General features: G+C 42.5%; 1 long non-coding RNA gene across 1 annotated transcript; it reads right to left on the reverse strand.

The window, feature by feature from the left end:
* Positions 1-5,880: 5,880 nt before the first annotated feature.
* Positions 5,881-69,293, reverse strand: LOC135057666 (uncharacterized). Its single transcript, XR_010244284.1, has 3 exons — positions 69,206-69,293; positions 7,911-7,981; positions 5,881-6,004 (listed from the first exon to the last, which is right to left on the reverse strand). It is a non-coding gene; the product is annotated as an uncharacterized LOC135057666 (long non-coding RNA).
* Positions 69,294-140,899: the final 71,606 nt, after the last annotated feature.

Consider the following 140,899-nt stretch of genomic DNA (forward strand, 5'->3'; position numbering starts at 1 on the left):
CTTAGAACACAGGGCCGAAACTAGGATTTTCATCACCCGGGGCAAGGCAGAAAATTGGCGGCCCCCTCCCAAAAAAACAAAAAACAAAAACAAACTGTCAGACTAAAATAATCATATTATCAAAAAATGTGAAAAAAGAGGATACTATTGGACAATATTCCCCTATGTGCCTCAAATACCCTATGCGTCACATGCCCCACCAGCGTCACATGCTCCTTTGTGTGTCCCCATACATTGCACTATATCATAACACTTCATCACTGTACTACATTCCCCTATCCACTGCACTACATCACTATACTACATCCCCTACGCTGAACTACATCATTACACTACATGCCCCTATACACTGCACTACATACCCTATATGCTACACTACATCACTACACTAGATCCCCTTATATGCTACACCACATCAGTGCACTACGTGCCCCTATATACTGCAATACATTACTACACTACATACCCTATACGCTACACCAAATCCCCCCATCTGGGAGGCAAAGTATAAGTTGATACTGCTAACTGGGAGCACAGTGCGCTTCTATAGCTTGTACAGTGCACCGCACGCTAGTCGCAGCACAGCATGGCAAAGAAGAGAGTTTAAGACAGTAACCGGCATAGGAGAGATCCCAGGTACTGGAGCTCACCTGCACAGCGCCGGAGCCAGCTGTGGGCAGAGAGGTGGGTCAAAAACATTGCCCTGTCTGCGGTCTCACAGGAGCAGCACAGCACTGCCGGTTAAAAAAAATCCCTGCTCCTCTGTAAATCCTTGGCGCCCCCTCAAATCCTGCACCCGGGGCACATGCCCCCTTAGCGCCCCCTCTAGTTACGGCCCTGAACACATACACACAATGTTGACTATATTTAGTGTTTAATGCCTACTTCCTACTTTTTGTATCTTGTGATCTGTGGAGCAATCCAACATGGTCATTTCTGTGCATTTGCAAGCTTCTTTGTAGGTATGCAAATGGATTAGTGAGGTTTTATAGGTTCTGTACTCATATGGGTTAAACTATCAGATTGTCAGACAAATGGGGGCAAAACCATCAACGGACAACAGTGCACTATTATTCAATGAGATTTTACCATAAAATGAAGGTAAGTGCAATATTACAAATTTTCAACAAAAATCCCATTACAGTTTTCACTACATGTTTTTCATTTATTTCCAGATAAATTAATTGAAATAGAAGATTATTGACACAGTGAAAAGGGTGGAGAAGTGAGCCAGTGGAGAAGTTGCCCATGGCAACCAATCAGCATTGACGTAACATTTATAATTTGCATACTATACAATTGTATGGAGCAGCTGATTGGTTGCCATGTACAACTTCTCTGCAAGCTCACTTCTCCAGTTTTCACATTTCAATTAATATCTAAGGTTGAAGTGCAGGATGAACCCCAATTTTCATATTGACGTTTATAGAGAATTGTTGTTGCTTTATTCTCTTTCATGGCTGCATTTCTGATCCATATCACCACCTGGCCCTCTGGCGCTAATCACACTTGGTGTTTCCATTAGCCAATTTCATCTTCAGACATAGTAACATAGTAACATAGAATCTGAGGTTGAAAAAAGACAATTGTCCATCGAGTTCAACCTATTTGTGGTCTCCTATGCATGATAATTTGACTAAAATTTCTGACTGATGCTGCTGTCTGCGGTAGCAGACGATGTAGCTGGTTTGCTCTATGGAATAAGTTAAGCCAGAAAGGGATCTTCTGAACCCTACTTGGTAGGCTGGGCACTCCTCTTCTCCCTCTGTGCGTGCAAAGATGTTTATAACTGAAAAAAATATGTATTAGTGAATAATTATGCCTCCAAATTGTTTAGCACAGCTCCTGCTACTACCTGCAAAAGAGACACTTAGGCCCAGATTTATCTAGGCTTGGAGAGTGATAAATTGCATGGTGATAAAGTACCAACCAATGAGCTCCTATCTGTCATTTTTCAAACACAGCCTGGGACATGGCAGTTAGGACCTGATTGGCTGGTACTTTATCACTCTCCAAGGCGTGATAAATCTGGGCGTTGGTGTTATGTATATGTGGAAACACTTAGTGTTATGTCTACGTGTATAACAGTAGTCACCAAACAGAAATAATTTAAATTTCCTTCCTTCCGGGTTTCCAGGACTGTCTTTACAATGGTTTATAAAGAAGACATCCCATACCTGTATCTTGGTTTGCCTTGTTGCTCTGTGGTCATTCAGAATGTTGGTACAGTTACAGTAACAAAATAATCCTCCAATCTCTTTTTGATCATATTTAAGGAATTGCATGTAGAGTCTTTAAAATCTGTAGCTAGGCAGTCAAGCTAAATAACATGTTCTCTTTTACAGAGTCCATTGATTTGTAGAACTAGGAGCCATGGAATGATCAGATGATTTAAAAAGCAGAGCTGGGTTCTTGTAATTATAATTCAGAGGGAAATCGCTCCTAATGCAAGGATCATCTGTCTGCCTAAGTGAAATTGTACAAGCTTCATTTATGTAACGATTTAAAGATGAACAGAGAAAATCTAAGATCCATTTTACTCACACTGGATATAATTTCCATTGTTGTCTCTCCGGTTGACTTGAAATAAATTTAAATATTGAGTAATGAATGCAATAAAGGCAGGGCCATGACTATTATTCATGGAATTATATCACTTATGGGGTTACGCATCCAGATGAGTCAATTTACTATTATTATAATACTGCGCTGAGAAGCTCGACTGCCTTAATACTCAATTGCTCTAAGCAATGCATATAACGTATCCCCCACCTGCTTGCATAATAACTGCTTAACTGCTTCAGCAAGCACTCAAAAAGCTTGTGGCTGGGGCATATTAGAGCAGTCAATACACAGTACGCTGCACAGAATAATGTACTCAGCTATACATAAAGGGACTATTTTTTTTCTAGTGGCCCAGAGGAAAAAATAAGGGCACTTGCAGTGTGAGATTTACCCCAGTTTAAAAACATATGAGGTAATGCAGGTGTGCATGAATCTGTCACTTGCAATTGGAAAGGCGGGAAGGAGTAGACTCAAGGGTCAAGCAGTGCAAGTTGATGTTCATGTATTGGTGAACAGATACATGATGGTGGTTGTCAGCACTGGTGAATTGCCTGTAATTGACTGATTGCACTCACACCAGTGATGCTAGTACATACTTTTCTTTGTTGCTTTGGTATAAATTATGTAGTTGTGTGCTTGTTTTAACTATTTCTTCTCATATTGAGATTGAGAGTTGTTTATGATGGATTAGAGAGGGTTTTTATTTAAAAGCTTTATTGCTAAAAACCGAATCTCCCTGAACTGTGCAGATCCGAGGCCGATTTGAGGCAGACTCGGTTTTGCGCACCTGCCTCGGATCCGAAAATGAGGCAAAACATCATCATGTCGCTGTCGGATCTCGCGGGTTTTGGATTCTTTATAAGGATCTGCGAGTCACCGCCATTTTCACTCCAGACTTGGAGAGTGTACACAGAGGACGTGTACTGTGTGTGCTCTATGCTGCCTGTTAGAAAAATGGAAGGGGGGCAGGAGAAGGGAGGCAGGAGAGTGTTCCTTTGGTTCTCTCTGTGACTGTGTGTGCTCTCACTGCTCTGGTCTGAAAAAGGGAAGGGGGGAAACAAAGTATTGGGGAGCAGAGGGGTTGTTTTGCAGGAGGAACGGGGGCAGGCAGGAGAGAATTATTGTGGAGCTGAGGGGTTGTTTTGCAGGAGAAAGGGGGACAGCCAGGAGAGAATTATTGTGGAGCAGAGGGGTTGTTTTGCAGGAGAAAGGGGAGCAGGAGAGAATTATTGTGGAGCAGAGGGGTTTTGTTTTGCAGGAGGCAGGAGAGTTCAGTTGATCTGTGGCATTGTGTGTAGGTGTGCTGCTGTGTTAGGGCTCTGCATACAGGTGCATTGCATATAGCATACTGTGGCTGAGTATAGGTCAGGAATCAGGACCAGGTGCTCTCTGTGTATAAGGGGCTGTGTGATTGTGTACAGTCGTGCATCACACTACTGCTTTGTGTGTGATACAGAGAAATAAATATATTTCTAACTGGTGGGTCACTCCGTGACTACTAGTAATAACACTACTGATATATATATTATGTGTGTGATACAGAGAAATAAATATATTTCTAACTGGTGGGTCACTCCGTGACTACTTGTAATGACACTACTGCTATATATCCTATGTGTGTGATACAGAGCAAAAAATATATTTCTATTGGTGCGTCACTCAGTGACTACTAGTAATAACACTACTGCTATATATCTTCTGTGTGTGATCCAGAGCAAAAAATATATTTCTATTTATGCGTCACTCAGTGACGATTACCTGTACTGGGGGAAGAGAGATGCAGATGTACACTCTTAGCACTAAGAACACTGATAATAAAAATAATTTAAATAAACCCTCAAAATTAACATGGAGTATAATTGAAGTTCTTAGCACACATTTGCGCAAATATGCGGGCCCATGTACTGCGGCCAGGTGACTTCATCACATGGGTCCCTAACATCCCTAATACTATCACATTCTATAAATTTATACAGGACTTACCTCTAAATAGGGCCTTATCAATGTGTGATCTGAAATGCAGGAACCCAGAATTAAAATACCTGAGGGTGAATGGGAGAAGTGCCAATCCAGAGGAAGGAAGCCTTGCCTTCCAGTGTACAATATATACACAAATATAGTGGAAAAAAGGGGGGAACCTGGATTGCACATCCTATTACTAAAGATATCAAGAGGTGCTATCATGCTGAGGCTTCTAATACTATGCTGGGGGAAGAGAGATGCAGATGCACACTCTTAGCACTAAGAACACTGATAATAAAAATTATTTAAATAAACCCTCACAATTAACATGGAGTATAATTGAAGTTCTTAGCACATATTTGCGCAAATATGCGGGCCCATGTACCGCGGCTAGGTACACTACTGCTATCTATCCTCTGTGTGTGATCCAAAGCAAAAAATATATTTCTATTTGTGCGTCACTCTGACTACTAGTAGTACAGTGGTTGTCATATACTACTGCTATATATCCTCTGTGAGTGAGCCAAGGCAAAAAATATATTTCTATTATGTATTAGAAAGGGGTGTTCTGTCTGCTCTATCTGAAAGGGGTGACCTGTTCATTCATCCAGGGGTTCCGCCCCAGTGTAAAATTAAAATAATAAAAGCTAAAAACAAAAAGCCTATAATTATAATTATAAAAAAATTATATCTATTTTTCTGTTTGTGCTGTACCCCAGTATACTATACAATTTTTATTTTATTTTAATAAGTACTGTGACACTGCCAGTCAGACCGCAGTATATTATTTCCTACTCCATAAAAGCATTGTGTGACACTGTCGGTGTAGTCAACCAGTGTGTAATTATTATATATATTTCCGACTCATTTGTGCGACACTGTAACCGCTGGTGTGTTATAGGAAAAATACTTCTTCATATTTTTGACTCATTGATGCGACACTGTAACTGCAGTGTGTGATATAAAAAATAATATATATATTTTGATTTAAATTAATATTTTTTGCTGTGTCATCCCAGTATACATCCAGGGACTGCAGCTGCTCCATCCATCTAGGGGTGTTCTGTCAGTCCACCCAAAATAAAAAACATTTATTAAATTTTTTTATATTTTGTGCTGTATCTTCCTAGAATACATCCAAGCGTGCTCCGTCCATTTCAGGGTGTGGTGTCTGTAGATCATATTTTTATTATAACTTATTGTCCTGTTTACATAAGTCTTTCCATCACCACATTGTAATTAATTCAAATGAATATTATTAATAATAATAATTATAAATTAGATACATTTAAATTAAGTTAATATAAATTAAATTAAAATAAATTGAAATTAAAATAAATAAAATATTGTCTTTTTGTCTGAAATCTTGAGCCTTGCCTAATGCGCCATTTTTTAAATACATTCTTTTTTAAAATATTTTGTCCTCCCAGTTGTTGCTGCTCCGACCAGCTTCCTCGGTGCAACCTTTTGGCCTAAACTGGATAAAAACAATATTGTGAGCTGTGAGGTGTTCAGAATAGTCAGTAAATTAGTGGAAATTAATGTTATTGAGGTTAATAATACTGTAGGAACAAAAACACACCCAAATTCTGTTATTTTAGCTGTTTTGATGATTTTTTAAAAAGAAATCTAGATCCAAAACCAATACCAAAACCCGCAAGGGTGGTTTTGGTAAAAACAATCCAGATCCAAAACAAGAAGGAGATCCAGATCCAAAACCAAAGCACAAAACATGAAAAAGGGCCTGGTGCACACCCCTACCTAATAGTAGATATCACAAGCACAATAAATGGTTGAAAATATGGGTGTAAGTCTATGGGACTGGTGTCACATTTGCAACAGTTGCAACGTCACACATAGAATACCAGCTCCAGTCTTAAAGGGGACTCCCAACCAGTCAGTGGTAAATTGGGCAACCTGTTCCTGTCTATTGTCAGAGCTGCTTGCAGAGCATTTAGGGGTCTATTTTCTAAGCCTTGTGTGGACATAAAGTGGATGGAGATAAAGTACCAGCTAATCAGCTCCTAACTGCCATGTCACAGGCTGGGTTTGAAAAATAAGTGTTACGAGCTCATTGGCTGGTACTTTATCTCCGTCAACTTTATTTCCACACAAGGCTTAGTAAATAGACCCCTTAGTCTGGTGAGATAATGTAATCCTTTACTCACAAAGCTAAGAGTGTTTCATCCAGATGGACATTTGAATATCGCAAGAATCCTGTAGCAGCAAAGGTGAGTGGTCTGCCTAATCTCTGTTCCACTCTGATGTTTGAACTTATATCTTCTGTGCCCAATACTTAAATTTTTCATTAAATCCTCCGATAATGGCATTAGAAGTCTTAGAAAGACTTGTTATGTGGCACAGGGAAAGTCTACTCAATTAAATAGCCTTTTTCCCCGCTCCTAAAAGTCAGGGTATCAAGAGAAGAAACCCATTGATTTCATGTAAACTGCTGAATCAATGGGTTTTTCCTGCGCATGAACCCGTGATTTTGCAGTTTTTATGCAGACTTTAACTCGCAGCTCATAGAGCTGTGAGGTTCTGTCCGACATCAGTATTGTAGTTCTTGTTTCCAAGCCACAGTATCCAATTAATCATTATCCATTATTCTTGCAGTCGTGTCTTCAAGCCACAGTTAATCATTATCTAGTCTACAGCAGTTCGTGTTTTTAAATTTAATCTAATCCAGCTTCAGTCTTCAGCAGTTCGAGTTTTCAGGTTTTGCTCATTCCAGTTCCAGTCTTCAGCATTCTAAGTGTTACTTCATCCATCCTCCTTGCTTCCCTTCTCCTGAAGTCAGACATCACTAGGATGCTATTTTTATTGTATGCTGGAAACTGGGATGCTCTTTGTATTCTATAGAGGTCATTAGGATGCTCTCTGTATTACATAGTGGTCGCTATGTTGCTTTACACATTGTATGGCAGTCACTGGACTGCTTTCTATAATGTATGGCAGTCACTGGGATGCTCATTGAATTGTATGATAACTGAAATGCTCTCTCTATTGGATGGTGTTCCTTGGAATAATCTCTGTATTGTATGGCAGTCATTGAGATACTTTCTGTATGGTATAGTGACCAATAGCATGCTCTGTGTGGTGATCACTGTGATGCTTTCTGTGTTGTATTGCAGTCATGGGGATGCTCTCTATATTTTATGCACTCACTTAAATATTCTCTGTATTGTAAAGAGCCACTAAGATGCTCTGTGCATTGTGTGGCAGTCAAGAGGATGCTGTCTGTATTTATGGTGGTCACTGGGTTGGTTTGTATATTAAAATCAAGCATGGGGGTGATCCTTGTATTGTATGATGACGACTGGGGTACTCTTTGTATCATATCGCTTAGAAGCTCTCTGTATGGTATAACTGGATGCACTCACCAGTGATGTCACTCCCATGATCTCCCGTTGGTTGCTATGTCAAACGTGAGGCACCCTCCGGAGTCAGGACACTGTAACAGGAAGAGTTTGTGATAGACAAGCATCACAGTAAAAGTAAAAAATCAGCAGCATTCATAACAATGATGTATATAAATAGAGAATGATAACAAGAAATATGTTAATATTAACAGTCATATAGGCAAATAGGAGACTAAGGGGGACATTTACTAAGCAGTGATAAGAGCGGAGAAGTGGCCCAGTGGAGAAGTTGCCCATGGCAACCAATCAGCTCTTAAGTAACATCTATAATTTGCATACTATAAAATTATACAGAGCTGCTGATTGGTTGATGGAGCAACTTCTCTACTGGCTCACTTCTCCGCTCTTTTCACTGCTTAGTAAATGTCCCCCTTAAGGACATAAATAGTTTCAGTCATGCTTATGCCAATATATGGACTCAGCTCTCTCTTCCATAAATGGGAACCTGGTCTCTGGTGCTGTCGATTGGTGTGGTGATGGGGGTATGCAGGATTATAAAGTAAGCCTGGTTTATTTGCTCTTGTTCTTCCTGATGATGGGGTACAGTTGACCCCAAAACGTCAAAATGGAATAACATTTGCTTGTTTAATATATGCTGCAGTCCTTCCTGGGGTGTTTTCCAAGGCTTTTACTCTCCTGGGACTTCGTACATATAAATTAGCTTTTGCCCATGGCTTCACTCATGTGGATGTCGTGCAATCTGATATTGTGATGTGTTTTTTTATGTTGTACACAAAATGTATTTGTAAACAATATTTGCAGATTTCCTTCTGGGAGTAACACAAAAAGATGCTTGGGTCTACTAACTCGTGATCAACTCACAGAAAACTGCCCACGGGAGATACAGCTGGTCCAAAGATCTACGCTTGCAGCCCTGAGCGTTTGCCTCTACAACTTGTTGATCGTCATAGCGCAGCAGATGCTTGCAGGAAAATGCAAGCACTTAAATTGAAAAGGGAAATTGATGGGGATAAGGGATAAAAGAGGTATAAACACAGTCTCACCGGCACCAAATCCTATTAGAATCTCTGTCTCAATAAGGTTCCTCTGCAGAGCAGTCATTTTTAGTTGGGTATTGTTGATTAACATTGGCGGAGTTCAGCAGAAGCATGATCAGGACGCCAACATTCAGTGTGACGAGTGTCAAGTGCCTGTTTTTTTCCTTTATTACTCTTCTCCCTGATGTCACATAGAGATCATAAATATCTCAGTTTTTTTCTATGGGGCATATTCATCATGAAAAAATTGTGCAATGAGAATTGTTAGTTTTCAATTCTCTTTGTACTCTCTCACATTTGCCCCATGAGAAAATAATAACTTCCGAAAAACTGGTCTTTTTGAGAAGACCGTTTTTTTTAAAGTGATAATTTTTTACTCTGGCTGCCGGGGTGACCGGCTACAGAAAGGGTCACTGCAGCCTCGCCACTTCTGCCTAAACTCCCTCCCTCGGCATGCATCTTACTGTCAGGATACCTGACTGCTGAAAGTCACAGCTGCAGTCACAGCACCCTAAACACCGCCATGCCCCCCTCTTCCGGGGTGACCGGCTACAGAAAGGGTCACTACAGCCTCGACACTTCCGCCAACCCCCATCCCCCGGCATGCATCTTATTATCAGGATGCCTGGCTGCTGAAAGTCACAGCTGGAGTCGCGGCACCCTAAACACCGCCATGACACCTCACAGTGCATCGCATTGTCGGGGCTGCCGGTCTGGTGAAGTAGTGTGCAGCTGCAGCCCTCCCGTCAGCCCCGCCAGTGTGCACTATCATATTGCGGGGCTGCCAGGCTGCTAAAGTAAAACTGTGCAGCCGTGCACCCCACACCCCATGCATCCCCCCACCGTGGCATGTGTGTGGCTGGCCGGGGCTGGCCCTGCAGCGGACTTCTTAGTTCATAAGCAGTACCTGGAAGTATATTTTTCCAATAAAATGTCAATGTACTGACGCAACCTTTATGTTTTTATATGTATATATATCACAGTTAGTAAAGTCCTATTGTGCGCAGTACAAATCCAGAAGGCATTCTTTTCAAAGTGCAGCTCCCGTTGCCAGGCTTTTCCCAAAAGGCATATCTGTTAGTATGAGGAAAGAAAGCAGGGGGCGGACAATAGTGAAGTATGTCTTTAAAAGCACAAACTATAATAATAGGGTATTGTGATATAAAGATATATCACAAAGAATGCTCAGACATAAATTAACCATTCCGTTCTATCGCATAAGCAGGCACCTTCTGCATTGCAAACCTCAGTTCCGGACCTGTGACGTCACTGCATCAGTGTCTGCGCCAGGACTTCATCAGTGGGTATCAAGGGCAAATGCAGGATTTGTAAGGGGGGTTTCCAGATATGCAAATTGATTACCTCGTCAGGAGTTTTATCTTGGTTTGAACCTCCCCATTAACCAGACCTAGTGCCAGGTCACCGCTCATGAGCTTGCTTCTTTGGACCTGCCGGCAGATCTATCCATCAGACAGTGGCTCTTTGCCTTGGAAGGGACATGAACATATATATATATATATATATATATATATATATATATAGACAAGGTATCCTTCCCCACCTGTGGCTCAGGTGTTTTGCGGCAAAGGAACAGGCGGCACTCCAAGGACTTGTGTAAAACAAAATGCAGGTATCTTACAACGTTTCAAGACATGGCAGCTTTTTCATCAGGCAAGTAAACCCTTAAGTTTAAGTGTATAAGTCCAGCAGTACTGCCATTTAAGTCTAGCGGTACTGCCGTATAAGTCCAGGGGTGCTGCCGTATAAGTCCAGTGCTGTATATTATTTACTCCAAATAAAGGGGTTATTAATATTGAATCCAAATAATTTTTACAGGGTTTGCCCTGTGTGGTGTAGGGGTATGCTCTCCTTTGCTGCATATTGTTATATAACGCCAGAAAAATAATGAAGAACAAAAATTTGGAGGATAAAACAGGGAAAGATTAAGAACCGCTTCCTCCTAGTGCTGAAGCTGCTGCCACTAGTCATGACATAGACAATGAAATGCCATCAACGTCGTCTGCCAAGGCCAATGCCCAATGTGATAGTAGAGGGCATGTAAAATCCAAAGTTCAGTAAAATTACCCAAAAATAAATTTAAATGGTCTGAGGAGAAACATAAACTTGCCAATGTGCCATTTATGACAGAGAGTGGCAAGGAACAGCTAAGGCCCTGGCTTATGTTCATGACTAGTGGTTCAGATTTACATAACGATGGATGCCCTCATCCGCACGCTAGAAAAATAAAAAGAGTTAAGCTGGCAAAAGCACAGCAAAGAACTGTGCATTCTAAGATGGTATCACAAATCCCCAAGGAGAGTCCAAGTGTGTCGGCTCCTTCCACCATTTGCATGCCCTCTGCAAGTGCTGGAAGGAGCACCCACAGTCCAGTTTCTGATATTCAAATTGAAGGTGCCACTGTTAAAGTACACCAGAATGAGGACATGGGTGTTGTTGAGGCTTGATATAGCTTCCGGGACTCAAAGCGAGGCTTGGATTCCTTGACAGTAACAACTAGTCCTACATGAAAGTGAGGCTTGATATGATGGGACAAAATGGCCACCGGAGTCTATTTAAGATGCATGATGAAAGTGAGGCTTGGAACGCACGATGGAGTGCGCATGCGCGGATTGTCGCGGGAAATACAAATTATGGTGGTTATATAAACGGATTCCATTGAATACAGTCACTCGAACTGAGGAAGCCGCTGAGTGTGTTGGGAAGGCGGAGAAACGCGTTTTTGAAGTGAATATACCAGTGACGTTCATCTCCTGCCTATTGACGCGATTACCAGCTTGTGGTCAACGTATTAACCAGTGTACCTGCAATAACGGTGAGCAACCAGCAGAGGGAACCGGAGCACTGTGGACAGTCCCCATTAATATCTACTCCAGATATTCTGCAGCAAACGGATGAGCACCAGCAGAGGGGGTTTAAAAGTGGGATTGTTTCAACAAATCAAAGTTTGGAGGCGACGTTAAGGTTAACAACGCATGGTAATTACCTATTCAACAAATGTGTGCACACATGTTCATTTGGAACACTGACGAATTGAGGACACATGAACACATTAAGTATCTGGAATAACTATTTCTAGTTAGTTCATTATAAAATCAGTGGACATTTCTAGATATCAGGGTCCAAGCCTCTGAATTTTAGTGAATTCTAGATAGCTATATCAGTCTTGTATGTATATTTCATAAACACATTATGGATTGTTTTAGTTTTTATGCTGCAGCATTGTATGTTAATAAATGAATTTACATTTTTAATGTGAATATTTTTAGTTGTCTCCTTTAATTGATGTGGTCAGCGCTCCTTTTTATCTACAGGGGGTTATATCCCTGCAGTTAGTGTTGTTTTTGTCTGATATAAGGAATGCAATTATCCTTATAATTAGGAGCAGCAGATCACACCATTATTTAATCTCCATCCTTGGTAGGAACCAGCGCCTGAGGGTGTATACACTTGTCCATACACCCACGAGTGTGTGGACAGTGGTATATACGCTTAGTGTGGGATTTAGTGAATTGCTTTAATTAATTGCATCTCGGGCAGCAGGTAACATAAGGTATTTTTGATCATGGCAGCTCTTAAATGTGTAGCTGAACGATTGGAAAGACGTAATGTGTATTTAAAAGGGTCAGATGAAATGCAAACCATGGAGAGGGATGAAAACTCAGAGGATATGCATGGTTTATTCAATAAACTGGAAAATGTATGTGTAGAGGAAACAAGGCATTGGTGGGACCAGGTATCATTACAGAAATACCTGGACCAAGGTTTAATTCCTAGAGGACTCAGGATTCTTAAAACCTCCACCTTTAAAGAGGACAAACAGTTTTCAGAGGAATGGAACATGATATTAGATAACTGCTCCATAAACCTCATGAAACTGCTTGTCAGATTCAGGGAGGGTAAAGTGAATGTGATACAAAAAGAAATCGATAAAACTCAAGATTTACTGAAATCATTTTCTGGGGATAAGGGATTCAGTGAGAAAGATCTTAAAGTCAATCGTAAGGTGGAGGATTTTGAAAAATCCTTAGTCTTCAGGAAAAACAGTAAATTAAATCGGGATAAATTGGATTATCAAAAAGGAGAGGTACATACATACAATAGAAGGAGGGAAAATTTTGACAATTATAAATCCTCTCAGAAGGAGGTGGGAATGATGAGAAGGGATATCCAGAACTTTCATTATAGGTCACGTTATTTCAAGGGACCAAGAACCCTGGTAGAATCTTGAGGACTGGGGAGATATAGAAATCAGGACGAGGAGAATTGTGAACCGATTGCCACAAGGAATAGGTATGATATACTATAACAACAAAATAGTACGAGGTCTCCAGCCTCATATCCCAAATGGAGTAGAAGAGATTCAGGGAGAGATGAGTGGGTAGATGTGGGAGGTAGAAATAGACCATTATCCAATATCCATGGTGGTACGAATAATTTTTTGGAGGACAGTCACAGATTTCAAAATCGTCCCCCACAGAAAATACGAAGGAACAGGGTGGTCGGGAAAAAGACAAAGAGAACAAGAGCCAGAGGAAAGAGAGGGAGAAAGTTTAGGTCAAGGGAAAAGTATGAAACTGAAGTGAGGGGAAAAGGGGTGTTCAATTTATCCTCTAATGAGCTAAATACGGACCAATTGAGATTGTTGGAGAAAGGTTTAAATTTTGCCCCCGCTCAAAAACCCAACTTATTCGAATTGTTCATTGACCTCAATAGATATACCAGGACCGAGTAGAAAGTGATATTTCGCGATAAAAAAATATGAAAAAGAAAGGTAATGAAGGTATCCCCATTATATTGGATCAGGATGATCAAGTAATGTTAGACATATTGGAATCTTTGGCAGGTGAATCAACGAAAAATCCGAATGAGGATGACTGCATTAAAATATTTAATGTAACACGTGATGTAAATGAAACTACTAAGTTTAAAAACAAGTCGGAGTTCTACCCTTTGGCTTATAGGGGGCCCTATATTGAGAGCTTCTATAAATCAACATTAGAGCATTTTAGGGTGATGTGTCATAAAACTGATAAATAATCATTAAAGGATAATTTAAGTACACAGGAATGAACAGCCCTGAAAATGCTAAAAGGGGATGCCTCCTTGACCATTAAACAGGCTGACAAGGGCGGTGGGATTGTGGTAATGGATACAGTGATGTATTTGGCAGAGGCAAATAGACAACTAGGTGATACCCTCCTGTATTCTAGAATGACCCACAATCCCACCGCCCAGTTTCAGAAAGAACTTAAAATTCTGTTAAATAAAGCATTGAGCTTGGGCGCTATATCCAGAGAAACACAAGGTTTTTTGTTTTGTGATAATACAGTGTTTCCCACATATTACTGTCTACCTAAGGTGCACAAGACACTAATAAATCCACCGGGGACACCCATTATTGCGGGGATGGAGTCACTGACGAGTAACTTGTCGTTTTTCATAGACAGTTTTTTACAGGGTTATGCTAAAGAATTAAAATCACATATTAAGGACACCACACATTTTTTAAATTTGATTAAAACTATTAAATGGCAGTCAAATTATTGTTTTATTACATGTAATGTAGAATCACTTTATTCTAACATCGACCACCAATTGGGGATTGAAGCAGTGGAATTTTATTTGTTAAGAGATTCCAATATAGGGGAGGAACTTAGATGGTTAACTTTGGAAGGTATTAGATTTATCCTTCAACATAATTATTTTATTTTCGATAAACGGTATTATTTGCAGAATAGGGCGACGGCCATGGGGACCAGGTTCGCTCCGAGTTTCGCCAACCTTTTCATGGGGCGGTTCGAGGAACAGCATGTCTGGGGCAGCGATCTCGGGGCGAGCCTTGTCCTCTATGGCCGTTTCATAGATGATTTGTTTTTCATTTGGGAGGGGAGCACTCAATCAGCAGAGTCATTTGTTGCTAGTTTAAACTGTAATCAATTTGGTTTAAAATATACGGGGTACTGCCACCACACACAGGTAACTTTTCTGGATATAGCGCTCAAGATAGAAAATGGGAGTATAGTAACTAGTACTTTTGTTAAGGAAGTGGATCAGAATCGATATTTACATTATAAGAGTAGCCACTTACAACGGTGGACAGATAATATACCCAAGGGCCAGTTCCTTCGGGTTAAAAGGAACTGTTCTACTAACGAAGGGGCGAGAGAACAGATGGAATCTTTGTATGGGGCATTCATTACTCAGGGTTATCTGAAATCTGTATTGGATCAGGCCTTAAGAGAAGTGGATAATTTGGAGAGGGACTCCCTACTAGATACCACTAGAACCAACTCTAGGAAGAAAAATGAAAAGATGACGGACAGAACAACTATGTTTGTAACAAAATATAATACTAGTGCATACGAGATCAAGAAGATTATTAAAAAGAATTCCTCGATCTTAAAGTTAGATGAAATGCTGAATTCTAATATAAAAATTAGTGAACAGGTAATATTTCGAAAATCTAATAGCTTGAAGTCTGCATTAGCACCTAGTTTCTTTAGTAGATCATGTGATAAATCTGGATTCTCTGAGGCTCAAGGGGGACAAATGAATACATGGTTACCCAAACCACCAATAGGGTTCCATAAATGTGGAAGAACTAACTGTGTAACATGTAAACATACAAAAAAGAAGATAACACAATTCTCCTCTTTTGTATCAGGAGAAAAATTTATATAAAAAGTTTTCTAAATTGTAAATCCACATATGTTATTTATGTTCTGCAGTGTGGATGTGAAGCACAATACGTGGGACGTACCACCCGGGCGCTCCACGTTAGATTCATGGAACATAAGCGACAGATAGATAAAAGAGCAGGCAATAATTATCTGTATCATCATATTTTGGAAAGGGGAGAGGGTAAAAGTGAAAATATAACAATCATGGCCATTGAACAAGTGGCGATAACAAATAGGGGGGGATAGGTTTAGAAGGCTATGTAAGAAAGAGGCCTTTTGGATATTTAATCTGAAAACTTTGATCCCCCAGGGACTCAATGACACAGTAGAATGAATCAAAATTTAAAGAAGGAAAGATCACCTTGGAGTATCTATATATACATTAGGGATAAAGTATAGTTCCTTATGTTGTCGAGAGATGGAGACTATGGAGTTTTGTTTTTTTATGTTTGGGGATATGATGGGAGTGTAGTTATGGAGATAAGTTATAATATGGAGATATGGGACACTACATCTACCTCTTCCCCTCCTAAGTCTGGATGCATATGGTATATTTTAAAGTCATTAGCTTTTTAAGGGTGGGAATATGAATTCCTTATGTATACATATGTTGGTTTATGATTAAGTATTAGGATGTATGGAAGAATAGACTGATATATAGATATATATAAAATATATATATTTTTAAGACTGCGTGTTGAAAGTAGGTTTGGAATAATGAAGCAAGTAACTAGGGAAATCATTGGGATTGAAACGAGGCTTGGATCCGTTATTATTAACACTTAATCAGGGATAAATAAGAGAGGCTTGATATAGCTTCCGGGACTCAAAGCGAGGCTTGGATTCCTTGACAGTAACAACTAGTCCTACATGAAAGTGAGGCTTGATATGATGGGACAAAATGGCCACCAGAGTCTATTTAAGATGCATGATGAAAGTGAGGCTTGGAACGCACGATGGAGTGCGCATGCGCGGATTGTCGCAGGAAATACAAATTATGGTGGTTATATAAATGGAGTCCATTGAATATATTCACTCGAACTGAGGAAGCCGCTGAGTGTGTTGGGAAGGCGGAGAAACGTGTTTTCGAACTGACTATACCAGTGACATTCATCTCTTGCCTATTGACGCGATTACCAGCTTGTGGTCAGCGTATTAACCAGTGTACCTGCAATAACGGTGAGCAACCACAGCAGAGGGAACCGGAGCACTGTGGACAGTCCCCATTAATATCTACTCCAGATATTCTGCAGCAAACGATGAGCACCAGCAGAGGGGGTTTAAAAGTGGGATTGTTTCAACAAATCAAAGTTTGGAGGTGACGTTAAGGCTAACAACGCATGGTAATTACCTATTCAACAAATGTGTGCACACATGTTCATTTGGAACACTGACGAATTGAGGACACATGAACACATTAAGTGTCTGGAATAACTATTCCTAGTTAGTTCATTATAAAATCAGTGGACATTTCTAGATATCAGGGTCCAAGCCTCTGAATTTTAGTGAATTCTAGATAGCTATATCAGTCTTATATGTATATTTCATAAACACATATTATGGATTGTTTTAGTTTTTATGCTGCAGCATTGTATGTTAATAAATGAATTTACATTTTTAATGTGAATATTTTTAGTTGTCTCCTTTAATTGATGTGGTCAGCGCTCCTTTTTATCTATAGGGGGTTATATCCCTGCAATTAGTGTTGTTTTTGTCTGATATAAGGAATGCAATTATCCTTATAATTAGGAGCAGAAGATCACACCATTATTTAATCTCCATCCTTGGTAGGTACCAGCGCCTGAGGGTGTATACACTTGTCCATACACCCACGAGTGTGTGGACAGTGGTATATACGCTTAGTGTGTCACATGAGGATGGAAGCACTCATCCTCTCGCTAGAAAACTGCAGTGCCACTCCTAGATGGGCCAGGTGTTTGTGTCGGCCACTTGGGTCACTTAGCTTAGTCACACAGCTACCTCATTGCGCCTCTTTTTTTCTTTGCTTCATGTGCTGTTTGGGGACTATTTTTTTTGAAGTGCCATCCTGTCTGACACTGCAGTGCCACTCCTAGATGGGCCAGTTGTTTGTGTCGGCCACTTGGGTCGCTTAGCTTAGTCACACAGCTACCTCATTGCGCCTCTTTTTTTCTTTGCATCATGTGCTGTTTGGGGACTATTTTTTTGAAATGCCATCCTGTCTGACACTGCAGTGCCACTCCTAGATGGGCCAGGTGTTTGTGTCGGCCACTTGGGTCGCTTAGCTTAGTCACACAGCTACCTCATTGCGCCTCTTTTTTTCTTTGCATCATGTGCTGTTTGGGGACTATTTTTTTGAAATGCCATCCTGTCTGACACTGCAGTGCCACTCCTAGATGGGCCAGGTGTTTGTGTCGGCCACTTGGGTTGCTTAGCTTAGTCATCCAGCGACCTCGGTGCAAATTTTAGGACTAAAAATAATATTGTGAGGTGTGATGTGTTCAGAATTGACTGGAAATTAGTGGAAATTATGGTTATTGAGGTTAATAATACTATGGGATCAAAATGACCCCCAAATTCTATGATTTAAGCTGTTTTTGAGGGGTTTTTGTAAAAAAAAACACCCGAATCCAAAACACACCCGAATCCGACAAAAAAATTTCAGGGAGGTTTTGCCAAAATGCGTCCGAATCCAAAACACGGCCGCGGAACCGAATGCAAAACCAAAACACAAAACCCGAAAAATGTCCGGTGCACATCACTAGTATCATCACACCTCCCAAGAGGATGGGAGGCAAAAAACACAAGGATCCAAATGCAACCCCTGTAACAGGTTAAAACAGACTTCCCCGGATTGTCAACACAAAAGCCAACAATACTCAGCTACTCGAGGCCCACAACCATCCACCGCCGATCCATATGTAAGCAGCAATGTAAACCAGGTCCAACACCTAAACGTCTACATTATTAAGATATGCAAAAAAGGATAAGAAACAGGGATCAGTTTCTCTTGGTGCACTCACTCCCATTCATACAAATGTTATTGTTAATATTATATCTGTATTGTTGAATTTTTTAACATTCAATTTAATAGTACATTTCCAATACCCTTATGGAATAGGTATGCTTTATTGGTATCCCAGATGAAGTATTATTGTGACCTATACATGAGGTCACAAAAGGCGAAATATAAAAACAGTGAAAAGATAATTAGACGTGATATAGGAAAAGTGGACAAAAAAAAGGAGAGTTTTATTTTGTCCTAGTGAAAAATAATAAAAAGATATTAAAAACAAAGCTGTGTGCCGTCTGTTATTTCTTGAATATAAAGATTAGGCTGTGGGTTATATTCCACTTCTCTATCACTTAGAACAAGATATTTATGATATATATTGTATATTCATAATAAATTATGACCATATCAATGTTCTGTTCTCTGACTGACCTGTGCAACCTGCTCAAATGGTATTGTGTAATTTCTGCTCTATTTGAACTTGAGCATTATTGTGTAATGTGTTACTTTATAAGGAAAATAATTCCCCAACCTTAGTACCGTATCTGTACTGTTGTTCTATTAAATGTTGCAATCGTGTTGAGTAGAATAGTATAGATACAAATGTTGCTTAAATAAACAGGGTATTCCTTATGTTGTACATATATCGCTATACCATTGGAGACATGCAGTTTTTCAATGTAAATTCCCCAGAGAAAATATTTGTGGCACTTTGTGCTCATATAATACAAATCTATGAATATATAATAAGTAGCCAAACGATTCTCAGTTATACTGCAATAAATAGTTCTATGATAACCCTTTATTGTGTACACAAAAGTACAGTAATATTCTCTATTCTGTAAGGCCTTTCATGGATATACAGATACGTGTGATGTTGTTCAAATGTAATAGGTCCCCTTTTGTCTGATAGAGTTTATGCACATTAATAATGTGTGAACTGTTGGGAGAGGGCCAATTATAGTGTTTTTAGAGGCACATCTCTTCACTAAATTAATTGTGCATTCCTTAATCGCCAATAAGGCAGTGTGTGCGATCTCAATTAATGTATTGTTTAAATGTATCTTTCTAATTTCTCGAATGATACAGGTTTTAGAGTAATACGCTATAAACGTGATGCACTATTACTAATACAGTGCTCCATACAGCTCATGCCTCCGTCGGCTACCTGATAATAAGGAGGCTATTATACTGAGAAGTTGCTATCATAAGTAGGTATATACATGAATAAGCGTATAGACAGCACTAGCATGTACTACGCTGTGCTATTACATGGCACTTGCACAACTCTTTGTCTGTGCTATCGAGTGTCATATAAGTCCCACAGGACAGCAAGTGCTGTCTGTGATGTGTGCTCCAGAGATCTCACAATGCCGTATTGCCTATGGCCGGACACCCGTATTTACATTTAATACATCATCACAATAAGATAAGTTGCCAGGTATCACAGTGGATTAGTAATTCCCACACATTAATAGTAAATCTTTCATTTAGATTGACAGCGCACGGCTATTCCCCTATGCGCATTTCGCTCTGTATTAGAGCTTCATCTGGGCTCTAGTATTAAGATATGCAATACCTCAAAACAACGAACATGAGTACAGTAAGTACATGGTTCTTATTTCAAGATAAAAAGCTATAACAGTCCAAAAGAGGGGGGGGGGGGGGTTGGGGGGTTAAAGAGATGCGTGAAGTCCAAAATCAGCAATGTTTCAATATCCAGACGGAGATAGAGAAGCAGTAGTATACTATCCATGTTCATGGAATAATAGTTGTTAGAATGTCAAACTGAACCTTCATTTACAAAAATCTGTATATAGGATTTTCAGATAATACCATAACGCTATGCAACCAGTAATATGAATGCGCTGTGTAAGATCAGTCATTCGTCATATCAGAGGACATAGCAGTGTCTGGATCATCCTCATCCACTTGATTAATATAAGCATCTGCATCCTGGACTGTATTAAAATCAATTTGTTTGTCGCCATCAAACAAACGTAAACATGCAGGATATAAGGGGACGAATTTGCGATCTTTCGTCACCAGTTGAGAATGCAGAGGTGAGAATTCTTTTCTTGCCCTAGTCAGCTCGGCTGAGTAATCTTTAAAAAGTATAAGCTTTTGACTTTGCCAGGTAAGGCCCCGTTGGTGATGTGATGCCGACCAGAGCAGATCTTTATGTAAAAAGTCTTAAAAATTACCACCCCAGGGCGTAAGTCGTGTTTTCGTTCTGGGCCAATTCTATGTGCGCGTTCAATCACCATATCTTTGTATGCATCAGAGACATTAAGTAGAGATGGCAGAGTAAGTTTTATAAAATCCACCAATTCTGTGCCTTTAATAGATTCTGGCAGCCCCTCAATGCTCAGATTGTTCCTGCGTAATCTGTTGTCAAGGTCGTCTAATTTCAGCAACATCTGCTGTGACTTAGCTTGTTTAGCATGGGACACTTGTAACTTAGAAACATCCCCAAATAAAGCACCCACTTGACATTCAGACTTCTGAATCCTTTTGGTAAGGGAGTCAATTTGCCTTGTTATATCAGCGGTCTTTGCAGCTACAAGGGGGGCTATGGCTGCCCTCACAGCTGCCACCATAACACCATATGTGACTGGGGTGTCAGGAGCTGCAAGGTATGATTCTGACCATACATGGAGCACAGTGTGGGTAGGATTAATATACAGGGTGTTCTGTGCCTGCTGAAGAGGCACATGCAGTGTCCCTATTCCTGGGGGAGGCAGAGGCGGCTGTCCCATGTGTCTCCTTGCCGGATGCCATCTTGGAGTCCCCCTTCCCATTTTTTGAGCTCAGATTGTGGGGCATTGAGGTGCAAAAATATTTCTCCATGCAGGTCCCCACTACACCGGGGACCAGCAGCAGGTGTAGCGGTGCGTGGAGGCTCTATGAGCCATGAAACTGCTGTGGTCAGCGGCATGTGGCAGGAGCTGTCCCACGGTGCTGCTCACATGCCGGAGATGGAAGCAGAAGTCCGTTTTCACCTCTTTATGACAAATGTTGTCAACAGTAAGAATCTGGAAGATAGCAGTCTTGTTTATCTTGCAGCTGATATTGTCCAACTGTTACAATGCATAGCAAGGGCAAGAGAGCAGCGAGTAGCGAGTAGAAGTCTCATGTGACAACTATAATGAAGCCTATGTGTTTGTAGCTACACAATTGTGCTTGTATCTAGTCAGTGCTATAACTAGACAGTTTGGTGCTGTGTGCCAGAAATAGAATTATCGCCCTCCCCCCATATTTAAAGTAAGGACAGTGCATGCCAAAACCACATGGCAAATATATAGGGGCTTTTTCCTGCCAGTATACATATGGACTGTCTGACCTGCCTACTTGGATGCTGTCACCCATATAATCCTCCACCATTCTTTCAATGGTGACAGCATCATATGCAGTGACAGTAGACATGTTAGTAATCATTGGCAGTTCCTTCAGTCTGGACCAGATGTCAACTCTTGCTCCTGACTGCCCTGCATCACTGCCAGCGAGTGGACTAGGAAATGTTATTATTTTCCTCGCTGCCCAGTTGTGGGAGAAAATGAAGGAGGAGCTGTTGAAGTGTCACGTTCCACTTGAGTTGACAATTTTCTCACCAGCAGGTCTCTTGTGTCTGCCGGAAAGAGAGATACAACGTAGGCTTTAAACCTAGGATCGAGCACGGTGGCCAAAATGTAGTGCTCTGATTTCAACAGATTGACCACCCTTGAATCCTGGCAAAGTGAATGAAGGGCTCCATCCACAAGTCCCACATACTTAGTGGAATCGCTCCATCTTAGCTTCCCTTTCAATTTTTCTAGCTGCTTCTGCAAAAGCCTGATGAGGGGAATGACCTGACTCAAGTTGGCAGTGTCTGAACTGACTTCACGTGTGGCAAGTTCGAAGGGTTGGAGAACCTTTCACAACATGGAAATCATTCTCCACTGTGCTTGAGTTAGGTGCCTTCCCCCTCCTTTGCCTATGTAATAGGTGGATGTATAGGCTTGAATGGCCTTTTGCTGCTCCTCCATCCTCTGAAGCATATAGAGTGTTGAATTCCACCTCGTTACCACCTCTTGCTTCAGGTGATGGCAGGGCAGGTTCAGGAGTGTTTGCTAGCGCTCCAGTCTTCGGCACACAGTGGCTGAATGTTGAAAGTGGGCCGCAATTTTTCGGGCCACCGAAAGCATCTCCTGCATGCCCCTGTCCTTTTAAAAAAAAATTCTGCACCACCAAATTAATTGTATGTGCAAAACATGGATGTGCTGGAATTTGCCCAGATGTAATGCACGCACAATATTGGTGGAGTTGTCCGATATCACAAATCCCCAGGAGAGTCCAATTGGGGTAAGCCATTCAGCGATGATGTTCCTCAGTTTCTGTAAGAGGTTGTCAGCTGTGTGCCTCTTACAGAAACCAGTGATACACAGTGTAGCCTGCCTAGGTATGAGTTGGCATTTGTGAGAGGATGCTGCTTTTGCCGCTGCTGTTGTTGCTGCGGGAGGCAATACATCTACCCAGTGGGCTGTCACAGTCATGTAGTCCTTTGTTTGCCCTGCTCCACTTGTCCACATGTCCGTGGCTAAGAGGACACTGGGTTCAATCGCATTTTTCAGGACACCGAGGACACTTTTCTTAATGTTCCTGTACAGTCCGGGAATCGTTTGCCTAGTGAAGTGGAATCTAGATGGGATTTGGTAATGGGCACACAGTACGTCCATCAACTGTCTAAATCCCACTGCACTTATTGCAGTTACCGGATGCACGTCTAACACCAGCATAGTAGTTATGGCCTCAGTAATCTGCTTTGCTACAGGGTAACTGCTAACATATTTCATATTCCTCGCTAAGGACTGTTGGACAGTCAATTGCTTAGTTGAAGTAGTACAAATGGTCTTCCGACTTCCTCTCTGGGATGACGATCGACTCCCAGCAGCCACAACAACAGCAGCGACAGCAGCAGTAGGCATACCACTCAAGGATCCTCTGGAGGAATCCCGGATAGGAGAGGACTCGTCAGTCATGCCAGTGACATGGCCTGCAGGACTACTTACGTTCCTCACTGAGGAGGAAATTGACATTGAGGGAGTTGGTTGTGTGTATTGCAGGAGCTTGGGTACAACAGGAAGAATGGATTAAGGCAGGGGTGGGGAACCTTTTTTCTACCAAGGGCCATTTGGATATTTATAAAATCCTTCGGGGGCCATACAAAAATGATCAACTTAATAATAAGCCTGCCCCCAGTAGATATGCCCCCAGTCAGTAGTTATGCCCCCAGTAGATATACTCCCAGTCAGTTGTTATGCCCCAGTAGATATGTCCCCAGTACATATGCCCCCAGTCCCCTGTTATGCCCCATTAGTTATGCTCCCAGTCAGTTGTTATGCCCCATTAAATTTGCCCCATTAGATATGCCCCCTAGTAGCGCCCCTTACATACACACACATTAAAAGAAAAAAAACCACAATACTCACCAGCCCCGCTCCTGCTTCCGGACCATTGCCCTCTGCCTGGCTGCCTGCTCCTCAGAACTATGGGAGAGACATCATGACATCTCTCCCATAGCACCGCACACGTACACTGCCAGAGCCGGAAGCCGGAGCTCAGTAGTGAGCTCCTGCCTCCGGCTGCTGCTGGGGGGAAGAAGCTGGGCGCCCGCTAGTAACAAAATCTCAGTGGGTGCCCGACATCTCCCTGGTTTAGGTGAGCATGGCTGAGCCAAATCAAGTGGCTCTGTGGGCCTTATAAGGCCCGCGGGCCTGAGGTTCCCCACCCCTGGATTAAGGCGTCAGTGGACTGCTTACGCTATTACCCAAAGTTTCTGAACTTGACATGGACTTCTGATAAAAGCGCTGCAGGTGACATACAGTATAAGAGAAGATGTTCCTAGATGGTTAACATCCTTACCCCTACTTATTATGGATTGACAAAGGCAACACATGGCTTGACACCTGTTGTTCGGATTTGTGGAGAAATAATTCCACACCGAAGAGGTGGCTTTTTTGTATTTTGCACAGGCATGAAAATGTGCTTTTTCATCACATGGAAAACAACTGTCTACACTGGTGCCTTATTCAAACAAACCACATCACCATCAGAATCCTCAATGTCAACTTCCTCCTCAACGCCACCTACACCAATATCCTCCTCATCCTGGTGTTCTTCTATGGTGACATCCTCAATCTCAATATCAGCAACTGGACTGGCGGTGCTCCTCCCAGCACTTGCAGTGGGTGTGCAAATGTTGGTAGGAGCTTTCTCTTTCCATACAGTCTAGGTAAAGTCAGGCATAGACATCGCAACCACGGGCATACTTGGACTCCCCTTTGTTATGATCCAGACACTCAGGTCAGGGGAGATCTTATACTGTGAGACCTGAGTACCAGGACGTAATGCTGGAAAGGGGAAACGGACTGGGAATAGCCCCTGGCGCCCTACCTCCGTTGTCTTACCCGTGCTGTCAGTTCACTCTTGCAAGACTATGGTTTCTTGGGCCCATGGCAGCCGCGTTTGAAAGGCGGATTACGTCTGCCCAACTCCGATGCCCCCTCAGGTCTTAATGAGAGACAAAGAGTGAACCGAGGCAGGGTAATAACAAGGGGCCCTCTAACTAAACAACAAGGCCAGGGGCTACTGGCTAACCTGAAACTAAAAGTATGCGCGGCTTACCGCCAGGGAAAAGAACAACCAAAATAATCCACTTGTCCACTCTCCTACATGGCACCGCCGAGTACCGGAGAGGACTATGGAAGCGGAAACCTCCGCAAATGCTCCAATGCAAGAAAAGAATACTAAAGCGGCCTAGGCCGCAACACTCGGCAGGGCCGCCACTCACGAAACCAAGTGAGAACCAAAATCAACTGCCACAGGTAAATGAGGACCAGGAGAACTCCTTGGGACCAGGTGACAAACTCCAGGATTCAGGAACTCAGAGAACTGGAGGGACCGGACACAGCAGACCAGGAACAGACGTTCACCAAACATGAGCAGCATGCAGGAAGCTATCACCGGCGTCTGTGTGAGGCACTGAGGAGGCATTTAACAGGGAACCCTCCAATAAGAGCACAGAGCCTAATTACAATGAATGTCGTGCAGCTGCTTGGCTGCACGACCAGAGAAACATGTGTAAACACTTTAATTAATCAATCCCTGCAACGGGGAACGCGGTCCGCCTGTGGCGTCCCCGTTGCTAAGGTCCCAGCGGCTCGGCGCGCCCGGCGTCCTAGCGTTGCTAGGGACCCGGCGGCTCAGCGCGCACGGCGTCCCTAGTTGCTAGGCGCCGGGCGGGCAAGGAGGAGGGTGCAGCGGCCGCGGTCGTCGCTCGGAGACAGACCGAGCGACGCCACGGACCGCGGCGCCTAACACCCTTGGGGATTTGTGATATCTCTGAATGCACAGTTGTTTTTTCCTGTGCTTTAACAAGCTTCATTTTTTTTATTTTTCAAGAGGGAGGAGGGCTTCCATCCTGATGAGAAGCTGAGCAACCAGTCATAAACATAGGCCAAGGCCTTAGCCTTTCTTTGCAGCTTCGTGTCATGAATAGCATATTGCCAATTTTACGTTTCTCATCAGATAATTTCTTTTTTTTTCTGATTAATTTTTGCTTCTTGGAGTTTACATGCCCTCTATGACATCTGGCATCGTCCTTAGCAGACGACGTTGATGGAACTGCATCGTCAATGTCATGACTGGTGGCAGCAGCTGCTTCAGCACTAGTACTAGTAACTGGAAGTGGTTCCTGATCTTCCACTATTTTTTCCTCCAAATTTTTGTTTTCCATTTCACAGAACAGCACTCCTTTATTATTACAGCACACAGAATAGTGCCCCTTTATTATCACAGCACCCCTGTATTTTTATAGCATACAGGACCAGTGTACTTTTTATTAACCACAGCACGTCTGTATTTATACAGCATACAGGACCAGTGTACTTTTTATTAACAACAGCATGCCTGTATTTTTACAGCATACAGGACCAGTGTACTTTTATTTTATTAACAGAACCCCTTTATTTTTACAGCATACAGGACCAGTGTACTTTCATTTTAACAACAGCACCCATGTATTTTCACAGCATACAAGACAGGGCTAGTGTACTTTTATATTAACAACAGCACCCCTGTATTTTTACAGCATACAGGACCAGTGTACTTTTATTTTAACAACAGCACCCTTGTATTTGGGCCCATGTACATTTATTTTAACAACAGTATCCCTGTATTTTTACAGCATACAAGACCAGTGTACTTTTATTTTAACAACAGCATCCCTGTAATTTTACAGTATACAAGATAGTGCCAGTGTAATTTTATTTTAACAACAGCACCCCTGTATTTTTAAAGCATACAGGACCAGTTTACTTTTATCACAACAGCACCCCTGTATTTTTACAGCATACAGGACCAGTGTACTTTTACTTTAACAACAGCATCTCTGTATTTTTACAGCATACAGGACCAGTGTACTTTTATTTTAACAACAACATCCCTGTAAGTTTACAGTATTCAAGACAGGTCCAGTGTAATTTTATTTTAACAACAGCACCCCTGTATTTGGGCCAGTGTACTTTTATTTTAATAACAGCACCCCTGTATTTTTACAGTGTACAGGACCAGTGTACCTTATTTTAACAGCACCCCTTTATTTTTACAGCATACAGGACCAGTGTACCTTATTTTAACAGCACCCCTGTATTTTTACAGCATACAAGACCAGTGTACTTTTATTTTAACAACAGCACCCCTGTATTTGGGCCAGTGTACTTTTACTTTAACAACAACACCTCTTTATTTTTACAGTATAAAGCACCAGTGTACATTTATTTTTACTGATTTCCTGAATTTTTAAAGCATACAAGACAGGGCCAGTATACATTTATTTTCACTGCACCCCTGATCTTCCACTATTTTTTCCTCCAAATTTTTGTTCTCCATTTCACAGGACAGCACCCCTTTATTATTACAGAACACATAACAGTGCTCCTTTATTTTCACAGCACCCCTGTATTTTTAAAGCATACAGGACCAATGTACTTTTATTTTAACAAAAGCACCCCTGTATTTTTTCAGCATACAGGACCAGTGTACTTAACTTTAACAACAGCACCCCTGTATTTTTACAGCATACAGGAGCAGTGTATTTTTATTTTAACAACAGCACCCTGTCATTTTACAGTATACAAGACAGGGCCAGTGTAATTTTATTTTAACAACAGCACCCCTGTATTTGGCCAGTGTACTTTTATTTTAACAATAGCACCCATGTATTTTTACAGCATACAGGACCAGTGTACTTTTTTCTTAACAATAGCACCCCTGTAAGTTTAAAGTATACAAGACAGGGCCAGTGTAATTTTATTTTAACAACAGCAACCCTGTATTTGGCCAGTGTACTTTTATTTTAACAATAGCACCCATGTATTTTTACAGCATACAGGACCAGTGTACTTTTTTCTTAACAATAGCACCCCTGTAAGTTTAAAGTATACAAGACAGGTCCAGTGTAATTTTATTTTAACAACAGCACCCCTGTATTTGGGTCAGTATAATTTTATTTTAATAACAGCACCCCTGTATTTTTACAGCATACAGGACCAGTGTTATTTTATTTTAACAACAGCACCTCTGTATTTTTACAGCATACAGGACTAGTATACTTTTATCTTAACAACAACACCCCTGTAATTTAACAGAATGCAAGACAGGGCCAGTGTAATTTTATTTTAACAACAGCACCCCTGTATTTTTACAGCATACAAGACAGGGCCAGTGTACTTTTATTTTAACAACAGCTCCCCTGTATTTTTACAGCATACAGGATAATTGTACTTTTATTTTATCAACAGCACCTTTGTATGTTTACAACATACAAGACAGGGCCAGTGTACTTTTATTTTAACAACTGCACCCCCGTATTTTTACTGCATACATGACCAGTGTACTTTCATTTTAACAACAGCACCTCTGAATTTTTAGTGCATACATTTATTTTCACTGCACCCTCAAACTTTTACAGAATAAAAGACAAGGCCAGCACCCCTATACTTTCACTGCATACAGGAGGACAGTGCCACTGCCCCCTGTACAACACAGTGACAGACAGGACAGCAACACCCATGTACAGCTGCAGCACCCCTAACAGCACAAGAAACATCAGTGAAAGCCAGGACAGCACCTCTAACATTACAGGGACAGTGACAGGAACAGCACCCCTACAGAGAACACACTGACCCCACTCGATGCCACCACCCACAAAGAGACAGAGGTATGTCTCCCTCACTCTCCAAGTCCAGAGTGAAAATGTCGGCAATGTGTGTCTGTTTATATGGAATCCAAAACACGCGAGAATCCGACATCAGGAGGATGATGTTTTGCCTCGTTCTGGTTTCCGAGTTTGGTGGAAAGTCCCGAGCCAGACTCGGATCCAGGCTCAGATCAAGAAGTTCAGGGGGGTTCACTTCTCTGAGAACTGAACCCGCTCATCTCTATTATATATAATGCTAATATTCATAATTTTTATCTCAAATTTATCTCAATTTATTTGACTTAATGTGCAATGGTAGATCCAAATTCACAGGAGTAGATTTATAAGATAAAATGTATATGCTACATTAGAGTTAACTGTACATCACCCATTTTGGAGAATATAAATATATATAGTAGGGTATATATTACCTCAAAATGTCCTTCAGACATCAGTGTTACTGTGAGGCTGTCAACCTCCTGGCAGTTTGATTTTAGAAGTAAAACCACAATATTTGAATGCCTCTACTGACCCTCTGTTAATTACTGTACCACATACTGATATGTCAGCTTTCCATCTTGTGATGTGAGAGCTACTGTAGCTAACGTGTATTTACCCTTGATACTGCCTAACATCTGCTAGAATACATTGTGCCATCTAATATGTCTCTTTTTTTCCTCATGTTCTACAAGATGTTACTGATATAGGTGCCAAGTACTTTACATGTTTGAAATAATGAAATATGCAAACAAAACACAGAAAATCAATACAGAAATTATAACTAGATTTATTGGTCAACAATTTTAAGAGCATATTTAACAAATGCACATAAACTCTACAAAAAATAGCATTTCTCATATTGCAGTGATTTGGAATGCTTTATCAATGTATCAACAGTGCTGGCCCTAGGCATAGGTAAACTAGGCAAATGCCTAGGCCATTTGGAATGCTTAGGGGCACAAGCAGCTTATGCTAATGATATGCAGCATGTCTATATTCTGTGTGCGACTGTGGCTGTATCTGCATACGAAATGCTACGTTACAGTGTATTCCTGGAAATCACTGTAATGTAGCATTTCATATACAGATACAGCCATAGTCGCACACAGAATACAGGCATGCGCATATCATTTTAATCAGTAGAAGCTGATTGTGCATCCTGGTCATACAGCAATGCAAATAAGACACATTTAAAGCAAACAAAAGGGGCCTGACATTATCAGAGCTGGCTGGGAGCTGCCAGCTGACTCATGCCAGGCATCTCCTGCTGCATGACGTATTAAGGCAAGATGTAGAAGGACACATATGTATCCAAGCAGAGGCAGAGGTCACAGTGTTAGCGGCCTTGTGAGTGCTGTGTGCGGGTGGATTGATTGTGCAATAGTGTTCAGCAAATGTGTAAGGGACATTATGTTTTATGTGTATACAGTAAAAGCATTAAGAATGTGCGACATACTGTATGTGTAAAGGGCACTATGTGTGTCATTATGTGTTTAAGGGCATTAATAATGTGCTACGTATGTGTAAAGGACATTGGGGCAGATGTATTAAGCCTGGAGAAGGAATAAAGAAGTGATAAATCAGTGATAAGTGCAAGGTCCATCAACCAATCATTACGGATTTGAAAAATGACAGGAGCTGACTGGCTAGTGCGTTATCACCTTGCACTTATCACTGATTTATCACTTCTTTATCTCTTCTCCAGGCTTAATACATCTGCCCCATTATGTGTATAAGGGCATTAATAACATTTGGCAAATGTGTAAGGTGAATTATGTTTATAAGGACATTAATAATGTGTGTCATATGTGTAAAGGTCATTATTGAGTGGTTTTAGGTGTATAACGGCATTACTAATGTATATCATTTTGTCTATAAAGTGCTCTATATTGTGTTGCGTAACGTATAGAAAGGGCACTACTGTGTGGTCTAATGTGAATAAAGAGCAATATGGTGTGGTGTAATGTGAATAAGGGGCAATTCAGTGTGATGTAATGTGAATAAGGGGCACTACTGCGAGGAGTAAGGTACATAAGGTAAAATGTTACTACAGTGTGGTGTAACGTGAATAGGGGACACTCTAGCATGATATAATGTGAACAAAGTTGCACTACTGTCTGGCGTAATTTGAATTGGGGGTACTATTGTGTGGCCATGCCCCTTCCCAGCAAGAACACGACCCTGTTGCGTGCACTGTTCTTATTTAAAATATAGGTGGTAGGAGCACCAAAATGAGGACTGCTATGGGTGAAGGGTGATGATGCTGGGTCAGAAGTGGAAATAGCGGTGGTGCTAGCGGGCTTAGGGAACCATATTGGTTAGGGCCGGCTCTGTTTTTTAGGAATAAGACATAGGGACACAGGCTTTGATTAGAGACTGTACTGCTGAATGCTAAAGAATAAACCTTGATACACACTTAACTATGGGGGTAATTCTGAGTTGATCGCAGCTTCAAGTTTGTTTGCAATTGGGCAAAACCATGTGCACTGCAGGGGAGGCAGATATAACATGTGCAGAGAGAGTTAGATTTGGGTGGGGTGTGTTCAATCTGCAATCTAAATTGCAGTGTAAAAATAAAGCAGCCAGTATTTACCCAGCATAGAAATAAAATAACCCACCCAAATCTAACTCTCTCTGCAAATGTTATATCTGCCTCCCCTGCAGTGCACATGGTTTTGCCCAACTGCCAAAAAATTTCCTGCTGCGATCAACTTGGAATTAACCCCCATGTGTGTACCCAGTCTACGGGATGGCCAATCTAACGTCAGCCATCCCATACAAACTGAACGATATATTGTTCATGGCCGCATTCCAATGTATGCTGTCATTTGTTGGGTCATCCCTTTGGGAGCACAGCACGCACAATGGAACCACCCAGCAAATGACCTGTGGGAGCGCACAATAGTGGATACACGTTAGACAATGTTCCAGATATGTCTGCCTAATACGCTGGACTGTGTACCCAGCTTAAAGTGATTGCTTACATGATTACTTTAATATTGGGTTTAGACCTGGCCATGCTGCTGTGTGGCCATCCAGATGCACATGTGCTTTGCAAAGTAGTTGCAGTGGGTATTGGATAGAGATGAGCGGATTCGGTTCTCAGAGAACCGAACCCTACCGGACTTCACCATTCGAGCCCGGATCTGAGTCAGGCTCAGGTATCCCCGCCTGACTTGGAAACCAGAACAGGGCAAAACGTCATCATCCCGCTGTCGGATTCTCGCAGGGTTTGGATTCCATATAAGTAGCCGCGCGTCCCCGCCATTTTCACTCCGGCATTGGAGAGTGTACAGAGAGGACGTGTCTCCATTCTCTCAGTGTCCGTGTCTTGTGCTGTATTTGTCCAGTTATAGTGGTTGTGTCCTCTTGCGGCCATATGTCCATTGCTGCTGTGATGTGCTGCATCAGTTCAGTGGTGGTGTATTGTGCTGCATCATTCCAGTGGCAGTGTCCTGTGCATCAGCCATCAGTTATTCCAGTGACCAGGCAGTCACAGTGGTTGTGTCCTCTTGCTGCCGTATGTCCATTGCTGCTGTGTTGTGCTGCATCAGTTTGAGTGGTGGTGTATTGTGCTGCATCAGTCCAAAGGTAGTGTCCTGTGCATCAGCCATCAGTTATTCCAGTGACCAGACAGTCACAGTGGATGTGTTCGTATGCTGCCATATGTCCATTGCTGCTGTGTTGTGCTGCATCAGTTCAGTGGTGGTGTATTGTGCTGCATCAGTCCAAAGGTAGTGTCCTGTGCATCAGCCATCAGTCATTCCAGTGACCAGACAGTCACAGTGGTATACTCTGCAGTATAATAATAAATTATAACAAGTCCCAGTGGTATATTTTGCATCCATATGTCCACTGCTGCCGTATAATAATAAATTATAATAACAACAAGTCCCTTACAGTGTTGCTGTGTTGTCCTGCATTAGACCAGTGGTAGTGTCCTGTGCATCAGCCATCAGTCATTCCAGTGACCAGGCAGTCACAGTGGTATACTCTGCAGCCATATGTTCACTGCTGCTGTGTAATAATAAATTATAATAACAAGTACCTTACAGTGTTGCTGTGTTGTCCTGCATCAGACCAATGGTAGTGTCCTGTGCATCAGCCATCAGCTATTAATGTGCCACATATTTTGTTATATAACTCCAGAAAAATAATGGAGAACAAAAATTTGGAGGATAAAATAGGGAAAGATCAAGAACCACTTCCTCCTAGTGCTGAAGCTGCTGCCACTAGTCATGACATAGACAATGAAATGCCATCAACGTCGTCTGCAAAGGCCGATGCCCAATGTGAAAGTAGAGGGAATGTAAAATCCAAAAAGCCAAAGTTCAGTAAAAAGACCCAAAAAAAGAAATTGGTCTGAGGAGAAATGTAAACTTGCCAATATGCCATTTACGACACGGAGTGGCAAGGAACAGCTAAGATCCTTGCCTATGTTCATGACTAGGGGTTCAGCTTCACATGACGATGGAAGCCCTCATCCTTCCACTAGAAAAATTAAAAGAGTTAAGCTGGAAAAAGCACAGAAAAGAACTGTGCGTTCTAAGATGGTATCACAAATACCCAAGAAGAGTCCAAGTGTGTCGGCGGTTGCGATGCCTTATCTTCCCAACACTGGATGGGAACCGGTGGCTCCTTCCACCATTTGCACACCACCTGCAAGTGCTGGAAGGAGCACCCACAGTCCAGTTCCTGATATTGAAATTGAAGATGTCACTGTTGAAGTACACCAGGATGAGGATATGGGTGTTGCTGGAGCTGAGGAGGAAGTTGGTGATGAGGATTCTGATGGTGATGTGGTTTAAGTCAGGCAGCAGGGGAGACACCTGATGTCCGTGGGATGAAGAAGCCCATTGTGATGCCTGGACAAAATACCAGAAAAGCCACCTGTGGCCGGAGAGACTAGCCAGCCACACGTGTAATGGCGTCTGCGGCACTGAAGGGGTTAACCCTCGTGCCCGGCGCCATGTTGCGGACAATAGGCGCTTGGCGTCACTGTTAAATGTACTTACGGCGCTGGGTGCGGACTGTTTAAAAGTTTGTTTAATGATGTGTTTTAACATGTCATATGTAGTGCTCTGTGCACAATTGCAGGAATGCATGTTTAAATGTATTTATTTTATATTCAAGATATGGTCAGCTGTATTTTAAAGGGGAAATGCACTTACTCTTATCAACGTCTGAATAATCATCTCCTGTCAGTAGGAAGTGGCATGCTAATGGCCCTGTCCTAGCAGAGAGGTGTGAATGACAAAACCTTTTGATGTGTAAGTTCCTTAGAGAAAGATGCTAATCACGGGGTCTATGGGCTTGGAACCTGTTTCATGTACCTGATTTAATTGATATACGAACCCTGAATGGCAGATGCAGGAAGGAAGACTGTTTGTTTGTATTGTAGCCTTTCCTGTTGTAATCTCAAACACTGGGTTTGCCTGGAGATGTGAATGAGACAGAAAAATTTGTATTTTGAAGCTATGTGATAAATTTATCAATAGTGAATGTTAATCTGACACCAAACGTTGTTTGGGTGACAGGAAGGAGGATATTGGCCCTCATTCCGAGTTGTTCGCTCGCAAGCTGCTTTTAGCAGCTTTGCACACGCTAAGCCGCCGCCTACTGGGAGTGAACCTTAGCTTATCAAAATTGCGAACGAAAGATTCGCAATATTGCGAAAAGACTTCTCTGTGCAGTTTCTGAGTAGCTCAAGACTTACTCTTCCAGTGCGATCAGTTCAGTGCTTGTCGTTCCTGGTTTGACGTCACAAACACACCCAGCGTTCGCTCAGACACTCCTCCGTTTCTCCAGCCACTCCCGCGTTTTTCCCAGAAACGGTAGCGTTTTTTCAAACACTCCCATAAAACGGCCAGTTTCCGCCCAGAAACACCCACTTCCTGTCAATCACACTCCGATCTCCAGAACGAAGAAAAAACCTCGTAATGCCATGAGTAAAATACCAATCTTAATAGCAAATTTACTTGGCGCAGTCGCAGTGCGAACATTGCGCATGCGCAATTAGCGGAAAATCGCTGCGATGCAAAGAAAATTACTGAGCGAACAACTCGGAATGACCACCATTGTTTTATTGCACTTATCTCCTTTTGAAATGTAATTTATTTATTGGTATTTTGTAAAATATCCTGATTGGATAGAAAGGGCTCAGGGAGGACATGACCCCCTGTTGTACTGTGTGGAAAATTGACATAAAAAGGATGCCTGCGTGCCTCCAGATTGTATTGTATTGTACCATCTTCATTCTGCTGGAACATCTTGCTGTATTGCTGTTGCCCCTAGCAATAGGGATGAGTCTTTTTTAAGGCTATTATTGAGCAAACAAACATCTGCCTCAAGAAGATTGCTTCATCTTGTGACCTACAGGGTTATGCCAAACATAGCCCCGTCCTCCGGCTGTCCATGGAAGCACCTAATGTCTCCAAGTTCCGCCTTCCGCCAGCTACCGGTAGAGGCCTAGCAAGTGGCTAGTGGGGATTCGTCAACACCACACAGGTGTGGTAAGGCAGTGCGTCGGCACATACAGAGCAGAACCGTGGTTCCAAACGCCACGGCAGGTTAGGAGTTTGGTGGTGGCAGCATAAACCCACCCACAGCGCAGTGGGTGGAGTCAGTAACAGGCGGTTACTGACGGTAAGCGGGAATCCCCTATGTGGCCAGGTCCCGTGTGACCTGACCTTCCATTCTGTGCACTGGGAACGCGAACGAAAGGCGTCCGGTCACACCACCTCTTCGGTCTGGAATTATTTCTCCAGAAATCCAGACAACAGGTGTCAAGCCATGTGTTGCCTCTGTCAATCTGTAATAAGTAGGAGTAACCACCTAGGAACATCCTCCCTTATACGTCACCTGCAGCGCATTCATCAGAAGTCAGTGTCAAGTTGTGAAACTTTGGGTAAGAGCGTAAGCAGTCCACTGACACCTAAATCCCTTCTTCCTCTTGTACCCAAGCTCCTGCAAGCCACAATCCCAACTCCCTCAACGTCAACTTCCTCCTCAGTCAGGAACGTCAGTAGTACTGCAGGCCATGTCACTGTCAATACTGAGGAGTCCTCTCCTAACCGGGATTCCTCCGGAGGATCCTTGCTGCTGCTGTTGTTGCTGCTGGTAGTCGATCGTCATCCCAGAGGGGAAGTCGGAAGACCACTTGTACTACTTCCAGTAATCAATGGACTGTCCAACAGTCCTTTGTGAGGAAGATGAAATATGACAGCAGTCATCCTTTTGCAAAGCGGATAACTGAGGCCTTGACAGCTACGTTGGTTTTAGACGTGCATCCGGTATCCACCATTAGTTCAGTGGGACTAAGAGAATTGTTTGAGGTAATGTGTCCCCAGTATCAAATCACATCTAGGTTCCACTTCTCTTGGCAGGCGATACCGAGAATGTACAGAGACATCAGAAAAAGTGTCCTTAATATCCTACAAAATGCAGTTGTACCCATTGTCCACTTAACCACGGACAAGTGAAACAGAGCAGACTAAGGACTATATGACTATGACAGCCCACTGGGTAGATGTATTGCCTCCCGCAGCAACAACAGCAGTAGAACCAGTAACAGCATCTCGCAAACGCCAACTCGTTCCTAGGCAGGCTACGCTATGTATAACCGCTTTCCGCAAGAGGCACACAGCTGACAACCTTTTACAGAAACTGAGGAACATCATCGCAGAATTGCTTACCCCAATTAGACTCTCCTGGGGATTTGTGATATCGGACATGCTACCAATATTGTGCGTGCATTACATCTGGGCAAATTCTAGCACGTCCCTTGTTTTGCACATACAATTAATTTGGTGGTGCAGAATTTTTTGAAAAATGAAGGGGTGTGCAGGAGATGCTGTCGGTGGTTTGAAAAATTGCGGGCCACTTTCAGCATTTAGCCACCGCGTGCCGAAGACTGCTGACTATGCCGCCAGCCGGAATCCTGGCTCACAGGGGCTATTCCCACTCGTGTGTTTATGACACCCATAGAGTGGGAATAGAACCTGTGGCGAGCGCAGCGAGCCTGCAAGGCCTGCTAGCGCTCGCCCAGCTTCCGGTATACTGACGGCCGGGATGCCATTGTCTGCATACTGACAGCCGGCATCCCGACCGTCGGTAAAATATACTCATCCCCTATTTATTATTGTTAGTTAATATAGTGAGTTAATCACTTCTGGTTCCGGCATGGGGGAGTGAGCAGCTTCTCCTCGCGGCTCAACACCTATCCCTTACCGCAAACACGCTGTCAACCTCAGGGAAACATCGTTCCCGGTCTCCCCGGCGGACAGAGGAGACAATGGAGAAGTTTCTGGCGTCGCCAACCGCCCCAAAGATGCTACCTCCGCCGCAGCCACCGAGACAAGAGAAGCGCAGGGGGGAACATAACATGGCGCCGGACGCCGATACAGCCCCTTGAACTCCGGTCAGTAAAAAGCCGATTGCAGCCTCTGCTAGCGCTACGGGGGAATCTAAATCTGCTGTACCTACCCATTCCTCCTCATATGAGGACATGGTACTGGCGATGCAGGAGGCAATGGCGCCGTTATTGCAGAAAGCTGTGGTGGATATAACAACACAGATTAAAAATCTGGCTGGCAGGATGACTGACGCTGAGCAGCGCATTAGTGATAACACTGACAATGTGGCAGGGCTGCAGAAAACTGTCTCTGCTCTGGTTCTAGACAACAAACAGCTATCAGAAAAGTTAGATAGCATCAAAAACAGAACCAGAAGAAATAATTTAAGAATTATAGGTTTGCCTGAAACACTTAAAGGGGCCTCTCTAGAGCACTTTGTTGATACTACACTCCCTGCATTATTAAAGATAGACAGGGACTGCGCTGACATGGTGATTGAAAGAGTGCACCGTTTAGGAGATTTGGCCATAGTTTCCTCTCAACGTCCAAGAGTGGTTATCTTCAAGACATTGAATTATATGCATGCCATGGCGATTTGGAAGGCGTCTCGCAAATATAATCCTATTCTATGGGAAGGGCACTCTTTGCGTATTTTTCAAGACTTTTCTGTCGAACTTTCGAGACTGAGGCGTGCCTTTTCCCCAATTTGTTCTGTGCTTGCCAAATCTAATCGAAGATTTATGATGTTATTCCCGGCGCGCCTACGCATTTACACTGGTTCAGAGTTCTCCGAGTTCACCACACCTGCTGATGCGGATGCATTTCTCAAGGAGGAAGCTGATGGGAGAAATATTATGGATCTGTCCCAGGCCCCGGATGACTGAGTCGAGTCATGCTGTATTGGTTTATAAGGGGAAAAACCGACAAAAAAAAAAAAAAAAACTGTTCCCCGAGTTATATTGCACTGGTGAAATGTATTGCTCATGTGTTGAGATATTATAGTACCTCTTAGTTGTTATTTTTGAGCAATATGTTATATTCATAAGTTTCAGATGTGCTTACGTTTGTGCCCTGACTAGACAGGGATAGATGGCTAATTGCTAAACTGAATGGTGTTCTGAGCGGAGACCATGCCGTAGGGTCTTATTTTCTTTGTCGCTACTGCAGAATTCAGTCCTCGGGGCACTGGTTGCACGAGGTCTGGATTCCCACTGGAAGTCTAAGTGGAAGATGGGTTGTTGCTGCTCATGGTGGCTTGGTTTTTTTGTGTTTTTCGTTAGTATTTGTGTTTTTATTTTTATTGTTTGTTTGTCCCTCATGTGTGACCCTACCCCTTCCCTTCCTAGACTAGGTTCAAAATTTCAAGTGCTTAGAATGATGACTGTCTACCCTTGTTATGATGTCTCTTAAGGTTGGGTCTCTCAATGTCCGTGGTATCCATACTCCTGCCAAAAGGCGACGTCTGTTGACATATTTAAATAAACGTATGATAGATTTAATTTGTCTGCAAGAAACACATTTACAGCCTGAAGAGGTTAAAAAATTGAATATGATGGGATGGGGGGTACTGGGTTCTACATCCTATAACACCAAGTCCCGGGGTGTGGTGATATTAGCTAAGAAATCCTTAAATATTATTGTATCTAGTTTGGATTCCGATGCGGAAGGCCGGGTTTTAATACTGAAGCTAGAATTCCGGGGTGTAATCTTTCATATATGCAATATCTATGCGCCAAATGTATACAGTAAAACCTTTTTCACTTCCCTGAGTGCGAGATTGCATGTCTTAGATCCCAACACATTGATAGTCTGCGGTGATTTTAACTTACTCTCATCTTCCTTCCTGGACAGGACCCCCCCTCCGAAACGTGAACTGACACTGTCAAAGATCAGCATACCCTTTTTTCTTAAGACACTTAATTTAATCGACACTTGGAGGGCTACACACCCCATAGAGAGGGAATATTCATGCCTTTCTCTGACCCACAATACGTGGTCAAGAATTGATTATATTCTAGTAGCTGAACAGTTTTTTCCGAAAATAGAGTCGGTAGATATGGAACCCCCTGTCATAGCGGATCATGGTCTGGTTCACATGGCGGTGAGTTTTGGAAGGACAGAGGGCTCTGTTCCAACTTGGAGATTCCCTTCTCACTTAATGCAGTCTCAATATCTGAAGTCTCAACTGGAGACTTGGTGGGGGGAATATCTAAGGGAGAATGAGTCATATGCAAATTCTAACCCATCAGTCTTCTGGCAGGCCGCTAAAACTGTAATTAGGGGTAAATTGATTGCTTATGTTTCTTCTCTTAAAAAACAACGTAATGCCTCCTATATTGAACTGCAAGCCAATCTATCTAGTGCTTTTCAAACTTATAAATTATCTCCTTCCCCAGAACATAAAACTTCTTACCTACCAGCCAAATTGCATTTTAGTGAATTATTACAAAAAAGTGGAGATAACCACCTCTTCCAAGTTAACGCTAAGTTCTATAAATTTGGTAATAAGACAGGACGGCTTTTGACTAACCTACTACAGGGATCGAGGGGTCAGTCTGTGGTCCACCCGCTGATACAGGCGGATGGATCTCTCACTACTTCAGATAAACAAATTGCAGAGGTTATGAAATCCTTCTATGAAACCCTCTATTCTGTACCAGCTGAGAATTCTGAACTAATTTCCTCTCCTACTACTACTGACCCTCCTCTTCTTCCCCCCTCTTATCACTATCCCTCTGCTTACTGGGACTCGCTCCCACTTCCTCAGCTCCCTGACTCTCTTGGTTCAACCCTAACTGCACCAATCACCACTGCAGAAGTATTATTGGCCATAAAACATCTGAAGCTTGCCAAATCCCCAGGACCTGACGGCTATGCTAATGAATTTTATAAGCTGATGAACTCGCACATTGCCCAACCCTTAGCTGCCTGTTTTAATCATATAATTAGCACTGGGAGCCTTCCTCTTCACTTCTCGGATGCCTTTATTAAAATTTTACCAAAGGCAGGCAGAAATCTTGCTCTCCCCGGGTCATACAGACCTATCTCGCTGTTAAATTCTGATTATACAGTAAGCTCTTTACAAAAATTTTGGCTGAACGATTGAAACCTATTCTGCCCCTTATAATTCACAAAGACCAAACGGGATTTATTACTGGGAGGCATTCGGTGGTGAACGTGCGAAGAGTTCTTGCTGCAATACATCAAGCTACTGTTGTTGCCCCATCTTCTTCCTCCCCACTTTTAATTACGTTAGATGCGGAAAAGGCCTTTGATCTTGTGTTATGGCCTCATTTGTTCCGTACTTTAGAAAAATTTGGCTTCCCTACTCAATTCATTGACATTCTACGTCTGTTCTACTCTAACCCTAAATCCCAGGTAGTTTGCAACGGGCTCTTCTCTCCTGCCTTTACTTTACACAAAGGCACGAGACAAGGATGTCCTTTGTCGCCCCTTCTGTTCGCCATCGCAATAGAACCGTTAGCGGTGGCAATACGATCGTCCCCTTTACTAACCGGCATAGGAGTGGGAGCTGAGGAATTGAGGGTGAGCTTGTTTGCTGATGATACTCTTATCTTTATGTCTAATCCTCGGCGCTCTCTGCCAGCTTTACTACATTTGCTACACTCTTATGGTTTGGTTTCTGGATACCGAATTAATTTGTCCAAATCGGAGATTCTGCCTCTAGGAGTGGTACCCCCTGACTTGTTGACTGACCCCTCTATCCCCTTTTCAGTTGCACCGTCCCAGATTAAATACCTGGGTATACAAATCTGTTCTGAACTAAAACGGCTATACTCGGCAAACTTTCACCCCATAATAACAAAACTAGCAACGAAACTGGAGGCATGGAGGGACCTTCCTCTCTCCCTTCTGGGCCGTCTAACTGTTATACACTCAATCCTCTTCCCTAAATTGTTCTATTGTATGCAGATGTTGCCAACTGCGTTGGTAAGATCTGACATACAAAAAATTTATGCCCTGTTTTCTAAATTTCTTTGGCAGGGTTAGCGCCCCAGGATATCCAAGGCTAAACTCATAATGCCCAGGAAGGAGGGTGGGATGGGTTATCCCGATTTAAAGATGTACTCACATGCCGTTTTCTATAGATATATCCAAGATTGGATATTAACCAAATCTCATTATACGGACCTTACTCTTGATATGGAAGTTTTCGCACCATATTCGCCTAGTGCCCTTCTTCATTCATCACCCTCCTTTATACCCGCAGACATACGCACTCACATTTTATTTGCAGATACCTACAAGACTTGGATTGCTGTTAATAAACATTGTAACAGCGACCCATACATTACGCCCTTCCTCCCCTTATGGGGCAACCCCTCTTTTTCCCCATCGCTAACGAATCCATGGTTTAAAATATGGCGCTCCAATGGGCTAGATCTATCTTACAAGGTCTTTGACCCGGGAGGCCATTTGGCTTCTTTTGATATGATTTCTAGTCGCTTCTCGATACCTAACTCACACCTATATATGTTTTTACAAGTCCGCCATTTCCTGATGAAAAAGGAAGCAACCCCCTTAATATTACATACACCACAAATCACACTGTCCCAGATTGATTCTTTAGAGAAATTGTTTTATTTTCTTTTACACACTAATTATAAGGTGAAACATTTATACTCCCTGCTTATTGCCTTTAATAGTCGTAACCAATGGGAGATGTTGGTATCAAAATGGAAAACAGATATTCCTTTATTGACCACATTACAAGATCTGACAACTTCCTTTTCCCTCTCTCTGAAAATTTTGAAATCTGCTTATTTGCAGGAGGTGCATATTCGCACCATACATAGAGCATATATCACCCCATATCAACGTAAACATATGGTCAAGGAAGAACTTGGTGATTGTGGTAAATGTACAGCAGCTAAAGCAGATTTTATGCACTGTATGTGGGATTGCTATAAAATTAGGCAGTTTTGGTGTAAAGTTATACGATTTGCCAATGACATGTTCCATCTTCACCTCTGTCCAGAACCAGCTGCCTGTCTAGGTATTAATTTCTCCAGTTGGTATCTGGGCAGGAACAAGAAATGTATCTTACCTTTGCTAATTATTCTATTAGCGGTATGTAAGAAATGTATATTGCTCCACTGGATTAAAAAATCTGCTCCCAGATTGGGGGACGTTAAATGCAAACTTTTACAACTCTTGTATTATGAAAGGAAATATGCTTGTCAGGACCTTGCTAATGGAGTCAGATCATTCTCTACTAAATGGGCTCCATACATAAACACTCTTGACCTGGCGACTCAGCAACATATAAATAGAGTTTTCAGTGATTGTAAACCTTCACAGCCGTGATGAGGCGATATAAAGCAGATTATTATTCTTGCACTGGTTTAGATTGTACTGTGCAATACATGGTCTAGGGCTCCCCCCCTCCTCCCCCCCCCCCCCCCCTTCGTCTCTCCCTTGCCCTTCTGTATGTCTCTTTTCGTTCTTTTGGTTTATTTTGTTCTATATTGTAATGTTTCAATTGCTTTGGATGGTCAGACAATGGGACGATCGCATTCTCGGCCCTTGCTAATATGCTTTAGAGCATTTATTTGTACACGAGGAATTGATGTTTTACTTACATATTACCTTTATTAATGGTTACCTTTATTGTGATCATTCACTTACCATTGCTGTAATGGCTATTGTATAATGTCTGATTGTTTTGCAGTGTTTACTTTCTGATGTAAATGGAAAATCTGAATAAATAAATATTTAAAAAAAAAAAAATATAGTGAGTTAATATAGCTCTGTGATATATATATATATATATATATATATATTTTTTTTTTTTAATATAATGTTTGATACAGAAAATGCATTTAGACGTTTCAGATGCGTCAGGAGGGCCGCAGTCTTCACAGGAACTTGTTTTCAAACTGCTGCGTGTCTTAATCACTTATGTTCTCTGACAGAAAATCTGTTCCATCGTATCACAAAGTGAGATCACTCTTCATTTGTTCCAAAACTGAATCAATTCTGATTTTATCACAGGCTTTTTCTGGATGTTCTTTCTTTTCACTTTGTCTTATGTTTGCCAGCATCATGAAAATCACTTAGTACTTTGATTGTCATGTTCTTCCACAATTCTTTTTATCGCCATCATTTTTTCATTATTTAAAGAGCATGTCTTGATTTTATCTTATACAAAGCTGTATGCTAGTGCCTATTGTAATATGTAGATAGCAATGCAAATATCTTTTCCTCTGTATTTGTGTATTTAATGTACAATTGAAGGTAGTAGGTTTTCTTAACTATCACCCCTCCCACCTGTCTTTAGTTGATTTTATATGGTATAGGCCTTTGAATTGCTGCCTACATTTAGAATGGGTACTAGTAATGTACCTGCATTTTCTTTCTACAAGGCACTACAAGTCTCAGTATAGTAGCACCCATAGGCATGCACAGCACATTTTATTAGGGTGTGCACCACTGGTGGGGCATAGTTTATGTGGGAGAGAGTATGAATGTGCTGAATAAGATGGGTACGTGCGATTGAGCCTGATAATGTTGATCCCAGAATACAGGCCCTGGCATGTGGACAAGGAGCCTAATTCAGCAAATTTGTTAGCTAATGGGCAAAACCATGTGCAATGCAGGGGAGGCATATGTAACATTGGGGGTAATTCTGAGTTGATCGCAGCAGGATCTTTGTTAGCAGTTGGGCAAAACCATGTGCACTGCAGGGGAGGCAGATATAACATGTGCAGAGAGAGTCAGATTTGGGTGGGTTATTCTGTTTCTGTGCAGGGTAAATACTGGCTGCTTAATTTTTACACTGCAATTTAGATTTCAGTTTGAACATACCCCACCCAAATCTAACTCTCTCTGCACATGTTATATCTGCCCCCCCTGCCGTGCACATAGGGGGTTATTGAGACCTGATCGCTGCTGTGCGTTTTTGCACAGTGGGCGATCAGGTCCAAACTGCGCATGCATTTGCACCGCAATGCGCAGGCGCATTGAACGGGTACAAAGCGGATCGCCGCTCAGCGATGGGTTTGTGTGACGGATCCGTTCACATGGGCCATCGCAAGGACATTGACAGGAAAAAAGTGTTTGTGGGTTTCAACTGACCGTTTTCAGGGAGTGTCTGAAAAAATGCAGGCATGTCCATGCGTTTGCAGGGAGGGTTCCTGACGTAATTTCCGGTCCCAGACAGGCTGATGTGATCGCAGTGGCTGAGTAAGTCCTGGGCTGCGCAGAGTCTGCACAAAATCTGTTTGTACAGCTCTGCTACACATGCGTTCGCACACTTGTACAGCTAAAATACACTCCCCCTGTAGGCGGCAACTATCTGATCGCAGCAGTGCAAAAAACGCTTGCTACCGATCAGGTCTGAATTACCCCCATGGTTTTGCCCATTAGCTAACAAATTTGCTGCTGCGATCAGTTCTGAATTAGGCCCAAGGCTAACATGTTTCTAATGTAAACAGGATCAGCACTATAACTGTAAACATTCTGGTAGGGTAGCATACTTAAAGGGTTATGGATCATAGGCTGGACCTGAGAAAGGTCAACACCAAAAGAGCGACAGGTACTTGGTTGGCATGGCATGAAGGTCAACATGACAAAACGGTTGCCACGGAAAAGGTCGACACATGAAAAAAGGTTGTTATGAGGGTTTGTTTTTTTTAGTAATTTACTCCATCAGGCGCTCATGATGAAAATGTTATAAAAATTTAAACTTTGAGTTACAAGCAGTCTTGTTGCCCGATTTACTCCTGTATGCAGGGCCGGACTGCCCATCTGGAAAATGCCAGAAGGGCCGATGGACTGGTGGGCCGGATCGGTCCCACAGAGAGTTGGGAAGGCCGCGGGCAGCGCATCCTCCGGCTCTCTTGTCTGGCCGCTCCCCTGCCTCCGCTCCCGTCTCCACTCTGGTTTGGTTGCTCCCCCGCCCCCCCACCCCACTCAATGGCTCAATTGCAGCATTGATTACCAGAGGATAAGGCAGTGATGACATAATTTGCGGCACTACATGGACTCACTTGCCTCCAAGCAAATTTAGTTGAGACAATAAAATAAAAGTCATGCAGCCACCTGCAGCAGGAGGGTCCTAAATAACCACCTATACTATCCGGCTCTGGGTGTTTGGAGGGAAGCCCAGGGCAAGTGAATCATGCCTCAGTAATATCCCTAGTTAAAATGAAGTCATAGCCTGTATATTCATGAAAAGAAATATGACACTTGTTAAGTAGGCTAAGTCATACTGAGCCTGGCGGCGGGATATATTGTGGTGTGAGTTTGTAAGGTATCCGATCTTTAGGTCGACAACACTTAGATCAACATTCATTAGGTCAACCACTATTGGTCGACATACATTAGGTCAACATGGTCATTATGTTGACATGGTCATGGGGTCAATGTGGCAAAGGTCGACACATAAAAAGGACGACATGAGTCTTTCACTTTTTTCTTTTTTTAAAACTTTGTCATACTTAACGAACCACGTGGACTACGATTGTGAATAGTAACCTGTGCAGAGTGCAGCAGTAGCGGAGTGAGGTACCTTGCCATGAGAGGGGACATGGTGCACTAATTGGGGTTCCCGATCACTTTAAGAAGAAAACTACACAAACATTTTTAAAAAAACTCAAGTCAACCTTTTTCCATGTGAACCTTATCCATGTCAACCTAATGACCGTGTCGATCTATTTCATGTATCGACCTAGTCATTGTCGATCAATAGTGGTCGACCTAATGGTTGTCAACCTAGTTACTGTTAACCCAACTATCCACAACCATTTGTACAACTAACACGTTTTGCAAACTTGACCAACGTAATAGGGTGCGGGAAAATGCACACTTGTTGTTTCCTGGAATCCCAAAACTCGCAATGGCAAAACTTGCATCCAGATTTTTTGTCATTACAAATATACAACTCGGGCAATGTAATAGAATGCACGTTTACTACTCGCAACTAAAACATTACCAAAATCTATCCAAGAAATAGAAGAGCTTCTGGCTGGCGAGTTTGACAGAAACATGCACAGATCAGTCCTGTAACCTGCATGTTTTCTGCTGGCTGGGACAAACAGCTCACCAGCACCACGAGTTCCCTGTGTGCTGAGTTCACTCTCTGCTAACGATTAACTTCTGTGTGCATTCTGAACTCAGCAAGTCTCTGCATGGTGTGTCTGCATACAGTAGTAATCATTGAGGATTCTTCATGCTGTCCACAAGTCCAGTGGTCACCAAATACACCTCCCTGTGCCTTCAGGACCTGTGGCCAGCACTGTCTGTCTAAGCACACACCACGCCGGAGTTCCCTCCAAAACCAGCTATGGACGTCGCCATGACAGTCTCCAGTCAGCTGATCTTCCAGGAGCCAATCCGGATAGACTTCTGCATCATGTGAGCCTTCTCATACACTTAGCTGTAAGCACTGGGTATAAGGTCCAGGTCTCAGCCCTAGAAAGCTGTTAGTGCTTTGGTGTCTCTCAGCCTGGAGTGAGCTCCAGAATCTCCTGCTGATAATAGACTCAGTGCAAGTTACCATCCCCCATACTGCCTGACTCCCGAGATTATTTAAAGGGCCATCGCTGCCACTACATCCTGGCAGCTCCAAATTTACTGGAAGACCTCCAGTGATCCAGAGGATCCATCTTATATCCCTAGCAGCATTAGAGACTCTGCTGGTTCTTGCCAGCTTCCAGTTCATCGCTGCACAAGGTAGCGCACCATAGTAACCGGAAAACCTGCCACTGCTGTCTACAACATTGCAGTATCCATTATGCAGAACCACCGCATCACAGCTACTGTGGAACCAGCAGTGCCAATACTGCACTGCACAGCATACGGAATCCCCATAGCGCTACCTCAGCTGCCCAGCATCTGGAAACCAGTGTTGCTGACATCCTCAGCTTTGTCTACAAGCATTGCCGACCTCCTCAGCTTCGTGTACAAGTATTGCTGACATCCTCAGCTTCGTCTACAAGCATTGCCAACGTCCTCGGCTACATGTGCAAGTATTGCTGACATCTTCAGTTGTGTCTACAAGTATTGCTGACATCCTCAGCTTCATATACAAGTATTGCTGATGCCCTCAGCTTCCTCTACAGTCATTGCTAATGTCCTCAGCCTCATCTTCAATTATTGCTGATGCCCTCAGCTTCCTCTACAGTAATTGCTGATGTCCTCAGCTACATCTACAGTTACTGCTGATGCTCTCAGCTTCGTCTACAGTCACTGCTGTTGTCCTCAGCCTCGTCGACAGCTATCACACTTGTTCTAGCCAGTGATCTGTGACTTTCCTGCATTGCTGATCCTCCCAGCATTCCATCAACTCACCAGTTCTCCAGTGACTCTCCATTAGGTGACAACCAAGCTACTCATTGCACTGGTGGCTTCCACCACCAGTGTTCCAGTACCCAGAGCTGGTCATCTTTCCTCACAAAGTATACTGCCCGACTGCCACGTCTGGATGAGCGGATCATTCATTAAGCCAGCCCGATTCTGTCCACTGCGCTCAAGACCGAACCCAGTGTCCGGTACTAGTCCAGGTTCACAAACAAACTCAGCCGTGACACTTTATTAGTGGAACTCGGTGCTGGTTCCAAAAATAGGTGGGAAACTTAACTATTTTTCCTTCCATATTTATGGAACCAGGACCGGTCCAAGAGCCCATTGCTGGTTGTTAAAATACGGGGGGACCCCTAATAAATTTTTTCCCTGTATTTTAGCAACCAGGACCGACTAAAAGAGCTCGGGGCTGGTTATGCTTTTGGCGGGTGGGAGGAAACTGCACATTTTTTTTTTCTTTTTTTAAACTATCTCAGCACTTTTACAGAGAGAAACATGCATGGATCTCACTGATCTGTTGATGTATATGTCAAACTTGAGCAATATAATAAAACTCACAATACATTGTGCGAGTGTTCATTCTAGAAAACTCATACACACTCGCACAATGTAATAGCCTTGACCTTAAAAATTTGCAGGGAATTACATTGGGTGAGTTTTGGAACAAACTTGCATCTTCTAATGTGCAAGTATGTGTGGGTTTGCCCATGGAAAAATAACTCAGTCTCACCCCATTACACCCTGGATGTTATTGCAGAAGGTAAACCCTTTCTAACACTGGTGTCCTCAAGTAACAGGGCTCTTTGGAAAAAAAATCTACCTCTTAATGTTCTACTGATGAAGGCATCAAATGTAATGTCACTTTTCTTAACACTAAGAAAAACTGATAAGCAGTAGCATTATAACTAGAGATGAGCGGGTTCGGTTCCTCGGGATCCGAACCCCCCCGAACTTCACCTATTTTACACGGTTCGGAGGCAGCCTCGGATCTTCCAGCTTTGCTCGGTAAATCTGAGCGCGCCCAAACGTCATCATCCCGCTGTCGGATTCTCGCGAGATTCATATTCTATATAAGGAGCCGGGCGCCGCCGCCATTTTCTCTCGTGCATTGGAGAGGATAGCGAGAGGACGTGGCTTCATTCTCTCAGTTTCTGTGTTCAGTGTGCTGCAAATATCTGTGCTCAGTGTGCTGCAAATATCTGTGCTCAGTGTGCTGCAAATATCTACGTTCTCTGCCTGAAAAAATGCTCCATATCTGTGCTGCATTGTAGTATATAGTGGGAGGAAAGTGCAAAATTTTGCTGACCACCAGTATATATATAGCAGTGCCGTACAGTAGTCCATTGCTCTACCTCTGTGTCGTCAAATATACTATCCATCCATACCTGTGCTGCATTTTAGTTGTGTGCAGTATATAGTAGGAGGACAGTGCAGAATTTTGCTGACCACCAGTATATATATAGCAGTACGGTACAGTAGTCCATTGCTCTATCTCTGTGTCGTCAAGTATACTATCCATCCATAGCTGTGCTGCATTTTAGTTGTGCGCAGTATATATTAGGAGGATAGTGCAGAATTTTGCTGACCACCAGTATATATATAGCAGTATGGTACAGTAATCCATTGCTCTAACTCTGTGTCATCAAGTATACTATCTATCCATAGCTGTGCTGCATTTTAGTTGTGCGCAGTATATAGTAAGAGGACAGTGCAGAATTTTGCTGACCACCAGTATATATATATAGCAGTACGGTATAGTAGTCCATTGCTCTACCTCTGTGTCGTCAAGTATACTATCCATCCATACCTGTGCTGCATTTTAGTTGTGCGCAGTATATAGTAGGAGGACAGTGCAGAATTTTGCTGACCACCAGTTTATATATAGCAGTACAGTACAGTAGTCCATTGCTCTACCTCTGTGTCATCAAGTATACTATCCATCCATACCTGTACTGCATTTTAGTTGTGCGCAGTATATAGTAGGAGGACAGTGCAGAATTTTGCTGACCATCAGTATATAATATATATATATATAGCAGTATGGTACAGTAGTCCATTGCTCTACCTCTGTGTCATCAAGTATACTATCCATCCATACCTGTGCTGCATTTTAGTTGTGCGCAGTATATAGTAGTAGGACAGTGCAGAATTTTGCTGACCACCAGTATATATATAGCTGTACGGTACAGTAGGCCATTGCTATTGATATATTACTGGCATATAATTCCAAACATTAAAAAATGGAGAACAAAAATGTGGAGGGTAAAATAGGGAAAGATCAAGATCCACTTCCACCTCATGCTGAAGCTGCTTCCACTAGTCATTGGCGAGACGATGAAATGCCATCAACGTCGTCTGCCATGGCCGATGCCCAATGTCATAGTAGAGAGCATGTTAAATCCAAAAAACAAAAGTTCAGTAAAATGACCCAAAAATAAAAAATTAAAAGAGTCTGATGAGAAGCTTAAACTTGCCAATATGCCATTTACGACACGGAGTGGCAAGGAGCAGCTGAGGCCCTGGCCTATGTTCATGGCTAGTGGTTCAGATTCATATGAGGATGGAAGCACTCATCCTCTCGCTAGAAAAATGAAAAGACTTAAGCTGGCAAAAGCACAGCAAAGAACTGTGCGTTCTTCTAAATCACAAATCCCCAAGGAGAGTCCAATTGTGTCAGTTGCGATGCCTGACCTTCCCAACACTGGACGGGAAGAGGTGGCGCCTTCCACCATTTGCACGCCCCCTGCAAGTGCTGGAAGGAGCACCCGCAGTCCAGTTCCTGATAGTCAAATTGAAGATGCCACTGTTGAAGTTCACCAGGATGAGGATATGGGTGTTGCTGGCGCTGAGGAGGAAATTGACAAGGAGGATTCTGATGGTGAGGTGGTTTGTTTAAGTCAGGCACTCGGGGAGACACCTGTTGTCCTTGGGACAAATATGGCCATTGACATGCCTGGTCAAATTACAAAAAAAAAAATCACCTCTTGTGTGGTGTGGAATTATTTTAACAGAAATGCGTACAACAGGTGTCAAGCCATGTGTTGCCTTTGTCAAGCTGTAATAAGTAGGGGTAAGGACGTTAACCACCTAGGAACATACTCCCTTATACGTCACCTGGAGCGCATTCATCAGAAGTCATTGACAAGTTCAAAAACTTTGGGTGACAGCGGAAGCAGTCCACTGACAACTAAATCCCTTCCTCTTGTAACCAAGCTCCTGCAAACCACACCACCAATTTCCTCCTTAGACAGGAAAGCCATTAGTCCTGCAGGCCATGTCACTGGCAAGTCTGACGAGTCCTCTCCTGACTGGGATTCCTCCGATGCATCCTTGAGTGTAACGCCTACTGCTGTTGTTGCTGCTGGGAGTCGATCGTCATCCCAGAGGGGAAGTCAGAAGACCACTTGTACTACTTCCAGTAAGCAATTGACTGTCCAACAGTCCTTTGCAAGGAAGATGAAATATCACAGCAGTCATCCTGCTGCAAAGCAGATAACTCAGGCCTTGGCAGCCTGGGTGGTGTTAAACATGTGTCCGGTATCCACCGTTAATTTACAGGGAATTAGACAATTTATTGAGTTAGTGTGTCCCCGGTACCAAATACCATCTAGGTTCCACTTCTCTAGGCAGGCAATACCGAGAATGTACACAGACCTCAGAAAAAGAGTCACCAGTGTCCTAAAAAATGCAGTTGTACCCAATGTCCACTTAACCATGGACATGTGGACAAGTGGAGCAGGGCAGACTCAGGACTATATGACTGTGACAGCCCACTGGGTAGATGTATTGCCTCCCGCAGCAAGAACAGCAGCGGCGGCACCAGTAGCAGCATCTCGCAAACGCCAACTCGTTCCTAGGCAGGCTACGCTTTGTATCACCGCTTTCCATATGAGGCACACAGCTGACAACCTCTTACGGTAACTGAGGAACATCATCGCACAATGGTTTACGCCAATTGGACTCTCCTGGGGATTTGTGACATCGGACAACGCCACCAATATTGTGCGTGCATTACATGTTGGCAAATTTCAGCACGTCCCATGTTTTGCACATACATTGAATTTGGTGGTGCAGAATTTTTTTAAAAACTACAGGGGTGTGCAAAAGATGCTGGCGGTGGCCCGAAGAATTGCGGGCCACTTTTGGCATTCAGCCACCACGTGCCGAAGACTGGAGCACCAGCAAACAGTCCTGAACCTGCCCCACCATCATCTGAAGCAAGAGGTGGTAACGAGGTGGAATTCAAGCCTCTATATGCTTCAGAGGATGGAGGAGCAGCAAAAGGCCATTCAAGCCTATACATCTGCCTACGATATAGGCAAAGGAGGGGGAATGCACCCGACTCAAGCGCAGTGGAGAATGATTTCAACGTTGTGCAAGGTTCTGCAACCCTTTGAACTTGCCACACGTGAAGTCAGTTCAGACACTGCCAGCCTGAGTCAGGTCATTCCCCTCATCAGGCTTATGCAGAAGAAGCTGGAGACATTGAAGGAGGAGCTAAAATGGAGCGATTCCGCTAGGCATGTGGGACTTGCGGATGGAGCCCTTAATTCGCTTAACCAGGATTCATGGGTGGTCAATCTGTTGAAATCAGAGCACTACATTTTGGCCACCGTGCTCGATCCTAGGTTTACAGCCTACGTTGTATCTCTATTTCTGGAAGACACAAGTCTGCAGAGGTGCAAAGACCTGCTGGTGAGAAAATTGTAAAGTCAAGCGTAACGTGACTCGTCAACAGCTCCTCCACATTCTCCCGCAACTGGGGCTGCGAGGAAAAGGCTAAGAATTCCGAGCCCACCCGCTGGCGGTGATGCAGGGCAGTCTGTAGCGAGTGCTGAAATCTGGTCCTGACTGAAAGACCTGCCAACGATTACGGACATGTCGTCTACTGTCACTGCATATGATTCTGTCACCATTGAAAGAATGGTGGAGGATTATATGAGTGACCGCATCCAAGTAGGCTAGTCAGACAGTCCGTACGTATACTGGCAGGAAAAAGAGGCAATTTGGAGGCACTAGCACAAACTGGCTTTATTTTACCTAAGTTGCCCCCCCTCCAGTGTGTACTCCGAAAGAGTGTTTAGTGCAGCCACTCACCTTGTCAGCAATCGGCGTACGAGGTTACTTCCAGAAAATGTGGAGAAGATGATGTTCATCAAAATGAATTATAATCAATTCCTCCATGGAGACATTCACCAGCAATTGCCTCCAGAAAGTACACAGGGACCTGAGATGGTGGATTCCAGTGGGGACGAATTAATAATCTGTGAGGAGGGGGATGTACACAGTGAAAGGGGTGAGGAATCGGAGGATGAGGAGGAGGTGGACATCTTTCCTCTGTAGAGCCAGTTTGTGCAAGGAGAGATTGATTGCTTCTTTTTTGGTGGGGGCCCAAACCAACCAGTCATTTCAGTCACAGTCGTGTGGCAAACCCTGTCGCTGAAATGATGGGTTTGTTAAAGTGTGCATGTCCTGTTTATACAACATAAGGGTGGGTGGGAGGGCCCAAGGACAATTCCATCTTGCACCTCTTTTTTCTTTCATTTATCTTTGCATCATGTGCTGTTTGGGGACTATTTTTTGAAGTGCCATCCTGTCTGACACTGCAGTGCCACTCCTAGATGGGCCAGGTGTTTGTGTCGGCCACTTGGATCGCTTAGCTTAGCCATCCAGCGACCTTGGTGCACCTCTTTTTTTCTTTGCATCATGTGCTGTTTGGGGACTATTTTTTGAAGTGCCATCCTGTCTGACACTGCAGTGCCACTCCTAGATGGGCCAGGTGTTTGTGTCGGCCACTTGGGTCGCTTAGCTTAGTCATCCAGCGACCTCGGTGCAAATTTTAGGACTAAAAATAGTATTGTGAGGAGTGAGGTGTTCAGAATAGACTGGAAATGAGTGGAAATTATGGTTATTGAGGTTAATAATACTATGGGATCAAAATGACCCCCAAATTCTATGATTTAAGCTGTGTAAAAAAAAAAAAAAAAAAAACACCCGAATCCAAAACACACCCGAATCCGAGAAAAATTTTTCAGGGAGGCTTTGCCAAAACGCGTCCGAATCCAAAACACGGCCGCTGAACCGAATCCAAAACCAAAACACAATACCCGAAAAATTCCCAGTGCACTAATTCTAACAGTAGACACCAAATACTGTCACTTAAGTTATTATTAGTGCTAGAAAATATTTTAGACATTTGCAGAAAGAATATTAGCAGAAATTCTGCTGCCTACTACAGTTTATGTTTGCATCGGTACTAGCACAGCACTGTACATAATAAGTACTCAGCTACTGAATTCAACCCCTATACTTTTATAAAGTCATTTTAACACAGATGCATTTTACACACAAAAGGAACATTTACCTTTTGACACATTATGGCCCTACTTGCTCATCTAGCTGTCAGTTGCTTTGGACTTGCTATTTCAGTCTCCACACTGGAAGCCTCCCATAAACCAACAGTTTAAACACATTATTTCTATTTTTATCTTGTTACCATCTTTTAAACTACCAGGTGTTACTTATGCTCATTTAAGAGGATGCTGGTGGATTTCAACACACAAGAATTTATTTTTCTCCTACGTCCTAGAGGATGCTGGGGACTCCAAAAGGACCATGGGGTATAGACGGGATCCGCCGGAGACATGGGCACACTATAAGACTTTGAATGGGTGTGAACTGGCTCCTCCATCTATGCCCCTCCTCCAGACTCCAGTTAGACTCTGTGCCCAGAGAGACTGGACACACACTAGGGGAGCTCTCCTGAGTTTCTCTTAAAAGACTTTATGTTAGGTTTGTTATTTTCAGGGATACCTGCTGGCAACAGGCTCCCTGCATCGTGGGACTGAGGGGAGAGAAACAGACCTACTTCTGTGAGTTTCAAGGCTCTGCTTCTTTGGCTACTGGACACCATTAGCTCCAGAGGGTCTGATCACTTGGTTCTCCTGGCTGCTCGTTCCCGGAGCCACGCCGTCACCACCCTCACAGAGCCAGAAGAAAGAAGCCAGGTGAAAAGGAAGAACAGAAGACTTCAGTGATGGCAGAAGACTTCAGAGTCTCTGAGGTACCACGCAGCGGTCGCGCTGCGCGCCATTGCTCCCACACACAAGCGGCACTACAAGGGTGCAGGGCGGGCGCCCAGGGCAGCAATATACCTCCTATATATGGCCTGGCAAAGAGGTATACAGTGCATAGGCACTGTATACTGAACCCCGCCAGTATAAAAAATGTGAAAAACTAGCGGGACTGAAGCGCGCCGAGAAGGCGGCGTGGCTTAGCCCTCACAACTCTATACAGCGCTGTTGAACAGCTAACAGTGTAAAATGAGGGGGGGTCGGCACAGTTGTTTAGTTCAATATAGGTTCTAAAATGAAGCACTATATATATATATATATATATATATATATATATATATAATGAGCGTGTGGGAAATGAGTTGGTAAAAGTTTCTGTGTTTTCCCTGTCAGATACTGGAATCTACCCATTATAGCAATGTCGGTGGGTGTTTAGTACACGTGTGTCGACATGTGTGAGTGCTCTGCCATAAACATCTATCGACATTGGCATTTCTATAATGGGTGCAGTGTACACGGGCCCTGAGCCCCGGGGGGGCCCACACAGCACTCACTTCACCCATTTCTCCTATACTTACCTTGCCAGAGTCCATTGCTGACCCCCTCCTTTCCCATAGCCATCGCACTGCTGCTAGCTCACTGATCACTAGAGACTCTGGCACAGTGCCAGAGTCTACAGCGCATGCACATGACTCAGGAAAAATGGCGCTGCGGCCATTTTTCATAGCCCTGCGCATGCGCTGTAGACTCTGGTACTGTGCCAGAGTCTAGAGCGCTGAGAGCGCTAGCAGCGGCATGACAGCTATGGGAGAGGAGAGGGCCCACACATGGAGTCTGCACATGGGTCCCCTCCTCTCTAGAGATGCCCCTGGCTATGGGAATCCCTCTGTCGGCATTGCCGACTCCTGATGGTACTTGATTCATGAGATTAAGTGTCAGCATGTGAGTAGTGGTAAGCTTTTCCAAAGAAAACACTGTTTGGGAGACACAGACGTATGTTGGTGACCCTGTCAGCACCAACTATTATGACTGGGTGTATAATACAGGTTGAGTATCCCTTATCCAAAATGCTTGGGACCAGAGGTATTTTGGATATGGGATTTTTCCGTACTTTGGAATAATTGCATACCATAATGAGATATCATGGTGATGGGACCTAAATCTAAGCACAGAATACATTTATGTTACATATACACCTAATACACACAGCCTGAAGGTCATTTTAGCCAATATTTTTAATAACTTTGTGCATTAAACAAAGTGTGTGTACATTCACACAGTTCATTTATGTTTCATATACACCTTATACACACAGCCTGAAGGTCATTTAATACAATATTTTTAATAACTTTGTGTATTAAATACAGTTTGTGTACATTGAGTCATCAGAAAACAAAGGTTTCACTATCTCACTCTCGCTCAAAAAAGTCCGTATTTCGGAATATTCCGTATTTCGGAATATTTGGATATGGGATACTCAACCTGTAATGTAAAAAACCTATATATATATATATATATATATATATATATATATGGTACGGTTGCATTGAGCTGTAGCTCGAGCACAGACGTGATAGTATTTGTGGGGGCGTGATATTAAAATTATGTATATATTTCCCTCAGACCCCTCGGGGTCGCAAAAGTTACTACTCCCTGTTGTCGACACGAATACTATGTCTTATGTCGGCCATAATGTTTCCCGATTAGATCCACAACGTCGGCATTCAGTACATGTTCATACACATTCAGAACACATTAATGTCACTAGGGACCCTGCTGTTCCTGACACATACACACACACACACACACACACACACACACACACACACACACACATATATATATATATATATATATATGAAGTACATATAGATATATGTGTGTATATGTGTATTTAAATGTGTATATTCATATTACAATTTATTATGATTGCTGAAGTAAAGTTATTCCTTCTCATGTGCTGGTCACTCTGTTGATGAAGCTCTAGGTCAACCGTGACAAGATGGTCTCGAATCCTCAGGAGGAGTCCGAGTGTTTATTCTTTTCCCGCCGTGGATAGAATAAAGTGAAAGTCAGCCCCTGGTCTGCACGGGGCCCTGTCACAACGGATCGTATACAGGAAGCTAAGTGATATTTTAATTGTATGCTTTGATGATATTTGCATTACATACGCATGGGGGAGTGCTTGTATTCAGAAATGGTCGGTTACCTTGTCATCCGATATAATTACCCTGGGAGAGATGGGATATTCCTTCAGTTGGATCTTATCTAGAACAGTGCAGCATGCTGCCGTGCGACTACAAGACGTATGGGACTCTTGGGTTCACGGGCCAATTCCATGGCCGTCTCGACTAGGGGGGCGTTGTGGATTCGCCAAGGGACTGCTGAGGCTGACTCCGAGAAATACTGGAGTATCTTCCCTATGAAGGTGTAACCTGGTTTGTGGATGCCTTTGTTAAGTTGATCTCGGCAGATACCACTGGTAAGTCTACCTTCTTGAGCTATGTTCCCTCACAACGGTTGGTGACGCATATTTTGTAGGATGCAGTCATTTTGACCGGTTGGATGCCGTTTTTTCCCCTTCTTTGCAGGTACTGGAAGGTGAAAAGGTAAGAGGTTTGCAGCCTTTTCAAGCTCACAGAAGCAGATATCGTCCTCTGTTTCTACCACATCCACCGCAGGTCGCTGGGTCTATCTTGCTGGAGCCCACACCGGTGGGAACTCGTCTAATACTCTTCAGTCAGTACTGGAATGGATTTGGACCAGTGAGTTAAGAATAGAGTCCAAAGGGGGACATACTGGAGTTTCCAGATGATTCCCTTCACTGATTTTCAAATAGATCTTACCGATTCTCCTCTGGACGGGGAGGTAGTATACGACGCCATACAAGAGTTGGGTCAGGATAAGGACATTGTCCTGCTGTCCCTGTCACACAAAAAAGCAAAAAAAAAAAAAAAAGCTGTTATTCAAGCTTTTTCGTGCTTCTGAGCCTGGACAGCTCGGTCAGAATAATCCCAGAAAGATATCTACTTAAGAAGTTGAACTACAAGATGGAATCTCTCAGGGCAGGGATCTCCAACCTGTAAAAGCAGAAAGAGGGTTTAAATGCGGTTTCATACGCATTAACCTTACATGGGTTTGCTATTCAGGATTGTCATTACCATTTCACCGGAGTGATGGCAGTATGATGGTTTTCCTTCAATGGTAAGAGCCATTATTATTCTGTACTGGGATGCTCTCCTGACTACGGCGAGGTCAAGAAACAAGTGGTACAAATCATTGTTTCTCTCTGACAGTTCTTCAACACAGAGAATCGCTGTTGATCCCAACGAGGCAGATGTCGGAGTTGGGAATAAGACTAGATACTGAACAGTTGAGAGTTTGTTTTTTCCTTTGGTAAGAGATCTGAGGATCCAGAGTCGGATCATATTTGCAACTGTGTAAACCCACCAATACGTTCCGTTGATGCAGAAGATGGTTGCGGCCTTCGAGGCCATTCGGTGAGCAGGTCAAATGCAAGAGTGGTTTTTGCGGAACCAGTTGGACTTGTGGTCCCGGTCTCACCTGCACATGCGCCGGAAAATAATCCTATTTTCCAGGACCAGGATATCTTTCCTGTGGTGGCTTCACAGTTCTCACCTCCTAGAGGGACGAAGGTTCGGGATCCATGATTTGATCCTGGTGTCCATGGATACAAGTCTCCGAGGCTGGGGAGCAGTCTTTCCAGGGGAAAAGGTCAAGTCGGAAAGCTTGTCTGCAATAAGCATTCTTTACTTAAGAGCCATTTACAACAGAACATCTTCTTCGCGATCTGCCGGTCTTAATTCTGTCGGACGACTTAACAGCAGTGGCATAAGTAAGCCGCTAGGGCGGAACGAAGAGCAAAGCGGCAATGGCAGAAGCCGCAAAAGTTTTTCGCTGGGCGGAAAGGCATGTAAATGCTCTATTAGCGATCTTCGTTCCGGGTGTAGACAACAGAGAAATAGACTTCCTCAGCAGACACGATCTCCATCCAGGAGAGTGGGGTCTTCATCAAGAAGTTTTCACAGAAGTGACAAGTCTTTGGGGAATTCCTCAATTAGACATGATGGCATCTCGCCCCAACAAGTAACTTCAGGGATATTGTTTCAGGTCAAGGGACACTCAAGCAATAGCAGTGGACGCCCTCGTGACACCGTGGGTGTTTCAGTCGGTCTATGTGTTCCCTCCACTTTCACTCTTTCTGAAGGTGATAAACATAAGAAGAACAAAGGTTCAGGCGATCCTCATGGTTCCGGTCTAGCCAAGGAGGGCTTGGTATCCAGATCTTCAAGACTTACTCATAGAAGATCCCTGGCCTCTTCCTCTACAAGAGGACCTGTTACAACAAGGACTGGGCGTGTATCAAGACTTATCGCGGCTACGTTTGAACGCCATATCCTAGCCCGAAAGGGTATTTCTGGTGAAGTCATTCCCACATTGCTTCAGGCTAGGAAAGGAGTAACGGCAAAGCTTTTCCACCATATTTGGAGGAAGTGTGTGTCTTGGTGTGAATCCAAGAAGGCTCCTACGAATGAATTTCAGCTGGGTCGTTTCTCCATTTTTTGCAAGCAGGTGTGGATGCAGGCCTAAAGTTAGGCTCCATTAAAGTGCAGATTTCGGCCTTAACAATTTTCTTTAAAAAAGAATTGGCCACCCTTCCAGAAGTTCAGACTTTCGTGAAATGAGTGCTGCACATCCAACCTCCATTTGTGCCCCCAGTGGCACCATGGGACCTTAACATGGTGTTGCAGTTCTTATGTCACACTGCTTGGAACCTTTATGAAAGGTTGAGTTAAAATTTCTCACTTGAAAAGTGGTCATGCTATTGGCCTTGGCGTCCGCACGGCGAGTGTCGGAATTAGCGGCTTTGTCTCACAAGAGCCCCTATTTGATCTACCATGTAGATAGAGCGGAATTGAGAACTCGGCAACAATTTCTGCCAAAAGTGGTTTCTGCTTTTCACATGAACCAACCTATTGTGGTGCCTGTGGCTACTGAAGCCTTGGCTGATTCGAACTCTCTCGATGTAGTCAGAGCTTTGAATATTTATGTTGCCAGAACGGCTCAGATTGAGGAAACAGAGGCTCTGTTTATCCTGTATGCTCCCAACAAAATTGGGGTTCCTGCTTCTAAGCAGACTGTTGCATGCTGGATCTGTTATATCATTCGGCATGCTCATTCTACGGCTGGATTGCCGTTACCGAAGTCTGTTAAGGCTCATTCTACCAGAAAGGTGGGCTCTTCTTGGGCGGATGCCCGAGGAGTCTCGGCGGTTCAATTTTGCAGAGCAGCTACTTGGTAGGGTTCAAACACTTTTGCTAAGTTCTACAAGTTTGATACCCTGGCTGATGAGGACCTCATGTTTGCTCAATCGGTGCTGCAGAGTCGTCCGCACTCTCCCGCCCGGTCCGGAGCTTTGGTATAAACCCCATGGTCCTTTTGGAGTCCCCAGCATTCTCTAGGACGAAGGAGAAAATAGGATTTTAATACCTACCAGTAAATCCTTTTCTCTTAGTCCGTAAAGGATGCTGGGCGCCCGTCCCAGTGCATACTGTTTCTGCAGCTATTGGTTGTGGTTACACTCATGTGGTGTTTCTTTTCAGTCAAGTCTGTTGCTGACGTTATTCATGCCATGGCATGCGGTATGCTGTTATTGGTCGTGTTTACACACAGGTTGTGTTACATTTTCGGTCAGCATATTGCTGTATATTTTTCAGGCCGTCAGCTGGTGTACTATTGAATGCCACGTTCTGCGGCATGTTCGAGGTGTGAGCTGGTATGACACTCACCGTGTTTAAACAATAAACTCTTTCCTTGAAATGTCCGTCTCCCTGGGCACAGATTTCTAACTGGAGTCTGGAGGAGGGGCATAGAGGGAGGAGCCAGTTCACACCCATTCAAAGTCTTATAGTGTGCCCATGTCTCCGGCGGATCCCGTCTATACCCCATGGTCCTTTTGGAGTCCCCAGCATCCTCTACGGACTAAGAGAAAAGGATTTACCGGTAGGTATTAAAATCCTATTTACATACCATTCATTTCCAAAATCTGATTTTGATGTTTGACTGGGATGCATTCAATTTGCTGCCGGTCAGGATACCAACGCCGGATCCCCGGCAGCCGACCATGCCACCAGCCGGAATCCAAGCAAAATAGTGCTATTCCCACTCGTGGGAATAGATCCTGTGGCAAGTGCAGCGAGTCCACAAGGGGACTCTTTACACTCGTCCCTCTGCTGGCATTCTGGCAGGCAGGATACCACGTTCAGAATATAGACAGTTGGCATCCTGCCCGCCGGTATATCATACGGAATCCATTTGACTAATGATGCAGGAAGTCATTGGTAAAAATACCATTTGTTAGTAATTATAACTAGACCATCTTGATACAAGATGTATTTGACTAATAGTTGGGACAATTGCTAAGCAAATACAATATAGTAAAGAAGTAAAGAGTTGATTTATTAATTTTTGGGGTGTTTCATCGTATACTCTTTAGTAAAACATGAAACAACATCTGGTAGGGTTTTATGACAAAAATGGAATGAGTCACAGAAGCCTCTTGTGATGGCAGGTCTGCTGGCCACACAATCACACAGTAAATATGGGATATTATAATTCTGTGCCACATTGCTCTCACCTGTTTATGATTTCCACCATTTCTTGCAGTGAAAAGTGACGTATACGCTTATACAATATGTCCAACAAAAAAGAAAAATAAAGCAATTAAGCTTACCACATGTAGAGTCATCCATAATCAATGTCCAGTTCAACTGTAAATTAGACACGTATAATATGTATTGCTGTTCTTTGCTCATGGCAAACAGTTGGGTAATTTTTGGTGCCACCAGGATCTGTTAGCAGGTCAATATCATTGCTCTTCCCATCACAACTATGGAGATAATACTCCCTTATGTTTGATTACATTATTATCATATTACACAGACGTAAATGTCCAAAAAAATAATAATAATTTGTTAATACTGCAAATATTTGCATAATATTATTTAAGTTCCTGGTATACAGTGCATCCGGAAAATATTCACAGTGCTTCACTTTTTCCACATTTTGTTATGTTATAGCTTTATTTCAAAATGGAATAAATTCATTATTTCCCTCAAAATTGTACGCACAATACCCCATAATGACAATGTGAAAAAAGTTTTTTTGAGATTTTTGAAAATTTATTAATAATAAAAAACTAAGAAATAACATGTACATAAGTATTCACAGCCTTTGCTCAATACTTTGTTGATGCACCTTTGGCAGCAATAACAGCCTCAAGTCTTTTTGAATATTCTGCCACAAGCTTGGCACACCTATCTTTGGGCTGTTTCGCCCATTCCTCTTTGCAGCACCTCTCAAGCTCCATCAGGTTGGATGGGTAGCATTGGTGCACAGCCATTTTCAGATCTCTCCAGAGATGTTCAAATCGGATTCAAGTCTGGTCTCTGGCTGGGCCACTCAAGGACATTCACAGAGTTGCCCTGAAGCCACTCATTTGATATCTTGGCTGTGCGCTTAGGGTCGTTGTCCTACTGAAAGATTAACCGTCACCCCAGTCTCAGGTCAAGAGCACTCTGGAGCAGGTTTTCATCCAGGATGTCTCTGTACATTGCTGCATTCATCTTACCCTCTATCCTGACTAGTCTCCCAATTCCTGCCGCTGAAAAACATCTCCACAGCAAGATGCTGCCATCACCATGCTTCACTGTAGGGATGGTATTGACCTTGTGATGGGCAGTGCCTGGTTTCCTCCAAACATAACACCTGGCATTCACGCCAAAGAGTTCAATCTTTATCTCATCAGACCAGAGAATTTTGTTTCTCATGGTCTAAGAGTCCTTCAGGTGCATTTTGGCAAACTCCAGGCAGACTGCCATGTCCTTTTTACTAAGGAGTGGCTTCCGTCTGGCCACTTTACCATACAGTCCTGATTGGTGGATTGCTGCAGAGATGGTTGTCCTTCTGGAAGGTTCTCCTCTCTCCACAGAGGAATGCTGTAGCTCTGACAGAGTGACCATCAGGATCTTGGTCACTTCCCTGACTAGGGCCCTTCTCCATCGATCGCTCAATTCAGACGGCCAGCCAGCTCTAGGAAGAGTCCTGGTGGTTCCGAACTTCTTCTATTTACGGGTGATGAAGGCCACTGTGCTCAGTGGGACCTTCAAAGCAGCAGATATTTTTTTGTACCCTTCCCCAGATTTGTGCCTCAAGACAATCCTGTCTCGGAGGTCTACAGACAATTCCTTTGACTTCATGCTTGGGTTGTGCTCAGACAAGCACTGTCAAGTGTGGGATCTAATATAGACAGGTGTGTTCCTTTCCAAATCATGTCCAATCAACTGAATTTTAGTACAGGTGGACTCCAATTAAGCTGCAGGAAGATCTCAAGGATCATCAGTGGAAACAGGATGCACCTGAGCTAAAGTTTGAGCTTCATGGCAAAGGCTGTGAATACTTGTGTACATGTGATGATTTCTTAGTTTTTTATTTTTAATACATTTGCAAAAATCTTTAAAAAAAAAAACCGTTTTTCACGTTGTTATTATGGGGTATAGTGTATAGAATTTTGAGGGGAAAAATGAATTTATTCCAGTTTGGAATAAGGCTGTAAGATAACAAAATGTGGAAAAAGTGAAGTGCTGTGAATACTTTCCGGATGTACTGTATATAATCCATTTGTCTTACTGTGTAGGACAAAACATGGTGGTGAGGAAATAGTTAAATTAAAACTCCTCGGAAAGTGCCGAGTTGTTGAAGTCACCCGGCTATTGTCATTTCTTTGCAACTTTGGAGGCGATGTGGGAGGATGTGTATGCTGCTGAGAAATTGATAAATAGGACTGGTTTATTTAATACATCATCAATGTAATACAATACATTTCCAGGATATCAATTACATTCTAGCCACAACAAGCAGATACCATTCAGCCGCATCCATTTTTCAGCTGCGTCTAAAATAACCAGGATGAGCAGAGAGCTCATAAAAATAGATTTACATCAGTTCCCTAGAACAGGCATTCCCAACCACGGTCCTCAAGGCACACTAACAGTCCTGGTTTTAGTGATATCCAGGCTTCAGCACAGGTGACTTAATTAGTAGCTCAGTTAGTTTGATTTAACCATCTGTGCTGCAGCCTGGATATCACTAAAACCTGCACTGTTGGTGTGCCTTGAGGACCGTGGTTGGGAATGCCTGCCCTAGAAACATAAAGGCAAATGCCAGTGGCTCACCACCAGAGGCATTTACTTTAAGGGGCCCACCCTTAAATAAAAAATAAAAAAGTATTTGAGATCCTCCAATGTGACTCTTTTCTCCAGGTACAAAATGCTCTGCTCCTTATTGCCAACTCAGTTTCATATTGCAGTTACCAGGGCTTAATTTATTAATTGATGAGAAAGATGTTTTTTTAATCAACAATTAATCAATGCTGCCCAGGTACATGCAATACGAAATGAAAGTGCAATGATTTGGGGGAACGCATAATGTATATATTGTATAGGCTTAATGTACTATCCCTTTAAACGAGGACGGTCATGGATTACACAGGTTCTGTGGCTAACTAATACCAGATGAAATGCAGACTTGACGTCAGCCAGCCACAGAACTTGTGTAATTCATGAGTGTCCTGGTTTAAATGAATAGTAAGGTAAGACTAGGCATACATGGATGCATGGGGGTTTCTGAGTACCTAGAAAAAGCCCCTGTCCGCCGATGCATCAGTGCAGATAAAATATATATACATTTTTTGGAAGATGCAGCTCAGCAGTGTCAGTGAGCTACCGCGCATGAATGGTAGCTCCTCATATATCCACAGACAGAGACAGCTAGCTGAATCTAGGGGGAGCTGCAGAGATACTCTTTCTCCGTACTGATGATAGCAGGTAACGCGGCGCCCGCATCACACACTGCGTGTGGCCACAATGCTGTATAATTCATTTGCAGCAACAGCAGTGTATGCAGTGACTACAGCATCCTATATTTTTTTGGTGCATGTACAGTATGTGGCGGGTGGATGGGATCTCTATAATAAATGATGGCAGCATTTTATATGTTTGCTATGGTGCATGTGTGTGTGTGTGGGGGGGGATGTCTATGATAAATGATGGCAGCAGTCTGTGTTTGCTGTGCTGCATGTGTGTGTGTGAGTGTGCAGAACTGTAACTAGACTTTCTTTAAGGGGTTGGTCTCAGGATAGTATATAGGGCAGGGTCATGTGCCTCAGACTTCCTCTTGACATTTATTTTATGCCCTCCCGCCCTCCCTGATTAAATTTGATTTGTTTTGTTCTCTTCAGTTGGCTATTGACAGCCAGATTGGCGGGAAGTCGCTACCAACCAGCGGTCAAACGGGCATAAGTGGTCATTGTGGGGCACCCTCTTTAGAAGGACGGCAGGTGTGTCCTTCTCTTGCGGTTGGACACTTAGACGTTCCCCTGCGGGAACCGAACGTTTGCCAGAGAAAAGAGTGGTGAGGCCAGCACAATGCGGGTTATGCAGGAAGGAGGCGGGGTTTGGGTACTCCCCTCCTTGGTTGGTGGATTTCATCCAAGTGACTTGAGCTGGTGTCTGGTAGCGACTTTTCCTTTGCCATCCTCCAATCTAAATTTAACTTTGCAATCTAAATTAATTACAATTTAATTACAATTAGAGTTTAAAGAGTTGGTCAGCGATCAATAAATATCGTCTAACCTTTAACTCCAGCTACCGTGTCCGTGTCTTTATTTCAGTGTGTGTGTGGTTTTATTTTAGTGATAAGCTAGCTTAAGAAAGGTTTATGTAATCACAATAAAGTTATGGGCGCCTTATGATGCAGGTGACCGGTCAAAATGAATGTTATATCAACACATGTCCATCCATAACTTTCCAGCCAGGGTGTAGACAGAACCAGATTACTGCTTAATATTCAATCAGCTTTTTACTTCATATAGCAGACATGTTATTCAATCAGCTTTTAACTTCATGTAGCAGTAAAGCACAAACATCTGGATTCAGCAAATACTCATCGTATGCAGGGAAAGTACAGACTGGCAAAATCCCAAACAGCCGTTTTCGGTACTCCTTCTTCAGGGGAAAACCAGTTAAGGTGCCATAGTGCCTGGTGCTAAAGTGTCAAAGTGCTGTGCAAAATGCTGCATCATAGGAGAGCATAAATAGTTCATGCTCTCAACCCAAGAGTTTGCTGCCATTCAGCCACAATACCCCTACCCCTCATTAAATAACACTTTTCAATATACTGCCCCACCCAGGACTCAAACCTACAACCTGCTGCACCCCACCCACCAAGCTACTTGATCCCACATAAAAACTATGAGATTTCTAAACATATGAAGTTACCTGTACCATGTAAAATAATAACCATCACCAGATCCATGCAGTGTGCAGCCACACATCCAATCCCTTGCAGCTGCAAACTACATAGATCTGCACAGCCACAACGTTGATCACGCCTTCACAAAGTACAAGGTTAGCTATAACTCTCCAGCTTGGAATTCTCTAGCTTTCTATGCGGGGGCAGATAGCTCAATGAATGGAGTGTCCGACTGCAGTGTCATAGGCAATGGGTTAGAATCCTAGGCACATCAGCATCCCGAAATGTAATAAAGGATAGTGTGACTAAACAAGGAGCTCTCATGTCAAGTCCATGAATGCTGTATAGGTATTAGCGACAAAAGAGGTGGGGTAGGAGACAGGGGCGGTAAGAAGATGCTGGGCTTCAAAAAAGGGGGAAGCTGCAGGTGAAAGTAATTAGATAATTCATAATTGACAAATGCTCCAAACCCTGCAGCGCTATGCACATTCCGCACAAATCTAGTTACGGCCCTGTGTGTGTGTGTGTGTGTGTGTGTGGGGGGGGGGGGGGTTCTGTAATAATGGGGGGGAGGGCAACATATACATGTGCCTCATGCCTTGACCATCTCTGCTTTGCTTACATCCTGCCATCAGGCTATCTCCTGCTTGCTTGCACCTCATGTCATCTGTCTGTAGACCCTTCCTACTTGGATGTAAGCTCCTCAGAGACGGGCCCTCTTTCCTCTTGTTGTCAAAACCCTCTTCTCGACTCATTTAACTCACAACCCTCTCCTACTCAGCGACCATCTTTACCCGCTTTTTTTCCTGTTGGTAAAGGCTCACCTCTGTCTATGGCCACCAGCTCCTAGTAGTATACTGATCACTCACTTGCTACTTACATCTAAGTTGCATTATGTTTTGAGAATTGCGGTGCTCTTTGTTACCTGTACTCTATTTTTGTTATTTATTTACTGTAATGTTACGTTTGTCTCCCTGTACTGTCCTTTGTGCTGCGCTGCAAAACACTTGTGGTGCCTTATAAATAAAATGTAATAATTATAATAATAAGTGCTATATATACTATATTATACTATAGATATGTGTGTGTGTGTATATATATATATATATATATATATACACACACACACACATTGACCCCCCCCTCCCCCTATAAAAATCCTGCGTTTGCCCCTGCTATGCATATAGTGGAAGGTACGGTTGATGTTACCGGTAGGCAATCCTAAGTGGTTACTTTCATTGCCAAGATTTTAGGGGTCCCTAAAGCACAGAGTGTCACTTATGCAGCTTGCAGACATGGAGGACAAGCTACTGACAGCTTTTACCTGTCAGTGACCTCTCTGGGGCCACTCTATGTTGGTAGTGGGCTGGAAGTGATATAACAGCATACTTGCCTACCTGACCCTCTCCATGAGGGAGAAAATGCTCTGTTCCTGGACTTTCCTGGTAATGTATGATTGCCATCACCTGTGGTGAGCTAGTTAATTGATAAGAAAGGCGTTTCACCACAGGTGATGGCAATCATACATTACCAGGAAAGTCCAGGAACAGAGCATTTTCTCCCTCATGGAGAGGGTCAGGTAGGCAAGTATGTATAACAGTAGTAGAAGATGTGACTTCTCCCCCCCCCCACCCATATTACACAAAAGGTGTGTGGAGAGGGTATAAACAGTGCCTAGGGAGGGGGTTATCCACGCACTGGTGGTGGAGTCATATTGGAGTGTCTGGTATTGTGCAAAATCATACCTCCCAACATGACCCTCTCCAGGAGGGACAGAATGCTCTGCTCCTGGACTTCCCTCTTACTGCTTATTGCCGGCACCTGTGCTGAAACACCTTTCTTATCCATTAAGCTGTTCAACAGAGGTGCTGTCAATCATAAATTAAGAGAAGTCCAGAAGCAGAGCACTGTGTCCATACCTACCTGACCCGCTCCTGTTCCTGGACTTTCCTGGTAATGTATGATTTCCATCACCTGTGGTGAAACACCTTTCTTATCAATTAACTAGCTCACCACAGGTGATGGCAATCATACATTACCAGGAAAGTCCAGGAACAGAGCATTTTCATGGAGAGGGTCAGGTAGGCAAGTATGATTGTGTCCCTCCTGGAGAGGGTCATGTTGGGAGGTATGCATAATGCATGTAAAAATTCTCCCTAAATAAAGGCACATGCAACCCCTAACCCTGCCAATGCAACAACTGAAAGGAAGAACACCTCACAACTGAGAACAATGTTAAAATGTGTGATATGGTCCAGGCTGGTTCCTAAGCAAGATATGTGAAATAATCTGGATTTCTTTTAGTGACTGAGGCTACATTATTCCCTGCTAACCCTCCAGTAAGATCAATATAAAAAAAACAGATTTCCTTAAATTACATCGTTGTATCATCACTACCTCAAAGCAATGTATAACAGCTCTTTTACGATGCACTACTGAGCAATAAAAAACTTCCTAGAAATTTCTGCACAACAGTTATCTGCAGAGTTCATGTGGCCTACAGATAGGAGCTAATCTACTAATCCGTCCCCATGCTTTATGTGGTGTACTAGGACAATCCAAGGCAAGACACAGAGAATGGAGTGCTGCAAACTTGTTGTGGCTTGTTAGACATACTCAGTGCATTTATTGTATGTAAAAAGGTAGCCATACTTAGCCAGTTAAATATCTGAGATGCGGTCAATTTACCTACAATCAAAATACTGACGTTCAAAGTCCCGACAACCATTGACCGACGGTCAAAATCCTGACATTTAAAATACTGACAATGTCAAAATACCGACATTTAAAATGTCTACAGGTCAAAAAGTCAACATGAGTTTTTCATGTTTTTTTATTGAAACAGACTTGTTCATACTTTACCATTCCAGTGGACCTGGAGGGGGAATATAATAGTGTGCGGAGCGCAGCAAGGCACCGCGAGGGAACGCCGTACATTTATATGGTGTCCATGTTAATCTATGTCAACATACACACCAAAAACAATGAAAAAATTGTGTCGACTTTTTAATCTGTTAACATTTTAAATGTCAGTATTTTGACCTTGTCGGGATTTTGACCTGTGGGCTTTCATACTGATCCCAAATATCTCCCTTGTCTGTAAACTATCTAGAACAGAGAAGTCTCATAAACAGTGCACAGACTAACCACAGGGGGTAATTCTCATAACTGTTTCCCAAAACAAGAAATTCTGGGTTGTATGAATATAGATGATGCCATAACTGGAAGTTAATACCTTGCTTACCAACTCTGGGATCTGTGACTGCCAGCACTTATCACTCCTGGCTACCTGGAAACTCTCTCATTCAATCTGTCTGTATCATTGTGTGAAGCTGTGGGGGTAATTCAGAGTTGATTGCAACAGCAAATTTGTCAGCAGTTGGGCAAAACCATGTGCACTGCAGGGGGGGGGCAGATATAACATGTGCAGAGAGAGTTAGATTTGAGTGTGGTGTGTTCAAACTGAAATCTAAATTGCAGTATAAACATAAAGCAGCCATATTTACCCTGCACAACAATATAACCCACCCAAATCTAACTCTCTCTGCAAATGTTATATTTGCCACACCTGCAGTGCACATGGTTTTGCCCAACTGCTGACAAATTTGCTGCTGCAATCAACTCTGCATTACCCCCACAGCTTCACACAGTGATACAGACAGATTGGAAGAGAGAGTTTCCACGTAGTCCAGGGAGCCAGGAGTGATAAGTGCTGGCAGTCACAGATCCCAGAGTTGGTAAGAAAGTTATTAACTTCCAGTTAATGGCATCATCTATATTCATACAACCCAAAATTTCTTGTTTTGGGAAACAGTTATGAGAAGTATAGTGTGTACAAAATTTTTTAGAAATAGGGCACAGATATCCATGGATATCTTATTTAAAATGATGACATACTTGTGTACAGACAGAACAGCCAGAGGTGTAGCAAGGTGTCATGGTACCTGGAGCAAGGTATGTTTTGCCCCCCCCCCCCTCCACCGTACTGAATTGGGGGGCGTGGCCAGCATGTGAGGGCATGCTACACTTGGAAATATACATATATATATTTAAAATAGCTGGCACATGCGGACTGACAGCAACGGTGTAATAAATTACACTAAAGGAAATGTGTATATATATATATATATCAAACAAATACTCTCCCTCTGCGCTAACTGGTATACTTAGTAAGGACTGTCACCTTAAATAAAACCAGTGGAAATTTAATGGAGGCAACCTGATTCAACTAAGTCCCCTGTTAGACGGAACTAGAAATAGAAATATACAACAATAGGAGAATCGGCGCAAGGGGGTCGTATTATCAACACCCAATTTTTTAACCCTTGAATGGTTAACGATGTTTAAAACAAAGTAATAACATGTTCCAACATATAAAATTTATTAAAAGACATAATAACTTCAAAATCAATATTGATACAGAGGTGATGTGTTATTCCACACTTTAAGCAGTATGACTCTTAGCGTTGAATACAATTGTAGGTGATTGACAACAGTCTCCTCCTTCTCCTTATAGTTGGTTCAGAGATAACATCACAATACAGATAACCCAAAGTGGTTTCGTCTTATACAAAAGACTTCATCAGGGGTACATCTATAATTGCAGAAGAATTTATCAAAACTAAATACAATAAAAGATCTAGACTAGAATAATACATTCCATTAAAACATGGAAGGAACATGTAATTATACAAAATATGTCCGAGCAGACAGAAAGAGGGCAACAACAAAAAAAAGGAAGAAAGAACATCATGATGGTGTCTTGGGTCATACCTCGAATGACTGGAACGTACAGTTGTTTATACGAACAGTAAAATACGATAAGACTCGTTCATACGTGCTTGGTGGGAAATCCCATATATCACCGGGGCTTTCTGGTATACAACCAGTTTGGCCTAATTAAGAAGTATTGATCTGATCAAGTATGTTGGACTGTAACATTATACATTAAATAGGAAAATATCAAAAAATATCAATGTGTCGCCTCACGTACCTTATAGTGAGAAAACTTGTAAAAGAAAAATTCGGATACCCAGATACAGAAAAATCACTTAGATAGGGAACCTGATGAATTCATATTAGGGCAAATAATCCATTCGGGATGAGAGTTTTGGATCTATACTCTGAACACTCTCATCCCGAATGGATTGAACGAGAGTATAGACATGGTAGCCTTCCTCTAAGAGCAGATATACTTGCCCAGGGTTTATTCATCATGCCTATTATTGGGTAGAATACTCTTCTGTATAATATTAAACACACCGTTCCCAGATATAACCTAGAAGCATAGTTAGGTTTCTGGTGTTAGGGATACAACACAGTGAATTGTTGTTCATGTATATTTATTTTATTATTCTTTATTTGTTTTATTATTATTGTAAAAATGGAACTTTGTTCATAGTGGTGATAATAGAGTTAACCTCACCCAAAGGTGTTGTAATAAAAGTATTGATAGTGACAAATATATGGATTTAGGTACAGTTTCTTTTTCCTGAAAGACAGATTGTATATTAAGATATATCACGTTAATTGGGCGCTGTTAGCCCATCTAGGTATAGGAATTAGGTTTCACATTTAATTAGCCACATTTAATAAGCGGTATGTAACTAATATATATAGTATTTTATAACACGCCCACACTTTGTTAATAATCATGTTCATTAATTGAATCATGAGTATTGTTGTTTATTATACGTAACACAGTATAGGTAGTGTAAAGGTCATATTAGGTGTACAATTTATTTAGTAGCGGACTAATATTTCACCACTTCACATATAGTATGAATTAAATCACAGGTTTTCAGATAGCCATATACAACTGATATGGCTGTTTATATATTCATTTAGGAGTGTACCATCTTTATTTAACTTTGATATACTAAGCCCTTTTTTATTTATTTTTTTCCCCTCAAACCTTTTAAAATATAGGTGAACTCTTATATTGGTACTGTATGTGACTTAGTCAGACGTTCCTTAGCTGTGTAGTTGGAACGCATAATAAAAATGACGATAGTGGACACTTAGTCCCACTGCAGTGTTGTTTTATATAAAAAAAAAAAAAAAAAAAGGAGAGCAGTAGTGAATGCAATGGGGGTGACATGTGCAAGGTGTATATTTCCTTTAATACGGGCCTGCATTAGCATAGAATTCTTTATGGCTTTGAGTTCTGTTTTAAATTTGGACTTTTAGCTAATATCTATTCAATAATTAATTATATATACGTAATATGCCGTTTTATTATCTGTCATTGTATATTCACAACAAAAAACTTTTCTTTTTAATACACTGGTTTGCGTAGCAAATATGTCTCGCATTAACCTGGTAGATTAGTCTTTATGCCACATAGGATTGTTTAAAATGTTCACAGTAGTTGAACATGTATCAAACCACACCCACTTAGTTACTAAGTATCTAGCCGTTTGGCTTCCCAGCTCCCCTAATCGTAATAGAGCCCTAGGATAGGCGCTCTCAAAACACCTGATTTGGTCAGGTGACGGGAAGCGCCCGACTGGCCTGGTGGAACGCACAACAAAAATGGCGCTGGAACGCACAGAGTCCCGCTGCAGCGGGCGCACGGAGTCAATAATAAAGGCTGGGTTCAACGATCGGAGGCTGCTGGAGGTGCGTGCGGGGAGTATATTCCCCAGAGCACGAGCCCATAACAGTCTGGGATGTTTATATACAGTAAGCCTAGTGGGAAGAAGGGGAGAGGAAAAAAAAAAAAACTGGCCACAGTACCCGCCCTTCACACATAGTGAATGGATACATAGACTGTCAATCAAATGAATTCAGTCTCAGGTTGTGATAATCAACGCTATGCATTGTGGGTTATTTAATAATAAAAGTTTTTCTTGCATTAGGCTGGTTTAATAGTGTTTATTATTGAAGCACAGTAATTCACATAAGAGTATAATATGGTTTATGATTCGGTAAATTTGTATCATTAATAATTAAGCAGTTTAAGGTCTTTATCTCTGCACCAATCATATTTGGGTACTAGATGACATCATCATCCCTTCCCTTTATAAGGGTTTGTACCTGGCTCAGTGTTCCATTACACAGGTACTGAGCTTCTGCTGCAGATTCACAGAAAGGTGAGAAGAAGAGAGTATTGACTGCATAGGAGAGGAAAGGGTTAAACATCTGGGGAGGGGTGGACCTAGATGTAAGGAAAGTACAGCCTTTAAGGGGGAGGGCTTGATATATATAGGGAAGGTGAAGCCATTTTAAGTCTCTTGGAGACTCGGTTTCCCACCCACCCGCCCTGGTAGTTGGAAATGGCGGCACGTGGTGCTGTGGCTCTAAGTTGTTGGCTGTTTTATCGTTGGCTATTTATTGGCGGAAAAGAACGGCAGTTTCGTATGGTAGAGAAAACTGTAGTGTTTTACAGTTTGTTGTGGTTTAGGTGCACTCACCTCCATCGACTTATGGCCGCTTGACCACCCATCCGGGAAGGCAGCGGCAGGGCACCCAGGAGCGGTGGGTAGTCACTGTGGGGGTTGAGTTGTCACCTATTACCGGTTTATGGTAAGCTTTTAGTAAATTTATAGGATCTAGTTATTTAAGTTAATTTAGATTAAGGAGCCGTTCTTTTGGGCCGCCACCATATGCCAGCTGGAGTGGCAAATTAAATTAATCTCTTTTATTACAGGTTTCCTAATGGTTAGGGACAAATAAATAGCTAGCAATTTTCTGCCAAATTCAAGTCTCAGTGTCGTTATTTCTGGTGATGTTTATGAATGCTTTACTTTCAAAGAAAGGGGTCCACCGATTATCACTAAGATGTTTATCATTATTATGGATAATGTGACACTACTCTGAACAAAGTTCTGTTTAAATGTTTAAAGTGTTATTATACATTTTATATGTCTTTTTGTAACATTGTATTCTAGTGTTCTCGGTGTTTAGATTCACTGATTTATATTTCTTCCTTAAAATATGATAATGAAGAGCTTATTGTTGTGTGCTCATGTGCACATAGGTTTATCTGTGACATTTTATCCCAGTACACTTAGTGTCTGGTTTTGCAGATTTGCACTTTTACTTTGACAAATAAGAGCACAGCTCTGTTTGTATGATTTGTTAGATTTGTTTATTCCTGATATAAAATGGTCATTAGTAATAATAGTATCCCCTACCAGCAATATACTGTAGATACTGATGGGGCACTAATTTTCTGTTCGTGTGGAATACCCCTGTTATAGGGACAGCCTTATAATTTGATGAGGTTCCACAAAAAGATGTGTTAACCATCTTCTATTAGAATTAACATCATTAATGAATCAATTATATAATGATATGCATTCATTAATTATTTGCCCTAATATGAATTCATCAGGTTCCCTATCTAAGTGATTTTTCTGTATCTGGGTATCCGAATTTTTCTTTTACAAGTTTTCTCACTATAAGGTACGTGAGGCGACACTTTGATATTTTTTATATTTTCCTATTTAATGTATAATGTTACAGTCCAGCATACTTGATCAAATCAATATTTCTTAATTAGGCCAAACTGGTTGTATACCAGAAAGCCCCGGTGATATATGGGATTTCCCACCAAGCACGTATGAACGAGTCTTATCGTATTTTACTGTTCATATAAATAACTGTACATTCCAGTTATTCGAGGTATGACCCAAGACACCATCATGATGTTCTTTCTTCCTTTTTTTGTTGTTGCCCTCTTTCTGTCTGCTCGGACATATTTTGTATAATTACATGTTCCTTCCATGTTTTAATGGAATGTATTATTCTAGTCTAGATCTTTTATTGTATTTAATTTTTATAAATTCTTCTGCAATTATAGATGTACCCCTGATGAAGTCTTTTGTATAAGACGAAACCACTTTGGGTTGTCTGTATTGTGATGTTATCTCTGAACCTACTATAAGGAGAAGGAGGAGACTGTTGTCAATCACCTACAATTGTATTCAACGCTAAGAGTCATACTGCTTAAAGTGTGGAATAACACATCTCCTCTGTATCAATATTGATTTTGAAGTTATTATGTCTTTTAATAAATTTAATACGTTGGAACATGTTATTACTTTGTTTTAAACATTGTTAACCATTCAAGGGTTAAAAAATTGGGTGTTGATACGACCCCCTGGCACCGGTTCTCCTATTGTTGTGTGTATGTATATATATATATATATATATATATATATATATATAGATGCCGTTCTTATAGAGAGGGGTAAGCATCCATCCGCTCCTACTATGAAAAGAACAGGCGGCACTCCAAGGTCTTGGTGAAAAAAATGGTGTATTGAAAAAATCAATAATATAAGTGGCACATTACGCCAACGTTTCAGCGCCGCGCAGGGCGCTTTTGTCAAGGCTGTGTGCAAATACTGCAAACAAAACAAAACAGTGTGTAGTCTTACCTTATATGTGGAAAAGACCGTGACACGGAGCTGCGGGGACTGGCGTTCGGCGGGGCTTCCGGTGAGTGTTCCCCTCGCATTACCAGGAAATGACGTCACTGGTTGCTAGGCGACCGCGGGCGTCCCTGCCGCCGCTGTTAACCCGCTACTCCTGGCGGAAAAAAATACAAAGTGGCAAGAAGTCGTGTTTACATAGTGCACGTGTGTTAGTACACGACTATGTGTGTAGTGTTAGAAAGGTGATCATCATGGAGATCTATATTCCCCCTACGGAAAACAAAACCTCAGAATAGTGATTGTGCACGTTGTGTAGGAAAAGAGAGAGAAGTGTGCAGTTGATTAAAATTATCTGACCAGCAACATCTTAAAACAGGCAGTAGTAGATGGTCACCTGGATTCAAAAACTGCAACATCTTTAATGCAACCCCACCCCATGGTTCCAGTATTGTACACGGCCCCCAAAATACATAAGGACCCGACGCATCCACCCGGGCGCCCAATCACCTCAGCCAGAGGGTCGTTGATCCAGCCAATCTCCATCTTTTTGGACACATTAATTCAACTATTGGTCACCAAGCAAGTTACGTACTTGAAGGATACCACCCACTTATTACTTACATTACAGGAGATCTCTAAGGTACCCAAAAATACCATCATGTGCACAATGGATGTACAAAGTTTGTACACTGTTATTCCGCACACACAGGGACTTGCTGCCATGCGACAATTCCTGGAAACTGAGGAATTCAAGGCCCTACACATACCCTTGTTCATGAAACTCCTGGAATACATTTAGACACACAATTACTTTTTGCATAATGGCGAATATTTTTTGCAACTTACAGGATGCTCAATGGGATCAAATGTATCCCCCAGCTACGCCAACGTATACATGTACGCATTTGAATGGAAACATCTGAGTTCAGAGAACACACAAGCCAAGATCCTATTGTACAAACGTTACATAGATGATCTTTTACTTTTTTGGATGGGTAGTGCCGGGGAATTAAAAGACCTTTTTAACAACATCAACGCGAGTGACTCTCCAATTAAATTAACCATCGAAAGCAGCACTGAGTCTATCCATTTTTTGGATGTTCAAATTGAAATACGCGATGACAGCATTTCAACCTCTGTATACCATAAACCGACAGACCGGAATACACTATTGAGAAATAACAGTTTTCATCCTCCAGCGTTGAAAAAGGGCCTACCAAGGTCCCAGATGCTACGGGTAGCTCGCATTACGAGCAATAAAGAACTACTAGACAGTGCCCTTGATCAAGTAGTTTCAAAGTTTATACAAAGGGGATATGATAGACGTCAGTTGGCACGCATCAAACAAGGGGTCTTACTCATCCCGAGGAACCAGTTATTTGGCTCCATGAGGCAACAATCCACCAAAAAAGTACCGTTCATTACAGAGTACACCACTGCCAGCTCTATCACCACGAAAGCCACGCGGGCACTGTGGCCCATAGTCAGTACTGATTCGTCATTACCTATCTTCAAAAACACTACCATCATGCCATGTTTCAAAAGAGGGCGCAACCTTAAGGACATATTGGTGAAAACCGACGTCACACAAAGGAAACAGATAGCGCTCAAAAGCGGATGTCAAAGATGCTTGACATGTACCACATGCAAGCACATGGACACAGGCCCGATGTTCATCCATCCGAAAAACAAAAAGTCGTTTAAAATTCGACATCATGTCACCTGTATGTCACAATTTGTAATTTATGTTATCTCATGTCCGTGTGGCTTACTCTATGTGGGCCAAACTGTTAGCACCTTCAGGGAGAGAATGGCTTTACATAGATCTGCCATTAAGGCAGCCTTGGAGGGAAAACCTAACGACCAACTGGTGGCTCGACATTTTAAACAAGCTCAGCATCAATTACAACATCTCAGACATATGATAGTAGACCACATACCAGTAAACGCAAGAGGAGGAGACCGAGCAAAAGCCTTAGCCCAACGGGAGATCGAATGGATATATCGCCTGTCCACATTGACACCACATGGGCTTAACGAACATGTAGCTTGGAGCGTATTCTGGCAATGAACATCAATTCTACTGTATATACAGTGAACAATAGCCTAACAGTCATATATTATGCATGAGTCGTTAACTTTCTCTCCTCTAACTCAGTCTTACTGGTACACTGCACAACGCCTCTGGTTGGTTCTTTGCATGAGACACATAAGTAAATAGCATGGAGCACTCTGGAGGCATGTTAGCAAACAGCAATATGGCATAACATGTAATAACACTCACATAGAGTGCCTGCCTCTACACACACATTAGGTGTACTTGCTATATCTGTGCAACCCTTTGTACATTCCTCAACATGTCATGTAGCCATATGCATTTTTATAACACTGTTGTGGTTACAACATAATTGTTTACATGTAATTATGTATATAGTTGCAGCATTAGGCATCAGATTGCTGGTCAGATAATTTTAATCAACTGCACACTTCTCTCTCTTTTCCTACACAACGTGCACAATCACTATTCTGAGGTTTTGTTTTCCATAGGGGGAATATAGATCTCCATGATGATCACCTTTCTAACACTACACACATAGTCGTGTACTAACACACGTGCACTATGTAAACACGACTTCTTGCCACTTTGTATTTTTTTCCGCCAGGAGTAGCGGGTTAACAGCGGCGGCAGGGACGCCCGCGGTCGCCTAGCAACCAGTGACGTCATTTCCTGGTAATGCGAGGGGAACACTCACCGGAAGCCCCGCCGAATGCAAGTCCCCGCAGCTCCGTGTCACGGTCTTTTCCACATATAAGGTAAGACTACACACTGTTTTGTTTTGTTTGCAGTATTTGCACACAGCCTTGACAAAAGCGCCCTGCGCGGCGCTGAAACGTTGGCGTAATGTGCCACTTATATTATTGATTTTTTCAATACACCATTTTTTTCACCAAGACCTTGGAGTGCCGCCTGTTCTTTTCATAGTAGGAGTGGATGGATGCATACCCCTCTCTATAAGAACGGCATCTATATTTATTGGACTTTAGGATGGCACCAAGGCAGCTGCTGATTTAAGTGAGTGCCGACCTTACCAGTTCTGTATATATATATATATATATATATATATGGCGTGGTGAGAGTATGGCGCCACGAGTATATGTGTATAGGCCGGCTATAATGTTTAAAAATATATACACATAGAATATATTAGCCAAAAAGTGTAGACACTCCTTTAGGAATAAAAGGCGTCAGCTGACCCCAATATATAGGCAGTGATAAGCTGCCTGTTAGTTAAAAATGTGCAGGGGAGGGTTGGGGTAATAGCGACTCACAGTGTCCACGCATAAAAGGATATATATATGAAGAAACAATAAAAATACGTATGTCTAAAAAACAGGGGGATATTTATTACAAATTCTAAAAATACAAAATAAAATTCCAATAAGAGAATTGTATATTTTTGGATGGTCTAAAAAAGTGTAGAGAAAATATAAAAATATAAGGGTTGGATTTAAAACATGAATTTAAACTAATAAAACATAGAAAACATAACTGGAACAATAAAAAATATAAAAGTATTTTCAGATAAGAGAAAGGTGCTTATCTTAAAAAAGGAAGGTCACTTGAGGTATGCCCAAGTGACCTTCCTTTTTTAAGATAAGCACCTTATTGGAATTTTATTTTGTATTTTTAGAATTTGTAATAAATATCCCCCTGTTTTTTAGACATACGTATTTTTATTGTTTCTTCATATATATATCCTTTTATGCGTGGACACTGTGAGTCGCTATTACCCCAACCCTCCCTTGCACATATATATATATATATATAGACAAAAACAAGGGTTCTCTTGGGAGCTTGACCACCACAGATATCTTATATTATAAAGTCATTTATTAAAAAACATGTTACATATATACTTCCATAACATGGATAACACATTTCACTCGAGTAATACATTCATTTCTGATAATCTATTATAAGGTGTTTTCAATCATTAGGTGAAGTACTTATTCCTCAGCATGAGAAAGCATGTATGATCTGTTCACCGATTTAAGGAAACGCACAATCGTTGAAACCCAACGCGTTTCATCCCTTAGGACTTCATCAGGGGTGCAAATCTGGGTGGTTTAGAAAAATATATATCAAATAACATCCCTTTATAATAACATCATTCATTTACTTTTCCCTAATTCATGAAACCACTTCAATATTTAATATTATTTTACACGCTTTTTATGAAAACGGATATATCACATATAAATGCAAAAGGAGGAATACAAGGAAAAGAAAGAAAAACAAGGAGAACATCGGAGGAGGAGAGAACATAAAAAGATGAAAGTAAGGAACAGAACCCTACTAAGCAGGTCAACTTCAAGTGCCAATTTAAAGACCAATATGCTAATATTCACTTGTATTTTTTACCATGTAACTTTTTATCCTGTATCATATAGCTATACAGTTCAGTAAACATAGATTAATAAACGGTTTACATAATGACTGAGAATAACATCTAGTTCAAGTAATATTTAGTTGATTAAATGAACTAATTGTACATACCAAAGAATGGCTTCACCAAAAGAAATACAAACAGAGCATGTATTCGCTGAGAGTGTATTCCTACAAGTTAGAATTATACTCCCATTAGAAAAAAATATATCTTAAATATGGAACATTGTTCTGTTAGTGATGATTCTTAACAAATACAGTGATGGCCCCAATAAGTAGACTAGCATTATGGTGTTCATAAAGAGTTTGGTGTAGTCTTAAAAATTTATTAGATATACCACTAGTCAATTTCCAATAGATTCTCCCACTACTGCTGAGATGTGTCTCTATTGCAAAAGTCTTATATAGTGAATTATTATAATTAAAATCAGAAACCTTAAAACATCAACATACATATTATATCTACATATACATACATATGAAGGTTTATAAAGGACCATGCTGAAAGGATAGACTGTTCCCAATAAAAATTCTACTATGACAGTTCATATGTGGCCAAAATAGATTACAGGCTTTTCTACTACATACATAAAAGGCCTTAATTTTAGGGTGTGTACTCACATTTATGAGGATATTAATCAACCCAAAATTATTAATTTAGACAGCATAAGCTCACCTGTAGATACTAACAGACCATCAAATCATGGATGTTGGCCGAAGTAAATCAGTAGTGCATCCGTGTGTTTCCTATAGGATTGTGGAATGCTTAATTAGGAAGGGATACTGGTAATAGGCCACCTCCAATATAACAGCAACTTAAAGTAAGAGATGTGGCAACTGGATTAATTTAGCAAAAAAGATCATACAAACACTATTGATTATTTAAGAATCAAGCTCACCTTCCAAAAACTCCTGTTTGGATTTCACAAATATAAAAGGGCAATTCGGATGGAGTCAGAAGATACTATCTGATCAAACCCTATAAAAATGGGATGTCTTAGTTGGAAATAGGACATGTCTAAATCAATTAGAGACTAGATGGAATAAGGTATTTACCTGGCGTGTTGTCTCAAGGTCCACCTCACAGCTATAAGTGAGAGTGAACTCTTTACTCCTATATATACCCCCTATGTGATTGACATCATTTCCTGTCAAGATAATAATGTCCCTCAATTAGGTTAATTGAAATTGCCTAAAGAGTCTTTTACAGACTTCATAGCTATAGAACATTCAATTGGGGATGTGTATCATTAAGAAAAGTCACTAATGATGCATTTGTATATCTCATTTAATGTGTACTCTGCTCTAGACAGGTTAAGGAGCGCATTATTGCATTCCACTCCTGTCGAGCGGTATGCGTTCCACAGCCGTAACCTCCGGTTCCGGCGGAAACGCATCATGCGTTCCACGGACGCCGGTAGTGCGTACCATGGTGTCTAATGCTGTGTTCTGATAAACCAGTGTCATTGTGCATTCCATGGACGTCATTCATGCGTTCCACTGATGCTAATCCCGTACTGGACATATATCTATATCTCTAATATATTCCGCTGACATCACAATTTTAGATTGCTCCAACAGTACCGCTGATATTAATAGATAATTCCCTATACCAAACCCTATAAATTCAGACATAAATTATCTTATGTTAACTATTTATCGAATACTACATAAACCCAATTGTGCGATTTAATAAATATAATAATATAGTGATAATAAACTGTGCTCTGCTTCCTAACATTTTACCCGTAATCAGTACCTATTACTAATGATATATTATATTTAACTAATATGGTGCATTAAAAGCACCTACAATCATTATATATGAGTGTGGATTAATAACCAATTTTACATTTAGAAAGAATTCGTTAGTCCCATATCTAATCTACGGGATTAGAGTTATTTTAGTCAGTGATTATAGTAGTTTAATATTAATTAGTATATTAATTAGTGATACCAATCAATATATTAATTAGTGATATTTTAGATGGGTGCTCCTAATAAACAGGTGCTCCTAAAAAAATATAATTTTTATATATTACAATTAATTCCCACTAAAACGTGAATTAACAGTGATAGGGGATATATCTGTCTATCAACCTATTCTCTATTATCCATTGCGACGTTTTCCCCGCCCCAAAGACAATGAATCAGACACTCAGATCTACCCGCATTAATGGGTATCAAAAAATGTGAAAATCAGTGATTTGTGCAGACTAGTGAGTGAGTCTTACTACAGGGATGAATAAAGATATATAAATAAAAAATAATAATAATATATAAAAGAAATCCATCATTTTCTCTATTCAGTCGGTGGGATCGCATAATTGCCATGAACTTGATGGGTGGTTACAAAATCAGAACTACGTAACAATCTACACCAGCATGATCCCCTATTTACAAGATTTTTAAGACAGAATTTATGGTTTTACAGGACTTTTAAGACAGAATATATGATATCATAGCCCTCAATCCAATAACTTATTCCCTAAATGATTGAGTGAATATTATACACAAAGCCCTTTCCTGCTTAAATTAGCATAACCAAAAAAGTGGCAAAGATTGATTTCAAACATAAGGATATGTGTATAAATCTTGTAAAAATCTGACCAAAAGATGAAAAGAGTTGAGATTCTTATCCCAGAAGAAAGATATTTTAAGGAATACAAAAACTAACCCTAAAAAGTACGGATCTATCGTTAACCCAAGAAAAGTAATTAGACGATGGTAAAGAAAAATAGGATACTACAGAAATGAGACAATGTCGATATCTTCATTTAGGCCCTTGGGGGCCAAGGTGTTGAGTGTGTATATCCAGAATGTTTCTCGTTTTGCTAAGGTTAAATCTCTGCTGCTACCTCTTGGATCCACTGGTATGTGTTCCAAGATTGTGAATGTAAAGTTATCCTTAGTTACAGTTGAATTATGCTTATCGGCATAATGTTTGGAGAGACTGTGCGATGGAAGTTTATGTTTCACATTTCTCATATGCTCTTGTATTCTAATTTTTGCAAGTCTTTTTGTCTTTCCCACATAGGATAGGTTACAATCACATGTGACCCTATATGCAACGTATTCAGTGTTGCAGTTAACTAAATGGGTTAATTTATACCATCTTCCTGTCTCCAATTTGATATTGAAGGATTTCCGATCCATATATTTGCAGCATATGCATCTAGAGCAAGAGCAACACCCTTTAGTGGGTATGATGGATCCTGAGCTCATGCTGGGATTTTTAGGTCTCGCGATTTTACTAGGAGCTACAATACTTTTTAAGTTTGTGGCTTTCTGAAAAATTAGATTGGGTCTTGGAGGGAGAGATGGACCCAGCACAGGGTCCCTTAGAAGTATGCCCCAATGATGTTCAAGGATTTTTCTGATAGATTGATTCTCCTGATTGAACTGTGTTACAAAAGGTCTGGAACATGGCTGATAGTTCGAGGTCCTTATTTTGGGCTGTAACAGCACCTCCCTTTTTTGTAGAGAAGCTTTATGTTTTGCTATTTCAATGGACTCAAGACTATAGCCCCTATCTACAAACCATTTCTGAATCAAAGCTGACTGCTCCCAATAGTCCTCTAAATTGGTGCAATTTCGTTTCAAGCGAAGGAACTGTGCATAAGGGATGCTGTTTTTCCAGGCTGGATAATGGCAACTTGTCTTCGGAATGTAACTATTTGCATTGACTTCCTTGAAAAAGGTTTTTGTATTTATCCTGTCTCCTGGTTGACCAGTTAAGGTCAAATCAAGGTAGTCGATGCTTCTTGAATTTTTCAGGTGTGTAAATTTCAAATTGAATTCATTGGATTGTATGGATAACATAAAGTTATCAATACTGTTTTCATTCCCTTTCCAAATGAAAATAAGGTCATCAATATACCTTTGATACAATATGATGTTATCTTGAAATGCAGAGCCATACACGTAGATGTCTTCCCATGCTTTCATATACAGGTTGGCGTAGGAAATGCCTTTGTATAGTAAATTAACTATACAAAGGCATTTCCTTAAAAATCCTCCCTCAAACCCAGCCAATGACAAAACACCACGAGTTAAATTACCATCTAAATATTATCCGGTGGAGTCCAGAGGGAGTAATCTGGACATTTTTTTATGAGTACGTGAGGGAAAACTTCAAGAACATCAAATTGAAAAGTGACAAATATGGAACCAACTTGAATTCGCAAGAGAAGGGGGCCCTTAAGTCTCTTAGCAAGGATACAGATTTAGTGATTAAAGGGGCTGATAAAGGAGGGGCCGTTGTCCTCCAAACAAGAACTGCATATCTGACTGAAGCATCAAAAATTCTCCTAGACGGACAGACGTATATATAGAACTACCAGGGAACCCTACTGGACTATACCAAGAAGAGCTGTGGCATTTACTATCAAAGGCCCTAAAAGAGAATTTAATTTGCAAGGAGGAGTTTGACTATATGTATGTCAAACATCCCTTAGTCCCCAATTTCTACCATATCCCTAAAATTCACAAGAACAAAACTGCTCCACCGGGGAGACCGATAGTTGCAGGGATTGACTCCCTGACCTCAAACTTGTCTCATTATTTAGACATCAGACTACAACTCTATGTGATGGAAATGAGGTTGCATCTTAAAGACACTACTAGTGTCTTACAAAAATTGGAGACATTTGTCTGGTTGGACGACTATTATTGGCTCACTATAGATGTGCAAGCTTTGTATTCTTCAATACCACACAATAAAGGTCTAGAGACCATCAAGCTTGTACTATCTAAAGACTCGAAACTACCTCCGAACGAGATTGTCTTCCTATTGGACAGCATCGCGTTCATCTTAAACCACAATTTCTTTGAGTTCAATGACAAATTCTATCTGCAAAAACAGGGCACGGCGATGGGGACTAAATTTGCCCCATCATACGCCAACCTGTATATGAAAGCATGGGAAGACATCTACGTGTATGGCTCTGCATTTCAAGATAACATCATATTTTATCAAAGGTATATTGATGACCTTATTTTCATTTGGAAAGGGAATGAAAACAGTATTGATAACTTTATGTTATCTATACAATCCAATGAATTCAATTTGAAATTTACACACCTGAAAAATTCAAGAAGCATTGACTACCTTGATTTGACCTTAACTGGTCAACCAGGAGACAGGATAAATACAAAAACCTTTTTCAAGGAAGTTGATGCAAATAGTTACATTCCGAAGACAAGTTGCCATTATCCAGCCTGGAAAAACAGCGTCCCTTATGCACAGTTCCTTCGCTTGAAACGAAATTGCACCAATTTAGAGGACTATTGGGAGCAGTCAGCTTTGATTCAGAAAAGGTTTGTAGATAGGGGCTGTAGTCTTGAGTCCATTGAAATAGCAAAACATAAAGCTTCTCTACAAAAAAGGGAGGTGCTGTTACAGCCCAAAATAAGGACCTCGAACTATCAGCCATGTTCCAGACCTTTTGTAACACAGTTCAATCAGGAGAATCAATCTATCAGAAAAATCCTTGAACATCATTGGGGCATACTTCTAAGGGACCCTGTGCTGGGTCCATCTCTCCCTCCAAGACCCAATCTAATTTTTCAGAAAGCCACAAACTTAAAAAGTATTGTAGCTCCTAGTAAAATCGCGAGACCTAAAAATCCCAGCATGAGCTCAGGATCCATCATACCCACTAAAGGGTGTTGCCCTTGCTCTAGATGCATATGCTGCAAATATATGGATCGGAAATCCTTCAATATCAAATTGGAGACAGGAAGATGGTATAAATTAACCCATTTAGTTAACTGCAACACTGAATACGTTGTATATAGGGTCACATGTGATTGTAACCTATCCTATGTGGGAAAGACAAAAAGACTTGCAAAAATTAGAATACAAGAGCATATGAGAAATGTGAAACATAAACTTCCATCGCACAGTCTCTCCAAACATTATGCCGATAAGCATAATTCAACTGTAACTAAGGATAACTTTACAGTCACAATCTTGGAACACATACCAGTGGATCCAAGAGATAGCAGCAGAGATTTAACCTTAGCAAAACAAGAAACATTCTGGATATAACACTCAACACCTTGGCCCCCAAGGGCCTAAATGAAGATATCGACATTGTCTCATTTCTGTAGTATCCTATTTTTCTTTACCATCGTCTAATTACTTTTCTTGGGTTAACGATAGATCCGTACTTTTTAGGGTTAGTTTTTGTATTCCTTAAAATATCTTTCTTCTGGGATAAGAATCTCAACTCTTTTCATCTTTTGGTCAGATTTTTACAAGATTTATACACATATCCTTATGTTTGAAATCAATCTTTGCCACTTTTTTGGTTATGCTAATTTAAGCAGGAAAGGGCTTTGTGTATAATATTCACTCAATCATTTAGGGAATAAGTTATTGGATTGAGGGCTATGATATCATATATTCTGTCTTAAAAGTCCTGTAAGACCATAAATTCTGTCTTAAAAATCTTGTAAATAGGGGATCATGCTGGTGTAGATTGTTACGTAGTTCTGATTTTGTAACCACCCATCAAGTTCATGGCAAATATGCGATCCCACCGACTGAATAGAGAAAATTATGGATTTCTTTTATATATTATTATTTTTTATTTATATATATTTCTTTATTCATCCCTGTAGTATGACTCACTCACTAGTCTGCACAAATCACTGATTTTCACATTTTTTGATACCCATTAATGCGGGTAGATCTGAGTGTCTGATTCATTGTCTTTGGGGCGGGGAAAAAGTCGCGATGGATAATAGAGAATAGGTTGATAGACAGATATATCCCCTATCACTGTTAATTCACGTTTTAGTGGGAATTAATTGTAATATATAAAAATTATATTTTTTTAGGAGCACCTGTTTATTAGGAGCACCCATCTAAAATATCACTAATTAATATATTGATTGGTATCACTAATTAATATACTAATTAATATTAAACTACTATAATCACTGACTAAAATAACTCTAATCCCGTAGATTAGATATGGGACTAACGAATTCTTTCTAAATGTAAAATTGGTTATTAATCCACACTCATATATAATGATTGTAGGTGCATTTAATGCACCATATTAGTTAAATATAATATATCATTAGTAATAGGTACTGATTACGGGTAAAATGTTAGGAAGCAGAACATAGTTTATTATCACTATATTATTATATTTATTAAATCGCCCAATTGGGTTAATGTAGTATTCGATAAATAGTTAACACAGATAATTTATGTCTGAATTTATAGGGTTTGGTATAGGGAATTATCTATTAATATCAGCGGTACTGTTGGAGCAATCTAAAATTGTGATGTCAGCGGAATATATTAGAGATATAGATATATGTCCAGTACGGGATTAGCATCCGTGGAACGCATGAATGACATCCATGGAATGCACAATGACACTGGTTTATCAGAACACAGCATTAGACACCATGGGACGCACTACCGGCGTCCGTGGAATGCATGATGCGTTTCTGCCGGAACCGGAAGTTACGGCTGTGGAACGCATACCGCTCGACAGGAGTGGAACGCAATAATGCGCTCCTTAACCTGTCTAGAGCAGAGTACACATTAAATGAGATATACAAATGCATCATTAGTGACTTTTCTTAATGATACACATCCCCAATTGAATGTTCTATAGCTATGAAGTCTGTTAAAGACTCTTTAGGCAATTTCAATTAACCTAATTGAGGGACATTATTATCTTGACAGGAAATGATGTCAATCACATAGGGGGTATATATAGGAGTAAAGAGTTCACTCTCACTTATAGCTGTGAGGTGGACCTTGAGACAACACGCCAGGTAAATACCTTATTCCATCTAGTCTCTAATTGATTTAGACATGTCCTATTTCCAACTAAGACATCCCATTTTTATAGGGTTTGATCAGATAGTATCTTCTGACTCCATCCGAATTGCCCTTTTATATTTGTGAAATCCAAACAGGAGTTTTTGGAAGGTGAGCTTGATTCTTAAATAATCAATAGTGTTTGTATGATCTTTTTTTGCTAAATTAATCCAGTTGCCACATCTCTTACTTTAAGTTGCTGTTATATTGGAGGTGGCCTATTACCAGTATCCCTTCCTAATTAAGCATTCCACAATCCTATAGGAAACACACGGATGCACTACTGATTTACTTCGGCCAACATCCATGATTTGATGGTCTGTTAGTATCTACAGGTGAGCTTATGCTGTCTAAATTAATAATTTTGGGTTGATTAATATCCTCATAAATGTGAGTACACACCCTAAAATTAAGGCCTTTTATGTATGTAGTAGAAAAGCCTGCAATCTATTTTGGCCACATATGAACTGTCATAGTAGAATTTTTATTGGGAACAGTCTATCCTTTCAGCATGGTCCTTTATAAACCTTCATATGTATGTATATGCAGATATAATATGTATGTTGATGTTTTAAGGTTTCTGATTTTAATTATAACAATTCACTATAAAAGACTTTTGCAATAGAGACACATCTCAGCAGTAGTGGGAGAATCTATTGGAAATTGACTAGTGGTATATCTAATAAATTTTTAAGACTACACCAAACTCTTTATGAACACCATAATGCTAGTCTACTTATTGGGGCCATCACTGTATTTGTTAAGAATCATCACTAACAGAACAATGTTCCATATTAAGGATATATTTTTTTCTAATGGGAGTATAATTCTAACTTGTAGGAATACACTCTCAGCGAATACATGCTCTGTTTGTATTTCTTTTGGTGAAGCCATTCTTTGGTATGTACAATTAGTTCATTTAACCAACTAAATATTACTTGAACTAGATGTTATTCTCAGTCATTATGTAAACCATTTATTAATCTATGTTTACTGAACTGTATAGCTATATGATACATGATAAAAAGTTACATGGTAAAAAATACAAGTGAATATTAGCATATTGGTCTTTAAATTGGCACTTGAAGTTGACCTGCTTAGTAGGGTTCTGTTCCTTACTTTCATCTTTTTATGTTCTCTCCTCCTCCGATGTTCTCCTTGTTTTTCTTTCTTTTCCTTGTATTCCTCCTTTTGCATTTTTATGTGATATATCCGTTTTCATAAAAAGCGTATAAAAAAATATTAAATAGTGTAGTGGTTTCATGAATATGAAATATATATGAATTAGGGAAAAGTAAATGAATGATGTTATTATAAAGGGATGTTATTTGATATATATTTTTCTAAACCAGCCAGATTTGCACCCCTGATGAAGTCCTAAGGGACGAAACGCGTTGGATTTCAACGATTGTGCGTTTCCTTAAATCGGTGAACAGATCATACATGCTTTCTCATGCTGAGGAATAAGTACTTCACCTAATGATTGAAAACACCTTATAATAGATTATCAGAAATGAATGTATTACTCAATTGACATGTGTGATCCTGTGATCCATGTTATGGAAGTATATATGTAACATGTTTTTTAATAAATTATTTTATAATATAAGATATCTGTGGTGGTCAAGCTCCCAAGAGAACCCTTGTTTTTGTCCATTCTATGTGCAGTACTCCTTCTGACAGGGGGTATTTCTCAGTGGTTTGAGCTATTAGACAATAGCGCAATTAAGGGGTCTTAATTTCCTTTTTATATATATATATATATATATATATATGTAAAAACAGGAAAGAATGAAGCGGCACTCAAAGTCTTCCAAAACAGATTAGTGTATTAAAAAAATAATTTCATGATATCCAAACGTTTCGGAGCTAACATGCCCCTTTGTCAAGGTGAGTACCATGTTAGCCCAGAAACGTTGGGATATCATGAAGTGATTTTTTAATACACGATTCTGTTTTGGAAGACTCCAAGTGCCGCTGCGTTCTTTCCTGTTTTTACCTAGCCTATTTTTGCGAGAGGGCACCGGAGCATATTATACTGCAAGTGGGAGTGCCGGTCCACTCGATTTTATATATATATATATATATATATATATATAGGAATACTGTAAGGACCGGCACTCCCCCTCCAAGACTTAGTGCTTAGGTGCCATCTCAGGTGAGGATGGATAATGGACAACAAAGCAAGCGGCACTCTAAGTCTGTCTAAAAGTCAAGTGTGTTTCACACAAAAAGTGGTCCGACGTTTCGGAGTCCAAGCGCCCCTTTGTCAATTGTTCACCTTGACAAAGGGGCGCTTGGACCCCGAAACGTCGGACCACTTTTTGTGTGAAATACACTTGACTTTTAGACAGACTTAGAGTGCCGCTTGCTTTGTTGTCCATTATATATATATATATATATATATATATATATATATGTAGGGGAAGTCCCACACTCTCACCCAACACAGGTAACGGCTGGGGTGCCAAATCAAAGTCTAATCCAATCACTGGGTCAGACTCATTAGTACAGTACAGTGTTTCTCCACACATCAGTGGAGAAAGATAGCACTCTCCAGACTTGCAAGATATAGTATAAACAATAAAGTCATTTATTCAAAAACTTGGTTCCATGTAACTTAATGTCACAGATACAGTATATACACAGAAGGGGCTCACCAACGTTTTGGTCCTATATTAGGACCATTCTCAAGGTATATGCCAGTCAATCCATATTCAGAGTATCAGTGGCAACAACAGCAGCTACAAGGAGGAATATATATATACCTTGAGAAAGGTCCTAATATAGGACCGAAACGTTGGTGAGCCCCTTCTGTGTATATACTGTATTTGTGACATTAAGTTACATGGAACCAAGTTTTTGAATAAATGACTTTATTGTTTATACTATATCTTGCAAGTCTGGAGAGTGCTATCTTTCTCCACTGATGTGTGGAGAAACACTGTACTATATATATATATATATATATATATATATGTGTGTGTGTGTGTGTGTGTGTGTATAGAACAAGGGGCATCCTACGGCGCTATGTGGATATAAACTATGCTGCACCTTAGGAAGAACCACCTGTTAGACGAGGTTTAAAAATAGGGATATGAAAAACAGATCTGAGGGCGCTACAAAGTGGTACTGTTGATCACATCCATCTGGATAACACAAAACATTAAAAAGCTCAGTTTTTAGTATTTATTACATAAAAAAAGCTCACAATAATACAAAATCACAGTGAAGTTTTTCTAGATGTTAACTGATATACATTCGGATGATGCACAATTCTTTTTTGGCATATGACCAAAATGGACTCAATGATAATTGACTATTCTTTGTTCATAGCATGTGGCGACAGATTGATACAGTACTTGGATAAACACAATGCATTTCGTCCCTTTCTGGGACTTCCTCAGGGGTTTACACTCTAAATAATAAAATACAGTAACTAAATAATAATTCTACCCAATTAGCCATAGGATCATATCTAATATACATATACATACCAAATGCCAAGTGTATTAAATAATCTTGGAGGGACAAAGACCTCACTGTGTGTGTCAATAAAAATAGGATTAGATCATACAACTGAATTACTTTAGTGAAGATTTGACATCTTATACAACAGCTGAATACAACTTCAGTTCATTGTCAAAATCAATATGTTCTTGTGTATTTGATGTATATGATCTTAACATAAGAATTTTAATATACCTTTTTTCTGTATTACAATACATTCACAAGAGTGATAAAGATTTATTGCAAATTTTATTAATAAATTATATTTAATAATGTTCTTGTTTTTCTGAGGTGGTTACAGCTCCCATGAGAATCCTTTTCTTTGTACTATTTTATCTTTGTACCTATTCTGATAGGAGGTATTTTCTCAGTGGTTTGAGCTCTTCCTAATTTAGCGCATTAAATGGACTATTACTAGGTATTTTCTATAGATATGTGTGTGTATGTATGTATATATATAAATATATATATATATATTTACATTATAAATATATACATACATATAAAATCCCACCACTGAGCGGTTTATTTAGTAAGAAGCTAATTAAGTAATAGAATACCTAGTAAGGAATGAATTAGTGTATGGTAGGTCTATATTCCATAGGGGGAGTAAGAATTAAATCTTAATGATTATCAATCATATCAGTTGGACAAGAAATGATGTAATGCAGCAACCCAGATATAAGGAGCCAATTTTGTAATCTTGAATCACTTCTCTCTTGCTGATTGCCAGGAATAGACGATCCAGGGATAGGCTGCAGTAAAGTAAGTTCTCCATCTATATGTAATGGTTATTCAAATTTCCACTATATATTTTGAACTCGCTCATGGTTATATAGGTTACTTCTGTAAGTTGTTGTAACTTCTCGTAGATATATATTAATATATTTTAAGATGATTGCATTTAATTATTGGATTGCCGAGACCATCAAAGCCTATTGGTAAAAACCTTATGTGATGTTAAATAATGGCTCCCCTTCACTCATGTGTCTTCTGTTATTGTTATATGTGGTACTAGTTTTTACCAACCAAAAAAAATGTTTTTTCTATACATGTACTTTCTTGTATTTTTATACATATTGATGGCTCTTTTCATGTATATTCATATATAAAATATAGAGTCTTTATGGATTGAATTAACATGGAAGTCTATAAAATAAATTAAAATAATGTTAAAATGAAATATCATTATAATTTTTTATGACTGAAGAAATATCATCTTTGTTTTTTAAGGTGTTAACTTTGGGATCTTCATTTTTGTATACATTCTTGTTTACAAATCAGTTATTCATGTTATGGTATGTATGTGAATTGATTTTTTCCTATATATCAGTCTATAATATATCGATGAACCTCACGCACTTCTTCTTCTTTTTATCATAGAGAAGAGAGAATTTTTCAGAAATTTTATTGGGTCCAGCTTTGCCCTTTTGTATAGATTTGGGCCCCTTCTTCATTTTGGAGAAAGGATCGCTTATCCACACTTCACCTTAAATTTGGTTTCAGATAAGAGACTATTAATTTGGGACCCTCTTATAGGTATGAATTAATCATAATCACTAAATAGCACTTTTCACTTTCATTAGATAGTTCATGCACTTATATTTTTCTTTCTATAGAGGCGAACGCCGCCCCAAAAATCACATTGGTTGGAATACTGTCCACTATATTAATTCCAAGTGTTTGGACTAATCCGTTTTAAGGAACATTGTTGATCACACTTAATTAAGTCGAAACTGTAGTTCACTTTTAGTTTTAAAAAATAAAAAAATCAGAGAATAAATAATGTTTTCTTTTATTATAGGAGTGACAATAGGAACCAGTATTACCAATGATTATGGTTTGAGCGGTATAAACAATCACACCATATTTTAATAACAAGCAGAATATTCTTTAGGTTAGTATAAATATTTCTGCATTATTGTTAAACTTATAGACATATAGGATTATGTATTCACTAATACAAATCTGTACCTAATAGATCCAATGCTTGCCATTTTCTGGCCCACCATAAATTGAAATACATCTGGGCAGTTCCCTTTGAGGACATCAATTTATTAAGCCACTACATTTTTAGGTGTGTCTTTCGCTCCCAATTCATTCCTCATAATTATCCCTTCCTCCATGGTTTTTTTTTTCATGAAGTATTTCTTTCACCAAGACATTTTTTTTTTAAAACCCCTGAAGAAGTCCGTCAGGATGAAACGCGTAGGGTTGATCGATTGTTGTACACTGTCCTCTTGCTTCAAGTGTCCTCCTTTGAGCTCACACCATTAGGTGAGGAGGTTACTTTGTTATACCATCTGAGCAATTTGATGTGTGTCCAACAGATCGTGTATTTTATACAAAATCTTGTAATAAAAATTCCTTTTAACCAATATTTTAGTACTAATTTATTGTATTTTTGTCGGGTGACTATCTTTTTGGTGAGTGGGTTTCTCTATAGGCCCCAATTGTGAAGGCAAATTGGAACAGAATTCAAGAGAACCTGCAATTACGTGTTGTGAATTGAATATCATTCAATCAATTTATTTGTTACAGCGCACTCTGTTCTTTGTTTTCATATACATACATATATACACATTATATATATATATATATATATATATATATAACAACAGTCAGGCGTCACTCACGGCGGAAAAAATGAAACAGACGCCTTGCAGAGCTGTCAACGTTTCAATGTATAGACAAATACATTTTCATCAGGACAACAAGACATAAGAAACATACATACCTATATAGCCCTCTCCATCTGTGCATGGCGCCGTCCGCCCACCGCGTCCCGCTCAGTCCAATGACGTCATCCGCAGGCGCCGGCGTCCAGCGTCATGACAACCAGAAGAGGTTCACTATAACATGAAAGACAACAACACATTAAAACCACAGTGAAAAGTGCAATCAAAACACCTCTAAGCAAACAAAAGAAAACTAGAACCAAGTACACATAGTAATACATTGTCACGATCCGGGTATCTGGACGCCATTTCTTACCCATCAGATGCCTCCTAAGGCTGGCTCAGCGCTCCAGGACCGGATCCCATCTGTTATCCTGAAGTTTACATTCCTGTATCCTCTCCTGTCACTCTGAGACGCTGTCACAGTAAACGCCATATTACACCTGGCATGGCGTCTCCCGCGGCCTCCGCCGCCGTCCCTGAACTTCTGCATGCAGAGTGTCTGAGTGGCGATTACGTCAGCCGCGGCCTCCGCTGTGTCCGCGTGGTTGGATGTGCATCTGTCAGCCTGGCGCCTCCTGTCTCCAGTGGCCGGCGTCGCCATTACTGTTTTCATTACCACATGGATTACAAACCAAACTTCCCTCCAAGTGTCTGCATGGGCGCAGCCATCTTGGATTCTGTCAGCTGATCATTTACTCCAATCTGTTGTCAGTATTGTTAATCTGCATAATTGCCTAGCCAATCCCTTCCTTGCTGCAGGTATAAATACACTGTGCCTGAGCAAGGAAGGCGTCAGTGCTTTGGTTGTCAAACCTAGTTCCTGTTTGTCTCTCTCCTGTGATTGTCTTCCAGGTTCCAGCTCCTGTCTCAAGACTTCCACCATAGAGACCCGCACCAGCATTCCACCTGCGGTGTAGCCTGACTCTCCAATCCATTGTGGATTCATCTGTTTCCAGCTACAACATTACCTGCTTCCAGCTCAGCTTCCAGCAGAGTACAGCTTCCCTTAAAGGGCCGGTGTCCTTTCTACACTTTACCACTCTCCACCGGTATTATTATTTCTCCGCTCTCAAGTTCTACATTTCAGTTCATATTTCATCGCTCCCAAGTTCATTTATTATTTAACTGGTTCCAGCCAGTATCCACTCCGTGCTAACAACAGTCTGGTTCCAGCCAGTATCCACAGCAGCTGTTTTATCTTCAGCAACCCAGCTTTTCCTGGAACACCAGCTGGCACAATCCTGGGTTATCTCCATTGCTACAGTCGGGCCTGGTAAGGACTTTCCATCTAGAAGATCATAAGAACTATCTCACACTACCAGTGCCCTGTGGCTCCTGCCATCCTGTAGTACCCAGGAACTGTATTTATTCTTTGCTGACTTTTACGTTTTCTTTTACTGCTGCTGTGTTGCGGAGTTGTCATAATAAACATCATTGACTTTTATCCAAGTTGTCGTGGTCACGCCTTCGGGCAGTTATTATTCATGTTACTTACATGTCCAGGGGTCTGATACAAACCTCCCAGGTTCCGGTACATCTCAGCCCCTACAACTGAGGCTGCCTCCCGTCAGCTCAGGCCCTCAGTTGTGACAGTAAGCACTGACCTAATGAATCCAGCCGGAGACCAGGATCAAGCGGCCAGGCCGATGCAAGAACTGGCAGCCCGACTAGAACATCAGGAGGCTGCACAGGGCCACATCATCCGCTGTCTCCAGGATCTCTCTACTCGGCTGGATGGGATTCAGACAACTCTCCGTGGATCAGGCGCGTCTGGTGCGTCAACCACAGTGACTCCAGCTATAACCCCACCCACCTTACCCATTTCTGCTCCACGTCTTCATCTTCCAACGCCAGCAAAATTTGACGGATCTCCAAGATTCTGCAGGGGATTTCTCAACCAGTGTGAGATTCAGTTTGAGCTACAACCTGGCAATTTTCCCAGTGACCGTACAAAAATTGCCTACATTATTTCTCTTCTCAGTGGCTCAGCCCTTGATTGGGCATCACCGTTATGGGAGAGGTCCGACACCCTGCTATCTTCCTACACTGCCTTCGTGTCAACATTCAGGCGCATCTTCGACGAGCCTGGCCGGGTAACCTCAGCTTCATCCGAGATTCTCCGTTTACGCCAGGGGTCACGTACTGTAGGACAATATCTGATACAGTTCCAGATCCTGGCATCCGAACTGGCATGGAACGACGAGGCCCTGTATGCTGCATTCTGGCATGGCTTATCTGAGCGTATTAAAGATGAGTTAGCTACCAGAGACTTACCTTCTAAGTTAGATGAGCTAATTTCACTCTGCACGAAAGTTGATTTACGTTTCAGAGAGAGAGCAACTGAGCGTGGAAGATCATCTGCTCCAAAATCTTCTGCTCCTCCTCCTCGTCAACTGTCACCATCTAAAGATGAGCCCATGCAACTTGGCCGTTCCCGTTTAACTCCTGCTGAGCGCCGAAGACGTCTCTCCGAGTTTCTCTGTCTCTATTGTGCAGCTCCGTCTCACACCATTAATGCCTGTCCCAAACGTCCGGGAAACTCCAAATCCTAGCTCGCCAAGGAGAGGGCCGGCTAGGAGTAATGATCTCCTCTCCATCTCCTCAAGATTGTAATCTCCCAGTCTCGCTTCAAGTTGCTCAACGTTATCGGAACGTCATTGCCCTCCTTGATTCCGGAGCAGCTGGGAACTTTATTACCGAAGCCTATGTTAAACGGTGGTCCCTACCCACCGAGAGACTTCCTTCGTCCATTTCTTTAACTGCCGTGGATGGCAGCAAAATTTTTGATGCAGTTATTTCTTTAAGGACTCTACCAGTTCGTCTGAGAGTGGGAGTTCTTCATTCCGAACTTATTTCTTTTTTAGTGATTCCAAGAGCCACACATCCTGTGGTCCTGGGCCTTCCATGGCTCCGTCTTCACAATCCTACAATTGATTGGACGACTACGCAAATCCTGGCATGGGGTTCCTCCTGTGCTGAGACATGTTTGTTTAAAGTATTGCCTGTCTGTTCTTCCTCCCCCAGGTCGTCTGATGTTCCACCTCCTCCATATCAAGATTTCACGGATGTGTTCAGTAAAGCTTCTGCTGATATCCTTCCTCCTCATAGAGAATGGGACTGTCCGATTGATCTCGTTCCAGGGAAGGTTCCACCTCGAGGCCGAACTTATCCGTTGTCTCTGCCTGAGACGCATTCTATGGAGGAATATATTAAAGAGAACCTAGCAAAGGGGTTCATTCGACCTTCTTCTTCTCCAGCCGGCGCAGGCTTCTTTTTTGTAAAAAAGAAAGATGGTGGTCTGCGGCCGTGCATCGACTACAGAGGTTTGAACGACATTACCATCAAGAACCGTTATCCTTTACCCCTGATTACTGAGCTCTTTGACAGAGTTAGCGGAGCTACCATCTTTACAAAGCTGGACTTGCGAGGTGCATACAATCTCATCCGGATCCGTGAGGGTGACGAGTGGAAGACCGCCTTTAACTTTAACACCCGTGACGGACATTATGAGTACCTCGTCATGCCCTTCGGATTGAGCAATGCTCCAGCTGTCTTCCAGCATTTTGTCAATGAGATCTTCAGAGACATTCTATACCGTCATGTCGTGGTCTATCTAGACGATATCCTCATTTTTGCCAACGATTTAGAGGAACATCGTTTTTGGGTTAAAGAGGTTCTGTCCCGTCTCCGTGTCAATCATCTCTATTGCAAATTAGAAAAATGCGTCTTTGAGGTCAAGTCCATTCCGTTTCTAGGGTACATTGTGTCCGGTTCCGGACTAGAGATGGATCCTGAGAAACTACAAGCAATCCAAAATTGGCCGGTACCCTTAACCCTCAAAGGGGTCCAGAGGTTCTTAGGGTTCGCCAACTATTACCGAAAGTTTATACGAGACTTTTCCACCATTGTGGCGCCTATTACTGCTTTCACTAAGAAGGGTGCTAACCCGTCCAAGTGGTCTGAAGAAGCCATGCAAGCATTTCATCTTTTAAAACAAAGGTTCATCTCTGCGCCTGTTCTGAAACAGCCTGACATCGACTCTCCTTTCATCTTAGAGGTGGATGCCTCCTCCGTTGGAGTAGGAGCGGTGTTATCTCAGAGGGCTAAAGATGGCCATTTACACCCTTGCAGTTTCTTCTCCCGGAAGTTCTCCCCAGCTGAGCGCAACTATGCCATTGGCGACCAGGAGTTGCTAGCCATCAAGCTCGCTCTAGAAGAGTGGAGGTATCTGTTGGAGGGAGCTTCTCATTCAATCACCATACTTACAGACCACAAGAACCTTTTATACCTGAAGGGCGCACAATGTCTCAACCCTCGTCAGGCCAGATGGGCACTTTTCTTTTCCAGGTTCGACTTTAAACTCCAGTTCTGTCCGGGCTCTCAGAATCGCAAGGCCGATGCCCTTTCCCGCTCATGGGAGCAAGAAAATGAGTCAGAGTCTTCAGACAAGCATCCTATTATAAATCCGTTGGCATTCTCCACGGTAGGGATGGACTCTACGCCCCCATCAGGGAAAAGTTTTGTGAAGCCGATGCTAAGGAAGAAGCTCATGCATTGGGCCCATGCTTCCCGTTTTGCCGGACATACAGGTATCCAAAAAACCCTGGAGTTTATCTCTAGGTCCTATTGGTGGCCAACTCTGAAAAAGGACGTCTTGGAGTTTATTGCATCTTGCCCAAAGTGTGCCCAACATAAAGTATCCCGCCAGTCGCCTGCGGGGCAACTGGTTCCACTATCCGTTCCCCGTCGACCATGGACCCACTTGTCGATGGATTTCATTACAGACTTACCCATGTGCAACAAGTTCAATACCATCTGGGTGGTAGTTGACCGGTTCACCAAGATGGCACACTTCATTCCTCTCACCGGTCTTCCGTCAGCTTCCAAGTTGGCTCAAGTATTCATACAAGAGATCTTCCGACTCCACGGTCTTCCTGAAGAAATTATCTCAGATCGAGGAGTTCAATTCACAGCCAAATTCTGGCGAAGTTTATGTCAAGTCCTCCAAGTCAAGCTAAAGTTTTCCACGGCTTACCATCCTCAGACCAATGGTCAAACCGAGAGGGTGAATCAGGACTTGGAGGCCTTCCTCCGCATCTATGTGTCCTCCTCTCAAGATGACTGGGTTCAATTACTTCCCTGGGCCGAGTTCTGTCATAACAACCAGTATCATTCTTCATCTGCTTCAACACCATTCTTCACTAACTTTGGATTCCACCCTAAAGTCCCTGAGTTCCAATCGCTTCCAGCAACTTCTGTTCCCGCAGTGGATATCACCTTGCATCAGTTTGCCAATATCTGGAAGAGCGTACGATCAGCTCTGCTCAAGGCATCGTTCAGGTACAAGAAGTTTGCGGATAAGAAGCGTCGAGCAGTTCCTGCTCTCAAGGTGGGTGATCGGGTATGGTTATCCACGAAGAATTTGAGGTTAAGAGTTCCCAGTATGAAGTTTGCACCTCGCTATATCGGTCCTTTCAAGATTGAACAAGTCATCAATCCTGTTGCTTACAGACTCCAGTTGCCTCCCTTCTTAAAAATACCCAGGACATTCCATGTTTCCCTGTTGAAACCGCTGATCTTGAATCGGTTTCATTCCTCACTTCCTCCAACTCCGAAAGTCCAAACTCAACGAGGCGTTGAGTATGAAGTGGCCAAGATCCTGGACTCACGTCACCGTTACGGTCAACTACAATATCTTATTGACTGGAAGGGTTATGGTCCTGAGGAACGTTCATGGACCAATGCTTCTGATGTCCATGCTCCTGCCTTGGTCCGGAGATTCCATTCCAAGTTTCCTCAAAAGCCAAAGAAGTGTCCTGGGGCCACTCCTAAAGGGGGGGGTGCTGTCACGATCCGGGTATCTGGACGCCATTTCTTACCCATCAGATGCCTCCTAAGGCTGGCTCAGCGCTCCAGGACCGGATCCCATCTGTTATCCTGAAGTTTACATTCCTGTATCCTCTCCTGTCACTCTGAGACGCTGTCACAGTAAACGCCATATTACACCTGGCATGGCGTCTCCCGCGGCCTCCGCCGCCGTCCCTGAACTTCTGCATGCAGAGTGTCTGAGTGGCGATTACGTCAGCCGCGGCCTCCGCTGTGTCCGCGTGGTTGGATGTGCATCTGTCAGCCTGGCGCCTCCTGTCTCCAGTGGCCGGCGTCGCCATTACTGTTTTCATTACCACATGGATTACAAACCAAACTTCCCTCCAAGTGTCTGCATGGGCGCAGCCATCTTGGATTCTGTCAGCTGATCATTTACTCCAATCTGTTGTCAGTATTGTTAATCTGCATAATTGCCTAGCCAATCCCTTCCTTGCTGCAGGTATAAATACACTGTGCCTGAGCAAGGAAGGCGTCAGTGCTTTGGTTGTCAAACCTAGTTCCTGTTTGTCTCTCTCCTGTGATTGTCTTCCAGGTTCCAGCTCCTGTCTCAAGACTTCCACCATAGAGACCCGCACCAGCATTCCACCTGCGGTGTAGCCTGACTCTCCAATCCATTGTGGATTCATCTGTTTCCAGCTACAACATTACCTGCTTCCAGCTCAGCTTCCAGCAGAGTACAGCTTCCCTTAAAGGGCCGGTGTCCTTTCTACACTTTACCACTCTCCACCGGTATTATTATTTCTCCGCTCTCAAGTTCTACATTTCAGTTCATATTTCATCGCTCCCAAGTTCATTTATTATTTAACTGGTTCCAGCCAGTATCCACTCCGTGCTAACAACAGTCTGGTTCCAGCCAGTATCCACAGCAGCTGTTTTATCTTCAGCAACCCAGCTTTTCCTGGAACACCAGCTGGCACAATCCTGGGTTATCTCCATTGCTACAGTCGGGCCTGGTAAGGACTTTCCATCTAGAAGATCATAAGAACTATCTCACACTACCAGTGCCCTGTGGCTCCTGCCATCCTGTAGTACCCAGGAACTGTATTTATTCTTTGCTGACTTTTACGTTTTCTTTTACTGCTGCTGTGTTGCGGAGTTGTCATAATAAACATCATTGACTTTTATCCAAGTTGTCGTGGTCACGCCTTCGGGCAGTTATTATTCATGTTACTTACATGTCCAGGGGTCTGATACAAACCTCCCAGGTTCCGGTACATCTCAGCCCCTACAACTGAGGCTGCCTCCCGTCAGCTCAGGCCCTCAGTTGTGACACACATAATGGATCAAATGCCAGCTGCAAAGATTTCTAAGCAGTTTACATTGAACAGAATAAACCATACATTAGTGGCATCAATCCCACATTAGGGACACTTGTCCGCAATATGGGGAATGTACAACGATCCTATGGTACAGAATGGTAGGCAATACTACTGCAACTAATGAATGACAATACTCAGCAAAAATTCATGAAAAACGAGGAGAATGGAGAACATCCAAACTCCACACAGAAACGTATCATGGTAAGATTAAAACATAATCTAGATATTACTAGCAACTATACCGCAGATGGGATTAAATGAAACATGCTAATCCTTGGTGTTCATTAAGGCCGCGGGGAGACAAAGTATCTAAAAGAAAGATCCACTTCGCTTCCCTTTTTAACAGTAATAGACCCCTATCCCCCCATGTTTGAGTGGAGGGATGTGGTCTATAATACGGTGTCATAGCTGGGCTAAAGAGTGACGAGCCTCAATGAAGTGGCAAGCTATCGGCTGATCACTTTTGCCTGAATTAAGAGCCGCCCTGATCGAAGACCTATGTGCCGCCATCCGCTCTTTAAAGGCACACTCCGTCTTGCCTACATAATGAAGGCCACAGGGACAACTCAACAAGTACACCACAAACCTAGTGGTGCAGGTCACCCGGTGAAGGATCCTAAATTTTTTCCCAGTGTACGGATGATGAAAGCTGTCTCCCGCAATCATGTGGCTGCAAGTTGTGCAGCCCAAACATTTAAAACAACCCAAACGAGCAGGGTTGAGAAAACCAGTGCCCCTCCCGCTGTTCAATGGTGGAAATTGTATATCAGTTTTCATGACATGATCCCTGATGTTTCTACCCCTTTTGTAGGCTGGCATGATTTTAGCATTATTGAGACTCCTAAGCTGTTTGTCTGATCGAACTACTGGCCATAGAGATTTACTAAGTTTATTAACTTGATTACTCTGGCTGTGAAATTTATTCACCCATATCAAACGATCCTCTGTTTTTTTCACAACTGGGGTAAGCGCAATAGATCTAGGAGTGGCAAGAACCTTTGACTTAATCGCTAGAAGATCATCCAAGGGGTAACCTCTCTGATGGAATTTGGTCACCATGGAATCTAATGCTGGCTCCACCTCACTAGCATCATTGATTATTCTACGCACCCCTAGCATCTGTGAATAAGGGAGACCTTTTTTAAGGGGTAACGGATGATGACTTGAGGCTAACAACATATTATTCCTGTCAGTAGGCTTCACAAAGAGCCCAGTGTTAACCTTTGTGAAGCCTACTGACAGGAATAATATGTTGTATTCTACGGGTGCGTAGAATAATCAATGATGCTAGTGAGGTGGAGCCAGCATTAGATTCCATGGTGACCAAATTCCATCAGAGAGGTTACCCCTTGGATGATCTTCTAGCGATTAAGTCAAAGGTTCTTGCCACTCCTAGATCTGTTGTGCTTACCCCAGTTGTGAAAAAAACTGAGGATCATTTGATATGGGTGAATAAATTTCACAGCCAGAGTAATCAAGTTAATAAACTTAGTAAATCTCTATGGCTAGTAGTTCGATAAGACAAACATCTTAGGAGTCTCAATAATGCTAAAATCATGCCAGCCTACAAAAGGGGTAGAAACATCAGGGATCATGTCATGAAAACTGATATACAATTTCCACCATTGAACAGCGGAAGGGACACTGGTTTTCTCAACCCTGCTCGTTTGGGTTGTTTTAAATGTTTGGGCTGCACAACTTGCAGCCACATGATTGCGGGAGACAGCTTTCATCATCCGTACACTGGGAAAAAATTTAGGATCCTTCACCGGGTGACCTGCACCACTAGGTTTGTGGTGTACTTGTTGAGTTGTCCCTGTGGCCTTCATTATGTAGGCAAGACGGAGTGTGCCTTTAAAGAGCGGATGGCGGCACATAGGTCTTCGATCAGGGCGGCTCTTAATTCAGGCAAAAGTGATCAGCCGATAGCTTGCCACTTCATTGAGGCTCGTCACTCTTTAGTCCAGCTACGACACCGTATTATAGACCACATCCCTCCACTCAAACGTGGGGGGGATAGGGGTCTATTACTGTTAAAAAGGGAAGCGAAGTGGATCTTTTTTTTAGATACTTTGTCTCCCTGCGGCCTTAATGAACACCAAGGATTAGCATGTTTCATTTAATCCCATCTGCGGTATAGTTGCTAGTAATATCTAGATTATGTTTTAATCTTACCATGATACGTTTCTGTGTGGAGTTTGGATGTTCTCCATTCTCCTCGTTTTTCATGAATTTTTGCTGAGTATTGTCATTCATTAGTTGCAGTAGTATTGCCTACCATTCTGTACCATAGGATCGTTGTACATTCCCCATATTGTGGACAAGTGTCCCTAATGTGGGATTGATGCCACTAATGTATGGTTTATTCTGTTCAATGTAAACTGCTTAGAAATCTTTGCAGCTGGCATTTGATCCATTATGTGTTACTCTGTGTACTTGGTTCTAGTTTTCTTTTGTTTGCTTAGAGGTGTTTTGATTGCACTTTTCACTGTGGTTTTAATGTGTTGTTGTCTTTCATGTTATAGTGAACCTCGTCTGGTTGTCATGACGCTGGACGCCGGCGCCTGCGGATGACGTCATTGGACTGAGCGGGACGCGGCGGGCGGACGGCGCCATGCACAGATGGAGAGGGCTATATAGGTATGTATGTTTCTTATGTTTTGTTGTCCTGATGAAAATGTATTTGTCTATACATTGAAACGTTGACAGCTCTGCAAGGCGTCTGTTTCATTTTTTCCGCCGTGAGTGCCGCCTGACTGTTGTTATACATTTGGAAGGGGCTCCGTCCTGCTTCCCCCTAGAGGGCACCGGCATTAATGGTTATTTCATCTGTAAACGGAGTGCCGCCTGACATGCTGGACTATATATATATATATATATATATATATATATATAAAATGTGTGTATATGTGTGTGTGTATATATATATATATATATATATATATGTGTGTGTGTGTATATATATATATATATATATATATACATATATATATGGCTAGCATAGCCTCACAGCAATAATCATAAATTAATGATGCATGCACCCAGCTATATATTTATTAATTAAACAGTGTGCGCCCGCGGCCCGGCACCCGTGGCCCAGCACCCGCAGCCCCACTCTATATGTTCAGTCAGCCAGTCTACCCGACGCCGTGTCACCGACCGTCTGACGTCATGACGTCAGACGCGACGCCCCGTGCATGTGACGTCACACGCAAGTCAAGGAGTGGAGGGGAGGGAGAAAGTTGTTGCAGGTGCATCTTGAGCTCTTAGCTCTCAGTGACTGACAGCAGCGGCTTCGAGCTGTGTGCGGCCAGGCTGAAGTTCGGGCGGAGTCGAGCTGCGGCGCCCTCTACTGTCTTGGGCGCCTGGAGCTCGAGCTCCACCGGAACTGCCCTCTCTACACCCCTGAGAACAGCACTCAGTTAACGGGCCACACTTCCAATTGTAAATAATTTATTAAGGATATCCATGGCTGAGCAGAGTGGTTAAATCAAATTGACTGAGTTACTAATTAAGTCATCTGTGCCCAAGCATGGTTATCCTTAAATCCTGGACTGTTAGGGTGCCTTGAGAAATTAGGGCCTAATTCAGACCTGGTCGCAGAAGCAAATTTGTTAGCTAATGGACAAAATCATGTGCAATGCAGGGGGGCAGATATAACATGTGCAGAGAGAGTTAAGGTGGGTACACACTGATAGATATATCTGCCGATCAATTGATCATCAGATATATCTATGGACGGATCGGGCAGTGTGCTGTGCATACACACTGGCTGATCCGTCGGTGATTGATGTCATGAACTGGGTGGGCGTGTATGCATGCCCGCCCAGTTCAGCTGTCAATCACCGCCGGCCGCCGCAGCATGTGCACGAGCAGCCGGCTGGTCGCCCATACACACACAGCGATGCGTCAATATATCGGTAGATCTATTGGCTGTCAGCTGTGCTGCGGGGCCGACGTGATATGTCTGTGAACAACGGAGTTCACAGACATATCGGCCGTACACACTGGCCGACGGACCTGCGATATATTGGCCGTTCAATAGAACGGCCGATATATCGTCCAGTGTGTACCCACCTTTAGATTTGGGTGGGGTGTGTTCAAACTGAAGTCTAAATTATAGTGTAAAAATAAAGGAGCCAGTACTTGTCCTGCACTGAAACAAAACCCACCCAAATCTAACTCTCTCTGCACATGTATATCTGCCCCCTCTGCAGTGCACATGGTTTTGCCCATTAGAGAACAAATTTGCTGCTGCTATCAGGTCTGATTTAGGCCCTTAAGGGCCCCATACACTACAACGATATGCCTGAGGCTGAAGTCGGAGGCGATTTCCCTTGAACTCTCCTGGGAGCTTCCCGGGAGTGGTTCCATATGATTCCATATGATTTGGTACAGTTTGCATGCGATATATCTTATGCGATCCTAGCCATGCCTGCGGGAACCGACATATCATGAGTGCAGCACTAACGACTGGTGATGTGCACCGGAAATTTTCGGGTTTTGTGTTTTGGTTTTAGATTCGGTTCCACGACCGTGTTTTGGATTCGGACGCATTTTGGCAAAACCTCCCTGAAAATTTTTTGTCGGATTCGGGTGTGTTTTGGATTTGTTTTTGTTTTTTTACAAAAAACCCTCAAAAACATCTTCAATCATAGAATTTGGGGGTCATTTTGATCCCATAGTATTATTAATCTCAATAACCATAATTTCCACTCATTTCCAGTCTTTTCTGAACACCTCACAATATTATTTTTAGCCCTAAAATTTGCACCGAGGTCGCTGGATGACTAAGCTAAGCGACCCAAGTGGCCGACACAAACACCTGGCCCATCTAGGAGTGGCACTGCAGTGTCAGACAGGGTGGCCGATTTAAAAAATAGTCCCCAAACAGCACATGATGCAAAGAAAAAAAGAGGTGCACCAAGGTCGCTGGATGGCTAAGCGAAGCGAACCAAGTGGCCGACACAAACACCTTGCCCATCTAGGAGTGGCACTGCAGTGTCAGACAGGATGGCCGATTTAAAAAATAGTCCCCAAACAGTACATGATGCAAAGAAAAAAAGAGGTGCACCAAGGTCGCTGGATGGCTAAGCAAAGCGAACCAAGTGGCCGACACAAACACCTGGCCCATCTAGGAGTGGCACTGCAGTGTCAGACAGGATGGCCGATTTAAAAAATAGTCCCCAAACAGCACATGATGCAAAGAAAAAAAGAGGTGCACCAAGGTCGCTGGATGGCTAAGCGAAGCGAACCAAGTGGCCGACACAAAAACCTGGCCCATCTAGGAGTGGCACTGCAGTGTCAGACAGGATGGCTGATTTAAAAAATAGTCCCCAAACAGCACATGATGCAAAGAAAAAAAGAGGTGCACCAAGGTCGCTGGATGGCTAAGCTAAGCGACCCAAGTGGCCGACACAAACACCTGGCCCACCTAGGAGTGGCACTGCAGTTTTCTAGCGAGAGGATGAGTGCTTCCATCCTCATGTGAATCTGAACCACTAGCCATGAACATTAGCCAGGGCCTCAGTCGTTCCTTGCCACTCCGTGTCGTAAATGGCATATTGGCAAGTTTACACTTCTCATCAGATGCTTTTAATTTTGATTTTTGGGTCATTTTACTGAACTTTTGTAGTATACGTGACGACACAGAGGTAGAGCAATGGACTACTGTACCGTACTGCTATATATATATACTGGTGGTAAGCAAAATTCTGCACTGTCCTCCTACTATATAATACTGCGCACAACTAAAATGCACCACAGGTATGGATGGATAGTATACTTGACGACACAGAGGTAGGTAGAGCAGTGGCCTACTGTACCGTACTGCTATATATTATATACTCGTGGTCAGCAAAATTCTGCACTGTCCTCCTACTATATAATACTGCGCACAACTAAAATGCACCACAGGTATGGATGGATAGTATACTTGACGACACAGAGGTAGGTAGAGCAGTGGACTACTGTACCGTACTGCTATATATTATATACTGGTGGTCAGCAAAATTCTGCACTGTCCTCCTACTATATAATACTGCGCACAACTAAAATGCACCACGGGTATGGATAGATAGTATACTTGACGACACAGAGGTAGGTACAGCAGTGTACTACTGTACCGTACTGCTATATATTATATAGTGGTGGTTAGCAAAATTCTGCACTGTCCTCCTACTATATAATACTGCGCACAACTAAAATGCACCACAGGTATGGATGGATAGTATACTTGACGACACAGAGGTAGGTAGAGCAGTGGCCTACTGTACCGTACTGCTATGTATTATATACTGGTGGTCAGCAAAATTCTGCACTGTCCTACTATATAATACTGCGCACAACTAAAATGCACCACAGGTATGGATAGATAGTATACTTGATGACACAGAGGTAGGTAGAGCAGTGGCCTACTGTACCGTACTACTATATATTATATAGTGGTGGTCAGCAAAATTCTGCACTGTCCTACTATATAATACTGCGCAAAACTAAAATGCACCACAGGTATGGATGGATAGTATACTTGACGACACAGAGGTAGGTAGAGCAGTGGACTACTGTACCGTACTGCTATATATTATATACTGGTGGTCAGCAAAATTCTGCACTGTTCTCCTACTATATAATACTGCGCGCAACTAAAATGCACCACAGGTATGGATAGATAGTATACTTGACGACACAGAGGTAGGTAGAGCAGTGGACTACTGTACCGTACTGCTATATATTATATAGTGGTGGTCAGCAAAATTCTGCACTGTCCTCCTACTATATAATACTACGGAAAACTAAAATTCACCACAGGTATGGATGGATAGTATACTTGACGACACAGAGGTAGGTAGAGCAGTGGACTACTGTACCGTACTGCTATATATTATATACTGGTGGTCAGCAAAATTCTGCACTGTCCTTCTACTATATATACTGCGCACAACTAAAATGCACCACAGGTATGGATGGATAGTATACTTGACGACACAGAGGTAGGTAGAGCAGTGGACTACTGTACCGTACTACTATATAATACTGGTGGTCACTGGTCAGCAAAATTCTGCACTGTCCTCCTATACTACAATGCAGCACAGATATGGAGCATTTTTCAGGCACAGAACGTAGATTTTTTCAGCACACTGAGCACAGATATTTGCAAGCACACTGAGCACAGATATTTGCAGCACACTGAGCACAGATATTTGCAGCACACTGAACACAGAAACTGAGAGAACGCTGCACGTCCTCTCTGTTTCATCTCCAATGCACGAGTGAAAATGGCGGCGACGCGCGGCTCCTTATATAGAATACAAATCTCGCGAGAATCCGACAGCGGGATGATGACTTTTGGGCGCGCTCGGGTTAACCGAGCAAGGCGGGAGGATCTGAGTCTGCCTCGGAACCGTGTAAAATGGGTGAAGTTCGGGGGGGTTCGGATTCCGAGAAACCGAACCCACTAATCACTACTAACGACCTAGGGGAGCAGATCCGACCCTCATGGGAACGCACATCGGATCGGAAACACATCCAAAATGCCCGAATGCCTGAAATTGGATGAAATCGGGCATTATCATTCCAATTTCGGGTATTTCGGGCATTCGGCCCGAATGCTCGAAATTGGATGAAATCGGGCATTATCAGTCTAGTGTATGGGGCCCTTTAGTTCGGGAACCTCTGCACTTGAACAAAAAGGAAGTATCAATAGTATCCCTATAACACATACAGTTGTAACCAAATGTCTCAAAATGTATCAATGTTGCCAAAAAGGCATCATAAAAAATGTTATTCTTATTTAGAGGATATCATTTAGCAGATGAACTCAAAATATACATCAGAGAAAAAAACATACAGAAGATATCAGTGGGGGTGAAAATATATAAATGAAATGACGGTGTAAATAGTATGATACACACAATTAACAATGACACCACAAACCCTTTCACAGTCCAAAAATGAACCTCCATTGGTCAGTTTTGTTTGGGAAGGAAGGAGTTTATAATTGGACTCCTCTACACATTTAATGTGATGGAATTATAGAACCTGTGTGCTTACCCACAAATGAATCTGCTTTCGCCCATCAAACTAATGCAATGGATTCAAATTGAGAGTCCTTAAATAGTGGCACAGTGACGTAAGATAGGCTGTTTCTACTCTCAGTGCTATCCCTATGTGGCACCCCCTGATGCTGCAGTGCAGGGTAGCAACATAGGTAAGCAGCTGATCAGAGGACAGCAAAAAAGTAGAAAAAATACCTGAAGGCCAGGGTGTCTTCACATCTGGACAGGGGTTTATGGTTTGGTGTCCTCTGTGTGCACAAAGGTACCCCCTAATCAGGGCTCATGATGCTTGTATCACTGGGGCTTTCTTGACCAATGTGTCTTGATAGTGTGATAGTGCTAGTCTCATATTTTACTACTAATAAAAGTGACATTTTAATGTACAATTGGCAGTGTACCCTGTTAACGAAGTATTGTTCTGTTTTATTTACTAAAACAATTCACTTTCTTATGTGTACAACATCAGTGTCAGATTAAGGTCCGTATGGGCCTAGAGCTGAAATTTATAAAGGGCCAATACCGACGCTGGAATCCCAATATGTGAAATCCTGACAGGGGTGAGGTAAGTATGTTCCCCCCTCTCCCCTACCCGCTAACCCTCCCTTCTCACAGCCACACCCCCATTGGAGCCTAATCCTAAACCCTGAGTGGTGCCTAAACCTAACCCCCCCTCCCCAGCAGCCTAAACTTAACTTCCCCCCCGGTGGTGCCTAAACCTAACTCTCCTCCCAGCAACCTAACCCTAACCTACTTTATCCCCTCCCCCCGAAGCCTAAGCCTAACCCCCCCAGGTGGCGGGTAAACCTAGCCTCCAACCCCCCCCCCCCCATCCCCGGTCCTGACCCACTATACTTACACTCAGGATGCTGACTGTTGGGATTCCGGCAACCATCTCTTGACCCCGTCTTTATTCCACCGTCGGCAGTTTGATGGGTGTCGGGATTCTGACACAGGTATCTTAACTGCATTCCGTGTGCTGCTGTGGCAGCGTGACTAGCAATGTGGAGATGTGACCAGTACTGTGTCGGTGGTGTCTTCAAAGGGAGTGGCTAGTTTTATGGGATAGGAGGAGGGAGGGCTTGCGAAGCCTTCCATATTATCCGCCCCACCTTGCAATTCAAGTTCTGTTGCCGCTGTGACAAGCTTCGGTCCTCTTACGAGTGTCTGATGCTCCTGTACCCTCCCAATTAGCATTGTATCAGTTTGCAACTCATTAGAGCACCACTTTTATATTAAATAGCCCACCATCAAATATATTATAAATATATCATTACATAAGGTGATTCTCCAGCTAATCTTCTTGTAATAAGGACATAACCTGAAGCCAATTAGATCTACAAACACTTTCATGTCTTCTTACAGGGAAAAGGACAGTCTGAAACATGCATACAGGCATGACAGGGTTATAGGTTGGCTGTGACTTGCTGCCTCGCTGACGGGATTTCAGTATAGTGGTAGCCGTCATCCTGTCTGCCGGCAAATCATATGTATTCCAAGCCTATGGGCTTTCCGTATTTTGTGCCTGGTATGGGGAGTAACGTACCTGGAAGCCGAGGAGCCAGTATCAGGCATGTATCCAATTGTGGCCCCTGGTAAAGTTGTCAGAGAGACCCCCTGGAGACGCCGCTCAGAGCTGAGAAGTTGCAGAGGTGTCCTCCTCTGTAGCTCAGTGCAGGGATCTAGCTGTGTGGGCGGCTGCAATGTACTGTCCCTTCACCCCCACCTAAGCGCCGGGCTCTGCAGCAGTGTAACGGGCCCCGGTATCCTCCTCCCCATATATGCCACTGGACACGTCACATGACCACAAGCCATCCCTCTGCTCCCGGCCCACAGCCTGCAATGGCTGAGCCCCGCTGACAGCTGTTGGGGAGCAGCCAGCATCTGGGCTCCTTTGGTAGTCCCACCTTGCAAAGGACTGCTCTTATCGGGGAGAGCTGTCCTTTCTGTATGCGATTAGTATCAATGCGGTAAGTGGCGGGATGTACCGCAATTGCTTGTCACATCCCGCCCAGACACACACACACACACACACACACACACACACACACACACACACACACACGTACACAGTCTACTGTATATACAGTACATACATTGGCACACATAAATAGAGCCCTTCAGTAAGATCACAGCACACAAAGCGCAGCACCAGTCATTACACCAACCTGTGGGATGCATGTACAGTATATTTCACCTCATGGACAGTAACAGCTGCCCTGTGCCCATGTGTTCCTCAGCACAGCATTTCCAGCTGCCTTTGCGGGGTCCACCTTCATCATAATTTCAGTGCCACTGCCTAGCTGCCAAGTTCCCACTTAGTTGCTGAGAAAGATGTGAAGGGTGAATGGGTGGAGATTTGGATGGAATGGGGACGGGGCTCAAGGCGGCCATGAGTGGGTGGGGCTTCATTGACTGTGCGCCTGTGAATGGGCAGGGCTTTGAGACAGCTGCAGGCAAATGAGTGTAGAATGGCTGTGAGTGAATGGGCGTGGTTAAGGATGGCTCTGATATTGATAGTATTCTTTTCTTCCCTGACTTTGTGCATCCGTGAGTGGGCGTGGCTTCGGCTACTGTGTGTAAATGGGCATTGGGCGGTGTTTTAGAATAGCAGCACTGCTACAGGTGACTGAGCATGGCTAATGACAGCCGCGTGTAAATGTGGCTACAGACATCTGCGGGTAAATGAGTGTGGTTAAGTACAGCAATGGGTGAACAGACAATTCTGCTGGTGTTGAGAGGAATTTTTAGTTTTTTACCTGTCAACACAGTCTAGACTACAGTGCATACTTTGGGCCTATTTTTCATGGGAGTGCACGGAGCTGAAGCTCCACCCGCCCCATTGTTAATCCAGCCCTGTACAACACTCTTGTACTGTTGAGACTGGATTGATAATTATTTTCACATTACAGTGCTAAAATAACTGAATGGACATTTGCCCATAATTAATAAATGAACACTTACAGTGTCAGACTGGGACATGAAGAGCCCACCACTGGAATGCAGTAGCAGGGGTCCTGCTTAGAGGCTTGGCTAACCATTAGCAAGTACATGGTCTGGGCCCCTTGATGAATATAAAGAGTAAATACTGCTAGTGCATGCATGATAATGTACCAGATTAATAACAGCAATGCACTGTAGAGAATGCACAATATTCCTGTGTAGTATAAGGTAACATATGTATAATATAATTCAAGTGCCCAATCTGGAACTTAATCCTTTGAGCGGGTGGTGGGAGCCCAGGCAATGGTGCCCACTGGGGGTTTCCTCTGTACCCCTATGGGTCAGTCCGACCTTGAACACTTATATTCTGTGCATTTAAATTGACCGTGTCAATCCCCTTCTCCCTCTTTTGCCTAATATTCCTGTACCAAGCAGTTACATACAGAGAAATGCTTCTGAATGTGTATTATAGGTGTTATCTGTCTCCTCAGTCACTGTTTGCGATGGGTCTCTTGGACTCCAGCGCTTGCCAAAAATGCGGCCAACAAGATGCCTCCCTTTATCACTGTATGTGGAATTGTCCATCTATCAAGCACTTTGGCATCAAGTACAAATGTTTATGTATACCCACACGGTATACTATGGCCAGTATTTACTAAAAGTCCGAGTTTGGTCGATTTGTGTTTTTTTTTCTAAGTCCCAATCCGGGAATTCACTAAGCACCAATCTCGGCAGTGTTTGGTTTATTCGTAATGGTTTGAATGACAACGTCCCGAAATACGAATGAATAGACCATCGGTCAAACACGGCTGTTATTTCATAGAATACGGGAATTCACTATTCATTCGTATTTGGGTATTAGTCTCTGAGGGCTCAAATGCGGTCGTATTTTTTTGTGATTCGTTAAAAAAAGCGGCAAAAAAATAGACCTGCTTTTTTCAGTCGTGTTTACATGTGTTGCAAATAAAAAATCACTCACACCTGAATTAGGATGCCTATAAAAGGATGTTATGCCCATTTCAAAACACCTACACTCAGAAATGGCAGCAGGACTGTGGGCCAGTGATCTTTTGTGTGCTGTGGGATTCCTCAGACTCAGACATCAGCCTGTAAGTACACAGGGCCAAGAAACTCAACATGGTCAGCAGGTTGTACAGGTTCCGCGGACGCTGCGCAGGCCTCATTTTTTTTAGGGGGCGTTTAAACTTGAACGCATTGTCCGATGATAAAGTCATACAGATGTTCCGTCTAAATCGTAACAACATTTTCCGTCTGTATGACCTTGTCAAACTGGGCCTAGACCCTGAGACAGCACGCTCTCGCCTTGTCTCAGGCCTGCACAAACTCCTGGCTGTGTTGCACTTTATGGCTACTGGCAGCTTTCAGGCTGTGTCTGGGGATGTCATAGGAATCTCACAGCCCACATTTTCCAGAATCTTAACACAGGTGATGTATACCTAACAACCTCTTCTGTTTTGTGTTTGTTTTAATTTTTCGGTGGCCAGTTCTGTCCTAAAAGCTCAAGTTTATTGTTCTTTAAAATGTTCACACAGGTTTTGGCTGTTTTGCAGCCACACATCAAGGCCTCAATCTGCTTCCCTACCCAGGAGTCTCAGTGGCATGCCTTCAGGGTAGATTTCTATGAGCTGGCTGGCATGCCTAATGTGCTTGGAGCCATAGATTGCACACACATTCAGCTGAGACCACCTAGGGGCAGGCAGCACATATATACAAACCGCCATTTTCAACACTCCACAAATGTGCAGGTGGTTTGTGATGCAAATCTCAAAATAATGAGTGTTGTTGCTAGTTACCCTGGGGGCTGCCATGACTCCTTCATCCTCAGTCAGTCATCCCTCTTTGATAAGTTTGAGGATGGACAAATGCCAGATGGATGGCTGCTGGGTATGTAATTTGATATGTGTAGGCCTGCGTATACTTTGCCCAAATACAGGTGCAGATGTATTAACCTGTAGAAGGCATAAGGAAGTGAGAAACCAGTGATCTGTGCAAGGTGTTAAAGGCACCAGCCAATCTGCTCCAATATGTAAATGAACATTTAGGATCAGATTGTCTGCTGCCTTTATTACCTTGCACATATCACTGGTTTTTCACTTCCTTATGCCTTCTACAGGTTAATACATCTGCCCCACAGTGTGTTACTTATGCATTGCTGTATCTTCACATGAATCACATTACTATATCTGTCTTTTAGGTGATGGAGGATATGGCTGTTTCTCTTGGCTTCTAACTCCATTGTCCCGACCTGATACCCCTGCTGAACACAATTACAATAATGCACATAAGTCCACGCGGAATGTGATAGAAAGATGTTTTGGTGTGCTGAAATCTAGGTTTTGGTGTCTGGATAAGTCTGGTGGGCTTTTGTTGTATAGTCCCTCCAAGGTGACTCAAATTGTGTTCTGCTGCTGCTTTCTTCATAACATGTGTTTGCAACAACATCTGCCACATGTTGAGGAGGAGGAGGAGGAGGAAGAAAGCAGCCAGCAAGCAGGGGAATTAGAGACATCTGGTGATACTTGGAGTACTGATGTAGGGAGACAGGTTAGGCAACACATCATCAATAGCTATTTCTAAGGTAAGCTTGGTTTGCTTATTTCATTTGTTGTGTCTTCATAAATAGATGTTTTGTTTTTTTGGTCAAAATCCATTACTCAGAATGTGTCTGTCTCCTTGACACATACAAACATACCCTCGCTATATGGTCAACAAATGTTGCATGTGTATTGTGTGTCTTTTTAATATCAAAACCACAGATTATGAGTGGCATGCATTAAGTTTGGATAAGTGTTCGAAATCTTACAGTGCTAATTTCTTACAAGCCCAAATCATCCATTTAGTATTTCACTTTATCATTGTGTGTAATGTTTTAATGCACAGGTTCACAAACTCGGCCCCCAGGCCCACACACAGTGCATGTTTTTCTCGTAACCCAGTAGAAGCACAGGTGTATGAATTACTCACAGACATATGTAAAAAGGTTCACAGGTGGAGCTAATTATGTCACTTGTGATTCTGTGAGTAGACCTGCAAAACATGCACTGTGTGGGTTCCTGATGGCCGAGTTTGAGAACCTGTGTTCCCAAAAAACTATACTCAACATATAATATGTTTGCCTTGAGGAATACATGTGTCCCTATGTGTGACGCAACATCATATTTAAGACTCACAAACTTACTGTAATCAGGATTAATTTATTTCCTAATGTTTGATGCTGGAAACTTTATGATGTGTAAGTAAATACACAGTTTGCCACACATATGCATTATTATAAACAGATTTTTTTTGTAAAAGTACATATTTGTTTGTTTCAGCATCATGTGTAAAAACATGCTTAATAATTTTTAGCACACACAAACCTGTCCCAACAATACTGACATTCATTTGTACAATGTTTTTCCAAAAAAACAAAGGCAACATATTACAAGCTTTTTATGCCACTCAATTGTGTTAATCTTGTAATGTTGTATAGATAAGATAGCTAAGATATGTATCACTAACATTGTAATTTGGATTGTCTGCAGGCAAAGAGAATGATTGGAATCTAGAAAGAGTAATGATTAGAAAAAAATCAAGTGGTCAGTTTACTTCCTGCTAAAGACATTCTGCCTGGCTGGCAATTATTGTATCTGCAGGCAAAAAGAATGATTGGAATCTAGAAAGAGTAATGATTAGAAAAAAATCAAGTGGTCAGTTAACTTCCTGCTAACATGTATGTGTGGCTCCATCAACATTTTCCTCCTCCAATAACCAAAATAAATGAAAAGGAATAAATGTGCGTACTATTTTTCTCAATTAATTTGGTGCACTTATAACTAATGATGTTTAAAAAAGGGGCAAGGAGCTAAGTGTGATATTTTGTAAAGCATCAAAAACACTTGCTAACTTTAATTATCACAAATGTCTAACTTTTTTTGTTACGTTTTTTTTGGTGGCTGCTTGTCCTGCACTTTGCCTTTAGCACTGTCATGTTGGCATGCTCTGGTGGACCGTCTTGGTGGTGATGAGACTGGCGTGATATTTGGAGTAGTCGTACCAGAACTGCTGGTTGTTTGCTGTTGGTGCATGCATCTGAGTGTTTCATTCAGGTTAGTGAGGGTGGCATTGAGTTCACGTGTAGCAGCATTTTGATTGTCTACTATTCTGAATAAGCTTTCATTAATCTTTTGACTGTTTTGAAAAATGCTCATATAACTTTGCTGTTGTCTGTGCTGTTCTTCCATTAGTCTGTGCTGTTCTTCCATTATGCGCTGTAAGTTGCCCATGACCTGTGTAATGTCTGTACGCATGAGTTCCATGGTATTGCCTATTCTGGTTGTTTGCTCATTTTGTCCACTCAGATTTCTAGAGATTCTTCTGAGGTGAGATGGTAGGCTTGCAAACATTTGTGTCTGCTTACGCAGGCAATCTTCATTAGTGGCCTGCTGTCTAGCCCAAAATAGTCCAAAACACCTGATCAGGGCCTTGTGTTCCTGGTGTTGTTGGGCTGTGTTGTGGTGGGGGTGGTGTACTTTGCAGTGGTGGTGTACTCACAGGTGCTGGGGGGCTCATTCCTTGCATTAATGGCTGCATTTCTGAGATGTTTGTCTCCTCCATGTCACTGTGTTGGTGTTGTTGCGGAGGGATGCTGTTCCCAGGACTCGAAGCTGAAATGTTAAACATATCTCCGTTAGCTATCCATATGGTTGTGAAATGAAAACAAAACACTACACATGGAATACATGTCATTCACTGTTGCTTTCAACTATTCTGCCTAGCAACATCATCACTCATAGCTTAAATACATACATATGCCTGCTTGTGGCAAATGTGTCTGGTTACCTAATTGTGAAAGCAAACACTTTAGTTTTATTGTAGCTCACACATACTCCAGCATAAAATAAACATTGTAATACATAATGTGTTACCTTATAGCTTTGTTCAAACAAACATAGTAATGTTTTTGTAGGTATTTTGCAATGTTACCTTAAGCACACATGAGATTTTTGGAAAAACAAACTTATTTTTTACAAACAAACCAACATGCTTTTTTGTTGCAGCATCTTACACCCAATGTCATACTGTATGACTCAAGTGGACAAACATATCTTTACTGGATGTGGACAAGGCCATTTAGTTTGGATTCCATTTCAGCTTTTACTTACTGCGGTAAGTATTTTGGTTTTGGATGTGTTTGGACTTAATGCGGTTATGACTGATTATGATTATGTCCTGACATTTTACACTTTTTTTCCAGTTTGATACTCACAATCAAGATGAGGGGAGTGTGGATGACGTCTTGGAGGTGTGTCCAAAATTTGGAGTGGGGGGACAGAACATACGGATGATAATCTTCGTGGCGGGGTAGCCTGCTGTGTTTGTGGCAGGACAGACGACCTTGCTTTCTTTTCGGCCACAGGTTTCTTGTGGTGATGTCTAACAGAAGAGCCACTTCTGCTGCTCCATACTTCTTTTGATGGACCTTTTAATGAAAGTGCAATTTTGTTATGCCCATTCCTTTACAAGCATACCCTATACTACAATGGACACTTTACCTGCTTCCGCAGCGTCATCATCATCAGATGTGTTAGGATTTACTGGCCGAAGAGTAGTACTGCTTTTTTCTGACACTGTATAAAATGAGATATATTCATAAATCATGCTATTGTGTATACATCCACCCATTATGCTTATAAACATTTATACCTTTAGAAATGCTTGGTTTTTATTTTTAAAAAACGTAAGGAGCAGAAATACCAAAACAAATAATTATAATTTTTAAAATATGCACTATGGCAACATCAAGACAGGCAAACATGTACAGGACACTGACATAGGCCACAAGTTAAAGGAATGGTTTTTTTTTTAAATAAAAAAACACAAATTAATTTTGAATTGTTTTTAAAAATAATACAGATGCAATATCTAATTGACTCTGTGATGTGGCAATCCAAATATACATTACCACTATATGACCACACAAAAAAAAACAGCAAATGTTAAGATTTTAAAAAATGCAGTATGATGTCACGGAACAAATAGAAGCAAAAAATTAAATAAAATATAACTTATATACAAAAACAACTCTTCTGTAAAGATGACCTTACACATGTAAGTGGTTTACAAACCACTTTCCAGTACTCCAGCCTCTAACATGACAACGACTTATTTTAATTCTAAAAAACATGGAACACTTATATATAAAACATAGTCATATTTTTTTAAGAAAAAAACGGCCAAAAGGAAAACATTATTGCAGGACAAATCAGAGACACAACAAGTCCAAACTACACATGCTAAATATCTGTGTGAAAAACACATGACATACAATAAAGTAAGATGTTACATTGGCTTTTAGCTAACACATGACCCAAAACAATGTATTTGCAAACACACACTTGAAGATGGGAGTAATATGCAACGTCACATGACACAGATTACAAAATACAATTTATACAAAAATTTAAAAAAAAACACATGCTCACCATTCTTCCTTGGCCTATCTGAATCCCGGACATGGGTTGCAGAGACAATTTCAGGAGGTATGACACTCCGCATGGGCTCCTCATACTCCAGATATCTTGCAATATAGGGCTGCCCACCACCGGTTTGCCGAGCCGGCTTGGTCTCCTTGGCCATTTTGGACTTGACACGTCGCTTTATGTCATAGTACCGTTTGCGGCATGTGTCCTCCGTCCGCTTGACCACCCCCTCACTATTGATAGCAGCAACTACTTTCGCCCACAACACCGTCTTCCTCCGTGTTGGCACCTTGGCGGACTCAGGCCCAAATAGCTGCCTCTGATACTTCATCAGCTCACGCACCAATGCCACATTTTCAGCAAAACTAAACTTAACATTCCGCCCAGTCTTAGTAGTGGTGCGTGGCTGCGGAGCACTCTGACTGTCACTGTCACTTGAGGCTGCTGCAGCAACCTCACCCACCTCCTCCACCTCACTAACCTCACTAACACTCACCTCCTCCACCTGACCGACCTCCTCCCCCTCACTCACACCCTCCACCTCTGAGTCACACATAATTGTGTGTGTAAACAGTTAACACAGGGAAAAAACAAACAAACAAACAACACACTCCTCCACTACCACTACACAACTCACACACACACACACACACACACACACACACACACACACACACCCACCCACACACACCCACACAAACACTGACAAGGGACTATAAAGAAAAATAACTTGGACTAAAAATGAGACAAAACCACAAAATACAAGACAACAAGAATGACAAGATGACTTTCAAATACAATACCACACTCAGAAATTGCTACCAACACTCCTCTTCAAACCACAAAATCACCTACCTCCACAGCATAACCTCCCTCCTCCTCACCACTAACTAAACCCACGAGGTGCGGACGGTTTGGGGCGTATTTATATGGTTGCGCACAGACACTCCTACCATCTGAAACACAACCAATCACGAACGGGGATGAAAATCGAAACTGAAAGTGAAAATGCGGCAACGGGAAAAAAAACCCTGCCGCGTTTAACTTAGTGCAAAAACCTGCAAATCCAACAAAAACACGTACGCAAACGACAATGACGGCCAGAAATGTGGAAAAAAAAAACGACTGGCATCGACATCGGGAAACACGAATACAATAAACTCGAAATGCTTAGTAACTTTGCGTATATGGATTCAAAAAGTTGCATGAAAATGCACCCGATACAAAACGAGTTTAAACTAGAGATGAGCGGGTTCGGTTTCTCTGAATCCGAACCCGCCAGAACTTCATGTTTTTTTTCACGGGTCCGAGCGACTCGGATCTTCCCGCCTTGCTCGGTTAACCCGAGCGCGCCCGAACGTCATCATGACGCTGTCGGATTCTCGCGAGGCTCGGATTCTATCGCGAGACTCGGATTCTATATAAGGAGCCGCGCGTCGCCGCCATTTTCACACGTGCATTGAGATTGATAGGGAGAGGACGTGGCTGGCGTCCTCTCCATTTAGATTATAAGAGACTGAGAGAGATTTACTGGAGCTGACTAGGAGGAGTACTGTTACTGTAGAAGTGTAGAGACTGAGTGGAGAGAGTTTACTAGTGAGGACAGTGCAGTTTACTTTATAATCCGTTCTCTGCCTGAAAAAAGCGATACACAGCACACAGTGACTCAGTCACATACCATATCTGTGTGCACTGCTCAGGCTCAGGCCAGTGTGCTGCATCATCTATTATCTATATATAATATTATATATATCTGTCTGACTGCTCAGCTCACACAGCTTATAATTGTGGGGGAGACTGGGGAGCACTACTGCAGTGCCAGTTATAGGTTATAGCAGGAGCCAGGAGTACATAATATATTATATAGTGAGTGACCACCAGACACACAGTGCAGTTTATTTAATATATCTGTTCTCTGCCTGAAAAAAGCGATACACACAGTGACTCAGTCAGTCACATACCATATCTGTGTGCACTGCTCAGGCTCAGGCCAGTGTGCTGCATCATCTATTATCTATATATAATATTATATATATCTGTCTGACTGCTCAGCTCACACAGCTTATAATTGTGGGGGAGACTGGGGAGCACTACTGCAGTGCCAGTTATAGGTTATAGCAGGAGCCAGGAGTACATAATATATTATATAGTGAGTGACCACCAGACACACAGTGCAGTTTATTTAATATATCCGTTCTCTGCCTGAAAAAAGCGATACACACAGTGACTCAGTCAGTCACATACCATATCTGTGTGCACTGCTCAGGCTCAGGCCAGTGTGCTGCATCATCTATTATCTATATATAATATTATATATATCTGTCTGACTGCTCAGCTCACACAGCTTATAATTGTGGGGGAGACTGGGGAGCACTACTGCAGTGCCAGTTATAGGTTATAGCAGGAGCCAGGAGTACATAATATATTATATAGTGAGTGACCACCAGACACACAGTGCAGTTTATTTAATATATCCGTTCTCTGCCTGAAAAAAGCGATACACACAGTGACTCAGTCAGTCACATACCATATCTGTGTGCACTGCTCAGGCTCAGGCCAGTGTGCTGCATCATCTATATATATTATATATCTGTCTGACTGCTCAGCTCACACAGCTTATAATTGTGGGGGAGACTGGGGAGCACTACTGCAGTGCCAGTTATAGGTTATAGCAGGAGCCAGGAGTACATATTATATTAAAATTAAACAGTGCACACTTTTGCTGCAGGAGTGCCACTGCCAGTGTGACTGACCAGTGACCTGACCACACTGACCACCAGTATAGTTAGTAGTATACTTATATTGTGATTGCCTGAAAAAGTTAAACACTCGTCGTGTGACTTCACTTGTGTGTTTTTTTTTTTTATTCTATAAAAATAAAACTCATTCTGCTGACAGACAGTGTCCAGCAGGTCCGTCATTATATAATATATAATATATACCTGTCCGGCTGCAGTAGTGATATATATATATTTTTTATATCATTTATCATCCAGTCGCAGCAGACACAGTACGGTAGTTCACGGCTGTGGCTACCTCTGTGTCTCTGCACTCGGCAGGCAGTCCGTCCATAATTGTAATACCACCTAACCATGGATTTTTTTCATTCTTCTTTATACATACATAGTTACATAGACATCTTCTCTTTATCAACCAGTCTATATTAGCTGCAGACACAGTACAGTACGGTAGTTCACGGCTGTGGCTACCTCTGTGTCTGCACTCGGCAGGCAGTCCGTCCATAATTGTATACCACCTAACCGTGGTTTTTTTTCATTCTTCTTTATACATACATAGTTACATAGACATCTTCTCTTTATCAACCAGTCTATATTAGCTGCAGACACAGTACAGTACGGTAGTTCACGGCTGTGGCTACCTCTGTGTCTGCACTCGGCAGGCAGTCCGTCCATAATTGTATACCACCTAACCGTGGATTTTTTTCAGTCTTCTTTATACATACATAGTTACATAGACATCTTCTTTTTATCAACCAGTCTATATTAGCTGCAGACACAGTACAGTACGGTAGTTCACGGCTGTGGCTACCTCTGTGTCTGCAGTCGGCAGGCAGTCCATAATTGTATACTAGTATCCATCTCCATTGTTTACCTGAGGTGCCTTTTAGTTGTGCCTATTAAAATATGGAGAACAAAAATGTTGAGGTTCCAAAATTAGGGAAAGATCAAGATCCACTTCCACCTCGTGCTGAAGCTGCTGCCACTAGTCATGGCCGAGACGATGAAATGCCAGCAACGTCGTCTGCCAAGGCCGATGCCCAATGTCATAGTACAGAGCATGTCAAATCCAAAACACCAAATATCAGAAAAAAAAGGACTCCAAAACCTAAAATAAAATTGTCGGAGGAGAAGCGTAAACTTGCCAATATGCCATTTACCACACGGAGTGGCAAGGAACGGCTGAGGCCCTGGCCTATGTTCATGGCTAGTGGTTCAGCTTCACATGAGGATGGAAGCACTCAGCCTCTCGCTAGAAAAATGAAAAGACTCAAGCTGGCAAAAGCAGCACAGCAAAGAACTGTGCATTCTTCGAAATCCCAAATCCACAAGGAGAGTCCAATTGTGTCGGTTGCGATGCCTGACCTTCCCAACACTGGACGTGAAGAGCATGCGCCTTCCACCATTTGCACGCCCCCTGCAAGTGCTGGAAGGAGCACCCGCAGTCCAGTTCCTGATAGTCAGATTGAAGATGTCAGTGTTGAAGTACACCAGGATGAGGAGGATATGGGTGTTGCTGGCGCTGGGGAGGAAATTGACCAGGAGGATTCTGATGGTGAGGTGGTTTGTTTAAGTCAGGCACCCGGGGAGACACCTGTTGTCCGTGGGAGGAATATGGCCGTTGACATGCCAGGTGAAAATACCAAAAAAATCAGCTCTTCGGTGTGGAGGTATTTCACCAGAAATGCGGACAACAGGTGTCAAGCCGTGTGTTCCCTTTGTCAAGCTGTAATAAGTAGGGGTAAGGACGTTAACCACCTCGGAACATCCTCCCTTATACGTCACCTGCAGCGCATTCATAATAAGTCAGTGACAAGTTCAAAAACTTTGGGTGACAGCGGAAGCAGTCCACTGACCAGTAAATCCCTTCCTCTTGTAACCAAGCTCACGCAAACCACCCCACCAACTCCCTCAGTGTCAATTTCCTCCTTCCCCAGGAATGCCAATAGTCCTGCAGGCCATGTCACTGGCAATTCTGACGAGTCCTCTCCTGCCTGGGATTCCTCCGATGCATCCTTGCGTGTAACGCCTACTGCTGCTGGCGCTGCTGTTGTTGCCGCTGGGAGTCGATGGTCATCCCAGAGGGGAAGTCGTAAGCCCACTTGTACTACTTCCAGTAAGCAATTGACTGTTCAACAGTCCTTTGCGAGGAAGATGAAATATCACAGCAGTCATCCTACTGCAAAGCGGATAACTGAGGCCTTGGCATCCTGGGTGGTGAGAAACGTGGTTCCGGTATCCATCATTACTGCAGAGCCAACTAGAGACTTGTTGGAGGTACTGTGTCCCCGGTACCAAATACCATCTAGGTTCCATTTCTCTAGGCAGGCGATACCGAAAATGTACACAGACCTCAGAAAAAGAGTCACCAGTGTCCTAAAAAATGCAGCTGTACCCAATGTCCACTTAACCACGGACATGTGGACAAGTGGAGCAGGGCAGGGTCAGGACTATATGACTGTGACAGCCCACTGGGTAGATGTATGGACTCCCGCCGCAAGAACAGCAGCGGCGGCACCAGTAGCAGCATCTCGCAAACGCCAACTCTTTCCTAGGCAGGCTACGCTTTGTATCACCGGTTTCCAGAATACGCACACAGCTGAAAACCTCTTACGGCAACTGAGGAAGATCATCGCGGAATGGCTTACCCCAATTGGACTCTCCTGTGGATTTGTGGCATCGGACAACGCCAGCAATATTGTGTGTGCATTAAATATGGGCAAATTCCAGCACGTCCCATGTTTTGCACATACCTTGAATTTGGTGGTGCAGAATTTTTAAAAAAACGACAGGGGCGTGCAAGAGATGCTGTCGGTGGCCAGAAAAATTGCGGGACACTTTCGGCGTACAGGCACCACGTACAGAAGACTGGAGCAACACCAAAAACGCCTGAACCTGCCCTGCCATCATCTGAAGCAAGAAGTGGTAACTAGAGATGAGCGGGTTCGGTTTCTCTGAATCCGAACCCGCCAGAACTTCATGTTTTTTTTCACGGGTCCGAGCGACTCGGATCTTCCCGCCTTGCTCGGTTAACCCGAGCGCGCCCGAACGTCATCATGACGCTGTCGGATTCTCGCGAGGCTCGGATTCTATCGCGAGACTCGGATTCTATATAAGGAGCCGCGCGTCGCCGCCATTTTCACACGTGCATTGAGATTGATAGGGAGAGGACGTGGCTGGCGTCCTCTCCGTTTAGAATTAGAATAGATTAGAGAGACACTTGATTTACTAATTTTGGGGAGCATTAGGAGTACTCAGTAGTGTACAGTGCAGAGTTTTGCTGATAGTGACCAGTGACCACCACTTTTATTTATAATCCGTTCTCTGCCTGAAAAAAGCGATACACAGCACACAGTGACTCAGTCACATACCATATCTGTGTGCACTGCTCAGGCTCAGGCCAGTGTGCTGCATCATCTATTATCTATATATAATATTATATATATCTGTCTGACTGCTCAGCTCACACAGCTTATAATTGTGGGGGAGACTGGGGAGCACTACTGCAGTGCCAGTTATAGGTTATAGCAGGAGCCAGGAGTACATAATATAATCCGTTCTCTGCCTGAAAAAAGCGATACACAGCACACAGTGACTCAGTCACATACCATATCTGTGTGCACTGCTCAGGCTCAGGCCAGTGTGCTGCATCATCTATTATCTATATATAATATTATATATATCTGTCTGACTGCTCAGCTCACACAGCTTATAATTGTGGGGGAGACTGGGGAGCACTACTGCAGTGCCAGTTATAGGTTATAGCAGGAGCCAGGAGTACATAATATATTATATAGTGAGTGACCACCAGACACACAGTGCAGTTTATTTAATATATCCGTTCTCTGCCTGAAAAAAGCGATACACACAGTGACTCAGTCAGTCACATACCATATCTGTGTGCACTGCTCAGGCTCAGGCCAGTGTGCTGCATCATCTATATAATATATATTATATATCTGTCTGACTGCTCAGCTCACACAGCTTATAATTGTGGGGGAGACTGGGGAGCACTACTGCAGTGCCAGTTATAGGTTATAGCAGGAGCCAGGAGTACATAATATTATATTAAAATTAAACAGTGCACACTTTTGCTGCAGGAGTGCCACTGCCAGTGTGACTAGTGACCAGTGACCTGACCACCAGTATATAATATTAGTAGTATACTATCTCTTTATCAACCAGTCTATATTAGCAGCAGACACAGTACAGTGCGGTAGTTCACGGCTGTGGCTACCTCTGTGTCGGCACTCGGCAGCCCGTCCATAATTGTATATACCAGTGACCTAACCGTGGTTTTTTTTTCTTTCTTTATACATACATACTAGTTACGAGTATACTATCTCTTTATCAACCAGTCTATATATTAGCAGCAGACACAGTACAGTGCGGTAGTTCACGGCTGTGGCTACCTCTGTGTCGGCACTCGGCAGCCCGTCCATAATTGTATATACCACCTAACCGTGGTTTTTTTTTCTTTCTTTATACATACATACTAGTTACGAGTATACTATCTCTTTATCAACCAGTCTATATATTAGCAGCAGACACAGTACAGTGCGGTAGTTCACGGCTGTGGCTACCTCTGTGTCGGCACTCGGCAGCCCGTCCATAATTGTATATACCACCTAACCGTGGTTTTTTTTTCTTTCTTTATACATACATACTAGTTACGAGTATACTATCTCTTTATCAACCAGTCTATATATTAGCAGCAGACACAGTACAGTGCGGTAGTTCACGGCTGTGGCTACCTCTGTGTCGGCACTCGGCAGCCCGTCCATAATTGTATATACCACCTAACCGTGGTTTTTTTTCTTTCTTTATACATACATACTAGTTACGAGTATACTATCTCTTTATCAACCAGTCTATATATTAGCAGCAGACACAGTACAGTGCGGTAGTTCACGGCTGTGGCTACCTCTGTGTCGGCACTCGGCAGCCCGTCCATAATTGTATACTAGTATCCAATCCATCCATCTCCATTGTTTACCTGAGGTGCCTTTTAGTTGTGCCTATTAAAATATGGAGAACAAAAATGTTGAGGTTCCAAAATTAGGGAAAGATCAAGATCCACTTCCACCTCGTGCTGAAGCTGCTGCCACTAGTCATGGCCGAGACGATGAAATGCCAGCAACGTCGTCTGCCAAGGCCGATGCCCAATGGCATAGTACAGAGCATGTCAAAACCAAAACACCAAATATCAGTAAAAAAAGGACTCCAAAACCTAAAATAAAATTGTCGGAGGAGAAGCGTAAACTTGCCAATATGCCATTTACCACACGGAGTGGCAAGGAACGGCTGAGGCCCTGGCCTATGTTCATGGCTAGTGGTTCAGCTTCACATGAGGATGGAAGCACTCAGCCTCTCGCTAGAAAACTGAAAAGACTCAAGCTGGCAAAAGCACCGCAAAGAACTATGCGTTCTTTGAAATCCCAAATCCACAAGGAGAGTCCAATTGTGTCGGTTGCGATGCCTGACCTTCCCAACACTGGACGTGAAGAGCATGCGCCTACCACCATTTGCACGCCCCCTGCAAGTGCTGGAAGGAGCACCCGCAGTCCAGTTCCTGATAGTCAGATTAAAGATGTCAGTGTTGAAGTACACCAGGATGAGGAGGATATGGGTGTTGCTGGCGCTGGGGAGGAAATTGACCAGGAGGATTCTGATGGTGAGGTGGTTTGTTTAAGTCAGGCACCCGGGGAGACACCTGTTGTCCGTGGGAGGAATATGGCCGTTGACATGCCAGGTGAAAATACCAAAAAAATCAGCTCTTCGGTGTGGAGGTATTTCACCAGAAATGCGGACAACAGGTGTCAAGCCGTGTGTTCCCTTTGTCAAGCTGTAATAAGTAGGGGTAAGGACGTTAACCACCTCGGAACATCCTCCCTTATACGTCACCTGCAGCGCATTCATAATAAGTCAGTGACAAGTTCAAAAACTTTGGGTGACAGCGGAAGCAGTCCACTGACCAGTAAATCCCTTCCTCTTGTAACCAAGCTCACGCAAACCACCCCACCAACTCCCTCAGTGTCAATTTCCTCCTTCCCCAGGAATGCCAATAGTCCTGCAGGCCATGTCACTGGCAATTCTGACGAGTCCTCTCCTGCCTGGGATTCCTCCGATGCATCCTTGCGTGTAACGCCTACTGCTGCTGGCGCTGCTGTTGTTGCCGCTGGGAGTCGATGGTCATCCCAGAGGGGAAGTCGTAAGCCCACTTGTACTACTTCCAGTAAGCAATTGACTGTTCAACAGTCCTTTGCGAGGAAGATGAAATATCACAGCAGTCATCCTACTGCAAAGCGGATAACTGAGTCCTTGACAACTATGTTGGTGTTAGACGTGCGTCCGGTATCCGCCGTTAGTTCACAGGGAACTAGACAATTTATTGAGGCAGTGTGCCCCCGTTACCAAATACCATCTAGGTTCCACTTCTCTAGGCAGGCGATACCGAGAATGTACACGGACGTCAGAAAAAGACTCACCAGTGTCCTAAAAAATGCAGTTGTACCCAATGTCCACTTAACCACGGACATGTGGACAAGTGGAGCAGGGCAGGGTCAGGACTATATGACTGTGACAGCCCACTGGGTAGATGTATGGACTCCCGCCGCAAGAACAGCAGCGGCGGCACCAGTAGCAGCATCTCGCAAACGCCAACTCTTTCCTAGGCAGGCTACGCTTTGTATCACCGCTTTCCAGAATACGCACACAGCTGAAAACCTCTTACGGCAACTGAGGAAGATCATCGCGGAATGGCTTACCCCAATTGGACTCTCCTGTGGATTTGTGGCATCGGACAACGCCAGCAATATTGTGTGTGCATTAAATATGGGCAAATTCCAGCACGTCCCATGTTTTGCACATACCTTGAATTTGGTGGTGCAGAATGTTTTAAAAAACGACAGGGGCGTGCAAGAGATGCTGTCGGTGGCCAGAAAAATTGCGGGACACTTTCGGCGTACAGGCACCACGTACAGAAGACTGGAGCACCACCAAAAACTACTGAACCTGCCCTGCCATCATCTGAAGCAAGAAGTGGTAACGAGGTGGAATTCAACCCTCTATATGCTTCAGAGGTTGGAGGAGCAGCAAAAGGCCATTCAAGCCTATACAATTGAGCACGATATAGGAGATGGAATGCACCTGTCTCAAGCGCAGTGGAGAATGATTTCAACGTTGTGCAAGGTTCTGATGCCCTTTGAACTTGCCACACGTGAAGTCAGTTCAGACACTGCCAGCCTGAGTCAGGTCATTCCCCTCATCAGGCTTTTGCAGAAGAAGCTGGAGGCATTGAAGAAGGAGCTAAAAGGGAGCGATTCCGCTAGGCATGTGGGACTTGTGGATGCAGCCCTTAATTCGCTTAACAAGGATTCACGGGTGGTCAATCTGTTGAAATCAGAGCACTACATTTTGGCCACCGTGCTCGATCCTAGATTTAAAGCCTACCTTGGATCTCTCTTTCCGGCAGACACAGGTCTGCTGGGGTTGAAAGACCTGCTGGTGACAAAATTGTCAAGTCAAGCGGAACGCGACCTGTCAACATCTCCTCCTTCACATTCTCCCGCAACTGGGGGTGCGAGGAAAAGGCTCAGAATTCCGAGCCCACCCGCTGGCGGTGATGCAGGGCAGTCTGGAGCGACTGCTGATGCTGACATCTGGTCCGGACTGAAGGACCTGACAACGATAACGGACATGTCGTCTACTGTCACTGCATATGATTCTCTCAACATTGATAGAATGGTGGAGGATTATATGAGTGACCGCATCCAAGTAGGCACGTCACACAGTCCGTACTTATACTGGCAGGAAAAAGAGGCAATTTGGAGGCCCTTGCACAAACTGGCTTTATTCTACCTAAGTTGCCCTCCCACAAGTGTGTACTCCGAAAGAGTGTTTAGTGCCGCCGCTCACCTTGTCAGCAATCGGCGTACGAGGTTACATCCAGAAAATGTGGAGAAGATGATGTTCATTAAAATGAATTATAATCAATTCCTCCACTGAGACATTGACCAGCAGCAATTGCCTCCACAAAGTACACAGGGAGCTGAGATGGTGGATTCCAGTGGGGACGAATTGATAATCTGTGAGGAGGGGGATGTACACGGTGATATATCGGAGGGTGAAGATGAGGTGGACATCTTGCCTCTGTAGAGCCAGTTTGTGCAAGGAGAGATTAATTGCTTCTTTTTTGGGGGGGGTCCAAACCAACCCGTCATATCAGTCACAGTCGTGTGGCAGACCCTGTCACTGAAATGATGGGTTGGTTAAAGTGTGCATGTCCTGTTTTGTTTATACAACATAAGGGTGGGTGGGAGGGCCCAAGGACAATTCCATCTTGCACCTCTTTTTTCTTTTCTTTTTCTTTGCATCATGTGCTGATTGGGGAGGGTTTTTTGGAAGGGACATCCTGCGTGACACTGCAGTGCCACTCCTAGATGGGCCCGGTGTTTGTGTCGGCCACTAGGGTCGCTAATCTTACTCACACAGTCAGCTACCTCATTGCGCCTCTTTTTTTCTTTGCGTCATGTGCTGTTTGGGGAGGGTTTTTTGGAAGGGACATCCTGCGTGACACTGCAGTGCCACTCCTAGATGTGCCCGGTGTTTGTGTCGGCCACTAGGGTCGCTAATCTTACTCACACAGCTACCTCATTGCGCCTCTTTTTTTCTTTGCGTCATGTGCTGTTTGGGGAGGGTTTTTTGGAAGGGCCATCCTGCGTGACACTGCAGTGCCACTCCTAGATGGGCCCGGTGTTTGTGTCGGCCACTAGGGTCGCTAATCTTACTCACACAGCTACCTCATTGCGCCTCTTTTTTTCTTTGCGTCATGTGCTGTTTGGGGAGGGTTTTTTGGAAGGGACATCCTGCGTGACACTGCAGTGCCACTCCTAGATGGGCCCGGTGTTTGTGTCGGCCACTAGGGTCGCTAATCTTACTCACACAGTCAGCTACCTCATTGCGCCTCTTTTTTTCTTTGCGTCATGTGCTGTTTGGGGAGGGTTTTTTGGAAGGGCCATCCTGCGTGACACTGCAGTGCCACTCCTAGATGGGCCCGGTGTTTGTGTCGGCCACTAGGGTCGCTAATCTTACTCACACAGCTACCTCATTGCGCCTCTTTTTTTCTTTGCGTCATGTGCTGTTTGGGGAGGGTTTTTTGGAAGGGCCATCCTGCGTGACACTGCAGTGCCACTCCTAGATGGGCCCGGTGTTTGTGTCGGCCACTAGGGTCGCTAATCTTACTCACACAGCTACCTCATTGCGCCTCTTTTTTTCTTTGCGTCATGTGCTGTTTGGGGAGGGTTTTTTGGAAGGGACATCCTGCGTGACACTGCAGTGCCACTCCTAGATGGGCCCGGTGTTTGTGTCGGCCACTAGGGTCGCTTATCTTACTCACACAGCGACCTCGGTGCAAATTTTAGGACTAAAAATAATATTGTGAGGTGTGAGGTATTCAGAATAGACTGAAAATGAGTGTAAATTATGGTTTTTGAGGTTAATAATACTTTGGGATCAAAATGACCCCCAAATTCTATGATTTAAGCTGTTTTTTAGTGTTTTTGGAAAAAAACACCCGAATCCAAAACACACCCGAATCCGACAAAAAAAATTCGGTGAGGTTTTGCCAAAACGCGTTCGAACCCAAAACACGGCCGCGGAACCGAACCCAAAACCAAAACACAAAACCCGAAAAATTTCAGGCGCTCATCTCTAGTGGTAACGAGGTGGAATTCAACCCTATATATGCTTCAGAGGTTGGAGGAGCAGCAAAAGGCCATTCAAGCCTATACAATTGAGCACGATATAGGAGGTGGAATGCACCTGTCTCAAGTGCAGTGGAGAATGATTTCAACGTTGTGCAAGGTTCTGATGCCCTTTGAACTTGCCACACGTGAAGTCAGTTCAGACACTGCCAGCCTGAGTCAGGTCATTCCCCTCATCAGGCTTTTGCAGAAGAAGCTGGAGGCATTGAAGAAGGAGCTAAAAGGGAGCGATTCCGCTAGGCATGTGGGACTTGTGGATGCAGCCCTTAATTCGCTTAACAAGGATTCACGGGTGGTCAATCTGTTGAAATCAGAACACTACATTTTGGCAACCGTGCTCGATCCTAGATTTAAAGCCTACCTTGGATCTCTCTTTCCGGCAGACACAAGTCTGCTGGGGTTGAAAGACCTGCTGGTGACAAAATTGTCAAGTCAAACGGAACGCGACCTGTCAACATCTCCTCCTTCACATTCTCCCGCAACTGGGGGTGCGAGGAAAAGGCTCAGAATTCCGAGCCCACCCGCTGGCGGTGATGCAGGGCAGTCTGGAGCGACTGCTGATGCTGACATCTGGTCCGGACTGAAGGACCTGACAACGATTACGGACATGTCGTCTACTGTCACTGCATATGATTCTCTCAACATTGATAGAATGGTGGAGGATTATATGAGTGACCGCATCCAAGTAGGCACGTCACACAGTCCGTACTTATACTGGCAGGAAAAAGAGGCAATTTGGAGGCCCTTGCACAAACTGGCTTTATTCTACCTAAGTTGCCCTCCCACAAGTGTGTACTCCGAAAGAGTGTTTAGTGCCGCCGCTCACCTTGTCAGCAATCGGCGTACGAGGTTACATCCAGAAAATGTGGAGAAGATGATGTTCATTAAAATGAATTATAATCAATTCCTCCGCGGAGACATTGACCAGCAGCAATTGCCTCCACAAAGTACACAGGGAGCTGAGATGGTGGATTCCAGTGGGGACGAATTGATAATCTGTGAGGAGGGGGATGTACACGGTGATATATCGGAGGGTGAAGATGAGGTGGACATCTTGCCTCTGTAGAGCCAGTTTGTGCAAGGAGAGATTAATTGCTTCTTTTTTGGGGGGGGTCCAAACCAACCCGTCATATCAGTCACAGTCGTGTGGCAGACCCTGTCACTGAAATGATGGGTTGGTTAAAGTGTGCATGTCCTGTTTTGTTTATACAACATAAGGGTGGGTGGGAGGGCCCAAGGACAATTCCATCTTGCACCTCTTTTTTCTTTTCTTTTTCTTTGCATCATGTGCTGATTGGGGAGGGTTTTTTGGAAGGGACATCCTGCGTGACACTGCAGTGCCACTCCTAGATGGGCCCGGTGTTTGTGTCGGCCACTAGGGTCGCTAATCTTACTCACACAGTCAGCTACCTCATTGCGCCTCTTTTTTTCTTTGCGTCATGTGCTGTTTGGGGAGGGTTTTTTGGAAGGGACATCCTGCGTGACACTGCAGTGCCACTCCTAGATGGGCCCGGTGTTTGTGTCGGCCACTAGGGTCGCTAATCTTACTCACACAGCTACCTCATTGCACCTCTTTTTTTCTTTGCGTCATGTGCTGTTTGGCGAGGGTTTTTTGGAAGGGCCATCCTGCGTGACACTGCAGTGCCACTCCTAGATGGGCCCGGTGTTTGTGTCGGCCACTAGGGTCGCTAATCTTACTCACACAGCTACCTCATTGCGCCTCTTTTTTTCTTTGCGTCATGTGCTGTTTGGGGAGGGTTTTTTGGAAGGGACATCCTGCGTGACACTGCAGTGCCACTCCTAGATGGGCCCGGTGTTTGTGTCGGCCACTAGGGTCGCTTATCTTACTCACACAGCGACCTCGGTGCAAATTTTAGGACTAAAAATAATATTGTGAGGTGTGAGGTATTCAGAATAGACAGAAAATGAGTGTAAATTATGGTTTTTGAGGTTAATAATACTTTGGGATCAAAATGACCCCCAAATTCTATGATTTAAGCTGTTTTTTAGTGTTTTTGGAAAAAAACACCCGAATCCAAAACACACCCGAATCCGACAAAAAAAATTCGGTGAGGTTTTGCCAAAACGCGTTCGAACCCAAAACACGGCCGCGGAACCGAACCCAAAACCAAAACACAAAACCCGAAAAATTTCAGGCGCTCATCTCTAGTTTAAACACTACACAAACCGACTCAAACACGAATATTAGTAAATATTGCCCTATGTTTCACTTTCTCCATAGTAGGATATTCAGTAGGCACTTGACCCCAAGCTTCGCTTCACTAGGGGGAGCAGGAATTTATCTGCAGCAACCATGAAATGCATACTCCAATATTGGATTAACTCTTCCCTTCATCCTCTATCCCTATCTCTAACAGTACAGCCTTGATTCCTGTTTGTATCTCAATGGCATCTTTAACTGCCCTTTCCATAGATGCAGCTACTTCTACTGTGCATTTGAAGGAGATATATACTTCCACTGAAACATATTCTGTATGTTCTCATTGGAACTGCCACCTGCCAAGTCATCATTCAACCATTTTCTAAACTGTTCGTAATTTTCTAGTAATTTAGGGGATAAATGTTTTTGAATATTATGTACAATGTCTGTGAATTATATATTTGCACATTTTTCAATTGCCTTCCCAAAATGGGAAGTAACAAAAGCAGAACTTTGTCAATATAATTGGTGTCAAAATACAGTTCTATCCTCTCAATATAATATCCAACATTCGATATCAAAAGCACTGATTTTCCACATACAGTATAATCTGACATGATCTGATCAAACACTCATGTGCCATATCAATGCTGTGACTGGTAAGTCCATTATTTTACAAAAAAAGATCTTGACATATGGTGATATATGGCACCCATGCCACTTTCTACACACTATTTTTACCCCCCTCTGTGTAGGGGCCGTGGTATTCCTATCCAGGTGGCCCAGGTACCATAGTGGGTGACACACCTGGGGCACGTGTCTGGCACTCGCTGTGCATTCCAGAGATTGGACAGAACCTCAACAATTATTACATAGAAGTGCACCCTGGGTTCAATAGAACCCTTGCCGACAGTTGTCATTGGCGTGCAGAGAACATTTCACCACCCAGGTGAAATTCTAGAGCGATATGTGTCAACTACCTTGGAGTAGTGTCTATCTCAATACCCTTTGTACCATCATGTATCCCCAATCTTCCCCATATCATGTTTTACTCAATCACCCTCATATCATCATATTTCCCATCAACCTCCCACCTCACTTCCATATTACCTAAAACCAGATATGTGCGCTGACCCCTGCATTTTGGTTTTGGATCTTTATTAACTTCGTGTTCTGGTTTTGTCAAAACCGCCCTCACGTGTTTTGGTTTTGGATCTGTATTTTTTTATTTTATTATAAAACTACTAAAATCACATCATTTTGGCCTTTTTTTTGTTCCTACAGTATTATTATCCTCAAAAACATTCATTTCCCGTCAATTTTGAACACAGCAGAGATCACAATATTGTTTTCATCCAGTTTAGGAGAAAAAGGTTGATGGAGCTAGTTGGCTGACTAAGCTAATCGACAACAGTGGGCGGTACAAACATGCGGCAGTTCCACCTCACACATGGCACATCTAGGAAAGAGTGGCACTTCAGTGGCAGACAGTATGGCAGTTTAAAAAACTATACAACCCTATAGAAAGTAACCAAGAATGTTTACATTAACCAGATCAGAAACCAAAGGGAAGTACAGATAAATGTATGTGGAGTATATAGTGGAAGGCTTGTAAAAGAATAAGCAATTGATTGATTGATTGATTGATTGATTGATTATAAAAAAAAAACTTAAAATTGAGATGTGGATTATAACAACCTTCTGTTAGAAGAATGCAAGAATGATTGATTGAGTAATTCATTGAATAATTAGAAAATTAACGTGTGACGCACCACATTCCTTGTTAAAAATGTGTTGCAAATTATTAGACTGTCCCCAATGCCCCTCAAATATACAGCCCATTTTGAAAAGAAAAGTGGTGCAAAGTGGAATTGTACTTGTGCCTTCTCACTCACTTTTATGAAGGACATTACAGTTTAACAAATCAAGCACTTAAGCAACAAGGAGTGCCACTTTTGTGGCTGAAGTACTTAGTTTGTTTGGTCCCCCACAAACCAATTTTTTGGAATAACTAACTCAGATCACGAATGAAGAGCTTGATGATGAGGGAGTTGTTTACAACAAATTATCATAATTTTGTAAAATAAATTTCACGAACTCGCCGCAAATGACGTAATATGGAGGAGGTTCCTAGATGTTCTACTAACTTAGACCTCACAAGTGGAGCAGATGCCTTCACGAATGTCAGGATTTGTGTAAAAATAATCCCACTCCCAAAAGGTCGCTTTTTTGGTCTTATGTCCATGCATCACAATGGCTTTCTTGTTTTTGAAAATGACCGCTCACTATGGAGTCACACCGCTTACATGACATGAACACACCAGGGGTAGAGCTGAGCACACAAAAGTTGTACAAAAAAAATACTATAATAGTATTATTTATTTACTTAAACTTTTTGTGAAAATCACAACTCACTGCGGAGTTACGCTACTTATATTATTTATGTGAATGCAGTGGGGCACAACACATATAGCACATGCCAGTTGTACAAAAACTATATTAACACTGGGCTGAAGCTGTACTGTGGGCAGTGACAAAAAAATACAACACCAGTGTGACACTTAGGGTTATGCAGCAGCACCAGTTTGACACACTTATGCAATAGATGTAAGTTCCTGCACTATAACTGCCTTTACATTTAATCTAGCTTGGTCAGTATTACACTAAGGGGTCTAGAGTGGACACTCAGATAGGAAAGCTCAGCAAAACTTCAATCAGTGTATGTAGGAGTTTAGCTTAACAGCACAGGACATGAGTGGATGGACAGAGAATTCAGCTCAGCCTACAGTGGACAGATACAATAGTTCAGACTTCAGCTTAGCACAGCACACTTATGGCGTCAGCACTCAGCACAAATGTCAAATGGCAATGAGTCACCACTGCAGGCACTTACAGCGAATCCAACTCTCACAAGATCCTACCTCGCGATGATGACATTTTGCCTTGATTTGGAATCCGAGCCTGCCGAGAAAATCCAAGACTGTCAAGAAAACCGGAGCTGGCTAGGTTTACCTCAGATTCCTGAAGTTTGGTCGGAGACTAATGTTGCTAATTCCTACTATGCCAAATAGACTGGACAGGGTATTTTATATAGTGCATGTACGGCTCACTGTTTTGAGTTGTTTCACTCACATACAATTGTGCCTGACAATAGGCTTTAACTTTGGCCCTATTTGTGGCTATGATTACGGCTAACCAATGCATACTCAATAAGAAATAGAGACAGAAGTGCTTAAAACTTGCTGTGGCTAGTTTGACATACTATCGTGCACTGAAGATGTTCCTTCAACAAGTGTAGCAGATTCTTTACAAACTAAAAACGGGATATAGTTGGCATCCTGGCATACGGGATGCCGACGGTCAGAAGACCGGCGCCGGAATCCTGACACCCATCCCGACTTTCGACATCCCGAATGTAAGAATACCGGGGAGGGTTAGGGTTAGACTGCGGGGGATGCGGAGGCTTAGGCTTAGACTGCAGGCAGGGAGGGTTAGAGTTAGACTGCAGGTGGTTAGGGTTAGGCTGCAAGAAGGGAAGGTTAGGGTTAGGCTGCGGGAAGGAAGGGTTGGGTTGAGGGTTTGGAGATTGTTAGGATACTTACCATCTAGGTGCCTGGATTCTTACTGATGAAATGTTGGTGTTGGGTCATGTGACCGCCGGCATTGTTAGTGTTGGGAACCCGTAAAAACTAGTGATAACACAATGCACAGAATAAACACAATGAACTGACAGTTCTGCACATTCACTATTTTAATGCAGTATATAACACTCTGCCTGCTAGGCTGCTACCTTACTAGTCTTACTAGTAGAGATATGTGTTTTGGTTTTGGTTCTGATTTCATCCTCATGTTTTGGTTTTGTTACTGAAAAACCACCCTCAAGTATTTTGGTTCAGATTTCAGGTTTAAATTCAGAATATTGGGTTTTGGATTTCTTGAAAATAGATAAAGCTGCTAAAATCATGTTATTTTTTGTAATCCAATACCAAAATGAGGATTTTAAATCTGAATTCCTAACCATGGAAAGATCTTAACCGGGACTCAGTTTGGATCAGATCTCCTCATGAGATCAGAACCGGGACTCAATTCAGTTCAGATTCACAAAATTTGGGTGGATTTGGATGTCTGAAGAATCGAACTGCACATATCTGCATACTAGTGGTCAGGAGCAAAATAGTCATATTTACCAGTAAAGAGGTGCAGCAACATCCATAAGTAAGAGGTTCCAGATGCTGGCAAAAGAGGCTGATGGTAACAGTGACTTATTCCTTAAAACTGGTGCTCAGTTGGCATTTAGAGTCATTGAGCGGCATTCAATTCTATTCACCACATTCCACTGTCATTCTGTGTCTGCTGACGGGCGTGGTATCGTCATTTCAGCTTGCTACCCCTAGGTTAGCGAGTAGAGATGTGCACCGGAAATTTTTCAGGTTTTGTGTTTTGGTTTTGGATTTGGTTCCGCGGCCGTGTTTTGGATTCGGGAGAATGTGAAGGAGTAGCTGTTGACGGGTCACGTTCCATTTGAGTTGACAAGTGTCTCACTAGCAGGTCTTTGAACCTCTGCAGACTTGTGTCTGCTGGAAAGAGAGATACAATGTAGGCTTTAAACCTAGGATCGAGCATGGTGGCCAAAAAATTTAGTGCTCTGATTTCAACAGATTGACCACCCGTGAATCCTGGTTAAGTGAATTAAGGGCTCCATCCACAAGTCCCACATGCCTAGCGGAATCACTCCGTTTTAGCTCCTCCTTCAATCTCTCCAGCTGCTTCTGCAAAAGCCTGATGAGGGGAATGACCTGACTCAGGCTGGCAGTGTCTGAACTGACTTCACGTATGGCAAGTTCAAAGGGTTGCAGAACCTTGCACAACGTTGAAATCATTCTCCACTGTGCTTGAGTGCATTCCCCCTTTCTTTTCCCTTATCGTAGAGGGAAGAGGTGATTTTTTTTTTTGTAATTTGACCAGGCATGTCAATGGCCATAACCATCCCACAGACAACAGGTGTCTCCCCGGGTGCCTGACTTAAACAAACCACATCACCATCAGAATCCTCCTTGTCAATTTCCTCCTTAAAACCAGCAACACCCATATCCTCATCCTGGTGTACCTCAACAGTGACATCTTCAATTTGACTATCAGGAACTGGACCGCGGGTGCTCCTTCCAGCACTTCCATGGGGTGTGCAAATGGTGGAAGGAGCCACCTCTTCCCGTCCAGTGTTGGGAAGGTCAGGCATCGCAACCGACACAATTGGACTCTCCTTGGGGATTTGTGATTTAGAAGAACGCACAGTTCTTTGCTGCGCTTTTGCCAGCTTAACTCTTTTCAGTTTTCTAGCGGGAAGATGAGTGCTTCCATCCTCATGTGAAGCTGAACCACTAGCCATGAACATAGGCCAGGTCCTCAGCGGTTCCTTGCCACTCCGTGTCGTAAATGGCATATTGGCAAGTTTACGCTTCTCCTCAGATGCTTTTAATTTAGATTTTTGGGTCATTTTACTGAACTTTAGTTTTTTGGATTTTACATGCTCTCTACTATGACATTGGGCATTGGCCTTGGCAGACGATGTTGATGGCATTGAATCGTGTCTGCCATGACTAGTGGCAGCAGCTTCAGCACTAGGTGGAAGTGGATCTTGATCTTTCCCTATTTCACCCTCCACATTTTTGTTCTCCATTTTTTAATGTGTGGAATTATATGGCAGTAATATTATTATATCAATAGCAATGGCCTACTGTACTGTACAACTATATACTGTTGGTCACCAAAATGCTGCACTGTACTACTATATATACTGCTCACAAAAATGCAGCACAGATATGGAATGGATACTTGCAGTGACACAGAGCTGCAAGATGCAGCAATGGCCTACTGTACTGTACAACTATATACTGTTGGTCACCAAAATGCTGCACTGTACTACTATATATACTGCTCACAAAAATGCAGCACATATATGGAATGGATACTTGCAGTGACACAGAGCTACAAGATACAGCAATGGCCTACTGTACTGTACAACTATATACTGTTGGTTACCAAAATGCGGCACTGTACTACTATATATACTGCTCACAAACATGCAGCACAGATATCCTGCTAGTAAAGGCTCATCTCCATCTATGACCACCAGCCCCTAGTAGTACGATGATCACTCCCTCAATACTTACATCTTAGCTGTACTATGTCTTGAGAACGTGTGGTGCTCTGTTACCTGTACTCTATTTCTGTTATTTATTTACTGTAATGCAATGTTTTGTCCCCTGTACTGTCCTTTGTACGGCGCTGCGAAACACATGTGGCGCCTTATAAATAAAATGTAATAATAATATTAATAATACTTGCAGTGCCCAAGAGCTGCAAGATACAGCAATGGCCTACTGTACTGTACAACTATATACTGTTGGTCACCAAAATGCTGCTCTGTACTACTAGATATACTGCTCACAAAAATGCAGCACAGATATGGAATGGATACTTGCAGTGATACAGAGCTGCAAGATACAGCAATGGCCTACTGTACTGTACAACTATATACTGTTGGTCTCAAAAATGCTGCACTGTACTACTAGATATACTGCTCACAAAAATGCAGCACAGATATGGAATGGATACTTGCAGTGACACGGAGCTGCAAGATACAGCAATGGCCTACTGTACTGTACAACGATATACTGTTGGTCACCAAAATGCTGTACTGTACTACTATATATACTGCTCACAAAAATGCAGCACGGATATGGAATGGATACTTGCAGTGACACAGAGCTGCAAGATACAGCAATGGCCTACTGTACAGTACAACTATATACTGTTGGTCACCAAAATGCAGCATACTGAGCACAGATATTTGCAGCACACTGAGCACAGATATTTGCAGCACACTAAGCACAGATATGGAGCTTTTCAGGCAGAGAACGTAGCCACGTCCTCTCCGTTTAATCTCCAATGCACGTGAAAATGGTGGCGATGCGCGGCTATTTATATAGAATACGAATCTCGCGAGAATCCGACAGCGGGATGATGACGTTTGGCCACGTTCGGGATAACCGAGCAAGGCGGGAAGATCCGAGGCTGCCTCGGACCCGTGTAAAATAGGTGAAGTTCGGGGGGGTTCGGATCTCGACGAACCGAACCCGCTCATCTCTAGTAGCGAGACGCCTATCTCTTTATGCAGCTAAACCTGACCACTATGGGCGCGATATGTGCGATAACGAGGATCAATTTAGAAAGGAGACTGGGCGTGATATATCATTTGAATACCACCCATTGAGTTTCTGGTGGCCAAGTGACACAGATCGATAGATAGATTAGATAGATAGATAGATAGATAGATAGATAGATAGATAGATAGATAGATAGATAGATAGATAGATAGGAATGAATAGTATTTCAGTTTAATACATGGCATAGCATACTGTATATTTCTCAACACTATTGTGTTGCAGCTTTAAAGAAACAAACCAAAAAAAATCCCTCAGCAACTGAAGTCTTACAAAACGTGAAGATAATACACTTCAAACATCTGCTGAAAATTGAATCAGCAATTACATATTCTATTCTATTCTGCTCCCCCGTACAATTTCTCCAGCTCAAATGTGCCATTACCGGTGTGATTGCCTATTTGTGATATTCAAGTTTTCTCCAAACTAATACAGCGTCACCCAATTTGACTTATTGTATGGATGAGTGTGTCTTTTGCATAACTGGATTGATTCTTC

This window comes from Pseudophryne corroboree, chromosome 3 (genome assembly GCF_028390025.1).
Source record: "Pseudophryne corroboree isolate aPseCor3 chromosome 3, aPseCor3.hap2, whole genome shotgun sequence".
NCBI lineage: Eukaryota > Metazoa > Chordata > Amphibia > Anura > Myobatrachidae > Pseudophryne > Pseudophryne corroboree.